Genomic DNA, 144,179 nt, shown 5'->3' with positions numbered 1-144,179 from the left:
AAGAGAGGGGTGTGGCGCGGGCAGGAAATTGGCAGTTAGCAGAAAGTGGATGTCCGATGGTGGAAAGGAGAGTGGAGTGAAGCCCTGACTTGCTAACACTGGAGCTTAAGCCATCAAGGTGAGGAGGGGTGAAAAAGCGCTCGATCGCAACTGATCGGAGGCGGTGATATTTGGAGGGAGCGGAAGGAGTGAGATCGGGCCACACACTGCGCCTTGCTGAGTGCAGTTGGGGAAGCAGAAAGTGGAAGGCCGGTCCTGGAGTGGCCCCTAGAGACAGCGGCATGATGGAGGAGGGAGCAAGAGGCACTGAGGTATCCCTGCTCCCGGCCCACGCAGTAATTAGCTGAGGAGGGCAGGAGGAGCGCTGCAACTCCACCAAGGGGGAGCAGGTCTGATGGAGCAGAAAGAAGAACAAGTGGCCCCCAGGGACAGCGCTGCAATTACCAGCTCCGAAGGCAGCAGGCACCAGTAGTACTGCCACAGACCCTTAAAGGAGAGAGTGGGAGGATTGAGAGACCCTGTTTAGAGACGCGTAATAAAGGGGGCTGCAGAGACACAAAGTGGAGAGGCCGTGGCCCAAAGAGCAGCAAAGGGAAATGCAAAGAACCAAAGAGGCCGCCCTCGTGGAAGATCAGAGTTGCTGAATAGAGTGCACGCCCCAGGCAGAGGCATTAGTAAAGTGCCATGCGAGAGCATGGGAATAAATAGAACTATAATGTGTCAAAGAGGGAACCTATGGGTCTCCCTCTCCCTCAGTCCATTGGACCTCATCCTGCCAACCCTCAGACATTGCCCCTCAGCTGGACTGCCTTATCTCTTTCTCCCCCCCCAGGCCCCTGTCTCACCTATAACCATCTCATCTCCCCCTCCCTACCTCTCGCTACCCCCTTGGATGTCTGTTTCTCCGTTCACTCTGTAGATAATGTCTCTCCTATCACCTATCTCATCTCCCCCTCCCTCCCTCTCTCTACCCCCTTGGATGTCTTGTTTCTCCGTTCACTCTGAAGATAAATATTATATAATCGTTTTTAGCCTAATCGTTATGATGATGGAATCCTGAGTGAATTTTCTCTGTTGAGACACAAATCGAACCACCAATATATATAGTAGTTTGTTGTGCTTTCTTTCACTATTTTGTAATTTTGAGCCCATTTGCATCTCTCCCCAGATTGACTCCATAACTTATACATTTCCTTTTCTTCTATCTGTATCTCTTTCTTGTAGGACTCTACAACTTGCTGACTCCATCCCTTTGTCTCCCGGTTCTCCATGACCCTTGCCTTTTGAGGACCCTGTCTTTTTCTGTCCTATGTTCCCCCTCTGTTGACCTGCCAGTTCCGACCCTCCTCCTAACCTCCTGGCCCTTGTGCCCTTTGTCTAAGCACTCCTTCTCCCCTTGTTGGTGATAGATTCAATATTCATACCCTGGAGTCTCCGTGACCCCTGTGAGAGAGTCCACAGCGCCAAGGGAGCCACTCAGTTGACGTATGGTATGGCACTCCTTGTCAAAGCACTCCCTCTCCCCTTGTTGGTGAAGGATCCAGTAGGTAGGCCCCTCTGAGAGAGTCAACTGCGTAAAGGGAACCTCTTGCAACGGAGATGCGGTAGTAATACCATTTCCCCTGGGATCACAGCTTACCGGACCTTTGACGCAGCTTTTCTCGTCTACAGGTTTGTGCCCCCTACATCCTCCCCCTTGTCTTTCATGCTTTGTGTCTCATCCTCCCCTACCTCTTTCCCTCTTTCATTCTTTGTCCACTTCCCCTGCTCCTAGCCGCTCTCCCCATAATCTCTGCCCTTGCCTGCTTTTTTCCTTATGTATACTGATGACGGCTGTTAGCCAGAAACCATTCCCAGGATGCTTGTTTCCGTTCCAGTGAAGATATGGCTTGGCAGTTTGGGCTGGACTGTTCCCATGAGGCACAGGGTCAGACTGATTTGCATATGGCCATGTCTGAACTCGGGTGGCAGAGTGGGCTAAAGAACGGTGATGGATTAAACCCAGATCATTTGACTGGGGGTGAGTGCTTGTATTGTCAATGCTCCGTCCATCATTTCCTTTGGTTTTTCTTTGTTTGGAAACACGGCAGCTTCAGCATCTGGGGACCTGTAAGTTATAGGCCATTCCAGCTACCACATCAGTGATAAACAGTGCAGGCTTGCTTTAGACATGTCTATTTACACACTCCAACGGACATGAAGTGCTTGATCAGACATATCTACATTAAATGATCTTCCCTTTGATGTAGCAGTGACACCTAGCGTCCTATTAGATTACAGCAGGTACAGAGCTTGAGAAAGGGGTCTGTAGTTGGCGACTCCATCACAGGAGTGATGTCTATGTTCAAAGACACAACACAGATAAGAGTGGAAACAAATTGCTACATGAGTAAAAGGTGTAGCAAAAGCATTACACAACTGCTGACCTTTATACAAACACGACAGCAGCAGTTCATTTTGAATAGGGCCCAGCAATGGTTTTTGAGCTGCCCAGGCAATGCATCTGTGAAGGTTATCCGGGTTAGTGTGGGCTTGTTTTCACGGTAGCACTGCTAGGTGGGAGTGCAGATAAAGGAAGCATAAACTTTATTTTAAAAACAATGTCATTTCTTTTGTCTTTTTGTATGTCCTTGTCCCTCAGTTAATTCACCAATGAACCCATAGAACAGAAACAGCAGCCGTCTTGAGCTTGCGTTATACAATATAAACAGCAGTAGATTCTCCATTTATAAATAATATTCATAAACAATCAGAAAACATCGAATTAAAGACACATAAAAAAAATCTTAGATTGAAAAAAGTGCTTGTAATTTGAGACTGTTCTGCCATCGAGCACAAGGTGCTTTGAGTAAAAGAATATGGCTGACTTCAAGAGCGTAGCTATCAATAGTGCAGCAGATGCAGTGGTATCGGCTTCCAGGGTCTTAAGGGCCTTTTGCACCCAATTCGGCTGTATTTAACTATCAAACAGGGAACATTAAGAAGTGGGCATTTTCCTGTATGCATTAGTCATGCTCCGCGAATGGTGGAAATCAGAACTGAACTGGGAAAACAAAAGCAGCCCAAGCAAAGTGCCCAAACCTGCCCCGCCCCTTTCACCTCCTCATGCGAGCTCTCTCTTTCCATCCATACATTCTCTCTCTCTCTTCTTTCCTCTCTCTTGTCTCTCTCTTTGTTCGCTTTCTCTTACCTTTCCACCTCCAGCCTTCTCTTTCTGTCTTGAAGCCTCCCCATGCCTGCTGCAAGTAACCTTGAGGAGCCCGGAAAAGTGACAGAGGCACAAGGAGCGACACTGAGCTTTCTAAACCAGCCTCCTCAAAGGCCCCTGCCCACTGGGGAAATGCCCGGTGGATTGAAAAGCTTGTCCAGCCCAGGGTGACATGTTGACTGACACTCTTTTGAAACTATGATACTCCACGTGTCTTTGCAAGATTCCAGTGAGCTGCGCAGCCCTCTTACATGCTACTGGAGATGTAAATACTTTGTAACAGTCAGTCAGTTCCCTGTGCAATTCTCTCACCTCATTTTAACCGTATACTACTGGCTGGTGACGGGGCTCTTGGAGTTTAGTCTACAGATATGTGTAGTTTTTTTATCACAAAATGTGATGTATCCATAGGTTTCTTGACATTGGCCTTAGATAGTAACTGAGGGGCATATTATCAAGAACGGCATTAAAAATTATCGCTGGTTTAGTGGCAGAAAACTGCCGCTGAAATTGCGATAAAGGGCTTGATATTATGCACTTGAGAATCCATTTCTGGTGTGAACATGGGCTTCTATTGGAATTCTCCATGGCATATTAACAAGCCCATTATCGACGCTTTAGCGGCAGGTTTCTGCCGCTAAACCGGCGATGATTTTAACGCCTTTCTTGATAATATGCCCCCCAGGTGGTTACTGGGCCTTTATATATATTATTTAGCCTGTACATTTCAGATCTCACAGCATTGTTACAGCACGATGGGGGACTCCCAAATTAGCTAATACTAAAACCGAGGGGCATATTATTAACAAAGTGGCGAAGAGAGGCGTTAGCCAAATTGGCTTAACGCCTCTCTTCGCCTCTTCGGAAACACTAGGCTGCACCATATTACCAAGGATATGGTGCAGCCTAGCGTTTCCCCCTGCAATGGTGGTAGGTTTTACAACTTATCGACAGCGCAGGCACCCTTGCACCAGAGTGCAAGGGTGTCTGCGAGCAGGGAGGTTTGTTTATGTTCAGGAAGGAGTTCCTTCCTGCACATAAACAAACCTTAAATGCCATTTTGTAACTTACATGTGTGCTGCTTTATGCAACACACATGTAAGTTACAAATTGGCATTTTTAAAAAGAGGTTTGTTTATGTACAGGAAGGGCACACAAAGGCAAAAATATATTTTTTGCGTTTCAGACTCCATAACGTACCTTTTGATCAGTGTGTTGGAGGATAGAGAAATCTCCCAAGATCTAACAGCATGTGCCAACTCATTATTTGCCTATGTCCCGAGAAATACTTGAAATAGGTTTTTAAAACAGAAGGGATAAGAACTATTTCAGACGCAATTTTATTTGTTTTAAGTGATTAATTCAAAATATGTGGGACAGATAACTAGGGGGCATATTAGCAAGAAATAGCAATATTTATCGCTAAATGTGCCTAGCACATTTTTTTTATCACTGCCTATCGCTGGATATGTTAGCAGAGAAAACCTGCTATTAGCAACGTTTTTCTCCATTGTGCTAAAATATCCAGCGATAGTGGCGAAATGCGTGAATATCGCTGGAAATCCAGCGATATTCACACATTAACGCCAATGGGGCTTAACCTGAAGATCCACCTCCCATTGGATAAACAGGTAAGTCATGTTTTTAGCAGGCGTTAGATTATAGCGATTATTTTTATTGCTATGTCTACCATGCTAATAGGCGATAGCTGTGTTAGCGACTGCTTTCAGTCGCTAACAGTTTGGGTACGCCCACTTTGCATGTCATTAGCGATAAATCGCTGACAGGCAAAACGGGCCCCAAACCGGTCGCTATCGCCTAAACGCTGTCGCTAACTGCTGTTAGTGACAGCTTGCTAATAGGGCGATAAAAATATCGCTGCTTTACCGGCAAAAAGTGCCGCTAAAGCGGCGAAATGTCCCTTGCTAATATGCCCCTAGATTTTTATTAATCTGAGCAATCAAAAGGTGGGAATGTAAATCTGTGATGATACAATTGTGGGGGGGGGGAGTTAGACCAAGTGGAATAATTTATTGGAATGTTTTTAAAAGTATTTTTGAATTTGTTCAGGATATCAATTATTCATTTTTTTAAATTAATTTTTCAAGTTTGTAATTTATATTGTATGCGGTTTTAAGTAACTGAAACAATAAAGTATCCTGACTGACTTGTAAATGCAGACAGCCTGGAAACGCGCCAAATAAAGAAGGCCGCACTTCCAGGAGATCTTAGTTTATACTTCTTTGGCATTTGCGCCCTTTGGTAATGCACCCACAGACTCCCGGGGGAGGGGGTGCGCGACAGTTTGAAGACCTCTGCTATAAATATACTAAAATATAGAAAAAATCTTGCATCCCCACAACTCGAATATCAAACGAGATCTCTGACTTGTGCGAGCTTCCGTTTTTTCCCCATTATTTTGCATGTAAAGCAAGTTTTACAGTAAAAAAAAACACTGTGCTGTGAGGTCTGAAAGAACGTGTGACTGAATATTTTGATTTTTACATGACTTGGCTTCAACAAGGCCAATAGTTTTTAAGCAACACATTTAGCAAAATACGAAGTTAAATTTTCGATCTGCTTTTTAAAATGTTAGTTATCACTCACTTACCCTTTGAAATTCAATCAATCAATCAAAAATAGCTTAATTCGATTTAGAATGTAAATCATAAAAGCACAATTTTATCAGGCATTTAAAAACATTTGCAGACAAAAATAGACATAGACAGTGAATAAGTTAAAAAGATTTACAATCATGATTAAGTACCAGGACTCATATTCCACTTTGTTTTCCTAGAGTTATTAACACATTTCAAATAGGGTGCAATGGAAGGCATAAACATTTAATTTTCTAAAACTTGTAAGGCTAAAAGCGCTGTACGACATTGTCTCAAACCCAAGGTTTTTAAAATCGTCACGATAAATCTTTTTCTTGGATTGGAAAAAAACGTACAAAATAAATAAATGTGCAACGTAGATTATTGTGATACGTCTTCACATGGGCAAGCACCAAAATACTTGGACCAATCATTTGTAACTGGGAAGCTTGTAAGTCTATAAAAAGACCCCAGACGTAAGCGAGTCAACAACATTCTATCGGAATAGCGTGACATGATAACAACAACTGGTTATCCAAAACTGTAGGTTTAACAATTTCTTGAGAAAATCTAATAGAATGTAAATAAACTAGACGTTCTGCTTTTAATGTCTTTCTCAAAATTGATACAATGCTATCTGGCCTGTCAAAATATTCAGAGTGTCCATGAATTTTATAATTTAATTTATACAGGGGATAGAAGAAACCCTATAAAGCTTTAGACAGTCGTTAACAATCTCATGATTAAAACTATTGTATGTAGTCACCCATACCTTGTGCCATAGCAGAATTGGTTCGATTTTGATCAAGTTTGAAATGTACGAAATTCCAAGCTCAGAATGACAGATAAAGTTGGCAGTGCTATTAGGGACAGCCAGTAAATATCTTGTGAATGCATTCTCAATCAGTTGTAGTGGCTGAGCATCTGAGTGGCCCCAAGTACCTGCTCCATACATGGCTGTGGTAAGGCACTTGGCTTTATACATTTGTACTAATTCTGGCACTGGTCTTCTGCCTAATCTTCTGGCAAAGTTGACCAGAGCACCGTTAGCTCTAGAAAACAGCAATTTCCTGGCCAACACTACAGAAGACCAGGTCCCCCTATAATCAAAGTGAATGCCCAAATATGGAAATCCATTGATGCGTTCCACTTTAGTGTTATTGATAAAAATATCGCAACATTTGGCGCTAGTCTTGCCACATTTCATTATGTAAGTTTTGGATGTATTCACTTTCAAGCCCCTAGATTGCATAAATATAGTAAAACTAGTTACAACTCTCTGCAGCGCTAATTGGGTGCAGGCCATTAAAACCGCATCATCTGCGCATAGTAATGCGGGAACTGGGTGCTTATTAATAAAAGGGAGATCCTGGCATTGGTCGGTTAAAACTTGGCTGAGGCTATTAATATATAAAGTGAAAAGGAAAGGGGCGAGCATGCAACCTTGTCTCACACCTTTTCTAATTGGGAATTCAGCTGTGCATTCGATTTCCAAACCCAACCCTTGCACCTGCATCTTTATAAAGTTGTCTCATAAAATTTATAAGAGGAGGATCCACCCCCCATAGTCGTAAGTATGCTTCAGAGTCTATTGTGTCTCATACAATTGATCACGGAGCTGAGGTCCACAAAGGCTAAAAATAGCCTTCCTTCCTTGGCCTTGGTATATTTACCTAATACAAGGCTGAAGTTGAACCCCTGTTCTATTGTCCCAAGGCCCTGGCGACAACCATATTGCAGATCAGAGACAAAGTCTGTAGCTTCCGCCCAAGTCTGCAACCTATTTAAAATAACACTCCCGGAAACCTTGGGGGGCGTGGCCAAGATGGCGGGCTAGGAAGACGCTTTCCCAGCGAGCTCTCGAGACCCCGGAGCCCTTGTACCGCCTATTCCCGCTGATCTCCCCCGGATCCTGTGGGAGACGGTGCTCGGTGCCGGTGCACGAACGCCGGTGCAGTCTGGGGATCCCCGGTGCCCTGTGGACCGCAACGGAGCCGGGCTGAAGGAGCCCCCGAGAGACGGCCTGCCGCCGGGTCGGAGAGCGTCTGCGGGCCGCCCCGCGCAGCACGACAGCGGAGCGGCGGGGAACCCCGGAGCCCCGGAGAGGTGCGGCGACAGACGGAGGAGGGGCTCGCCCTAGCGGAAAGGACAGCACATCGCGGCGGCCCTGCGTGGGGCGGGCCGGAGTCCCGAGCGGCGGACTCGGGGAGTCTGGACTACGCGACCCCGGGGATCCGGAGGGCCGGGAGGCCTACCCCGGGGCGCCGGCTTCTGGGGCCCTCTGCCGCACACTGCGGGGCCGAGGGGATCGACGGAGCATCCAGGGAGCGCTTGTGAGCACCCGGAGTGAACAGAGCACTGCACAGAGGCCCTCGCCCCGGCGCACTTCTGGACCGGGCCCCAGTGGGCCTTCTGGGGAGCGCCGTCGCTCATTTCGGAGCCCTGCCTGCCGGCGGACCCTGCTTCCCGCGCCGCGGGGCCTGCCGGCCCTGGACTATACGGCTGGACTCCTTGGGGGCCCGGCCTGGGTGGCGCTCTGGTGGCCTGCGCGGACCGTTGGAGGGAGTGAGAGCAGGACGCAGACCAGAGAGACGACGATTCGCGCCACCTCCTTGGCGACACGGTGAGGGATTCCCCAGACCCCTCTAGGAGGCCCACGCTTCAGCATCGTTCCGGGAGGAGCTCTCCGCGGCGCCTCCCGGGACCCGAGGGTCCGACGCAGCGACCGGAGGGCGCCCACGGTCGCGCGGTCGCGGGGGCCCCGCCCGCCCTTCAGGCGGCCTCCGGAGAGCCTGCGGACCCATATCTACCTGGGAGCCCCCTCTCCTGCGCCACGTGGGCCGCTGAAACTGAACTGTGCGGCTGACCCCCCCTCGGGGAGCACCCGGAAGTGCCTGGTTCTCGGCCTGGACGTTGAATCGGACGGTGCAGAGGCAACAGTGGAACGCGTTGACCTTGGAGGGGACTGGCTTGCACGGTTTCCACAGCGACACGGTGGGGGGCTGGCCGACCCCCTCTTTCTGGGACCTGAACTTCGGCATCTGCTCGGGAAACGCTGAGGTCACCCCGGGTGGTGTTCCATTGCGAAGTGGAGGTGGAGGAGTGGCCCGGCTACCGTTGGTCCTGGATGCTTTCCGCGCCCTAGAGAGCAGTTGTGAGAGACTGTGGAGTCAGTAGCATCCGGAGTGCAGCCGCACTCATCACGACCCACGAGGTTTGGTCCCTTCTTGTGACACTCCGCGACATAGACACCCCCCCTCCCACGATGTCTGGCAACCGTGGAGGTAAGAAAGGCGAGCGCACCTTGCCCGATATGCTGAGCAGAGCGACCCCAAGGCAGGATAGGAACCAGCCAGCCCCAAGCCCCCCATCCAGCTCTCGCGGGGCAGAGGGTGGGGAACCCCCAGTGACCCGCTCATTTTTGGAATCGCTATTCAGCACCCTCAGAGAGGACTTCCAGGTGCTGAAACAAGAAGTGGCTGGGGAAGTGCGGGAGGTGCGGAGGGAGGTCGACTCCCTCGGTGAACGTGTAGCTGCTGTGGAAGAAACTAACCACACCCGAGATGAGGAAGTAACGCACCTGCAGCAGGAGGTTCTGCGACTCAGGGATCAGCAGATTGACCTCCAGGCCCACGCGGAGGATCTTGAGAATAGATCCAGGCGCAACAACATTAGAGTCCGAGGCGTTCCATCCGGAGAAGAAGGGGAGGACATGACGGCTTATCTGGGAGATCTATTTCGCGACATCTTAGGAGAACCGAGCGACTTCCCGGTGAGGATTGATAGAGCACACAGAGTGGGCCCACCTCGACGGGCTTCGGCGCCAGCCCCGGACATTTTGGCATTCCTGCCGGACTTCCCCTTGAAGGAACGGATCATTCGAGAGGCGCGGCGTCGCCAACCACTGCAGTTCCGGAGCCATCCAGTGGCGCTGTTTCAAGACTTATCCACGATCACCCTTCAAAAGCGCAAATCCTTCAAGATCGCCACGGACTTCTTGAGAGAACACGACACACAGAATTCCTGGGGCCATCCTTTTCGGCTGATCTTTCGCTGGAACGGCACTTTGCATCAACTCCGGTCCCTCCAGGATACCTGCGAGGTGCTGGGGATCACAGCGGTGGACACCGACACTCCCACGATCTCCCGCCGGCGCCCTGCCGGGGATGGCTGGCAGACTGTTCGACGGCGCCGTCCCGCTCGTTTGTCATCGCGACCGGACTCGCCCACAGTCAGAGCTGAAATGGACAGCGCGATACTGGAGGTATCCAGAGACACGTCGTCTGGTAATGTGGCCCTGACGGCCTGAGCAAGCTCCGGGGGGAGATCTTTATGGCTCATCTTCACAGCAGGTGCGGGGGCTCTGGGGGGGAGGGGGCGGCGGGGGGGAGCAGGAGGTGGCTGGACGTCCACATAAATAACTCACCACGGACTTGTCCGATAAGGACCAGACTGGGACTATGATCCTTGCTCATGGGAAGTTGGGGAGTGGGCAGTTGGGCTCGGGGAGGGTGAACCCGGGGATTCGAAGTTCGGGGTGGAGTTGCCGGGAGTTGGGTTGGTTGCGGGATGTTGGGGGGGGACTGGGGGACTTGTGCTGGCTTATGTTGCTTTATTGCTATTTTTGCGCTGACCTCACACTGCATGCACTGCGCTACGATTATGGTGCTCTTGGGTTCCGGCATTTGCCTGGCCTTACGCCATTGGTGCGCACAGCGATCCCTCCCGCCTTAGCCTCTTTTGAACGCTTTTTGTGGGACAACTACTCATGGCCCTTAAGGTAGTCACTCTCAATGTGAAAGGGCTAAACAACCCAGTCAAACGTAGAGCGATATTATCCCTACTGGAAAACACCCGGGCGGACATCTGCCTTTTACAAGAAACTCACCTCCGGTCACGTGACTGCCTTAGGATGAGGTCACCGAAATTCCCAGTACAGCTCTTTTCCTCGGGGCCTAACAAGACTGCGGGGGTAGCCATCTTAATATCTAGGTCATTTAAGGGGGAGGTCCTACACAAAGTTGCGGAGCAGAAAGGGAGGCTCCTTGCTTACAGGCTTAAACTCGGGGGGTTCCTGTTTACTGTGGGTTCCATCTATAGCCCGAATGACCATCAAGACCTGTTCTTACAAACAGCCCTCGAGAACATAGCGACTACACCGGACAGACACGTGATCGTAGGGGGGGACCTGAACATGGTCTTTGACTCCCTCATGGACAGGTCGGCACAGCGACGCCCACACACCGGGGAGTTCTCAGACCTCTGTCGCTCTCACCTAGGCGATCTTGACCTGCATGATCTTTGGAGACGCCTACATCCGAATGCCCGGGCCTATTCTTATTACTCACACGCACACAGGACATACGCGAGATTGGATCATATCCTGGTTACGGGGCCGATGGCCGCACTTGCGACGGATTCTGACATTGGGGTACTCACATTATCGGATCATGCCCCGGTGACAGGCTCCTTTCAACTGCCGCCGGTGTCACCCACTCCGGGAGTCAGGCGCCTCAGGGACACCCTGCTGCATAAGCAAGTGGTGGTGAAACAAATACGGGACGCGATCCCTGACTTCCGGTCCCATAACAGAAATGGGGATACCTCACGCGCGACGCAATGGGGCGCCTTGAAGGCGGTGCTTCGTGGGGAATTCATCGCCACCTCGTCGGCGGAAAATAGAGACCGACAACAAAAACGAGATGAGCTTACCGCCAGGGTGCGGGAGCTGGAACAGATGCATCAAAGAACAGGGGCCCCTAGAATTTGGAAGCAACTTAAGGCAGCCCGGAAAATGCTCTCCGCGCTGGACATGGACAGGGCGGAATATGCAGCGCTGCGCCTGAAACATGCATACTACACTGGTGGAGATAGGTGCGGCCGTCTCCTAGCGAACAAGCTCCGGGTGAAACATCAACGTCAGCGGGTTGCGGAGCTGTCGACCCCCACCGGAGAGACCGTTGCGGAGGACCCTCGGATTGCGGAAGAATTCCGCCGGTTCTACGCTGACTTATACGCAGGCGAACCCCCCTCAGCATTGGCTGAGACTGATTACCTTGAGTCGGTCGAGCTACCTGCTCTCACCCCGGATCAGGCGGAATACCTGGAACGGGACATCTGGCCGGAGGAGGTGATTGCGGCCATTTCCCGTCTTAAACCTGGGAAGGCCCCGGGGCCCGATGGGTACACCCCTCTCTTTTACAAGACATTTTGTCAGGAATTGGTCCCGCTGTTGACGCGGCTCTATAACACCTTCGCGGAGCCGGGAGCTATCCCTCCAGACTTGCTCCGGGCGACAGTGTCGGTTATTCCCAAACCGGGACCGGTCTGAGTGCGGCTCTTATCGACAAATCTCCTTGTTGAACGTGGACCTTAAGCTCTATACGGGGATCCTGGCGACTCGGCTTGCGCAATATCTACCGGGACTTGTGGACCCGGATCAAGCTGGATTTGTCCCCGGCCGGCAAACGGTGGACAACACTAAGAGAGTGATACACGTACTGGAGAAGGCCTCTTGCGCATGTTGTTATCGGTTGACGCTGAGAAAGCGTTCGATCGGGTGCGCTGGTCTTACCTTGAGAGAGTCCTTTGCAGGTTTGGGATAGGGGAGAAATTCCGCTCCCTTGTCTTTAACTGTTACAAACACCCGTCGGCGGTGGTGAGGGTGAACGGGTGCAGTTCAGCGCACTTTGCGATAGAACGGGGGACCAGGCAGGGGTGCCCACTGTCCCCACTTCTTTTCACCCTCTATATGGAGCCGTTTGCCCAGAGGATCCGCCAGAATCCGCAAGTGACTGGAGTCCGGATGGGGGGCTACACTCACACCATTAGCCTTTACGCGGACGACGTGATCCTCATGCTTGAGGACCCGGGGACCGCTCTCCCGGCCTGCGTAGCTGAACTGGAGGCCTTTGCCGCGGTGGCGGGCTTCAAGATGAACATGAAGAAGTCGTCCGCCCTAGACCTCTCGCTGACCGCTGCAATGAGACTTGAGTTGCAGAACCGCTTCCCCATGACTTGGTCTAAAGATCTGATCCCGTACTTGGGCGTCTTATTGGCACCCTCCTTGGCCGACATGGCGACGGCGAATTACGCGACACTGGGCAAAAAGATGAAGGCGGAACTGTCCCGCTGGAACAAGGGCACTCTATCCATGCTGGGGCGCATCGCTGCGGTGAAAATGACTCTTTTACCGCAGATTCTGTATCTGTTTGGGCCCTGCCGCTCCTGCCCCCGAAGGGCTGGATCAGACAAGCGCAGGCTGACATCGCCCGCTTTGTCTGGCAAGGACGTAAGCCGAGGCTTAAAAGGACCTTGTCTATGCTAGCCCCGGAATCCGGGGGACTCGGTATACCGGATCTCCACAAGTATTTTCAGGCGGCGCAACTGAGGTATTTTGCGGAGTGGAGCAAATGGGAATCTGACAGGCACTGGCTGTTTCAGGACCAAGCCGTGGCGGGTAGAACCTTGCAGGAGATACCCTTAATGCGCAGATCACATCGCCCTCCCAATCTTTACGCGTCCTTGATCACGCAAGTTCCTCTCAGAGTGTGGGACGCCGTGAATGCCACTCGGGAATTTACCACCTTCCCATCGCCGCTTACACCCTTGTTTGGGAATCCTGACTTTCAACCTGGGATGGAACCTGGCGCGTTCTCGCTTTGGCGTGCGGCCAAATGCTGCGCTCTGGTTCACATGTACGGTCCTGAGGGAATCGTGTCGTTCCAAGACCTCCGACGTGAATACGACCTGCCTGAGACTGAGCGTTTACGATATCTACAGGTTCGCCACTGGGCGCTGCAACGGGCGGTACGTGACCTCGCCGATCGAAAACTTACGCCCTACGAGATGTGGCTGGCGACACGTTCATCGGATGCCAAGCTAGTCTCCGACCTTTACAAACTGTTGCAACCCCCCCTTTCACATCTATAATCCCGGTCGGAACCGACGGGAGCGGGAACTAGGGAGGGAACTCAGTCACAAGGAATGGGACGACATCTCCTACCGCGCACGTCACTCGGCATATCACACCGGGCTCACCGAGACCTTCACTAAAATATCCACATACTGGTACTACACACCTCAACGACTACATGAGATGAACCACGTCATCCCGAACACCTGTTGGCGCGAGTGCGGACAGATTGGCACACTGACACATATACTGTGGGACTGCCCATTGCTAGGTCCATATTGGGAAGAGGTCCTAAATGAGATTGACCAGTGCTTTGATATTGAACTGCCTCGTTTTCCCGCCTATGTCCTATTGGGGTTGCCTAACGGGTTGATGTATCCTCTAAGATCCAGAAGGGGTAGGCAAATAGCGATCGCGCTGGGTTCTGCGGTACAGAACATACTCATTTATTGGCGCACCACCACTATTCCCAACATTACAGGCTGGTTACACAGGTTGTGGCACGTTCTGGGTATGGAGAAACTGTCCCTAACGGTGGCGGGTGAGGTAGACAAGCTGGAGGAATTGTGGCAGCCTTTTCTCACCCTACTGCAGTTGGAGTTTAAGGAAATTACCTGCCCTCGATACCTCAGGCTCATGAGACTTACGTCCCTGACTTCTCCGCAGGTTTAATTGCGGTGTGAGTATCTGCGATGTGAGGCAAGATGCTGTCGCGGGAGTGCGGAAGGAGCGAGACATTGGCTCAGCACATACGGGGGGAGGGGGGGTGACGCGGTGGGAGGGGGGGGAAATGGGGGGGGCTGGGGTGTTTCCGGGGGAGGGTAGGGCGGGGGGCAGTTGGGGGGGGTTTTGGTTCTGGTGTCAGTTGTCATAGCCTTTTAACCTAGCACGTGGCTCCACCATGTGTATTGATTGTACAGTTTAGCTTTCTGATGGCACTCTGGGAGCGGAGACTCTGACTTGCAACTATTAGACGACAAGTTTCACACTGTTTGTACTCTGTCTTTGTTGATAATCTTGCAATAAAATACTTTAAACATAAAATAACACTCCCTGTCACTTTAAGAAAAGAGTCTAAAAGGAAGATCGAGTGGTAACATGTAGGCTCATTACGATCCCCCTTTTTGAATATCGCGACCACTATCGAATCCCTTTGCAATTCATGACAAGTGTGAACGACCCATCATTTATAGTTTCAGAAACTGCTATTGATTATTTCAGCCATGGACATCAATTTTAGGTAGCCAGAGGCAGCACATGCTCCCCCTTTTTTGATAGTGTGCACCAACCACCTCCTAGGTCCACAGTTTGAGAAGCGGTATTCCCACCAGGGCTGTTAACTCTCGAAGGGACACTCTGGTTGGGATACCACTGGGGCCATACAGGTATCCTGGTGTCTCGTGACCAGATAATTTGAGATCCAGAGACTATGCCTTCTTTCACTAGTTACGTAAGCACACCTGGTGAAACTGCAGCAAGGAGTTGGGCAGGGACAGGAGCATAAGGTGATCAACTGGCATGGGTGCAAATTCCGGACGGCGAGAGTAAAAATTCAGGGCAAAGGGTCCAAATTCAGGACATAAATCCAGGACAGAAGGTAAAAATTAAGGACAAAACCTTGGGACAAAAGGTACGTTTTACAGACACATCAGTGCCATTGTGAGATGTAAAGCGGCACGCATAGGATTACGCTAATTGGGACCTGCAGTGCTGGACTAGAGTGCAGTTATGTGACAGAATGCTTCAAGCATTCCATTTCTGCTCAGCTGGTGATGTCTTGCACAGGTGCTGGTACAGTACTGAGTAATGGATAAGACCCATAGAGGACAGGTCTTGTGTGAGGGTTAGAGCATTAAGCAGGAAAAGGGAGTTATTAACCAGCCTGCATGAGCCATAATTGGCTGCCCACTGCTGAGTGTTACGGTATTCTTGTGGGTCAGAGTGGTTTGATAGGAGTTGACATTACTATATAGTGACCTGGCTAGTGTCTAGCCATATATCAGCCCTCCTTATTTTACCTGTATATTGGAAATAGTATACTGCTTGGGCTGTTTCATTTCTGTGAGCTGGAACTGCATATTCTCTTTGATGCACAGAAGTGTGCTACAGACTAGAAACTGTATACACCGTTAATGTATAATTGTAGGGCAGAAGGAGACACTGTCTTTTACAAATAGAACATTTTCTATTGAATGGAAGCAAAATGACAACATGCAGTGTTACTGATAAAACTATAAAGTGCACAAATACTAATGTGTGGAAATGTGGTTTCCGCAAATATGTTTCATTTGAACATCACCAAGTAAGGTGTCTTGATTGTTTTGATCCTCTGTTTCCAGCACTCTTATGAATTACAAACAAGTGGTCAATTTGTGGTTTCCTAACTGCTGATATGTTTTGAAACATTTGAAGACTTAATTTGCAGATATCTGAAAGTTGTGTGTTACAAACAAACTTACAGCTTACAGCCTTTGTTTTCCCACCCCCAAGAAAAAGTAGGAATACATGGTGAATTCCACAACACTTTTGTCATTATATGTCAATTGTAGTAGCTTCTAAAGCATAGCAAATGATGACTTTACTGTGCATCAGGATACAACAATCTTTGATGGGGCTCCTCAATGATTCCCTCACTATTGCAAATAGTGCCTCTCTGTCACATGTATTTAGTTTGTTTAATAGCGCCTCTCATACCAGTCTAGGGTGCCAGAGCACTTTACATCACACACACATACAGAGACAATGAATCATTCATGTGTGAATCAGTGTATAGAAAATGTTACATAAGACAACAGGGTCTACAAGGTGTGGGATGCACATCACCCATACTGGTAGGCATTTTGTAAGAGTGCTTGGTCTGAAGAAGCTCAAACGCGGGATTCAGAATAGAACACAATAGTTAGCGTTGACTTTAATGATAAGAATGTATTACTACCCACACAAACCTTTTTTAGCAACATCAGGATAATGAAAAACTGAGAAGAAAACATAACGTTGTAACCTGTACCATGCAGCTTGGATGCAGCTCTTTGATGGCAGTTGATAGCTCACTGTGCTATATTACATATATAACCTATGAACTGCACAGTAACAAAAGAATCTCAGTGACAAAATAAGTAACCCACTGAGCTCAGCACATAAAATACTGCTCTTTGATGTGCATGGTACACATTCTTTGCAGCAGGCATATTAACCCTCTGTGCTAGCTTAGATGATTCAAAATGGCCACTTAACAGAAACTCCCATCTCTCTCCAGCAGGTACATTAGTCACCAGAGTTAATGTGACACTTTTATTGTTGCCTGAAAACTGCTGTATATACAATGAACTTTGTAGTGCCAGCCCCCAGTAACAAAACTGCCCCCACTCTTCCAGCCTCCCAGGGAAACGCCCAATGTGAGTACGGCCAGTGCGGCCTTGCTACCACCCTCCAATGGTGCCCCTCATCTTCTAGACCCTCTCTTATGTTATTTAATTTATTTTATAGTGCTACCCTTCCAAAGTTTGTATAGCAGGGTGTCGGAGTGTGTTACATCACACACGTATAGAGACAATGACTCATAAATGTGAAAGTCAATGTATAGGAAATGTTATTTAAGACATTGAGGGCTACAAGGTGTAAGAGTCAGATGTCATCCATGCTGGTAGGCAGTGGCGTAGCGTGGGCGGGCGACAGGGGCGGTTGCCCTGGGCGCAATATTCTTCAGGGTGAAACATTTTAAATGAAAAGAAATTTGTGGTGGAAGGGACTCGAGTCACATTGGTGCTGTGGTCTGCAAGTGCAGGTTATGTTTTCTTGCTAGCCTTTCCCCGCAAGAGGGCTGCACAAGGTGATGCCCTCATGCATCTCTCATGGCCTCGTGGCAGGTGGAGGGCTGCTTGCACTGTTTCTTGGTGGCATGGGAGCAGTGCTGCCCAGCGGCACAACAGCGGAACATCTCTAGTAGTACCACAGCTCTGTACAAGGAATTAGTTTCTGCTTTTTGGGAGGCAGAAAGAGCATTTCAAGCCAGAGTTCAGCACTTGCTGCCTGACTTCACGTGTTGCTTTGGGATGGCGGGTTGAGTCACCCGGGGGTGTGGCATCCAATCATTCTTTCATCCATCATTCAGTCTTTCACCATTCATTCTTCCATCTGTGTGCCCATCCATATCCAAACATACTCAACCATTTCCAAACCTATCCATCACCTATCCTTCCATCTACCCTTTCACTCATCCATACATCAATTCAGCCTTTCACCCCATTCATCCTTTAATTCATCCTTCCACGCTTCCACCCATCTACCCATTCACTCATATATCCAACCATTTACCCTTTCACCCATCCAGCCATCCTTTCACTTACTCATCCATCCAGCTATTCACCCAGTCGCTCATCCATCCATTCACTATTTCACTCATCCATCCATCCTTTCTTCCAGCTCTTCACCCTCCCTTTCACTCATCTATGCATTCTTTCACTCATCCATCCTTACATCCTTCTTTTCACTTATCCGTACACCCAGTCACCCATCCAACCTGTCAATCATCCATCCATACTTTCACTTATCCATCCATCCTCCCTTTCTCTCTACATCCCCCTTTCACTTAGCCATCCCTTCATCCACCCACCCATGCATTTACTCATGAATCCATCCATTGACCCTATCACTCAGCCATCCTTTCACTCATCCATCCAGCCTTTCTCTCATCTATTCATCCTTTTGCCCATCTACCCTCCCTTTCACTCACTCATCCATCCTTATATCCACCCTTTCACTCATCCGTCCATCCATTCTCCCTTTCACTTATCAATTCATCAATCCATCCATCATTTTACTCATCCATCCACCCATTCACTCACCCATCATCCACCCTTTCACTCATCCATCTACACTTTTAGCCATCCATCCACCCTTTTCCCTATACATCCACCATTCCACCCATACATCCACCATTCCACCCATGCATCCACCATTCCACCCATGCATCTATGGATTTACCTTTTCTCTCACATCCATCCTTCAACTCACTCACCTATCCATCCTTTCTTTCATTATCCATCCATTCACCCTTTCACTGATCCATCCACCCTTTCATGAATCCATCCAGTCATTCACCCATTCCTTCACGTACTTACTCGCCCACCTTTACATATTAATTATGAGCTGAGCCTTTGTCTGGAGAGTTGCCGACAGAAGAGACACATCAAGAACTTCACCCCTGATGTAGTTCCTAAACAAGGGGTGGGGCAGGGGAATGTTCACTACCCCCCTGCACAGAGGTAATCTGAAAACTTGGAAGTCATGAGTCATGCATGACGCACAGTTCCAGGATGTGAGGTTACTGTGTCATGGTGTTGTTTCCAGGGCTTTAAGTGGGTTACAAAAACATGGGGTCTCTCCAAAGGGCGTGTACGATGTAATTAAGGGTGTGGCTTAAAACACAGTAGCTAAAAATCTGTCCTTAGCATAGTGTGCCGCCGGACTGGTATTCTGCTACTTCTATCATTGCATCCACATATATAATACATTACACTTACAACAAACCAGGACTACTGGCTTTGTCAATAATTGTTAGTTGCATAGAATAAAAAAGCAGCAACTATGGCTTCTTTGTATAGAATATTGAAAATGCTTCAGTTCTAAAATGATGAGACTGTGAAAGAACTCTGGGGCATATTATCAAGGGGGTTTATCTCCTCTTTTTTGGCTTTAAAAGCCAAGAAAGCGGAGATAAAATTATCTCCCTATTACCTAGCTGTCGCTAACACCAGTTAGCGACAGCTAGTAGGAGATAGCGACCATCTTGGGCACCACTTTGCATGTCAGTGATATTTATCACTAATGACATGCAAAGTGGGCGTGCCAAGATGTTAGCGACTGGAAACAGCCGCTAACATCGGTATCTCCTATTACCAACATTTGGAGATATTCGCGCTAAGCGCGAATATCTCCAAAAGCTAACACCTGCCCTGAGCAGTTCTTAGCCATGTTATCCAATGGGAGGTGGATAACATGGCTAAGAGCATTAGCTCGGTAATGCATGAATATCGCTGACTTTTCAGCGATATTCATGCATTGCGGCCGTTTTTTATCGCATTTACGATAAACCTTGGTAATACCAAGGTTTATCTGCGATAAAAATCGCCGCAGCTCAGCGGTAAAATTTGGTCTCTAACCAAGCAATAGCGATAATTATCGCTATTGCTTGGTAATATGCCCCTCTAACCCCTTCTTTTGAAATTCTTTCACTGGCTTCTTTTCTTTACATTTCTTCCATCTGGTGAGGTGCAACATTTTTCTTTATGTACTGTTAAAACAGAATGCCCTGCCCTAGACTGAGGCTGGAGGAGGCCACCACATGCAGTAACAGCCCAGACTGGCCCATTGTCATTCTGGATGCCACAATCAGCTGTATACTGAATGACAATGGGTGGGGAGGGGCTGCTCTTGCGCTCAGAGGGTGAGTGCGAGGTGACCCCATCAGGGAGTTGAGGCTTCTCGCAGGGGAACAGTGCTGTTCCCCAATGCCCAAAATTACAGACAAAAGGCGTCCGTAAAAGGGATCATCACTGACAATGGACGTGAGATCAAAATCATGGATGGTCTGTGAAATTTACGGACGGTTGGTCACCCTACAGGATCACAGCACACCCCCCAAAAACCTTGCATGGCAGCAGGATCAAACAACACTCCCCACGGTCTACCTTAACCCCGAGCCCCACTTCCCGACCGCAACCAGCCCTCCCACTGATGTTATTCTGCTTGCTCTGAGCAGTTGGACAAGGGCCCCAAAGATGTCCCTGAAAAATTAGCAGAAAAGCATACAGTAGTCCTAGATCAAGAGGATGTGGTGCAGCGGTCAGAGCTGCCGACGTGGCCGGTGGGGATGCTGGTTCGAGTCTCGGCATCGGCTCGACAGCCTGTGATTCTGAGCAAATTACTTAATCTCCCCGTGCCAGCGGACAGCGCCTGGATACCCTCACAGGTGATAAACTGCGCTATGTAAATTAACAAATTAAAATAAGTCGGATATTCCCCGTTCAGGTGATAAAACTTGGGCTTGTTTTGAATTTTGTTGATGGGAGCCCCAAGTATACCTGCATCAAAAATCTGTCAAACTCGTAATAAGTCCAAAATAGTCTAATAAAATAGTGCTAATTCATTGCACCCTCTCGCTCACTATCTGCAAGTGCAATATTCCTCTTTGGTGCAGAATATAATAAACCACTCAAATCCTTTAACACCTCTAACGTTTTCTTTGAGAAACCTTTGTCGAACGTAGAGAACAGATTTTACATTCTGGCTTACAATAAATCTGAACTCATGCAGTTATCCCCCATAGATTCCGAGTGCTGTCAGCTTTTTATTGCTTATTTTAATTATAAACCTAATTGAATCCTCGTAGCGAATCCCATGCTCGGACTGGTTACTGTAGGAACAATCATTACCAGACAGGAAATGCACACTACAGGTTTTCATTATTCATTCTTCAGTGTTCTGATGAAGTTGTAGCCAAAAGTAAAGCAATATCGCATTTAAAAAAGAAATTTTTTAAAACAGGAACGCCGGTCTTTGAGAACTATGAAAATATTAATAAGGAATGTACTTGAGCCAAATAGTATGTTTTGTGTTTCAACATGCATTTCCTTTTGTTTTTCACAGGGGTGTGCAAAAGTTTCGTAAATTGTGGTCGGGTAATTACATAAAATTTCAGGAACATTATGTGAAATGTGAATCTGTCATTTAGCACTATATTTCAGCGAAAATGCGTCCTTCCTCAAAACTGACACAAAGACACATTTTGCACTAACAAAATTGTATTAAAAAAGACAACTCACATGGTTGCCACTCTCTTGCACTGCATTGTTACTGTGAATGGCAATATAATTATGCGGATGTATGACATTACAACGCACACTTTTACAACGCATAACTTTACAACACATTTTTTACAACGCATTTTTTACAACGCAACATCCATTACAACGCATTCCAATACAGCGCATGCCATTTCAACGAAATTTTAAAAACGACATTTACAACGCATTTCATTACAACGCATACTACCTTTACAACGCATACCATTACAACGCATTACATTACATTGCATGTTTGGTAAGTGTTGGATAGTGTAGGGGTAAAATTTACTATTCTAACTCCAGGGGGTGCAACAGTAAGGTAAGTATTGGATAGTGTAGGGGTAAAAATTTCTATTCTAACTCCAGGGGGTGCAACAGTAGGATAAGTTATGGATAGCGCAGGGGTAAAAATTACTATTCTAACTCCAGGGGGTGCAACAGTAGGGTAAGTGTTGGATGGTAATGTTATGCGTTGTAATGGTATGCGTTGTAATGACTGAGTTGTAATGACATGCGTTGTAATGGTGTGCGTTGTAGTGTCATGCGTTGTAATGGTTGCGTTGTAAATGCATGCGTTGTAATGGATGTTGTGTTTTAAAAGTTTCGTTGTAATGGTAGTGTGTTGTAAAAGTTGCGCTGTAAAGGTTGTTTCCCTAATTATGCGATAGGTGCAATAGCGTAATTGAAGGAATTTCGCAGAACAAACCTTGCGCGAAATTTCCAACATGGCATGAGTTTCACAGGTGTAAATTAACTTTCACACAGGATAGTTTTTAATGGTACAACAGTTTACTATTTTAAAAGTTTAGGTTGAAACTATATGTTTTTCTGTAAGAACCCATGCCCTACAAAAGCCTTCCCATTCTGACCAGTAAAGGCCCCAGTGCATTCTTCTGAAATCTTAGAAAGGTTTAGGTAGAACCGTTGTGGGTTTTTTCAAGATCATAATACTAAGATAAACTTAATAATAACAGAACTCAGAAAATAATGACTTCAGAAATTGGCAGTATGTTTATAACATCAGTTCCAACAGTGTTTAATTTGTAAAAAAGTAAGTGCCAGGGCCCTCAGTGGTAGGCCACTGCAGCCTACACCACCCATTGCCCCTGCCATCTCTGCCAATGACAGTACCACACCCAGATACTAACCATCACACTGCCACAAGTGTGACAATTCAGACTATTCCAGGCCTCCAAAGCTATAAGAATACCATGGTCGCAGGTAATAGTCATTTCTAATGTATATCGAATTCGGAAACAACTGTTGTTGTACTCACTCTAAATCAGACAAAGAGCCCACTATGTAGCAGACAGACATAAGTGCCTGTGCTGCAAATTAAGTGCTGGTGCTGAGCACCGGAAACCACTGGCTCAAATTAAGTACTGAGTTCCAAGTCCATTAGCTATACCATGGCCTGGTTTTCCCTTTGACTCTCTCCCAGAATTCCTCACCCTCTCTTTGAGCTCCAAATGAGTCACCAGCAGTTTAGAGCGGTTCCTCTTTCTTCTATTTCATTCTGAAACTTGAAAACGGAAGGCACCATTCCTGTTAGTCATGCTTTGATGGTATTTGTTTAGAGCACAACGTGCCAGGGTAAGGCCACCCAGCTCTTTTGGTGGTCGATGGTAATGGTATCGAAGATTTACATCAACGTCCAGAGTCTGATCCAGTCCTTGAAGCTGTGTTATCAGTAGTCTACAACGGTATGTTCCTCTGGGAGATAAATGTGTCAACTTCAGTGAGGTGTGAGCGAATTGTCTTGGTGCTTGATGACTTCCATTTTTTTGGTATGGAATCATTTGAAATCATTTTGTGTATAGAGGTAGTCTGACTTCCTGAACACTGGAGTGGCTTCCAAACTATTATGTATGAATTTTGGACAGGACTTTGGCCGCCAAATGGGTTATCTACCAAAATCTAGGCGGCCCCAACAAATCCAACCAAATTTGGGAGATTTGAGCGAAATGTAATGATATTGGGCGAACTAGGGAAAACACAGATAATAGAACTGTCTCTGTCACACTTGGGATTCGTGAGATGCAGTACCTCCAGGTTTGACTCTATACTCCCTTGTCATGTACATTGTGGAAACACCAGGAGAGTTGTGATCGGGCGAAGAGGTCTTCTAATACACTCTAATATTGCTCTGCCCAGCTTGAGATGAGGGCCAGAGTTTTGGGTAAATGAGAGACTGAGTGAAGTTTAGAGTGAGTAAGGGAAAATATTCGTAAAGTGTCAGGCCCTGTTCTTGGAGCCACAGTGCAAACAGGGGCAACTGGATCCCGACTGTGTTGGAGGAGGTTATTTGCACTTGCTGTCCTGGGATCTGTTCTACTATGGATCTGCAGACTGGGCAAAGTGCATCCCTTTCTGCGCTTGACGTTCAGGCTTGTGAGTGTGAGCTATCACAAACTTCTCAAGGAGGCGGTGTGCGGAGAAATAACTCAAAAATCAACACTCAGACAGTAAACACAATAAAGTAACGTCCATTTGAGTGCTTATTTTTTATGGAAAAAGAAAGTATTTTAATTTTACAGCAGAACTAAATACTACACAATCCAAAAGGTACAACATATAGGGTTGCAATATGTTGTGTCCTAACAGTGAGGGGCTACACCCGCCTCCTTCCTGATAATTGTTCTCCTCCCGCAATGGTTGAGGTCCTGCTTTTACCATCCCTAATGCTAACACCGCTAGATAATAATGGTGCAGATAGCTCAAAAGTTCTCACTGATTTAATGTGAACTCCTAAAATGGCAGGTGCCTGAACTTGCTGATGAAAAAAGCCCACTTGCCTCCTAATACTGCTGCCATCAAGACCTCCTCCACTTTTGCTGCTGTTTGTGACCTCTGGGAGCAACAATGTGAGGTCAAGCAGATGAGAGGGTCACTGCCTTCTCGCCAGTGGATCTTGATTTGCTGGCACTGAAGGTCCTCTTCCTGCATGGTCAGCTCTATGGGTCAGTAGCGGAACTGGTACATGTCTGAAATGTATATGGGAATCTGTCTGTTTCTTTCCTTTAACATAGGCTACAATGTCCCTTTGAGTACCTGAATGAAGTGTAGTGATTGATGTGAAATGTCATATATTTAGTTCCTTACATAAGACAATGATGTTGGGGATTTGTAAGCACAGTACCTTGTTAAAAATTACAACATTAGTATGTGTTGTCTGTTTAAGGCCTGAGATTCTATTTGGTGTGTATGTAGCGATATATCTATGTATATGTTTGAATTACATGTGAAATGTAGAAATCTGAAATCATGTAGATTAGAAAACACATTATATTGTCTTTATAAATTTACATTATATATGTTTTCTGTACAAACCAAATGAAAGTGATGTTTTCCATGTGTATCATCCCACAAATCACTCAGCCTAGATCAGGGGTTTCCCAACAGTTGATTGGAAGCTACCAGTAGCTCCCAGACCCCTTCAGAATAGCAAAAAGCCTTGCAATCAGTTATTAGATGGGCACAATGTATGTTTTTTTTTATATCAAAGGTAAGGTAAGTCTGTGTTAATTTGGCATCATGATCACCAGGCTTCAGATAGCAGGGCCTGACAATGGACAGTGCTCAGTCAGATCATGGGCCAGGCTTGGGCTGAGTCACAGCAACAAACAACTTCATCTGTCATAAAAATATTTCTTTCAAATTTGGAGGTGTGCACAAAAATATGCCCCTGAATGCTGTTCAATGGATGAGAATTGAAATGGAGAGTTGCCTAAATTCTTGAGCTAACACTTCATTTAATTTTACTCCCATTTCAAAGTGTTTCATTTCCAAACTGAAGGCCCTTTACTCCTAGTGGCCAGTTTACTCTGTGATATAAGTATTTATGCAAGATTCAGCCCTTTTTTACATGTGAGAAAAATGTTCCATGATATGAAGTGTTTGGTAAAATATTTCTCTGCACTTTTAAATTCCCCCGATTCAAAAGGACATACAACTGCATGTTTGTGGCACCCATGTGATGGTGGCACATGGTGTGGCCTGTGCTACAAGTACATACCACACAGACTCTGCCACCCGTACAACTATATCCCATTCATACGTACACATGTTCATACATCCCCAAAGAGCAAGCTCTCACTGACACATGGCAGCCCTTTCATAGTGCCCTCATTTCTAGTATGTAGTTCAAACCATAATATCTAGCTCTATGGACTTTAGGCATCAAGTCAATGAAGCTGTCTGTGAGGGTGGCTGGTAACAATGCACAAGTTGTTTAGCCTTCAGTAGTTCACATGTTTTGACCTAATCAGAAGTAGCTTGCATCACAGAAAATGTAGGAGCCCCCTGGGCTAGATGATGTCCCTGGCCTGGATTAGTGAGTTGAGGACATGGCAAGGGATGAGGGTAGTCAACAGGTTACTACAAAAGTGTGTATTAATATTTTTGTTTTGGTCAGCATGTGAAAATACACAAGTTGTATTGTAACTCATGAGTCATGCTTGTGATAGATGTAGTAAAATTGCGTTACATTGATACAGACAAACAAAAGTCACAAAACCATTATTTCTTTATTAACTATTATTTGGAAGCATAAAACATGCATAAAAGCTTCGCACTGTGTGAACAAACATCAATATGTAGTTCATACCGTAAGACAAAGGAGTATACATAAGAGAAAATACAGTATAAAACAAGGTAAAATTATTAAATCAAATAGCTACAAAATTTCAGAGTGCATAGGCATGAATACATGTCCTATCCAGATATTTCAAAGGACCCACTATATAAAACGCTTTCTTTATTAATTAGTTGTTAAGAAAAAGGTATTATAGCCAGTCATTAATCTGTGTTAAAACATATCAAATCTACTACAGATTTCACCGAATATCAGTCATACAGGAATTAATGTACAACTATTAAGCAGAAAATAAAAGATAAAACAAGACACATTCATAGTTGGATAAATTGATTCATCAATGCATTCAAATTGAAAAGGCAAACCATCACAAATTCGCATGGTACTGTTGGCCTATGTTTAAGCAGAACCAGTGCAGAAGAGGAGAGCTGAAATCTTGTTTCGAGTCCGCCATGCCCTCCATCTTATATGGTTCTAAGATACATAGATCTTGTAAAAAATGTAAAGAGTGCAAAGAAACGATGTATTACACATTCAATCCCATTTTCTTTTAATCGCATAGATCATACTACCTTGGATCCATAGGTCGTTTGCTCCCTATGCCCTATTCTAGACAAGGGCTAATAAAATATTCTTCCTGGCATAAAGAACAGCCCATAAAAAAGATGACATTCCACAACAAATCTCTAAGGTAGGCAGTGATTGCAAATATAATTATGCAGGGTGACATTGTGCAAAACAGAGTGGTCTAATTATCGTTAGGGTGTAATGTTTCTTAAGTTTACTATAAAATTTACAGAAAAAAACCACATGCATAGTCTTCTGGGGCATCGCGTTATCACACGTTCAATTGGCAAAGTTTATAGATCAGTCTTTCATTTTTGGGAGGCTAATTAGTCGATAAAATATGTCCAGTCATAAATGGGTCAACACAAATGGTTCCCCAAATGACCCCTTCCCCTCTAGAATATGGAAGTCATCTGGGCGTGACACTCTCCCTTGGCTGAGACAGATTTGTAATCAGTCCTTGGAGAGAGGAGAGGTTCCAGAGGAATGGAAACTGGCAACGGTGACTCCTCTGATCAAAAAGCCTTCCCTAGATCCCTCGGTACCGGCCAATTTTAGACCCATTTCCCTCCTACCCTACCCAGTGAAGATCCTGGAGAAAATGGTTAGTAGGGAACTGTCATGTTTCCTGGAGGAAAATTCTCTGCTGGATAAAGACCAGTTCGGCTTCCGCCCCGGTCACGGAACGGAGACAGCCTTGGTCACAATGCTGGACAACTTGCGGATGCGTGCCGACAACGGGAATGCAACTGTGTTAGTGCTTCTCGATATGTCGGCCGCATTCGACACAGTAAACCATCTAATCCTGTTGGAAAGACTACAGAATTTGGGAGTGAGGGGGCGGGCACTGCAATGGTTACAGTCTTACCTGGCAGGACGCCATCAGGTGGTAACACTGGCCCCTTTTACTGCCAGGAAAACATCAGTAACCCATGGGGTTCCACAGGGGTCTGCAATTAGTCCCATCCTATTTAATATCTATTTGCAGCCCCTGCTCCCCATTATAAAGTCTGCCGGAGTCTGTACAGTCAACTACGCGGATGATACACAATTGGCATTCTCATTGGAGGGTGCCGATGCTGTATCTCTTGATCTGTTCCAGGAATGTATGCGGAACACAGCTGATTGGCTTAGCAGGAACTCTCTGCAGTTCAACGCAGGAAAAACCAAGGTGGTTTACTGCTCTTCGGGTGGGCCACCTAGACAATTTCCTTCTGAATTTAGGCTGACTCTAGAGGAGGAACCATTGATTCCGGTGAGCAAAGTACGTAACTTGGGGGTGCTGATTGACAAGGACCTCCAGTTGGAATCGCAGGCTAACAAGACCGCCAATGTCTGTTTTGCTCTGTTACGCATGTTGCGTAAAATTCTTCCCCTACTGCCTAAAGAGGCACTCCCACTGGTAGTAAGTAGCATAGTGGGCAGCAGGCTGGATTATTGTAACTCGCTGTATCTGGGGGCCCCGCTTTATATTCTACAAGGGCTCCAGAGAATCCAGTCTGCAGCAGCAAAACATGCCCTTGGTTGGCAACGCCGATCCTCAACAACAATGGCCTTGAGGGAGCTACACTGGCTACCTGTGACAGAACGTATTCGCTTCAAGTCCTTGTGTCTGGTTTTTAAAGCGATACATGATTTAGGGCCAGTCCCTTTGCAGGAAAAGTTCTCTAGGTATCAACCCTCCAGGCAGCTGCGATCATCCAGTGCCTCACTACTTACGGTGCCTAGGTTCAAACGGGCCAGATTGGGAGGTAGAGCTTTTAGTGTAGCCGGCGCTCGGTTGTGGAATGGACTCCCCCAAAGCCTTAGAGAGATCAGCTCCTTGCTAGAATTTCGTAGGAACCTGAAAACTTGGCTCTTCCCTAAAGCCTAGTAGAATTTCCATTCTAAGATTAGGGCTGATGTGATCTGTTTAATTGTGACTCAGCTTTTTTAGTCGGAAGCGCCAGGATACCCGTGGGGTGACAGTAAGCGCTATACAAGTTTTAAATCAATCAATCACTCAATCAATCAATCAAACGTATGCCTTGCATGTAGTACAGCTTTGAGATAAGGTTGCATGTTAAAAGTGGTTAAAATCAATTGATTTTTTAAGATACTAGGTTTAGGAACTTCAGTATCAACCTAAGGTTTTCCAGGTGTGTCATTCCTTCATTTTTCAAGGCATTTCCACTAATAATATCTAATATTGCAGGCTTCTCAAAGTATTCGGGATGGCTCATATCACAGAAAAGGCGGTTGACATAGGGCAACCACGCGATACACAAATATGAGCTTGATTTGAGACAATCCCTGAGTATAGCTCAATTTAGGCCTGTGTGTTCTGAAGTCCAGATTTTATACCAAAGTAAAATTGGCTGGAACTTTATTAGATCTGTAAGGAATGAGGCACCCAGTTTGGCATGGCATACATATACTGAAGCACTTTTAGGGGTAGCAAGAAGATATCTAAAAAACTTGTTTTCTACCAGTTGCATATCTGTAAATTTTTTGTGTCCCACCACACCCACCTCAAAAAGTGTTAAACTAAGACATTTGGCTTTATAAATCGTCATCATCGCCTCAGGTGGGTTAGAGCTCAATCATCTTGTGAGGCTTCTAAGAGCCACGCAAGCTTTGCTAAATTGTAACTTCCTATTGGCAATGGCCTTGTTCCATAAACCATCCTTGTCAAATAAGATACACAAATAGGAAAAGGTATTAGAGAAACTAATATTCATACAGTTTATTTTTATATCTCTGCATGTCTTATTATTCCTCCCACATTTCATAATGAAGGTTTTTGTTTGATTGACTAAGAGGCCAAGTTCCTTCATATATTCAACAAAATTGTAGAGCAAGGACTGAAGTCCCAGGGCAGTGAGAGCCATAGAATGACATCATCAACTAGAGGAGGGCCGGGACAGGGCGCGTTCCTATTTGTGGGAGATCTTTATAGGATGCTGCAAGTTTCTCACCCACACTGTTTATGTATAATGAAAACAGGAAAGGGGCCAGTGCCCATCCCTGTCTCACCCATCTCTCTACACTGAAAGCTTCAGTACATTCTCCTCTAATGCCGTATCTCACCCTGGCTTTGCATCCTGAATATAAATCCCTCAGAAAACTGATAATCTGTGCCTCCACCCCCATATCTTTCATTTTTTAACATAGTTTAGCATGTATAACGCAGTCAAAGGCCGAAGAGGGATTGACAAATGCTATATAGATGTTCCCCTTTTTGATGTTAACATATTGTGGAAAAGTAAATTTTGCCATGTTATATGTGCCTACGTGTTCCCCATCTTATGCTATATGTGCATGATCGATATGCATGTATCCCCTCTGATCGATTAAAGACGCAATTACAGTTGTGTCCATCTCCAGTATGTTAGTTTCCAGTTCTCGTGAAAGCAACGAGTATTAGGCCTATGTTGCCACGTTTTACAGTGTGCACGTTAATTCATTGAATTGTCCCCGTTTCTAGGCCTCAAAAGGGCCCGGACACCAGTTTCAGCTCCTGTCTCCTGAACCCTCTCCGAGGAGCGATACAGCCCCCACCTGCATCCCTGACCCTTCACTTACTTCCTGCCTCACAGTGCCCGGCCCGGCCTGGCTCTGCCTGCCAGTCTGCCAAGAGTATGTTATGCTTCTAGTTATCAGTCCAGCCCTCCTTCTCTGCATTCCTAAGCTACTGAATCGCATCAACAGTTTCAGCCATGGTCTAGCCTTACTGTCTCCATGTAAGAGAAATACTGTATTAATATTCATAGAATATTCCTCGCACACGCAATACATGTAGAATTATGCACGCACCAGTCTTAGTGTCAAGTAGCCTTTGCCCTGATAACTTTTGGATTCTATCAATATGTACTCCAAACACCAGATACCAGATATACTATAGGTACATGTCGTCCTGACACTGCAGACTGTAGTCTCCTCTTCCAGCGCAGAAGTCATAGCCCCCAGTTTCTCCCTGGTAACACGTCATTGCCCGTTTGCGCGCACCACTAGGTTAAAGGTCCCGGCTGCTCAGGTAGCCCCCTCCATGTTTCCGCCCCGTTTGTGACACTTCTGTTACGTTTACATCACATGTCTATGTATACGCCCTGTACACGCCTTCTTGTTACATCATTTTGTCCTTATCTTTCGCGACTGCTACGAGAAACGCCTACTGCTACGCCTACTGTATTGAATGTAATGTATTTGTTTAAATATATATACTGTGCACTGTTACTAAAAGGGCCCCCACTTATGCCCCTGCCCCGGCAGCTGCCATCCGTCTATTCCCATGCAGGCTGTCCTGTTCCTGTCCCTTATGCCTGATTAAAGCCTGTAGACTCAAGATACCCCGAATCCTGTCTCTTATTTATTGAGCTATCTGTTTTATTCACTGTATTCAAAAATAGTACCGGTAATTAATTATTTATTTACCACATAATGGCGCCCGAATAGGGACTTGCCCTTTCCCCACGCGCCGGCGAAGCCACGCAGGCCCACTGATCCTCTGCAGCCGTGACGGAACCATACCGTGCACGTGCAGATATTTCTGCTTCAAGTATCCCTCAGGCCCACGGAGGAGACGGAGGTTGCGGTCCAGCATCCAGACGAGGCGGTGAGGAACGCGGCGAGTCCCGACCAGAGCCCAAGCCGAGAGTCCAAGGTCCGAGGTATCCGGAGGCCCACCTGTAACTGAAGTCCGAAGTTCGTAGTCCGTCGTCGTAGCAGTCCAGTCCAGTCCGAGGCTTTCCGTTCTTGCTGCCCGGTGAGTACCGTTGCTGGGGTAGTATCTAGACAGGGTCAATTAATTTGTCTCTGGTCCGTGGGTTTGGGTACGCAGATCCAATCCGAAGTGTTCACCTAGGTGGACGCGGGTCCTGACGTGTCTCTTTATGGGACCGGTATGTTTCGTACTGTTTGGCAGTGCATCTAGTAATTCTAGTAAGTTCCGTTCTCGAGAAAGTCATGTGTTCTGTTCTCAGTATACCAGGTAATATTCTGTCCGAACTGTTATTCTAAATGTTGTTTAATGTGTTTTCAATATCGTGGTATGAGTGATTTGTTTTTCCAGTCATTATTGTGTTTATCGTGTATTGTATTGTGTTCGAATTCCAGCCTAGACAATGCCTCTATTCTCCAAGTTACGTCAGTTAAAGACCCGAAAAGGGTTACTAGAGGAAGCAGTTTCTGTCCCGCCTAGGGACAGTCCAGGTCATTTTATGTATCATAAGCATGGCTTAAGTGCCATAATATATCTAGACTTATGGGCGGACTATACCAAGGAATTAGAACAGCAATATAGATGGCCCATATCAGGTACATGGGATGCCGAGTGCATCATGCGAGTAGAAGAAGCATTATGGAAAAAGAAAGCCAGACAGTCCCAGAAAGATGCCATCGAGTTATGGCGCAAAGAATCTCATAGAAGAACAGAAAAAGAAATCAGAAAAACAGAATTAAGTAGGGAATCCTCAGAAAGAGCCCAAGAAAGGGAATTAATCGAAGTAGGTGAACGAGTTAAAGCAGAACAGTCAGACAGACAGAGAAATGCCCTTATTAAGGGTATGTATCCCCTTCTTGCCGAGGGCTTGCCAAAAGCAACCCCGGAAGCACCATGTAATTTTCCGCCGCCATTAGTTCCGATCAAGCTACGTCATAAACCGACCGCAGCTGATATTTTTCTCTCGTCCTATTTGGACGATACAGTCCCAGAATATGCAAATCCTGTTCCGCCTGCTCCCGTAAATAATGTAATTCCTGTTCCTCCAGCCACCGGGGCACCCGTTACAGCATCTGTTACGGCACCCCCGGTCCAGTCTACAGTACATGTGCCCGCTACATCAGTCACTCTGCCAGCACGTACAGTACACACCGACGATTCTAGTTTAGGAGCCGCGGGGGGAAGTCCTCCTGGAACCCCGCCTCAACACAGACGTATGACGCTACTCGAGCTACATGAACGTGCGTTACAGCGTACGCCAAAAACTCAAACATTTACAGATATCAAGCGAGCACTTACCGAATGTCGTTATGATCCAGTTTCAGGCGATGGTAATATGATCATATACTCATTACGTTTAAGACGGGTGACCAAATATTTGGACACCCTGCCCAATATGAAAGAATATCTAGACAGAATATATCGTTTTATCCGTACAGGAGTGGATCCAGAAAGTATCCGCGACGCCATGATTCAAAGAAAAGTCGAGATCCAGCTTATGCTTTTAAAGTTTCTAATTAATTGTTTAATAAGAGAACAAGATTATCCGGATAAAGATCCAGAAGAAATGAAAGTCTTGACCAGGTGGAGTGACCATATAACAGAGGGAAGACACAAGACACAGAACTGTATAGAGAGTATGTACAAGAAAATTCGTAGGGAAATAATAAAGTTACACGAGAAACGAGAAGCAACACAAGTAACCGAGAAAGAAGACAACTCTGATAATGAAGAGGTAGACGACGAGAATCCCTCCAGAATAGCGTATGTAGGTAGAACTAGACTTCCCGACCGACATTTACGCCTAGGTCACAAGAAAGTTTTCCCTCCTCCCGTACCAGAACAAGGTTCTCTTGAACAAGTATTCCAAGCTACCGATCACATTCTGAAATCACGAATAGGCTATAGTGAGCTTAGTACAATGCATGAACAAGAACTAGCCCGATCAGCAGTCCGATGGACTACTGATTCTACCACTTTTCCAGACGAAATAGTGGCACAAATGTTTCTGAAACTGCCCCCAGCCGAGCAGCGACTGGTGGGTATGTATATGATCCAGCACCTCATTACACTGTATGAGGGACAGCATTCTGATCCAGGTCCGCTACATGATGTATTGAACGAGTTACTCCAGTACAGATGGAGAGGTCTAGGTACTGATTTAATTAGTATCATTCTAGAACAGCGCCACAAATATCGAACGTTTTTGAATCCGCATTTTGTTCACGTCTCACCCCCAGAAAGTAAATCATTCTACATAGATAGACAGAATCCGTTACGAGAAGTACACCCAGTTAGAGGAACGGGTGGTGATCTAGAACGAGTATTTGTTTACACCCCTATCACGAAAATGGAACTCTTAGAAATGAAAAAGTTAATTCCCTGTCACGATAAAGATCCAGCAGGGTTCCACCGCGAATTAAAAGACATGCTCCGTATGGGAGAATACACGTATCCTGATATCATTAAAATGTTAAAGGTCCTGTTGCCCGCAGGGGTATATGAAAAACTTAAGGAAAAAGAATGGGAGGTGGGAGAGAAAAAGATAGATTGGACAGCTCTAGAAGCTGAAGATAATTTACGAGTACCAGGTACCGGTCTTGGGGAGAAATGTAAAGATTTGCCCGAGTTATTGATACAAGTTTTGCCAAGATTACTAGCCACGAAAAAGGAAGATTGGGATGCCATCTCAGCTTGTAAACAGAAACAGGATGAAGACACTAGTGATTTTTATTCTAGATTTGAAAAATGTTTTATTATTAACAGTGGTCTGAAAACAAGTAGTGAATCGTACCCTCATCTTTTTGTTACCAAACTAGTCGAGAATTCAAGTCCACAAGTTAAAAATCGAGTATTGAAGGTCGAAAGTACCTGGCAAGCTAATACTCCGTCACAGATGTTACAAATGCTCCAGTATCACCAGAACAGAATCAGGGAAGAGCAAGAACACGAAAGGAGACGTATGAAAGACACGAAAATGAAAGTATTAGTTGCACAATCTGTTCCACAAGACAGTCAGAAGAGGGGTCCGAATCAAGCCAGTCATCCTGCAGCTCCCGCTAAAGGGACCTGCAATTACTGTAAACAGCCAGGTCATTTTATAAACGAATGTGCAGTTCTGAAACACAACATAGCTACTGGTAAGACTAAAGAAAGACCACGTCCGCCTAGACAAGAACAAGTTTCACAGACTTCTCAGTCACCACAGAATGCACAACAGACAGTTCCAGCACCGCAGCCTATCGCTGCAACACAGCACGTTACACAGCAGATGTACCAGTATGCCCAGACAGAGTATCCAGATTATCAGCCGTATTCATGAAACAGCCTGGAGAGGGAGGTAGGCTTGCCTCTCATCGAGATACCTGTAGATCAAGAGGGTCCCTATGTACACAGTCAAGTATTAGGGAAAGACAGAAAGTTTCTGATTGATACAGGGGCAAGTAGGACTACTATCAGTCATGACGAGGTTCCAGGGGCTCCGCTCTCAGGCTCTAGAAATGTTTCCCTTGGATTTTCAGGAAAGCCGATTGTTAATGAGATATCGAAACCAGTTACTCTAGAAGTCGGTCCATTGTCCCGAACTACTGATTTGTTACTTACGAAATCATGTCCAGAAAATTTGTTAGGCATTAAGACATTGAAAGAATTAGGAGCAGTTATTTGTTGTTCCCCAGAGGGGGTCCGCTTGTTTTTGAGAGACTTCAAAGGTCATTATGTATTACGTGATTTTGATCCAAGATTATTGAATGTACCACAGCATTTATGGGCGCAAGGTCCAACTGATGTAGGTTGTATGCATATCACACCCCATCGTGTGACTCTGAAGCAAGGTGTAGTTTTGCCACGAATCAGACAGTACAGATTGCCACCTGAGGCTGTAGCAGCCTTATCCAAAATTATTGACGGGCTCATTGCTCAAGGAGTGGTTGTAGAAACTGACTCCAATGTATGTAATTCTCCTATCATTCCAGTCCTGAAACGTACTGATCCAAATGCACCTCCAGTATATCGATTAGTGATTGATCTTCGAGAGCTTAATAAATGTATCATACCTCAGTACCCAGTAGTCCCAGATATTTCATCCCTATTGACAGCCATTGATTCTGAAGCTACGTTCTTCACAGTTATCGATCTCAAGAACGCATTCTTCAGTGTCCCCATTCATCCAGACAGCCAGTACCTTTTCGGTTTCTGTTTAAATGGAAGAAGCTATAAATTCACACGAGCACCTCAAGGTTTTACAGAAAGTCCTAGCATTTACAGTCAAGCACTTAAGAGACAAGTAGACAATATTCACATGCCAACTGACACTGCCCTGCTCCAGTATGTCGATGATCTATTGATCACAGCCCGTTCTGAACGTGACTGCGAGCGTGCGTCACTTACAGTTCTGTATTTTCTGGCCGAGATGGGGCACAAGGTGTCCCCTTCCAAATTACAATTCAGTGTCCAGCAAGTGGTCTACTTGGGACACTTACTGTCCAAGTGGGGTAGGCAGTTGACACCTGACCGTATCCAGTTAATAGCACGTCTTCCACAGCCCAAGACACAGAAGGAGGTACGAGCTTTTATCGGCCTTACTTCTTATTGCAGACAATGGATTCCTCAGTACGCATTTCTAGCTAAACCACTGATACAGTTAACGACACAGGAGGCAGCCGTATCGACTGTCCTCCCTTGGACCCAGGAACATACACTTGTTTTTAATGAGTTAAAGAAAGCCTTATGTCAAGCACCTGTTCTAGCAACACCGAACTACAGTAAGCCTTTTACACTCTTTGTCACAGAACGAGATGGTACTGCATTATCTGTTCTTACACAAGATCAAGCAGGACAATACAAGCCCTGTGCTTATTTTTCGAGCACATTAGATCCGGTGGCCCAGGCTCTGCCTGCGTGCCTCAAGTCAGTTGCAGCCACAGCTCTAGCGATCAGACAAAGTGATTCCATAGTGTTAGGACATTCCCTGACAGTACAAGTTCCACACTCCGTGGAAGTTCTTTTAAACCGAACCCAGACTCAGCACTTGACAATTGCACGTTTAACAGGTTATGAACTGACACTGTTCCAGCCACACATAGAAATCAGACGCTGCAACATTCTAAATCCTGCTACACTGTTACCGTCAGTTACTTCAAATCCTGCCACACATGACTGTGTGGAAGTTGTTAACACTATGACAAAGCCAAGACAAGATCTGACAGATATTGCATTACCTAATCCAGACCTGACACTTTATGTGGATGGTTCATGTATGAGAACAAGTACAGGAGAACTAGTAGCCGCGTATGCAGTGACTACTGAAACTGAAGTTATAGAAACACATCGTATTGACACCCTGTCTGCTCAAGCAGCAGAGCTAGTCGCTCTGACCCAAGCCTGCATACGTGCCAAGAACCTGAAAGTAAACATATACACAGACTCACATTATGCATTCGGAGTCGTACATGACTTTGGAGTGCTCTGGCAAGAAAGAGGTTTTATGACTTCTCATGGAACCAAGATCCAGCATGGTCTTCTCATTCAAGCTCTGTTAGATGCAATACATTTACCGACAGCTATCGCTATCATGAAGTGCAAGGCACATACGAAAGTCACTGACATCATTTCCCAAGGTAACGATCTAGCAGATCGAACAGCCAAGCTCACAGCTCAAACTCCAGACATTCCAGTTAACACGACACAGACACTCACTCCAGATCAGACTACTTGTATGACAGTTAAGGACCCTACACAAGATGTCATAGACATACAGTTACATGCTACTCCTGAAGAAATCAAGAAATGGTCCGAACAAGGACGGGGTCCAGACAGATCAAGGATGGTTGACGAAGGGAAAAGCCACATGGTTTCTCCCCGACTCTATGGTTCAAGTCATTATCAATACCGCACATAGTCCAGCACATCTAGGAGAAAAAGCTATGTTAGACAGTATTCAGAACCTTTGGTTCAACAAGCATTTACGAGCAGTAGCCAAGCAGAAAGTCCGTACCTGTATGATATGTTGTCAGTTCAATCCAGGTAAAAGTGTCCCGGTGGAACAAGGGGGATTCCAACCTCCTGACCACCCTTTTGAGGTCCTCCAGATGGATTATATTCAGATGGAGCGATGTCGAGGTTTCAAGTATGTCCTCGTAGTTGTATGCGCTTTGTCCAGGTGGACAGAAGCATATCCAGTTCCAGATTACACAGCTGCGACCACTGCCAGGCAGTTGGTTCGTGAGTTCTTTCCCCGCTATGGACTCCCTAGGGTCGTGTATTCAGATAACGGCCAGCCATTCTCATCCGAGCTCATGAAACATGTTTCCCTTCTGTTAGGGTACCAGTGGAAGTTCCATTGTGTACGCCATCCTGAAACAGCCGGTCTCGTAGAGAGACATAATCAGACTCTGAAAATCCGAATTGCTAAAGTATGTAGAGAAAAAGGTGTAGACTGGCTAGTAGCTCTGCCAGTTGCTCTATTCTACATGAGAATGGTTGCACATTCCAGATCAGGTCTGTCCCCGTATGAGGTCGTATTCGGCCGCCCTCCAAACATGTGGGGTACACCTAGACCCCGTAGTATTACAGACGTTTCCAGTAATATGCTGACAGATTACCTAGCTTCCTTGATGTCTGCCCTACACTCTTGTCGTTCACAGGTTGCCGCTGCATTTCCAGACAACACCGAGGTGAAACCGCATGAAGTCGTTCCTGGAGAATATGTTTTGGTCCGAAATTTTGATCGTTCAAGTCCGCTGGAGCCCCGGTGGAAAGAGCCTCGAATGGTGTTGTTGACAACAAGGACCGCGGTCAAGCTAGAGGGCCGGAAGGGGTGGGTCCACACCAGCCATATCAAGAAGTTCCATGGATTACGACAAAAGACTTTTGTTAAGGACTGCCTCATTCCTAAGCACTGCCTAAAAACAGACTCTGAACTCAAGCCTCCCCTGTTAGAGAAAACTCCGCAGCAGGAGTATAAAGATAAGCTAAGGTCTAGTAAAATAAGTCAGCCAGTTTAATTGTCTAAGTCCCTCTCGGGTGAAACGGTTAGACAGGTTCCTGACATGTATGAGACAGACCCACACAGTGAGAGAGTTAGTCAAAACTCTAAAAGATGTATTATCGTTCTATTCTTTTTGTTATTTTTGAGTCTTATGGTTACCTGCACAAGTTATGCGTTACATTTATGTTTTCCAATTTCACATGTACATATGTTTTCTAATGCTACAGTAGAGCACACATTTAGTGATCTACCTCCTCACGAGCTATCCTATCGTCTTGCTATGCGTAATAACACATTCATCCGAATGTTACACTATTCACACCAGACCAGCAATGCCACTAATTGTTGGGTGTGTGGTCGACTCCCCCCTTTCCAGGGACAGACTAATTTGCGTATAGCCAGGTTCTGAGCTGGGATGGTGCAGTGAGCTAAAAAAACAGGTGATGGATTAAAACCATGATCTATTGACTTGGTAAGAGTATTCTGCATCATTCAGAAACTCTGTCCATCACCACCCCCTTTTCCAAAATACATTTTGGAGTCTACACATATGCCAATCGTGTTTAGCATCATATATACTGTTTCATACATGTTAAAAGTGACAGATTTGCATGATGTCTTACTCTTTCATAAATGTTATGTAAGCCAATTTGTGTACAAATACTTGTGACAGGCATACAATATCTGTAGAAACACAGAAAGGAATGTGTCACAATGGTGGCAGAATTACACATACCCCAAAGCATGTTTCGATGTCCGTTGTGATGTCCAGATGAAAACTCAGTCATGGAGAAAAATGTGATAATTGAATGAATTTTGGCAGATGGAATGTTCCATCACATATATGTTGGAGTACCCCATCTTGAAGACTCAAAATCAGCCCCAACTCATGACTCATTTAGAAAATGGTGAAAGGCATCAAGGTGTGATCTGTTGCATCTTGTGAATTACACTTGATTCTTTCATGTGGGTAATATATGTGAATCAGTGTATGTCATATTTACCATGATGTGCTACCACATTTTGCCTAAAGTGAATGCCACCATATATTGTTCAGCAATTTCACAATGGTGAGACAACCCTGAAATATTTTGAGATATTTTGGAGTCAAATGTGAATAAGTAGTTGATCTGTACTAAAGTGGATTAGCAATGTATCAAACCCAATGTATTTACTTATGCAATTTGAGTCATTTGTCAGTCCACTATAACAATATGTCTACATTTCTTCAATAGCAGAGGTATATACACAGGGCCGATTATGATGTCGGCGGACTTGCGTCTACCCAACACTGTCTCGGAAATGGGCCAGACAGACCTCCGGCCGGCGTTCCCAACTGCCTGATTAGGATGTGACTGAATACTGTTCGGTCGCATGCCGACATTTCCCTATGGAAGCATGTGTTATGGCTGTACACGGGCCATAGTAATAATAATAATGTTTATTAGGTGTTTAGTCAATAAAAAACATTACACAAACATTCTTTCACTGTATGTCCTAAACGTAATCAGTTTCTTTACTGCGAGTCTGTTTTGTCAAGTTGTTTTCATTTAAAAAGAATATATTTAAAATCTCTAAATGGTCATACAGACACTTATATCAAAAATAGACATTTAATCCTATTTTAATTTTCTATTGTTACAGCGGCTATCCTTTAAACCGCCATTCTATTCCTCATTAATAGTCCCCCACATAAGTCTTACTTCAATATTTATTATTCAAATTGACTGTTCTTTAAATATGCTTATCGAGAGAGGTAGTTGTTTTCCTTAATAGTCCCATTTCATACTTGGTGTGTAAATTAATTCCTCTTTTCAATTATTTTCTGTGATTGAGGCCATTATTCCCGTTTGCCTTTTCTTATCCCCTGGGTTTAAAGTGCGGGTGTTGTACGGTGTTGTACGGTGTTGCTGATTGTACAAAGTAGTCAATAAAACTTTGTTCTTACAAGTTCTGCAGATATTGTTTCCCAATGGTACTTCTTTATTATAGGACAAGTGCCTTATATTAGTTGTTCCATTGCTTTTATGTTTGCTTTTACAAATGTTACACCTTGGCAAATGAGTGGTAATGAGGCTCCGCCTAGCCACAAAATTACTGCTTGCCTGCAAGATCAAATTTTTAGATCTCCGAAAAACTCTTTCAGGAAATGTTTTCTTTCTTTCAAGAAATTTGGGCAGACAGAAAATATGTACCAGGGTTTCTTCCTTGTATTTACATAGTCGACATTCTTGGTTTGATGTCTGGTCCTTCCAAGTTGGAATTAGATCTTTTGTTTCCCATTTTCCAAATCTGTACTGCATGAACTGGTGTTTTATTGACTGCAAAAAATGAGCTGTGAGATACTCCTGCAGCATTAGTTTTTTGTACGAATTAATCAGTGTCCAGGCATGTTGTCTTAGCGAAAAGGTGTTCTTGTCTATTAAATATGAGAGTTGTTTGACTGAAATTTGTATTACACGATAAAAGGATGGTTTCCCAATGCCTGCACACCAAACGTCTTGTATTCCTAATTTCTGGATGGTCTGGTTTAGATGTTGGCCCCACAAGTCTTTTGTGTTATTCTGTTTTTGCTCCTCTATTTCCTACCTGTACTCATGATTGATGGATACTTTAGCGGAAGCACAGAGTCTCCAGCATAATTTTACAAATGCACCTTTGTTTTTATATTTTTGGTTCAACAGACCGAACTCTAAGTGCACTTGTGCTGGGAATGCTGATTTCGGAATGTTGAACACAGATTTATTTACTCTTGTTTGAGATTTGTTTAGTATGCCTTCCTCTTGTCCTTTCAGTGACCCAGAGCCATATGTCACCGTTGGTATCAACTGGGTGAGCATCAATGTTAAAAGATGTCCCAATGAGAGTCAGCTCAATTTCTTCTTTAGGATTTCAAAGCTGTAGTTCTGAGATTGAGCTTTTGCTTGCATTGCTTCTATCTGTTCTTATCCTTTCATCTTATGTTCTACAATAAATCTAAGATATTTGTATGTTTTGACTACCTCCACTTTTTTCCCTTATAAGAACCAATAATGCTTCTCATTTGTTGAATCTACCAGTGCTCCTTTTATTTTTTTCAAGTTGAGGTCTAAGCCTTGCTTGTCCATATACATTTTGAGTGCTTCCATGCTGCGCTGTAGTCCTACAGGCCTTTGGCTTAGCAAGACTATGTTGTCCGTATACTACAGTTATTCTATTTCTTCGTGCACCAAACTTGGCAGATGCGAGTGAATATTCCTTATTGCTTCTGAGAGATCTGTAAGGTATAAGTGAGTTAACTAGGTTGGAAGAGGTTTTCTTACTTGCACAGCTAAGGCTTAGAATCATCTGCCGTTCTACATCAAATTCTCTCCTAGTTTGCTATTCTTCAGGAAAGAGCTAAAAACATGGCTCTTTAGGAATTAGGCCTCATCATTTCCTTGTCTAAAGCAGAGCTAGTGCCAGGACACCTACGGGTAATCAAGCGCTCTATAAATATATTTAACATAACATAACGTAACGTAAAGTGGTGTCCATATACCCAGGACCTGTAAATTAGATGCTACTAGAGGGTCTGCACCACTGATTGTACCAATCTCACAAGTAGCCTTTCAAACCTGAGCCAGAACTGGGTAGAAAGGAGGATGTGTGCACTTCAAGGGCGTACTTTGTAGTTACCCCACACAACTGGGGATAAGTACTGGTCCTCTGACCCTACCAAGGCAGTACCACTACTGGACCTGTGAAAAACTCTGCCAAGAGTAAAGGCTACTGTGCTAAAAGGGTAGCAACGTTGGATGACTGATGCTCTTCTGTCTGATGATCTCTGCCAAGCTGAGGACAAGGACTGAACCCATCTCACTTGAACCCAGAGTGACTCCAAGGGCTTGCTGGCTTGCCCCCTGTTCTGAGGTCTCAGTGCCATCAAAGACTTCTGTTGATTCTGCAACAGCACCTGGACTCTGCCATCTGTGAGTCCTGCCCTGATAAATACTGCCAAACCAGTCCTGGGCCTTTGAACGTGAACTTCTGCTGTACAGAACCATGAACATCGACGCAGTGATGACCTTGCCCCGATCAGAACCAACGCATTGCCCTTCAACATCAACGCAGGAGCCGATCGACAACATTGTCTCGACAGACTGACAGACAGCACAGCTCTAACAATGGAGCAAAAATAAAAGTTAGCAAGTTCATTTGCACATGTCCAGGATTACTGCCTGAAAAACTGCCACCGAGTTGTCAATCTACACCCATGCAAAGTAGTAAACTTGCGGGTGCAGATTTACAACCTTTTCTAAAAATTGGGCTTGAACAGGGACTCAGTAAGGTCCCTGTATTTCCTGAAGGTAGTGAATGAATATCAGCTCCTGTGTCTTCTGCCTCAATGTCAGCTCTCCCACCTGTCTGAGTGAAGTCTTCCATGTATTTGCCCTTGGAGCTATGAGGAGACACTGTCCAGATGGGGAATGCCAGTGACAAAGGAAATCAAGAAGGTAAAGAATCCTGACATGCTAGACAAATGAAGGGGCCAGGGTTGAAAGAATAAGCAAGCAGGGCAGAACATTGGGTCTGACAAGAGAGCAGCACAATCGATACACCACTGAGTACTTCAGGCAGATAGTGTATAGCATTGTATTGTATTGCAGCATTTGTATACCACTTACTACCCCTACAGGGGGTGCTGAAGAGCTTGTCTACATGGATAGCACACTACACTGTGTAGGGTATGTGGTTGGAAGGATGTTGTCTTTGTTTTGATCCTTTGTGATAAGTATTTCCATGTCATGTGTGATGGACACTGAGGCGCGGTTATCATGTTATGGGACATAACGCACAGCAGCGGGGTGGAAGATGAAGTGTGAGAGACAGATGCAGAGTTTTATGGTATTGGGTATGCTGGTAGCTTTGAACAGTTCTGCAGGTCCCTTCACGTTTTTTCCTGTGATACAGTCTGTTAGTTGGTTCCTGCAGCACTAGGTTGTCCAATTTGAGATTTTGTGTACAGTAGTGACCCTGAGCTAGCATGATTAGAGGAGACAGAAGTAGAGAGATCTGTTGGGATGGGCATTTTTATTGTCAACCTATATAAGAGTGTTTTTGTGAGCTGTAAAGAAGCAGTCAGATTGTATAGCTATTTGGGACCTGCAAAGGTGGTCTATATTAAAGTCCTCTAACTTGTCCAGCAATATATGACAGATCTCTTAGGTTACTCCATGTCTGTTCATTTGGTGATGTTTGGTGTTTTGACTGTTCAGTGCAGGTGATGGGCAATCCTCATAGCAGATATGTCATATATGAATTTAAGAGATATAAGTTACAAATTGCTGCCTACCCCTGTGTAATAAGTTCTTAGAATTGTCATGGGCCATAACTGGTATATATGCAGGTACATAATTATATAATGCCAATGCGAGCCATAGGTCAGCCTTTCTTAGCTTTGCTGCATATTGAAAACAGTTTCCTGGTTTAACTGTTTCCAGTTCATGGGTTTGTTGTGTAGTCACATTAACCCCTTCCACATGGGGCTAATTCCCCCATGGTGCGGGAGGGTGCGCGCGGCGCCACGGTGCCCGTGACGAGCTCAGCTCGTCATGCTGCACAGTAGAGCAGTGCTTATGACGAGCTAAGCTCGTCACGGCTCCGCCCACAACAGTAGAACCCCCGCACAGGCGGGGAATTAGCCGCGTGTGGGCCGCCCGCGGCCGTTATGACGAGCTCAGCTCATCATCAGCACAGCTCCACTGTGCCTCATAAGCATAGAAGGGGTTAAAGACCCGAGTAGAAACACCACCATTTTATATGCTCACTGTAATGTCTTGCTTTACTTAATAACACTTGCTTCCTCATAGAATGTAGAATCCTCTCTTGTCATAACTCGTAGAATGTAGAATGTTATCAGGAGTCAGTTGGTACCTTGGCTGTTCGTGGATGAGGCGATTAAATTGCTCCAGAACCAACAACTTGATGTCTATCTTCATTTATCACAACAACTAACTATTTTACACTGGCGACAATCCTACCTCTCTGCCTCAACACGCGGTTGTCCCTGACACCTCTCCAGCGGCTGTATGAACATTGAAGGAAGCGTAGTCTTCCCAGCGGCCGATCGAGTGAATTTTCACCGTTTGTGGAAAAGGCTTGTACGGTGAGGAGTACAGCGGGAGGTTAATTGAAAGAAAGGGACTTGAATTACATTTAAAAAAAAATAAGGAAAAGAAGGGATAATAACAAAATTGATCACGCGCGCTACCATCTGTTTTGAAACTTGTGCATTCGCTCGCGCTGGCTGTTTATTATCTCGCGCTGCAAAATGGTGGTGCGTGTCAATGACGCTTAGCCTCGTTTAAAAAAAAAAAAAACCTCAGCCTCGTTTTAGAAAGGGAATTGACGCACAGTACCGGCATGAAGGGAAACGCGCGTCAAAGGAACAAAGGGCGTTGTGACATATTCAGATTCTAAATGAGTATACACTGCTGTGAGGCAGGGTTTTATACATGCTTTAGAGAAAGAAGGCATTGTGAAGTATAATAGAATCTCTGCAAGGTTAAAACTCTCACCAAAGGAACTAAGAGAGTGCATCTTGAGAGCTTTTGAATTGTGACATCAATAATTCTTTATTATTTTTTTCCTAATAGCACTGCTATAATATTACAAGGAGCATTTAAATAAAAAAATTAAAAAAAAGAGTTAACAAATTTTTTAAACATGCAGAATGTAACACAACCTGCATTCTTTTTAACGAGTCCAGGTGAACCAAATGTAAAATGGCAAAAATGGAAGAAGATTTTTGCAAATTATGCAAGAGTATGTGGCACGAACTTAAGTGCAGAAAGAAAGCATTCATTACTACTACACTGTCTGGGAGGAGAAGGTCAAGATGTTCTAGAACATTTACCTGAGCTTACTGCTTCTGAGCAAAGGAATTTGAACGAATACGAAATAGCAATTGAGCAGTTAGATTGACACTATCTTCCTAGGTTAAGCACGATAATGGAAAGGTATCATTTTGGCTTAAGAGGACACAAGAAGGACGAGTCAGTTGAGGAATATGTTTCTGCACTAAGGAAGTTGGCCTCATCGTGCAAATTTGGACAGACCTTGGATGAGAGAATAAGGGACCAGTTTGTATTGAGATGTGCTCATGACAGTATTCGCAAGGAACTTTGGCTAAAAGATGAACCGCCATTGGATGAAGTTCTTGTTATAGCAAAGCAAGTTGAACACATGACAAAATGTGTAGATGAGTTAAAAGTGGAAAAAGAGAAGATGAATGAACCTGAAAAGAAGGATGAACCTAAAGTTGAGGAAGTTGTATGTCAAGTGAAGAAAGAAGAAAAATCATCTGGTGAAAAAAATGAAAATGGAACGAATAATTTCAATCCCAATTTTAATGTTTCTAGTAAATTTTCATGTTTTAGATGCGGAAATAATGGGCATTTAGCTAACTCGCCGAATTGCCCTGCTCTAAAATCTATCTGTAACAACTGTGGTAGAAAAGGTCATTTCTCAAAGTGTTGCAGGACTAGAAGTAGTAAGAGAGATAATGTATATAAAAGATGGACTCAACCTCAGGTGAAGACTGTGACTTTCCAGGTCAATAGTGGTTCGTTGGAACATCCCTCACACTTGGTAAAAGTGGATAATGTTATGATTGAGTTTAAATTTGATTCATGTTCCCAAATCACTATGATTGATGAAGAGTTATTGCGTAAGACTTTTGGAGAGAAGGTCAAACTCTTCAAAAGCGACATATTACCTTTAGGTTATGGTAAAAAACCATCAAAATATTAGGTTATTTCATGACTACTCTTGAGTTGGGAAGTCGCATCATACCTGGTAAAATTTATGTAACCAATTTTGGAGATGCCTTGATTAGTTGGAGGGATCAGCGAGATTTAGGAGTAAAACTTGATCCTAATGCTTCACCTCAGGTGCAGATACAAGAGGTGGAAAACTTGGCTGAAATGTTTGCAGGAAAATTTCCAGAGGTGTTCAAAGAACAGTTAGGATGTTTAAAAGGCTACAAGCACTGCATAAAATTGAAAAAGAATGCCATACCTGTTATAGCAAAGGTAAGAAGGATTCCTTTAGCAGAACAAAGTAAAGTACAAAAGGAGATTGAAAAATTGATTGATAATAATATTATAGAACCAGTAGAGGCTACCGAATGGTTGGCCCCAATTGTTATAGCTAAGAAACCTACAGGGGAGATCCGTCTATGTATTGATTTAAGGGCGCTAAATAAGGAAGTAATTGTTGACAGATTTCCTTTGCCAAACATTGATGAGATTGTGGGAACGCTAGAAGGGGCAAGGTATTTTACCACTTTAGATCTAGCTTCTGCTTACCATCAAGTGGAACTAGATACTACTTGTCAAGATCTGACTGCTTTTATCACCCCTATGGGTACCTTTAAATTTAAAAGGATGCCTTTCGGTTTAATCTCAGCAGCCTCAGTGTTTCAACGAATCATGACTCATATATTGAAAGGTCTTCTAGGTGTAAAATGCTATCAGGATGATTTATTAATTTATGGTGCCAACACACGAGAACACAATGAACGGGTGTGTGAGGTGTTGAAAAGGTTGTCTGAAGCTGGTTTATCTCTTAAGAACAAAAGTGCAAGTTTGGGTTGGAGGAAGTGAATTATCTTGGTCACTGTATTAGGAGTGATGGTGTTTTTCCCAAGTTAGAGCTGGTCACATCGATTGATAACATGGTGGAACCAGTAAACAGAGATGAATTATTGTCATTCCTTGGCATGGTTGAGTTCTATGGGAAGTTTATTTTACATTTTGCGGACAAAACTAAGAATATGAGAAGACTCACTGCAAAGAATGTGACATTTGAGTGGTCGGATGACTGTAAAAAAGAATTTGATGAGATTAAGAAAGAGTTGAGAGAAGCTCCCTGTCTTCAGGCATTCGTTCCTGGTTTACCTATGTTTGTGTACACTGATGCTAGTGACAAAGGTCTTGGTGCTGTTTTGGTACAAAATAAAGGTGGTAATGATTTCCTCATTGCCTGCGCTTCAAGATGCCTTCGTGGTCCGGAGCTTAATTATTCAGTAATTGAAAAAGAGTCGTCAGCTATTTTTTGGGCTCTAAAAAAATTTAAGAATTTGGTTTGGGGTACAAAATTTATTGTAAAGTCCGACCACAAACCTTTGAAAGAAGTTTTTAGTAAAAAAGGGTTAGATTCGATTTCTTCAAGGATTAGGAGATGGATAATAGCGTTACAGGAATATGATATTGAGGTGCAATATTTACCTGGTGTTTCAAATAAGGCAGCGGATTGTTTTTCTAGGCTGGTTAAAAGAAGTGATCTTCACAGTGATGAAATAATGCTAGATGAAGATGAGTTTCTAGATGTTTGTGAAGTTACTGAGGGTGTTGTTGGGAAAGATGAGTGGAAAGAGGAACTGCTAAAAGATGAGGAGCTGAGAAAGGTGATGTCTTCACTAAGGGATCATAAACGTTTGGATAAACCATGGTCCCTGGTTTCACAAGAATTATCGATAACTGATGATCTGCTTACACGAGGTGTGAGACTTATTCCTTCCTATACTTTAAGGAAAAGGTTGTTGTTACATGCGCATTCTGGACATCAGGGTATAGTAAAAACGAAGGAAATGTTACGCACTCAGTTTTGGTGGCCTGGGATGGATTTGGAGATAGAACGAATGGTCAGAGATTGTGTTGCGCGAGTGACAAAATCCTGAAAACCAGACAGATGCCCATGGTTTGCGGAGCGTTACCCAATCATCCTTGGGATGAATTGGCTATTGACATTTTAGGTCCTCTTACTGGAGTTTCTGACACCCCTTATCTAATAGTCTTAATTGACCTTTATTCTCGTTGGATTGAAGTGAGTGCTGTTAGTGAGATTACCTCCGAGTCCATCATTAAGTTCTTATCTGAGATTTTTATGAGAGAAAGTTTTCCAAACAGTATTTTATCAGACAATGGCCCTCAGTTTTGCTCAGCGCTGTTTAGTGCCTATCTTACTAAATGTGGCATATTACACAAACGGTCCTCTTTGTACCATTCAGAAACTAATGGTGCAGTTGAGAGGGTTAACAAAACATTAAAAGAATGCATCCAGCTTGCCAAGGCCAATGGTTTAAATTGGAAAGTAGCACTTAAAGAAAGAATTGAGGCTTACAGGTGCTCTCCTCACTCTACCACTGGTAAATCCCCTTTCGAGTTATTCAAAGGAAGAGTACCCAACACTATGTTGTGTCCTGGTTGGATGAATCTGAACAAAGGGTTTGTTGATAATCATATTGGTGGTTGGAGGGAAAGGGAGTTAGAAAAACAAATTTGTAGAAAGGCTTATTTTGATAAAAAGAAATGTGTTCGTTTTCAAGAAATTAAAGTAGGTGATTTAGTTAAAATAAAAGCACCTGTTGGGAGGAGTTCCTGGTCGAAATATACAAATGTCAGACCCGTTATTAAGGTGTTTGGTAATGCCATCAAAACACAAGATGGAAGGATCTGGAATAAAAGTAGGGTAGTTGTGATTAAATCAAGAAATGTTTCTCAACATGCATCCGATACTGTTTATGAATCTTCTCCCACATTCAAGCTACCTGTATCCAGTTCCAACAATTCCGCTTTGCCTCATGTGAGGAGTCAGAGATTACGCAGAGCACCTGCTTATATGAAAGATTATGTTTGATATTTCTTTTGCTTTCTCTGTTAAGAGTAATTTGTTTTCTTGTCTTATACTCTTTTCACCTTATTTCTTTTATTGCAGTTATTGTTATTGTACAGGAGGGAGATGTGTAATGTCTTGCTTTACTTAATAACACTTGCTTCCTCATAGAATGTAGAATCCTCTCTTGTCATAACTCGTAGAATGTTACCAGGAGTCAGTTGGTACCTTGGCTGTTCGTGGATGAGGCGATTAAATTGCTCCAGAACCAACAACTTGATGTCTATCTTCATTGATCACAACAACTAACTATTTTACACTCACATTTTTAAGTTGCCTTCTTTTCTTATACATGATGACATTTGACACACATTTGCTCATGTGCCAGTGCAAGATAATATTCTCCAAAACAGCATTGCTTACATTTCCACTTCATGGGCATATTATTACAATGCCTTGAAAATTCTGTACAAGTACCAAGTTCACTGAGCAAATTGTTGGTGATTGTTGTTTTCTGTTTGGTGACAGAGCTATCACAATAAAATCAACCATAGCGGCCTGACTTTGTTTTTGTCATGGCAATATTGGTTATGTTATGTTTATTATATAAACTGCATCACTTCCTTGTTTAGTTAGAGTAGCATTTTGCTGGCACTGAGAGTTCACCATATGCCAGAATTCCAGCCCAGCTGATTCTTGTTTGCCTCATGCGAAGGATGAGGCCCAGCCCTCCACCAAGACGGGCTTTCTCATGACACTTATCCACAGGTAAGTAGGGAGTTAGATCACCCTACAAGGATTTGGCAGATTGACCCCCACCCTAGGCACACTAGATTAGATATTACAGTACTTATATGAAACCATATATTCTCTATAACAGCAAAATGTTTGAACTGTTTATCATTTTAACCATTCTCTTTATCCTAATAACATTATTCTATTTCCTTCTATTCATTAATGCAGCACACATATTTTAATCAAGATTCACAATGCTTCAATATTGAAACTGCTTGTTGGGTATTTATTGTGTATCTCTTTAGGTATGCATGAGTTTCTAGATCTGTTACTATGATTTCCTTGGGGAGAAGAGTTGTCATGTTCTGAGGTTGCACAATCCATGTGTTACCTTGTCAGGTTAGAGGAACAGATAGTGCACTGTGAACTAGCAGGACAAAGGCCACCATATACTGATGGTGTGTGTAGAATCAGTCTTGCACAGTTTTGACATTTATGTTGTCCAACAAACGCACAGTTGTTATTGAGAAAGTGTAAGCCATATAACAGCTTCTAAGCTGGGGGTTGCACTTCACAGTGCAACTGCTTCTGGGCTCTGTTGTTGGGATCTGGGTATATGGTCTGGGAGTTTGTCATTATGATCCCAACAGCTCCATGATGGCTTTACTGAAAACGGGGAAGTTTGGAATCAAACTTCTCAGCACATTAGGATTTAATGGAAAATGCACTCAGAGGGCATCTTAGAGATGCCTCCTGAAAAACGACCAGACTCTAGTGTCTTGGCTGACTGGCTGCTTGCCTGCTGCCACCCTCGGACATGTTTCTGGACCCTTGTGTCAAGAGCCTCCTCCTCTTGGGGTCCTGAAACAAAGCACATCCTGGGCAGAGGTGCCAAGCCTCTTCCCCCAGGATGGGTATGGTTCATGAAGGGGAAGCTGCAAAGGCTTGTCGCCTTTGTGAGCTGCCCCACCCATTTGCTGCAACCATCAACTGACCCCACCAGTTCTGACCCCACTTTGGGCAGCAGAATCCGCAGGAAAGCCAAGATAGGAGGAGAGATGTACCCACCTTTGTCAACCTCACCCCTCAGAACAACTCTCAGTCCCCGCCATCTTGAATATGGGTGGACCCATCCAACCAGAGTGAGGCATATGCCCCCTCCCACTGGAGGGGACCTAATGGTCCCAAACTTTACCCACCTGAAACGCCCCTAAATGTAGTATTTAGGAGCAACCCTGAATCTTGCCTCTACAGACAAGGAGAAACAAGAAGAAGAAGGACCGAAGAGCCGTGCTGAAGGAAGAAGAGGAGGACACTAACTGACTTGGGCCCAGCTCTACCGGCCTGTCCCAACCTCGACCTGTTCCAGCAAAATCCTGGTGTTTCCTGCAGCCAGCAGCCCCCAGAAGCCAGAGTACCTGCCCTGCCTTCCCCAACCAGACTTTGTCTCCAGAGAGCACCGGATTTGCTCACTCTGGCTCAGGCCAAAGCTGTGAGGCTGCACCACTCTGCAACCTATGCCCACGGCCCAAATTCGAGTGGCCCAACATCACAAGGAGGTCTCCCTGGTGATCATGACCTGGGATCTGATGAGCCCTGACCTGCCTTAAGTCTCCTGACGATGCCTGCAGCCCCTTTCTGGAAGATCCTCCTGACCGTGATAAGTCGGTAAGAAGAATCCGACACCACAAGACACCCCTGTACCCGACGCCCCATGGGCTTGAGTGGCCCAACCGATGGTGTCCCGGCCTCCCATGACATCCCAATTACCTCTCCAACTGGTGGTCGCCTCCATAAGATCTTCGTGCCCGAGCCTGCAGTGTTTATTCGAACTAGAGAATCTCCATTGAAAGTCACAGGGAACACAACGCCAAAACAGCACCCTGCACCTGGACGCTCTAGTGCCACTGTGGATGCACCGTGGGTGCTTACTTGAACCCCCTTTTGCTCTGAGCTTAAGTCCAGCAGCTTTGATCGCTCAACCTTGTGGCCTGCCCATGAGCAGCCACCAACCGGAGGCCCCCTATCCCTCATTGGATAACATTGGACCTCAGCACTCTACACCTGGCTGCCCTAATGCTGCTGAGGGTGCTTTGAGAGTGTATCTTTGACCCTGGCAGAACCCTTGTTCTAACCTCAGAAAACCAACTCCGAAAAGCAAGTACTTACCGTGAAACCAATAACTTCATTTTCTCCCATAAAATTGCATTGACTGCTTTTCTGTGAAAAATGTGCCGTGTGCAGTTGGAAAATTGTATGAAAGCTTAGGACACTGTATATTTACAAAAACTGATTTGCTCACCTTTTATCTAGGAAATGTCCCAGTGTAACTGACTAAGGGCCATATGTAGGTAATTTAGAAATACCGATTCCTAAATACCGAATTTTACCGAATCGGTATTTAGGAATCGGTATTTCCTATGCACGTAATAGTTCGGTAAATATTACCGAATCGAAAAATTCGGTAAATAACGATACAGATCGTTTTTTCCAAATCGGTGAATACCGAATCGGTAATTCAAAATCACAGCACTTGAGAAATTAGCCAATCCTGTGCAACCACCACCCCTCCCAACCAGGAAGTGGCCACATCCAGGCAGCTGCACACAATCAGCACCTTCTGGAGAGGCTGGGAGTGCAGAGGAGAGCAACAGAGCCACTGCCTGAACTGCTACTGCAAATCTTTCACAATGGCCAGCCAGGACACAGAAAGAGAAGGAGGGGAAAGGAAAAGGAAACTTAAATGTAGTCCTAAGGAACCGCAGGTCCTTGTGGAGGAGGTAGTGAAGCAGCACGCCAAGCTTTTTGGAACAGTCCCTGCAAGTTGCAGAGTCTAAAAAAGAAAAATCTGGCTTGGAATCCAGTCTCAGGTGAATGCCATCGGAGTGACCCCCCAGGACATTGATGTGCTTAAAAAGCGGTGGTACGATATCAGAATCATCACCAAAAAGAAGATGGCTGATATGAGAAAACAATCCAGCCAGACAGGAGGAGGAAAGAACAGGGCACCTGCCCTGACTGAACTGGAGCAGCTCGTGGAGTCCACGATAGAGCCGGAAAGTGTCTGTGGAATTGGTGATGCAGACAGCTCTGCCAGAGCTGCTTCCAAACAAGGGAAGAAGCATGCACAGCATTGTGCACCCCCCTTCCCCTATCCCAAATCCCCAACTGGGCTATGTGTATCCCACTCCAGTACAGGTTTTTGTCCTGACCAGCAATGCATTATGGGCGATGTAGTCAGTGAAACCCCTACCATGGCAGGAATTGCACTAAACAACTAGGCTTGTGAGACACATCAGCGATAAGCAGGCAGAGGACAATGAGATAGTGTGCCAGAAATGTAATTTTAATCATTGCCATGCAGGCCAGCAGAAACACTGAGCTAATGTACAATTTCTGTCCACAGGCAAAACAGCTCAGGACAAGGGAGAGAGGGCACCCCGGAAGGACATCACTGAGAAGGCCAGTACGAGTGCAGGGCACACAACACCACCACAGCCAGCCTCACCACCACAGCCAGCTTCACCACCACAGCCAGCCTCACCAGCAGCAACACCACCTGCAGTGGTTCAACCTAGGAGGCGTGCAGCTGTCAGACTGCCAGAGTTTGAGTCCTCCTCAGAAGACTCCAGGGGGGAAACATCTGTGCCACTGGATGGCAGCAATGCTGGTTTGCTGTCCACTGCTGAGGGATCACCCACAGGTGCCAGGCGCCGCTGCAGGGCTTGTGACAGCAGTGCACCTCCACAGGGTGAGAGCCATGGTGTCTTCGGAAGGCTGGAGTCGACCATGGTAAAGGTGCAGCGCCTACAAGGAAAGGCGATTCAGTCAGTCCAGCAACAAATGAAGCGCTTAAATGAAAACATGAGCAACATTAATTAGGGCATTAGCTCAATGGCTGAGGGAATGAAGGAGAGGGCAGAGGGCATGCGGGACATGTCCCATTCAGTGATGCTGCTGTGCAGCAAGATGGATGAGGACAGGCAAACACGGCGCAGGGAGAGGCAGAAGTTTGAACGCCATACAAGGGCAGTGAACCGCCTAGCTACTGCCACATCTCTGCTATGCAGGAGCTCCGTGTCCATGCAGGAGGGGCTGGCACATTGCAGCACTGATGTCTCATGGGGGCTGGTAAGGGTAACCAGTGCACTTTAAGTGCTGCTGACCACACAGTCTGCCACTACTGGTGCTGTGGAATTTGGGGACAGCTCGGAGACGGCCAGTTGGAGCAGCATTACCCCCCCCCCCCCGCAACAGACACCAGGAGGAGCAGTAGACGGCACAGGACTGGCACTGGATCCACAGCCAGTGAGGACAGCCAGCTGATGGCATCCAGCACTGTTGTGCGTGGCCGCAGACGCTGATGCAGCCCACACCTTCATAACTGATTTGGGTGAAGTAACCCATGACTTCCATCAAGGGATGTCACATATTGTACTTGCAAGTTTGGCCGTTTGTGTTGTGGCATAGTGCCCAGATATTAAAACTACGTCATCTACATACAACAACAGGCTGGGTCTTGTTACTTACTTAAAAATAGTTGTGTGTGATCTCTGCCCGTCTTAGTCTCGCATCTGTTGCTGGCGCTACTCCTGCTGCATTGGGCTCTGGCTGTGCAAGTTCATCATCATTGTCGTCAAAATAAGTTAATTCTACTTATGTACCTTTCTTTGTGGCAAGGTTGTGTAGCATAGCACAGGTAGCAATGATTTTGCAGCAGATGAGGGGTGTGTACTGACGTGCGCCTCCACTTTTGTGTAGGCAGCGGAACCTGCTTTTCAATAGTCCAAAGGTGCGCTCCACAACGTTGCGTGTTGATTTGTGTGCCACATTGTAACGTCTCTCACTGGGGGTTGATGGGTTTAGATAGAAAGTGAGGACAAATGACCGCACAGCATATGCACTATCGCTTAGGTGAGAAAGAGAGTGCCATTAGTAACATACACCAAAACACATTCAGCTGCAGTATCTATCAGGGTGTGTCACAGTGATTTACCTAGCATGTACCCTTCCCCAAATTCTCCGAGAGCCAGGCGTGTGTAGATCCCACTGTTCTGGAAGATCCAGGAAATCTGGCCACAATGTCAGTGATTATGGTGCCAGCATCGCAGATTACCTGCACATTTATGAAGTGGGTGGACTTTCTGTTCCTGTAGATGTACTCAGTTGCTGCAGGTGGGCAGATTGGAATGTGTGTCCCATCAATACAGCCTATGACGTGCGGGAACTGTGCCATCTGATAAAAGTCTGTCTTTCTTTTCTGCAGTTCCGCCTGTGTGTTTGGGAAGCTGATGTAGTGGTGCATTCTCTGCATCATGGCATCCAGGAACTTTCTATAGAAACTGGACAGGCAACTCTGACACTGCCCACCTACTGTAGCTATCACCCCCTGGTAACTGACAGATGCAAGTAGATGAAGGCTACAGAGCACCTGCACATGTGGTGGTGATAGAGCATGCAGGTCACCGACTAGTCTTTTATCAATTTCACCTGGGCCTATAATAAATAAACTCACAAATTTTGTAGGTATCCTTCGCTCTACTACCAGTGTATTTTAAACATTAGGCCTTTTAACCTATCTATACCTTGACTTACTAATCCACATCACGGGTACCTAAAGTCCTAAGGGATCAAGGGTGTTAGCATAATAGGAATAATATCATTTGCACTCATATAAAAACCACAAACTCGGGAAGTTTTGAATTCTTTATCTAAGTTTCTTAAATGGTCATGATCCAAAGATTAAACACCAAATACTTTCAATTATGAAGATCAGAATCACAATATAACTATGCAAAAGATGTATTAAACTAATTTCGATCATTTAGCAATAGGGAAGGTAAAGAAAGGGAAAATAAAATACAATCAAAACGTCTAAGCATTTAACAAAAGGGAGGGGAAAAAAGGAACATATGTCAACTTTATCAATAGGAAGGGTAAAGAGAAAAGGAACATCGATATGCAAGCACTATTATCAAATATGTAACATTTAGGGAGGGGAAGAGAAGGAAACAAGTTAATGACGAACCCACATACATTTATATTTACCTAGGAATGGTGTGAAGAACTAACCCTGGCCACAGGTCAGTTTAAAGGACAGAACCCCGAAAGTTGCAGTCGCCAGTAGGCTAGCAGGTGCGGATCAGAATGAGGAAAGATAAAGCCAAATTGGATCAGGACAGGACCAAGAAAGGTTAAGACTGGCACCCGCAGTTAAGTTGCAACGCCTGCGCTACTCCCTCTCTGCAACTAACAGCCAGAACCCCGATTGGGTTATCTATTTCCCCGACAAAGTGCTTCGCCAGCACTTCAGCTCCCAGAACCCCGATTGGGTTATCGAATCTTCTGACAGAGTGCTCCGCAGCCTTCTGTTCTTGGTCACCTATTGAGTGCGTTGGGTCAGTGACAGGTCAGCTATTCAGACAAGTCGGACAAATTAACTAGATAAGCCTACCCTAGTTATACTGTTTTCCAGCTCAGTGTACCATCACCCAATGTTGCAAGTGTAAGGATCCCGAAATTTGATTGGGCAAGGAATGAGGAGAGGTCGTCACACCATACCAAAATGAAACTTTCTGCGTGTCATATTTAAATTATTGTTCCCGCCCATCAATCTATTTTCACATGACATCTTTATTCCACCCAACAATGAATGTTCTCTTAGTAAATACATTGTATTAACATTGTACGAATGAGCTTCCTTTGACAGGGTAAAAGGTAAGCTTCCCAGGCATCTCTTGGATGAGACTGTTCTTTGGCAATCATTCAATGTCATTTCTGAAGTGTCCCTTAGTTTCTTGTGCGCATGTTCAAAATGGATGCAGTGGGTTCTCGTCAGGCCCAAATGTTTTGTGTGAAAAAAATAGGAATGAAACAGTTTGAGAACACAGAATAAATGAATGCACTGTATACTACTTATCTCTACTCTATTCCCATTTATTTATTTTTAACTTTTGCGTTAAGGTTAAGCAGAACGAACAGCTTAGCAAAAGCAGCAGTGGAAGCTTCATGCATGCTGTAACACATAGCAGCCATTTTAATTCTAGTGCGCAGAAACGAAAGTTTCCCTCCAAGCAAAGAGTACGTCATGTCACGTGAGTATGACAGATGCATGCACAGTAGAAAATCCCGCGTAACAGCGCCATATTAATGCAAGCGGGTTACGATTAGTAAAAGCACATATGCAAGCTTCCCTCGTATGGTATGTAATGCAATATTAGTAATACGAACATGTTGATTAATTTATTAACGTTATGTCGAGAGGGTTGAGTACAAGCAAGTCACATTAAATGCAAATCCTTGCTCCATCAATCCCGTCTTTGATGATATTTTATATCATCACCAATTAATAAAACAGATGCCAACTTTTCACAATTCACCCAACTCAATTGCTTCAATCTTTCTTCAAGGATTTTTCTCATTATTTAGATGGAAAGTTTTCATTTTCTTGTAAATTTTACCATTTAATTCTTCAAGTTCTATTTCATTGCAGTTTCTTTTCTTCCCTCTTTCATTTACTGTATATCTTTTTTTATGTTTACGACATTTGCAACAAATTATTAACCCTTAAATCAGTAGGCCTATTCCCACCATTGGCATCAGTATTCTACCTACAAAACTTTTCCCTACGTTAGAAATCCAACAACCTATTGAGGAGCGACCATCAGTCAGTCTCTTCCATGCATATCAACCTCCAATGGTTTGAGCTCTTTTTCCAAATGTGTAATATTTCTTACATACCCTTTAATTTCAACACTTTTGTCAGGTATGTAAGTGCAACAATGTTGCGCTTTCAACATTCTACAGTCTCCACTCTCTTTTGCTAATAATGTATCAAGAGCAAGTCGGTTTCGTAAAACCATTGATCTGATCGCAACCAATTCAGTATTGACCATAAAGAACCCTCTAGCAGTGTCAGTTGATAACTGATCCACTACTGTTGACAACTTGCAAATTCTATGCGTATTCAGAGCCACTCCCACTGTAGGTATCAATGCACTAAAGATATCACCTACTATTTCTCCAAAACTAGCTCTTTTGCTACGTATTAATCCATTAGTTACTTCATTGCTTCCAGTGATTTTATTTACATGATATATCTTTGGAAAAACGATTCCAAAATAGCAGCTCCCATACCAATGATCCGGCAATTTGTAATAAGCCTTGTTTCCACATATAAAATAAATTCCAGGAAACACAGGTTCAGTTCCATCTTTGAAACCCCAACCCCTGATTACCTTATAATTGTGTTCACATTCACTGGAACCAATGAATATATTGCTATAGTAACTAGTTCTTTCCCTAAGGAGACAGAGTTTTCCTTTCTTTTCGAAATCCAGCAACATAGCAGCATGAGTCTTGCCATTTGGGGTGAACCCTATATTCTCAGCCCATTTAGGAATTTTATGATTCTTGTCATTTGCTTTTCTTTGGAAACTCTCTCTCCTTTTCTCAACCATATTCAAAAATATTTTCTCTTTTTCACGTAATAAGCATGTTAAATTATTTGTGTGTGCTTCAGCTATATCTATTGTACCTCTAGTTCGAAAATATTCACCCATATAACGTGTTACATCACTCTTAGTATGTACAGGATTCAGGTTACAACGTATACGAAGTTCAGAAAATATCACATCTGAATTAGAATAGTAATACTGCAAAGGTCCTTTCTTATAGAATAAACTAGCTAAAACACTATGTGAAATCCCATATGTTAGTGGTAAATGGTGGTAGGTAACACCTTCGGCTACTGAAGTAGGTAACTTCATACAAACATAGCAATCTTCTATTTCCATAGCTTCTACATAGTGTACTAGTAAGTTTGCAAATACATTTAAGTGAGTTCTGTTCCTAATTCCAGTATAATGTAGTCCTTCCTCATTTGATGCTTCTAAATCTAACTTCTGTTGTTTAATGCTAAGTGCCTTTTATTGTGTATCTATTCTTCTAGGTGTATCTATGGTTTGTAGCTCATTAGTATCATTCTTTATGTCTCTACTCATTCTGTAAGGAATAGCTATTGTCTGTCCTAACCATACTATGGGTACTATCGCTATACTACATGCGCATATTCTACAGCATGTTTTTAGACAGTTTCTTTCCGGTCTTCCATTAACAATACGATCAGTCATTTCTGACTTAGGAGATTTAACCCCTCTTTGTAGCTTTTACACAGTCTTTTTACCCTGTGCAAATTTCAAGTGGGTCTCACTTCTTCGTCTGTCTGATCAGCAATCAATTCATCATCACTTTCATCACTTAGCTCTAGATTTTCAAAATCTTCAAGAACGATGTAAGTCCATTCAGGGCCTCTGAATTTATTATTCAGCCTTTTCAGTTGTGGACTTCTCCTTCTTGGTTGTATTTCAGACTTTTCAGTTTGACTTGTTATTTCATTAACTTGTTCAGGTTCTTCATTTATGGTCTTTAGACGGAATGTCAGTCTCTTGACAAACCTAGGCCACTTGCCTCCTTTTCTGAGTCTTTTAGCTGGCACTGTGCTTTGGCCTTCTTCCAATGTTCTCTTATTTTTATTCAGTTGTGGCACATCTATTTCAATGCTGTCTTCTGTATCCCTCTCTTTCTGACTAGGTCCAGGTCTTATTACAGTTTCTTTTGCCTGGTTACTAATCTGGCCTTGTTCAGGTATTTGCTGAATTTGGCTTTGACTTTGTTTTGATTCACCTTCTTCTTCCTGAACACCTTTCTTTTTCTACACCTATCTGGTCCTGTTCAGGCTCTTCGAACTCATGATTTTCTTCCGCCTAAGCTTTCGCCCTATTACCTATCTGTCCCTCCTCAGATTCTGGAGTTCTTGGTGGGGTGTCAATTATCTGAGTACTCTGATCTGTCCCTATCTGATCCTCCTCAGAATCACTTTTGACTTGTAATTCTATGATCTGAGTACCTTCTTCTATTCCTCTCTCGTCCTCACTATCACTCTGACTGTCTAAATAATTTGACTTCTGGTTCTCACATATTCTGCAGGTATCGCAACTACTGTAATCCAATCATCTTGACTGGCGCTTGGTTGTTCTTCTTCAGCTACTTCAGGATCGATATCTTGAGACCTTTCAGCTGCACAACCTTCAGCTTCAGTTTCATCAGGTTCAGTCACTCTTTTTGTATGACTGGCATGGATCCAGTGTGGAACTCCTTTGCACTTTACAGCTGTGGTAGTAACTAAAATCACTTGACGTGGTTTTCCCCACCTCAGTGCAAGGCAAGATTTTCTAGTGTGTTTCTTTAGTACTACCCAATCACCTGGGTTCAGGTCATGTGCTGGAGTGGCTTGTCTGGCGACAGAGTCTTCCCCAACCTGGTGAGAGATAGAACGCACTTGGTCAGCTAGTTCTTTGCAGTACTCCAGTACCAAATCATCAGATATATTTATCAACTTGTGTCCTGGCACCCATGCTTGCCTCATTGCTCTTCCCATTAGTATTTCATGAGGACTCAAGCCTGTGTTCTGATCTGGAATACTTCTGAGTCCCATCAGAACAAGAGGTAAAGCATCTGGCCACTCTATTCGGGTAGACTCATATATATTTCCCAATCTTGACTTGATTGTACCATTCAGTTGTTCTACCACTCCAGAAGCCTCTGGGCGGTATGCACTGTGCAGTTTTTGTTAACATTGAATGCTTCACAGATTAGGCCAATTATTTCATTATTAAAATGACAGCCTCGGTCTGATTCAATTGTTACTGGAAAACCGAAATGTGGTATAAGCTCTCTGAGTAAGAGTTTGGCTACAGTGATGCTATCATTCCTACGTGTACGGTAAGCTTCTACCCATTTTGAAAACAGGCAGACAATGACAAGAATGTATTTTAGTCCTCGACAAGGGGGTAACTGAATGAAATCAATTTGTAATCGTATGAAGGGACCCTCTGCCTTCCCAATCTTTCCTGGTAACACTACAGTTTTCCTTCCAGGATTCATCTGTTGACAAATTAAACATCTTTGGCAAAGTGCTTCTGCTATGTTCCTGAATTTCGCGAACCAACTCGGCCTGAACAATCTTATCATAGAATCTCTTCCCAAGTGGAAATCTCTGTGGAACATCCTAGCCATAGGAGCAAGCATTCAGTCTGGTAACACAGGCCTACCATCAAGGTAAACAATGACGCCATCTTCAACCCTTCTCTGACAACCTATCTTTCTCCACTCTTTCTTTTCCTTTGGTTCTGCTTCAGTTTGCAAGTCTCTCACTTCTTCCCACGTTCTCACACCTTCAAGCAACATAAGTTGGCAGCTGTTTTCACCTACTTCAATTTTCTTGTTTACAGCCATTTTAAATTTGGCACAATGTTGGGCTAACTGGTCAGCATATCAGTTACCAGCTGTCACTTTATCATTACCAGATTTGTGAGCAGCACACTTGACCACAGCCACTTCTTTTGGCAGTTGGATTGCTTCGAGTAAATCTTTTACATAATGTCCATTTTTAATTGGGGTCCCTGAAGAAGTCAGAAATTCCCTTTGCATCCATAATTGCCCATAGTCATGCACAACCACGTAACCATACTGGCTATCAGTGTATATGATTTGTTTCTCATTTTTCCAAAATTTGCAAGCTTTTGTCAATGCAATCAATTCGGCTATTTGTGCAAACTTGACTCCAGGTAAGTAGGATGCTTCAATTGGACCCCCAACATACACACTGCATAGGCAGCACTTAAACCTCCTTCATGTCGCATGCATGAGCCATCTACAAATAGCTCTCATTCAGAATCAATTAGTGGCTCTCCTCTTATGTCAGGACGTGGTTTTGTACTGTATTCAGTCAAGTCGATACACTCATGTTCGATTTCTCCTTTTACTTCTACAAAATGTGAATTGGTTAGCAATGTTGCTGGGTTCAAAATATTACGCCTGGCAATGGTTACATTTCCTGCACCTACAAGAATACGCTCATACTTAGTCAGCTGACTAGGAGTGAGATACTGGGTTTTTGTTCTGGTAAATAATATCACAACTGCATGTGGAACATACTCTGTTACGGGATGTCCCATAATGATTGACTCACTTTGCTCAAGACTCATGCAAGTTGCAGCTACTGCTTTCAGGCAACCTGGTAATGCAGATGCTACTGGGTCTAATGTGGAAGAAAAATATGCCACAGGTTGTCTCATCAGACCATGAGTTTGGTCCAAAACTGAAAGTGCACAATTATCCAGTGTGTCACAGAATAGTGCAAGATCTATCAAATATTCAGGCATCCCTAATGCTGGAGCTGTACACAGACATTCTCATAATTTCAGAAAAGCAGTCATGCTTTCATCATCCCATTCTACTGGGTCTTTTGCTCTCTTCTTTGTCATTTGTATCAATGGCTTTGCTAGGACTGCAAATCCCACAATCCATTGCCTGCAGTAACCTACTACTCCAAGGAACATTCTGATCTCTTTCTGAGTTTGGGGTAAATTCATGTTTCTGATTATTCTGTTTCTCTCTGAGGTAACCCTTCTGACACCTCTTTCTATCTGGTGCCCCAGATATTTTACTGATGTGGTGCAAAACTGTAGTTTTTCAGGTGACACTTTATGCCCCCCTTCACCTAAGTGGTTCAGTAAGGGAATGGTATCAACAACACAGTCATTTCGATTTTTAGACTCAAGGCCCTTTTTGAAAATCTGATTAAAAATTGATGGACTCTCTGTATACCCTTGAGGAACGCGATTCCAGACGTACACATGACTGTCGAATTCAAAAGAAAAAAGAAATTTGCTATCTGGGTGTAATGAAATTGAAAAAAATGCATGACACAAATCGATCACAGTGAACCATCCAGCTTCCCACGGTATCTGATACAGAATCACTGCAGGATTTGGCACAACTGGACAGCATGGGACAACAATCTTATACATTTTTTGGAGGTCTTATACGACCCTGTATTTGCAACACCTGCTTTTATTTCTGGGCTCATTTTGTACTGTCGAGTATTTGGGTAAACTGCTCCTTCCTTCACTTTCACTTTTATTGGATTGACATTTGCCATTAATCCTACATCTTTCCCAGTAAAATCCCACACTTTAGGATCTACAGTCTGTCGTAATTTGTTCTAGTAAGTCATCTATAATCAACTTTTTATTTTCAGTTTCCTGTTTTGCTAACATTAATTTATAAACTCCATTTTCATCTGGGGTTTGAATTTCAACACCACTTGGTGAGCAAAAGATAGTGCAATTCATTTTGCACAACAAGTCTCGGCCCAACAGATTTACAGGACTTGAATCACATACAACAAATCTATGCATTTGTTTAAAATTGCTTATTCTAACCTCCATTGGTTCTGTAACTGGGGTACTAATTTGTTTATTAGAAACGCCCACTAGGGGGCGTGGCCGAACAGCCACGATGGCGGACGGTCTCCGCTAGAGATCCGTGCCCGGCCGGGCTTTCTCCGAATAATACGGACCTGCGGGGATCATCGGCCTGCTGAGACGCGCAGACCTGAGGCAGAATCCCGCCTGGAGTGCGAGACACTGTGCGGCGGCCGGGTGAAACGCCGAGGAGCTCACCCTGGGGGACGCGCTGCGGCTCACGGTGCGGGGCCTCTGAAGCCGGGAGGTGGAGTGACACTGAGACCCGGCGGCAGTCCTACGAATCCTGGGACCCGCTTGGAGGTAGGCGCCGGACTTGGGAGGGCGGGGCCAGCGCCCTGAGGATGATGACGGCGGCTGCCTGGACCCCCGCGGACACCACCGGTCGGGGGCAGAGCCGGCGGAGCACGGTGAGGGGAGCGAGGAGAGGCGCGCCGGGGCCTGTGATCCGGGAGCGTGACCCTGAGTCAGGAGGAGCCACCATTTTGTGAAGACTGGCCGAGGGGAAGCCCCGAGACAGCGGTGCGGCCCTCGCAGTGTAGAGACCTCTGTGGACCTCCCGCGGCCCTGTCCCCCCCTCAGACTTCCTGAAAACATAGGATCGGCCCCACTGGGGCTCGGGGGGGCAGCGAATCGAGGGACGGGGCGGTGCTGCCAAGGTGGTGACCGTGACGGGGAGCTGCTCCCGCTTGCAGACTTCAGCCTGTACTGCCCTTAAGCTGGGGAAAACATCACTACAGCGTGAACCGCTGCCTGATATAACCCCGATGAGGGGCTGGACTCCCTATGAGGCGACCCGGCTGAGAGCTGGACCATCCTGTTAGTCGGCTTTTCTCCACCCAAGAGCCCGGTGCGGGATCATTGCAGCTGGTACGCGGAGATTCGGGGGCATACTATCTGAGTTGCTGGGCCCGGGGGGCCGGAACATCTCCAGGGCAGTAAAGTACTACGGGTCAAGCGCAACATGGTCAGGAAGGGCCAGAGAAACGTGGAGGGCCCGGGGGAGCCGACCGGACCCGGCCCGCAGACGGGAGCTGGAGCGGGCGGCGGCGGACCTAGCCTGGTCGACCAGACAGGGTCGAGTGCTCAACAAGCGGACAAGCTGGACCTTATACTCCAGGAAATCCGAGACTCCCGACAAGCGCTGGAGCACCAATTGGGGACCCTCACCAATAACTTATCCCTCTTAAAAGCTGACGACGGCAAGCTGGCGGACAAAGTCAAGGACCAAGGGCTTGCACTCACAGACCTTACGCCCACGGTGGCTGACCACGGCAAATCTATCCATGACATCCAGGGTCAGGTGGCTGCGCTGATGGAACGGGTCGAGGAAGCGGAAGGACGCAATCGGAGAAATAATATAAGGGTAATCGGCCTGCCAGAAAAATGTGAAGAACCGCGGGCTGAAGAGTTCATGGAGCAGTGGTTCAGAGAACACATAGCGACAGATCGACTCTCCCCATATTTCTGTGTGGAAAGGGCACACAGGATTCCGACAGGACAGCCTCGGCCGGGGCGCCCTCCTCGCCCTCTCATTGTCCACATCCTTAATTATCGGGATAGGGATGCCCTCCTGAGGAAAGCTCGAGAAAGATCCACCAACCATTTTGAAAATCAGAAGGTGTCGCTCTATCCGGATTATACGAACATGGTGCAAAAACAGAGGGCCTCCTACATGGAGGTGAAGAAGAAACTGAGAAGCGCGCAACTGAAATACGCTTTGCTCTTCCCCGCCCGCTTGAAAGTTATTCACGGGAAGAAATCACACTTCTTCGAGAGCCCTGCGGAAGCCGAAGAGTGGCTAGAGGTGATGGGCTTGGACGGCAGCCAGGAGGCGTCACCGGAAGCGGAGGCAAGGACGTCGGAAAGAAACTCGGGAGGTAGCCGCCGCTCCTCGTCTGGATCCGGAAAGGGAAATGCTGAGCGCGGCCCGTCGCGGAACCATCAGAGGGACGGACAACGGGAGGCCATCTCGCTCGCCGGCACCTTCAAGGAGGACCCAGCGAAAATAACCACAGACTCTGACGATACCACGGGACATTCAGACGCTGACAACAGCGTGCTGCTCTTTCCTACAATCACACCTAGAGCCGCGGACGACCTCATAGACAGCTGACCTGTCGGGTGACATCCTGAATTAACTCCTCTGCAGCAGTCAATGCACGGTATACTTTTTTGTTATACCTAGGCTCCGGGTGCCGGACCCCGATTGGGTATTGGTGTGTGCGGGAGGTGGGCGAGTTGAATGATGTGTAGACAATGACTCACTCCCCAATGCACAGCACATCCTTTGGAATTGACACTGTATTGGGTGCCTCGGGGTGCGGCTCGAGGCCGCCTACTGCCAATCATACAAGCTCTGTCTGTAATCACACTGAACTTTCTTTTACGCATTAAGTGCCCGGCCGGGCCACCGTTGAGCCGGTAGAGACCGGAACTGGTAACAAAATGACTACATGTGTGCTGGACCAACCCCCCCCCATGGCGAATGCACAAATATTTGGTTCTCTATGTTATTATTATTAAAGTTGGGCTCGGCTATGTTCTATGGCTGCGCCAAGTTTGTTTTAGAAATGTTAATAGTCTTTATAGGTGCACTTTCCTGGGTTCAGCTCCCCGGTGTTCTCGACACACGACCACCCCCGGGAATGGTTTTACCACCCACTGATCATGGCTGAACAATCTGGAATGTACAAGGTCACCACTTGGAATGTGCGAGGGCTGGGGCAGTGCAGAAAAGACACAGGGTCCACTCCTACCTCCTTAGACAGCAGACACAAATCGCCTTCTTAAAGGAAACACACCTCACGGTCTCTGAAGCTCAGAAGTTATGGAAGAAATGGAGGGGGACTATATATTCCACGTCATACTCAGCATTTTCTAGGGGGGACACTATCTGGATGCGACACGGGACACCGTTTATTGCAATAGAAAGGAAAGTGGATGAGCAGGGCAGATATATCCTGGTAAAAGGTGCCCTAGATTGTAAGTTGATTGTCCTGGGCTGCATTTACGCCCCGAATTACGATAAAAAATTATTCCTACAGAGGGTCGGGAGAGCACTCTCCCCGTGGGCAGATATTCCCTGGGTGCTCGGGGGGGGATTGGAACGCTGTGCTGGATCTGGCCCTGGACAGATCACATCCACCCCTACAGGCTGCCAGTGCTACTAAGCTTACTGACACATTCAGGGCATGGGTGGAGGGCTGGAGACTCAGTGATGTATGGCGGAAGGTACACCCCACACACAAAGAATACTCCTTCTACTCCCCCGTACACGACTTGCACACACGTATCGACCGACTCCTATGCTCCCATACGCTGGTCCCACTGATGAGCGCCCCAGAATACTTAGCGAAGACCTTCTCGGACCATAGGCCCCTCAAATGTACTATCTCCTGGGGCAGAGTCCCAACTCCAGTCCCTAAATGGCGACTCAACCCCCAGCACTTGGAAGACGGTCCATTCAAAGCAACTCTTTCAGAAGCCCTGACACAGTACTGGGAGGTTAACTGGGATACTGCCTCTTCCAACTTGGTGGTCTGGGATGCGATGAAAGTGGTTGTGTGGGGAGTGGCGATTGGGAAGTTGGTGGGCGCTAGACAGGAGATCCACCAAAAACTGTGTGAGGTGGAGGATAGACTAGCGGGGCTGGAACGGGAGGCAGTGGAGGACCCGGGGGAAAAACAGTCTCTACAGGAACAAAATATTTTACACGCTGAGACGTTAGAAACACTGCGCACCATGGACTACAAGGCCTATTTACAACGACAACACACGGAGGCGGACCGTTCTGGGGCGCTGCTAGCCCGCTTAGTACGTGACAGGCCGGACACCCCAATCATTACTCAAATCTGTAACCAAGTGGGCGACCTAGTGGTCACACAATCTGACATCAACCGGGCATTCCATGACCACTTACAGGCTCTGTATGCCCGAACTGGGACGGAAGATACCATATGCATAACTGATTTCATGCGGGACCTCCCCTTCCCCCAACTGACAGCAGAGGTACAAAAATCGATAGAGGGCCCCATCACCCAACACGAAATACGCGCTGCGATCAAACACTTAAACAGAAACAAGACTCCGGGCATGGATGGACTCCCGGTAGAGTTCTATTCAACTTATGCCGACACATTAGTACCGGTTCTGGAACGTATTTATAAGGAAGCCTTCGAGAGGGGTCATCTGCCGCACACAACTATGCAGGCCATAGTGATTTCTATCCCTAAACCGGATAGGGACACCCAGGAGCTTGCAAATTACAGGCCTTTATCCATGTTGGCCACAGAATATAAAATCCTGAGCAAAGCTATTGCCCTACGTGTCCAGCCCCATCTGACTGCACTTATACACTGCGACCAGTGTGGATTTCTCCCGGGGCGCAGTACCTCCCTCAACACGAGACGTCTGCACGCTATTATGACAGCGTCACCGGCCGAGCTGGAGCAGGCGGGCTGTATCGCGTTAGACCTCAAACAAGCGTTTGATTCGCTTTCTTGGCCATTTATGTTTGAAGCCCTGCGCCGATTTGGGTTTCCGGCCCCGTTGATACAGAGGATCAGGTTGCTGTATACCGATCCCACGGCTAGGGCAAGAACGGGGCGCTATGTATCGGCTGAATACCCAGTCCACCGGGGCACCAGGCAGGGGTGCCCCTTGTCCCCACTGCTGTTCGTGTTAGCATTGGAACCACTAGCCATCGCTCTTCGCCAATACGCAGGGGCGATGGGAGTACCAGTGGCGGGGACGTCCCATCTTCTATCCGTATACGCGGATGATAGGTTATTATACCTCGGGACCTGGAAGCTGACCACATGCTATTATATGACACCTTCCGCTGATTTGAAACAGCATCGGGACTGGCCATCAACCCGGACAAATCTGTGGGATTTTACTTCCGCGAGGGGCCTCGTCCGCCCTCTCTGCCGTTTGGCACCTACGTGATCCCGGTAGCCCAATCCAGCTTTAAATATCTGGGAATCCGCATATACGGGAAGTCGGAGGACCAGCTGGATGGTAATATTTCTAGGGCCATTACTGGTCTCCGGGGTAGTATCGGCTTTTGGACCTCACTCCCCTTGTCAGTTATGGGCCGCATTGCGATAGCAAAAATGGTAATGTTACCACACCTGCTTTACTATTTCGTGAACCTGCCTATATGCATCCCGCACCGCACCTTCGAGTCCCTTAAATCCTTACTGATGACCCTTATATGGGGGTCGGGCGGACGGCGGATTAGCTTGCGGAAATTACAGCTCAGCACCTCTCAGGGGGGACTGGGTGCTCCTGACTTCCAAGGCTATTTTTATGCAAGTCAACTCCAATGGTTGTCTTACTGGCTGGCGGGGAGAAATCTCCACGAGATCGGTTGGACAAATGGCCGGTTGGGCCGGGGTGACCTACATGCCTTACTGCTACCCAAGAGTAAAATTCCGCGAGAGTGCCACCCACTGCTCCGAACTGTGGAAAAGTAAATTTTGCCATGTTATATGTGCCTACGTGTTCCCCATCCTATGCTATATGTGCATGATCGATATGCATGTATCCCCCTATGATCGATTAAAGACGCAATCATAGTTGTGTCCAACTCTAGTATGTCAGTATCCAGTTCTCGTGAAAGCAATGAGTATTAGGCCTAAATTGCCACGTTTCATAGTGTGCACGTTAATCCATTGAATTGTCCCCGTTCCTAGGCCTCCAGATTCAAGCTCCAGTCTCCTGAACCCTCTCCGAGGAGCGATACAGCCCCCACCTGCATCCCTGACCCTTCACTTACTTCCTGCCGCACAGTGCCTGGCCCGGCCTGGCTCTGCCTGCCTGTCTGCCAAGAGTATGTTATGCTTCTAGTTATCAGTCCAGCCCTCCTTCTTTGCATTCCAAAGCTACTGAATCGCATCAATAAGTTTCAGCCATGGTCTAGCCTTTCTGTCTCCATGTAAGAGAAATACTGTATTAATATTCATAGAATATTCCTAGCACACGCAATACATGTAGAATACTGCATGCACCAGTCTTAGTGTCAAGTAGCCTTTGCCCTGATAACTTTTGGATTCTATCATCATGTACTCCAAACACCAGATACCAGATATGCTATAGGTACATGCCGTCCTGACACCGCAGACTTTAGTCTCCTCTTCTAGCGCAGAAGTCATAGCCCCAGTTCTTCCTGGTAACACGTCATTGCCCGTTTGCGCGCACCACTAGGTTAAAGGTCCCAGCTGCTCAGGTAGCCCCCTCCATGTTTCCGCCCCATTTATGACACTTCTGTGACGTCTTCATCACATGCCTATGTATACGCCCTGTACACGCCTTCTTGTCTCACACCCATTTTGTTCTTATCTTTCGCGACTGCTACGAGTTACGCCTACTGCTACGCCTATTGTATGCAATGTAATGAAATGTATTATACTATATATATGCTGCACTGTCGATGAGGCATTGCAGCTGCCATCCATTCTATTTCCGTGCAGGCTATCCCGTTCCTGTCCCTTCCCTTATGCCTGATTAAAGCCTGTTAGACTCAGATACCTCGAATCCTGTCTCTTATTTATTGAGCTATCTGTTTTGTTCACTGTATTCAAAAATAGTACCGGTAATTAATTATTTATTTACCACATAATGGCGCCCGAATAGGGACTTGCCCTTTCCCCACGCGCCGGCGAAGCCACGCAGGCCCCCTGACCCTCTGCAGCCTTGACGGAACCATACCGTGCACATGCAGATATTTCTGCTTCAAGTATCCCTCAGGCCCACGGAGGAGACGGAGGTTGCGGTCCAGCATCCAGACGAGGCGGTGAGGAACGCGGCGAGTCCCGACCAGAGCCCAAGCCGAGAGTACAAGGTCCGAGGTATCCGGAGGCCCACCTGTAACTGAAGTCCGAAGTTCGTAGTCCGACGTCGTAGCAGTCCAGTTCAGTCCGAGGCTTTCCGTTCTTGCTGCCCGGTGAGTACCGTTGCTGGGGTAGTATCTAGACAGGGTCAATTAATTTGTCTCTGGTCCAGTGGGTTTGGGTACACAGATCCAGTCCGAAGTGTTCACCTAGGTGGATACGGGTCCTGACGTGTCTCTTTATGGGACCGGTATGTTTCGTACTGTTTTAGCAGTGCATCTAGTAATTCTAGTAAGTTTCGTTCTCGAGAAATTCATGTGTTCTGTTCCCAGTATATCAGGTAATATTCTGTCCGAACTGTTATTCTAATGTTATTTAATGTGTTTTCAATGTCGTGGTATGAGTGATTTGTTTTTCTATTCATTACTGTGTTTATCGTGTATTGTATTGTATTCGGATTCAAGTCTAGAATGCCTCTGTTTTCCAAGTTACGTCAGTTAAAGACCAGAAAAGGGTTACTCGAGGAAGCAGTTCCTGTCCCGCCTAGGGACAGTCCCGGACATTTTATGTATCATAAGCATGGCTTAGGTGCCATAGTATATCTAGACTTATGGGTGGACTATACCAAGGAGTTGGAAGAGAAATATAGATGGCCCATATCAGGTACATGGGATGCCGAGTGCATCATGCGAGTAGAAGAAGCATTATGGAAAAAGAAAGCCAGACAGTCCCAGAAAGATGCCATCGAGTTATGGCGCAAAGAATCTCATAAAAGAACCGAAAAAGAAATCAGAAAAACAGAATTAAGTAGGGAATCCTCAGAAAGAGCCCAAGAAAGGGAATTAATCGAAGTAGGTGAACGAGTTAGAGCAGAACAGTCAGACAGACAGAGAAATGCCCTTATTAAGGGTATGTATCCTCTTCTTGCCGAGGGCTTGCCAAAAGCAACCCCGGAAGCACCATGTAATTTTCCGCCGCCATTGGTCCCGACTAAGCTACGTCATAAACCGACCGCAGCTGATATTTTTCTCTCGTCCTATTTGGACGATACAGTCCCAGAATATGCAAATCCTGTTCCGCCTGCTCCTGTAAATAATGTAATTCCTGCTCCTCCAGCCACTGGTCCCGTGGGTCCAGTTAATGTTACAGCACCTGTTACAGCACCCCCGGCCCAGCCCACAGTACATGTACCCGTTTTACCAGTCGCTCTACCAGCACGTACAGTACACACCGACGATTCTAGTTTGGGAGCCGCGGGGGGAGATTCTCCTGGTACCCCGCCTCAACACAGACGTATGACGTTACATGAACTAGCGTTACAGCGTACGCCAAAAGTGAATACTTTTGTAGATATCAAGCGAGCACTTACCGAATGTCGTTATGATCCAGTTCCAGGCGATGGTAACATGGTCATATATTCATTACGTTTAAGAAGGGTTGTCGGCTTTTTGGACACCCTGCCCGATATGAGAGACCATCTAGACAGAATATATCGTTTTATCCGTACAGGAGTGAATCCAGAAAGTATTCACGAAGCCATGGTTCAGAGAAAAGTCGAGACTCAGCTCATGCTTTTAAAGTTTTTGATTAACTGTTTAATACGAGAGCAAGATTGTCCAGAAAAAGATCAAGAAGAAATGAAAGTCCTGACCAGGTGGAGTGACAATATAGCTGAGGGAAAACACAAGACACAAAATTGTATAGAGAGTATGTACAAGAAAATTCGTAGGGAAATAATAAAGTTACACGAGAAACGGGAAGCAAAACAAGCAACGGAGAAAGAGAATGACTCTTCTACTGAAGAGGTAGACGACGAGAATCCCTCCAGAATAGCGTATGTAGGTAGAACTAGACTTTCCGACCGACATTCACGCCCAGATTACAAGAAAGCTGTTCCTCCTCCAGCACCAGAACAGTGCTCTCTTGAGCAAGTATTCCAAGCTACCGATCACATTCTGAAATCACGAATAGGTTATAGTGAACTCAGTACAATGCATGAACAAGGACTAGTCCGATCAGCAGTCCGGTGGACTACTGATTCTACCACTTTTCCAGACGAAATAGTGGCCCAAATATTTCTGAAACTGCCCCCAGCCGAGCAGCGACTGGTGGGTATGTATATGATCCAGCACCTCATTACACTGTATGAGGAACAGCATTCTGATCCAGGTCCACTACATGATGTCTTGAACGAGTTACTCCAGTACAGATGGAAAGGTCTAGGTACCGATTTAATAAGTGTCATTCTAGAACAGCGCCACAAATACCGAACGTTTCTGAATCCGCATTTTGTTCACGTCTCACCCCCAGAGAGTAAGCCATTCTACATAGACAGACAGAATCCATTACGAGAAGTACACCCAGTTAGGACAGCGGGTGGTGATCTAGAACGAGTATTTGTTTACACCCCCATCACAAAAATGGAACTCTTAGAGATGAAGAAGCTAATTCCCTGTCACGATAAAGATCCAGCAGGGTTCCACTGTGAATTAAAAGACATGCTCCGTATGGGAGAATACACGTATCCAGATATCATTAAAATGTTAAAGGTCCTGTTGCCTGCGGGCGTATATGAAAAACTGAAGGAAAAAGAATGGGAGGTGGGAGAGAAAAAGATAGATTGGACAGCTCTAGAAGCTGAAGATAATTCACGAGTACCAGGTACCGGTCTTGGGGATAAAGCTAAAGAATTGCCCGAGTTATTGATACAAGTTTTGCCAAGATTACTAGCCACGAAAAAGGAAGATTGGGATGCCATCTCGGCCTGTAAACAGAAACAAGACGAAGATACTAGTGATTTTTATTCTAGATTTGAAAAATGTTTTATTATTAATAGTGGTCTGAAAACAAGTAGTGAATCATACCCTCATCTTTTTGTTACCAAACTAGTCGAGAATTCAAGTCCACAAGTTAAAAATCGAGTATTGAAAGTAGAAAGCACCTGGCAAGCTAATACTCCGTCACAGATGCTTCAAATGCTCCAGTATCACCAGAACAGAATCAGGGAAGAGCAGGAACACGAAAGGAGACGCATGAAAGACACGAAAATTAAAGTATTAGTTGCACAATCAGTTCCGCAAGACAGTCAGAAGAGGGGTCCGAATCAAGCCAGTCATCCTGCAGTTCCCGTTAAGGGGACATGCAATTACTGTAAACAGCCAGGTCATTTTATAAACGAGTGTGCAGTTCTGAAACACAACATAGCTACTGGTAAAACTAAAGAAAGACCACGTCCGCCTAGACAAGAACAAGTTTCACAGACTTCCCAGCCACCACAGAATGCACAACAGACAGTTACAGCACCGCAGCCTATCGCTGCAACACAGCATGTTACACAGCAGATGTACCAGTATGCACAGTCAGAGTATCCAGATTATCAGCCATATTCATGAAACAGCCTAGAGAGGGAGGTAGGTTTGCCTCTCATCGAGATACCTGTAGATCAAGAGGGTCCCTATGTACACAGTCAAGTATTAGGGAAAGACAGAAAGTTTCTGATTGATACAGGGGCAAGTAGGACTACCATCAGTCATGACGAGGTTCCAGGGGCTCCGCTCTCAGGCTCTAGAAATGTTTCCCTTGGATTTTCAGGAAAGCCTATTGTTAATGAAATATCGAAACCAGTTACTCTAGAAGTCGGTCCATTGTCCCGAACTACAGATTTGTTACTCACGAAATCTTGTCCAGAAAATTTGTTAGGCATTAAGACATTAAAAGAATTAGGAGCAGTCATATGCTGCTCCCCAGAAGGGGTCCGCCTGTTCTTGCGAGATTTTAAAGGTCATTATGTATTACGTGATTTTGATCCAAGATTATTGAATGTACCACAGCATTTATGGGCGCAAGGTCCAACTGATGTAGGTTGTATGCATATCACACCCCATCGTGTGACTCTGAAGCAAGGTGTTGTTTTACCACGAATCCGACAGTACTAATTGCCGCCTGAGGCTGTAGCAGCCTTATCCAAAATTATTGACGAGCTTATTGTTCAAGGAGTGGTTGTAGAAACTGACTCCAATGTATGTAATTCTCCTATCATTCCAGTCCTGAAACGTACTGATCCAAATGCACCTCCAGTATATCGATTAGTGATTGACCTTCGAGAACTTAATAAATGTATCATACCCCAGTACCCAGTAGTCCCAGATATTTCTTCGCTCTTGACAGCCATTGATTCTGAAGCTACGTTCTTCACAGTCATCGATCTCAAGAACGCATTTTTCAGTGTCCCCATTCATCCAGACAGCCAGTTCCTTTTCGGATTCTGTTTAAATGGAAGAAGCTATAAATTTACACGAGCACCTCAAGGTTTTACAGAAAGTCCTAGCATTTACAGTCAAGCACTTAAAAGACAACTAGACAATATTCACATGCCAACTGACACTGCCCTGCTCCAGTATGTCGATGATCTATTGATCACAGCCCGTTCTGAACGTGACTGCGAACGTGCGTCACTTACAGTCTTGTATTTTCTGGCCGAGATGGGGCACAAGGTGTCCCCTTCCAAATTGCAATTCTGTGTCCAGCAAGTGGTCTACTTGGGACACTTACTGTCCAAGAGGGGTAGGCAGTTGACACCTGACCGTATCCAGTTAATAGCACGTCTTCCACAGCCCAAGACACAGAAGGAGGTAGAGCTTTCATCGGCCTCACTTCTTACTGCAGACAATGGATTCCTCAGTATGCATTTCTAGCCAAGCCACTGATACAGTTAACGACACAGGAGGCAGCCGTATTGACTGTCCTCCCTTGGACCCAGGAACATACACTTGTTTTTAATGAATTAAAGAAAGCTTTCTGCCAAGCACCTGTTCTAGCAACACCGAACTATAGTAAGCCTTTTACACTTTTTGTTACAGAACGTGATGGTACCGCATTATCTGTTCTCACACAAGATCAAGCAGGACAATACAAGCCCTGTGCTTATTTTTCTAGCACATTAGATCTGGTGGCCCAGGCTCTGCCTGTGTGCCTCAAGTCAGTTGCAGCCACAGCTCTAGCTATCAGACAAAGTGATTCCATAGTGTTAGGACACTCCCTGACAGTCCAAGTTCCACACTCCGTGGAAGTTCTTTTAAACCGAACACAGACTCAGCACTTGACAATTGCACGTTTAACAGGTTATGAACTGACACTGTTCCAGCCACACATAGAAATCAGGCGCTGCAACATTTTAAATCCAGCTACACTGTTACCGTCAGTTACTTCAAAACCTGCCACACATGACTGTGTGGAAGTTGTTAACACCATGACAAAGCCAAGACAAGACTTGACAGACATTGCATTACCTGATTCCGACCTGACACTTTATGTGGATGGTTCATGTATGAGAACAAGTACAGGAGAACTAGTAGCCGCGTATGCAGTGACTACTGACACCGAAGTTATAGAAACACATCGTATTGACACCCTGTCTGCTCAAGCAGCAGAGCTAGTCGCTCTGACCCAAGCCTGCATACGTGCCAAGAACCTGAAAGTGAATATATACACAGATTCACGTTATGCATTCGGAGTCGTACATGACTTTGGAGTGCTCTGGCAGGAACGAGGTTTTATGACTTCTCATGGAACCAAGATCCAGCATGGTCTCCTCATTCAAGCTCTGTTAGATGCAATACATTTACCGACAGCCATCGCTATCATGAAGTGCAAAGCACATACGAAAGTCACTGATATCATTTCCCAAGGTAACGATCTAGCAGATCGAACAGCCAAGCTCACCGCTCAGACTCCAGACATTCCAGTTAACATGACACTGACATGCATTCCAGATCAGACTACTTGTATGACAGTGAAGGACCCTACACAAGATGTCATAGATATAAAGTTACATGCTACTCCGGAAGAAATCAAGAAATGGTCCGAACAAGGAGGGGTCCAGACAGATCAGGGATGGTTGACAAAGGGAAAAGCCATATGGTTTCTCCCCGACTCTATGGTTCAAGTCATTATTAACACCGCACATAGTCCAGCACATCTAGGAGAAAAAGCTATGTTAGACAGTATTCAGAACCTTTGGTTCAACAAGCATTTACGAGCAGCAGCCAAGCAGAAAGTACGTACCTGTATGATATGTTGTCAGTTCAATCCAGGTAAAAGTGTCCCGGTGGAACAAGGTGGATTCCAACCTCCTGACCACCCTTTTGAAGTCCTCCAGATGGATTATATTCAGATGGAGCGATGTCGAGGTTTCAAGTATGTCCTCGTAGTTGTATGCGCTTTGTCCAGGTGGACAGAAGCATATCCAGTTCCAGATTACACAGCTGCGACCACTGCCAGGCAGTTGGTTCGTGAGTATTTTCCCCGCTATGGATTACCTAGGGTCGTGTATTCAGATAACGGCCAGCCATTCTCATCCGAGCTCATGAAACAAGTTTCCCTTCTGTTAGGGTACCAGTGGAAGTTCCATTGTGTACGCCATCCTGAAGCAGCCGGTCTCGTAGAGAGACATAACCAGACTTTGAAAATCCGCATTGCTAAAGTATGTACAGAAAAAAGGTGTAGATTGGTTAGTAGCTCTGCCAGTTGCTCTTTTTTATATGAGAATGGTTGCACATTCCAGATCAGGTCTGTCCCCGTACGAGGTCGTATTCGGCCGCCCTCCAAACATGTGGGGTACACCTAGACCCCGTAGCATTACAGACGTTTCCAGTAATATGCTGACAGATTACCTAGCTTCCTTGATGTCTGCCCTACACTCTTGTCGTTCACAGGTTGCCGCTGCATTCCCAGACAACACTGAGGTGAAATCGCATGAAGGGGATTTCGTCCTGGTGCGCAATTTTGATCGTTCAAGTCCGTTGGAGCCCCGTTGGAAGGAGCCCCAGCTGGTGTTATTAACAACAAAGACAGCCGTCAAGCTCGAGGGACGTAAAGGCTGGGTGCATACCAGCCACATCAAGAAATTCCATGGATTGCGACAAAAGACATTTATCAAAGACTGCCCTATTCTTAAGGACTGCCGAAAGACAGACTCTGAATCCAAACTTCCCCTGTTAGAGAAAACTCCGCAGCAGGAGTATAAAGCAAAACTCTGGTCTAGTAAAATAAGTCAGCCAGTTTAATTGTCTAAGTCCCTCTCGGGTGAAACGGTTAGACAGGTTCCTGACATGTATGAGACAGACCCACACAGTGAGAGAGTTAGTCAAAACTCTAAAAGATGTATTATAGTTCTATTCTTTTTATTATTCTTGAGTCTTATGGTTACATGCATAAGTTATGCTTTACATTTATGTTTTCCTATTTCACATGTACATATGTTTTCTAATGTTACAGTAGAGCACACATTTAGTGATCTGCCTCCTCACGAGCTATACTATCGTCTTGCTATGCGTAACAACACTTTTATCCGAATGTTGCATTATTCACACCAGACCAGCAATGCCACTAATTGTTGGGTATGTGGTCGACTCCCCCCTTTCCAGACACCGAAGGGAGTTCTGCCACTCTTTCCCTATCCATTTTCACATAATGGTTCGTGTGGAGCATGGTCCACGTTAACGTCATCCTCCACTGATATGTCCCTTTTGAATAGAACATGTTTCCCAGACAAGCAAGGTCTTTCCCATAGAACAGGGTTAGATCTAGAAAATGAAGTATATGATTTAGGTAATTATTCCTCGAATTTCATGGTCTTGAATGTTCAGTCCGATACTACTCCAGATTTGCCTGCTATTTCAGTACTACCAGTCAAAGGCGAATTATGTGTCAGAAAGAATGGTTCCGCACATGTGGGACATAGTGATTGTACTACTATTGTCGAGTATAGTGACAGTGGGAAATCTATTTTCAAAGCCTCACGTCATTCTTATTTTGTTTGTGGTCAGACCGCATATGTTCGTCTGCCCCTTGATTGGGATGGAACATGTTATATTGCCTTCCTACTGCCACCAGTTTTTCTAGCCCCATCCGATTATCACAGAAACACACATCTAGTACACGTTAGACATAGAAGGGAGACTGAGTCCCCAATTGTCGATCAAACTGAAACTGCTCTAGAACAATATCAAGACTTCAATAAAGGTTTCTTTTTCTTTATAGGTCCTGTTCAGAATAGTAAGTTAATACGTAGGTTAACTAGAACCCTTGAAGCAGTAGTGAATGAGACTACTTCCGCTCTAGGTAACTTAACCGAAGAGCAATCTGCTATGCGTTTTGTTGTGCTCCAAAATCGTCTCGTTCTTGACGTCATACTGGCCGATAGAGGAGGAGCTTGTAGAGTCATCGGATCTAGTTGCTGCATTTTCATTCCTAATAACGCGCCGTCTGTTTATTCAGCTATAACCAGACTTCATAAAATTGCCCATCAGTTACACCAGAATCCAGGCACCTGGACATGGTCCGGTTGGCTCTGGAGTATCATATCTGCCTGGGGATGGAAAGTATTGTCATTCCTAGGTATAGCAGTAATGATCATATTCAGTTGCTGCCTCTGTCTACAATGTGGCCCTGCGATTTGCGGCATGTGTGCTACCTCTTGTATTCCTAGTCCTAAGTCCCGTTCCAAGACAATTCGAGACGAGCAAATGATGCTATATTAACAGATAGATGGTATCATGAATATTGATGTTTCCTGATGGAAACGTAGGGCACAAGGAGGGAATGTGGAAAAGTAAATGTTGCCATGTTATATGTGCCTACGTGTTCCCCATCCTATGCTATATGTGCATGATCGATATGCATGTATCCCCCTATGATCGATTAAAGACGCAATCATAGTTGTGTCCAACTCTAGTATGTCAGTATCCAGTTCTCATGAAAGCAATGAGTATTAGGCCTAAGTTGCCACGTTTCATAGTGTGCACGTTAATCCATTGAATTGTCCCCGTTCCTAGGCCTCAAAAGGGCCCGGACACCAGATTCAAGCTCCAGTCTCCTGAACCCTCTCCGAGGAGCGATACAGCCCCCACCTGCATCCCTGACCCTTCACTTACTTCCTGCCGCACAGTGCCCGGCCCGGCCTGGCTCTGCCTGCCTGTCTGCCAAGAGTATGTTATGCTTCTAGTTATCAGTCCAGCCCTCCTTCTTTGCATTCCTAAGCTACTGAATCGCATCAATAAGTTTCAGCTATGGTCTAGCCTTTCTGTCTCCATGTAAGAGAAATACTGTATTAATATTCATAGAATATTCCTAGCACACGCAATACATGTAGAATACTGCATGCACCAGTCTTAGTGTCAAGTAGCCTTTGCCCTGATAACTTTTGGATTCTATCATCATGTACTCCAAACACCAGATACCAGATATGCTATAGGTACATGTCGTCCTGACACCGCAGACTTTAGTCTCCTCTTCTAGCACAGAAGTCATAGCCCCAGTTCTTCCTGGTAACACGTCATTGCCCGTTTGCGCGCACCACTAGGTTAAAGGTCCCAGCTGCTCAGGTAGCCCCCTCCATGTTTCCGCCCCATTTATGACACTTCTGTGACGTCTTCATCACATGTCTATGTATACGCCCTGTACACGCCTTCTTGTCACACCCATTTTGTTCTTATCTTTCGCGACTGCTACGAGTTACGCCTACTGCTACGCCTATTGTATGCAATGTAATGAAATGTATTATACTATATATATGCTGCACTGTCGATGAGGCATTGCAGCTGCCATCCATTCTATTTCCGTGCAGGCTATCCCGTTCCTGTCCCTTCCCTTATGCCTGATTAAAGCCTGTTAGACTCAGATACCTCGAATCCTGTCTCTTATTTATTGAGCTATCTGTTTTGTTCACTGTATTCAAAAATAGTACCGGTAATTAATTATTTATTTACCACAGAACTGCCCTTCTATGTTGGAAGAAGGCTTTGGCTTACACGTCCACGGTAATGCCATACGCAGATAATATCCCATTGCTAGGAATCCCAACACCACAGGGAAAACTTACCAAATACGCCCTCAGGGATTGGACGGCAAACGGGATCGAGGGGGGTGGGTAGTTTCTTTGGGGACGACCTTTTGTTAGACCACCGCACGTTCGTGCAAGTGACTGGGTCCTCGGACAGACATTACTTGTTACATGCCACTGTCTCTCATTACATCAGGAAGACTTGGGCGCCACAACGCATCCACCCACAGCAAAACAAACTAGTGCACCTGGTACACTACATGGGGGCCGGCGGTCACTTGGTACGATGGCTGTACACCGGGATTAGAACTCATGCTGCACTCTCCCTTGACACACTGCGAGAGACCCGGTCACGGGACACAGGGGAGGATTTTACAGATACAACTTGGCGGATGGCCCTGGAACATCCAAGGAGGGTCTCCAGGAACTTGAAATTTAAATACATTTAGGCCATGATTCTCCATAGGGCATACCTCACCCCGAAGAGGATCCACAAGGTGTTCCCCAATGCCTCCCACCAATGCCCGCGATGTGGGGCGGACGAGGGGGACTTCCTCCATATGCTTTGGTCGTGCCCACGGTTGAGCGGGTACTGGAGTGAGGTATGCCAGACGCTACGAGAGGTATCTCAGATACAGGTGAAGGAGGGTGCATTGTATTGCTTGGCGGGAGCCCGGCCTCGCCCCAAGCCATTTAAACCCAAGTTGAGATTTGTGGACCTAGCCCTCCTCTTAGCGATTAGGAAGATCACAATGCAGTGGAAGTCCCAGAGAGCGCCTAGGGTGGAGACATGGCGAATGGACAAAGTGAAATGGGGTAGAGCAGAATGTGTAGCCCTTAGAAAAGAGGAAGAAGGTTGGAAGTGAAAAATCCCGATGGCACTGGACTGGGAGGTCATGCTATTAGAATTAGATGGTATGGATCGGCCCCTGTCCCAGGACAACTGAGCGTACTGAGGCCCTGAGGAACTACTGTAGAAAGTATTGAGCACTGAGGTGGGACGGAGGTGGTTAAAAGAGCTTCTACTGCATAATCCTGGTAGAGGGTGATCAGCGCTAGGGAGCGAAGATCAACCAGATAGGAGGAATTGAGCACCAGAGTTAGTTGGGTGGGGGAGGGATAGTTGGGGAGCATGCGGGTGGGTATATGGACACGCCCTGATAATAACAGAGACACTTACTATTGTACGCAAATTTGGATGAAAACGATCTAGAGGACGGGGCTCTGCCCTCTATATGTGGACTGGGAGAAAATTGCAAAGCGTGATGTATTGCATGTCTGCTGTTACTACTGTACACAAATGTGATGAATATACATACGCGAATAAAGTTTTTCAAAAGAAACAAAAAATTTGAAACGCCCACTACTTGGATCTCTTCTCCCGAGAGGGGTAGGTTTGGAACGTCTGCTGTTCTCACAGTAGAGCGGGTAGCACAAGTGTCCAACAGAAAGGTGACATCATTTCCTTCAACTTTTCCTTCCATGTATGGACCCGACTGATCTACCGGCAAGGAGGCGCCAAGTACGCACTCCGCCTCCTCCCCTCTCAGGCACCATCAGTAGGTGTCTTCACTGAAAAACGTGTCACTCAAGAGAAAGTGTGATGTCGCTATGTCTCTCTTTTCACTTCCCTCCCAATTTGTGGTGTCTACACTCTGTTGTGCTTTGCTCCTATAATTTGGCATAGGTGCTAGGGGTAACTGGTTTTGTATCACCTGCTGCTGTGGCTTCCGTGACACCTCATTCTGCGTCTGTGGATTCAAATCATTAGTTTGCATATTACCATTTTGCACAGCCTTACACTCGTTCTTCCAGTGCCCCAACTTGCCACACCCATGACAAGGAAACTTCTTCTTTGCTTCCTCTCTATTGAATTTTCCCCTTGGCTTACCCCCATTTCCATCATTTTGATTCTGATTATTGTTTATTTGACTCAATTGAAGCTCTTGTTGCTCTGCTAATTTCACTTGTGCCCACATTACTTTTTCTTTTAGCTCTTTTCGTAATTGTCAAGTTCATCCTCACAATACTTTGCGTATTTAAGGATTTCATCAATCAGTTTGGCCTGCCAACAAATCTTATTGTCCTTTATCCATTGTGAGATTTCTGTCCTTAATCCCGTCACAAACCGATAAATAAAATGCGTCATATCCTTCATGTCAATGTTATCCAATCCACTGTACTGTTTAAAAACCTGTAATAAACTTCATAATATGCATGCACGGATTCATCTTTATTCTGAGTGGTTCTATCTATTCTAGTCCAGTCGGTTCCGTTAGCAGGCACCTTCCCTTTGAGGTAGAGTATTACCTGGTTGTATTTCTTCATTACCTCATCAGAGGGTGCTCCTGTCTTTGGGTCTCTAGGGTACTCATCACTAGGCCAATCGATAGCTATTTTGCACTCTGTCCACAGATCTACGGGTACAACAATATCAAATAATCCATCTAAATCCTTCAATAGACATTTTGAAACTTTCACAAATCTCTCGACTTGTCTGTACCATTCTACAGTTTTTTCTCGAAGTTTTGGAAAATCTTTTGTTAATGACAAAATATCCTATCGGGACCATGGGACATGTACATAACCTCCACCTGGTACTTCTCTCAAGGGACACAACCTTTCCACCTTTTCTGTTTCTTTTAAAACATATTCAGATGCAACTTTTGATCGAGCCTCTTCCTTTTTCTTTGCCCATCTAGTTCTCCATTTTTCTATATCACCCCATTTTTGTAAAAAGACAAAAGCTCCCTAATTTGTACTTTTCTTCCTGACACATTCATGTTTTCCAAATCTTTGTCAGAGAATTCAGCTCGATATGGTTTCTGTAACACTTTAGACTTGCCAATGTCAATTCCCATACTAGCAGCCATATCTGTTAGTTTTTCATGCACCATTCTGGTATTTCTAGTAATGCTTTTACATATAAATAATAATTCATCTTCACTGAGTGTATTTAACCTGTCCACTCCCACATTCCCAGCCATCAATTCTTCTAATTCAGTTCTTAGTTTATATTTATCCAATACTTTTGGCTGTGACTTGGGTTTGTCTATTTCTCGTAACCATCTCTCTATTTCTTCTGGAGTTACTACTGTGGCACTTCTTGTACCTGAGGATGTCTCAAGAATTTGTAGGGTTAGTTTTCCTAGCCGAGTCACTCACTGGTTCCCTTATTGGTAAGTCCATCAGGGAAATCACTGACTCACATTCACTTGCCTGATCATCGACTATTAATGGTTCTTTTCTTGGCTGAACTACAGGTGTAGCCATAACAGGAGTTTTAGGATTAGTTTGCTTATCTCCGTACAAAGGAACAACTGGGCCAATAGTTACCGAAATTGGTAGGGCTTCAGGACTTGTGTTTAATTGAGAAATGTTCTGAATTAATTCACTCCTTTGTTTATTTAATGCTTCTCTTTCTCTTTCTTGTAGTACTTTTTCTAACGAAGTTTCATGTACCACTTGCGGAATCAGAGGTGGTTTCAAAAACGGAGCACTAGGATTACTCGTGCTTGGCTCATCATTACACTGTGGTGGATTTTTCCTTAACAAATCCTCCAAATAATCATCTTCTGGGTTATCATTAATCATTAGGTTTCCTGTCTTGTCTGTACTTTTACTTCCTGACAGTTTTTCATGTGTAAATACAGGATACAATCCTTCTACCATCATGGACTGTCTCCATTGTTTCATTTGCTTGTCTCTAGTTTCTCGTGGAAACTTAGGGCAGAACTTACTTAACCCTTTGTCACTTCTGGGTCTATCTCATTCAAAAGCTTCAATCTCCCATTCTTCTAGTGCCTCATACTGCGTAAGTCTAGGTCTGGGATTTAAGTCATTCATACGTGTCCTCAAATTAAATAGAACTCTGCCATTGAAAGTACCATATTCGGGAAATGCCAAAACTCCGTCATCTTTAGTATATTTCACCCAATTCTCTAACCATACACAAGTGTGGTAGCCCCTGTCAAACATCATGTATGATGCGGGCGTATTTGGTGGTGGAATAATAATTCCTTCTCTGGTTTTAATTGGTTAATCTTTCTTTAAGAAATTTTTAACTCTCTTAACGAATGACATTTTTCTTTCACTTCCGTACATAGGGGCTTATTAGGATAGCGGATTTTCCGCATCCTCTGGGACGGCGGAAGCCACCGCCGGCCCGGAGGATGCGGAAAATCCGCTGCGGACCCACCAAAGACCCACCGCCACATTAGGATGGCTGGTGGGTCCTGGTTTCAGTACGCTGCTTTTCCGCCGCGGTTGGCTTGCAACCGCGGCGGAAAAGCTCTAATATGGTGACGGTGTCTCTCAGACACCGTCAGACAGATTAGGATGGGATGTGAAGCATGCTTTTCCGCGGCGGCTTTTCCGCCGTGGAAAAGCATGTGTAACTTCACTGCGGGGGCCCGTTGCGGGCCCCCTAGGTGAAGGGGGGTGGGGGTGCACATGGGGGGTACCTATGGTACCCCCCTGTATTTGTATGTGGAAAGCGGCAGGCACCGCGCTGTGCCTACCTCTTTCTGCATACAATTGCAACACCTGCATTTTTTACATTGCTGCGGGTGCAGCTTGAAGCCGCACCCGCCGCAATGTTAGAAATAGAGGATGTGACCGCCAGGGTGGCGGTCACATCCTAATCGCACAGGACGGAACGCAGCAGCCCATGCGGACGTTCCCTCCTCCTCAGTGATCGCGGACGGACGCAAGTCCGTCCGCGATCATAATCGGTCCCTTAATGTCGATTTGGTAAAATTACCGATTCGGTAAAATTACCGAATCTGTATTTTGACATCCCCTACATCTCAGTATCCAAATACCGGTCGGTAACGGCTTGAAATCTGTATTTTTGGCCGTTACCGACCGGTATTTGGATACCTACATCTGGCCCAATGACTTTTAACCTATCTATACCTTGACTTACCAATCCACGTCACCGGTACCTAAAGTCCTAAGGGATCAAGGGTGTTAGCATAATAGGAATAATATCATTTGCACTCATATAATAACCACAAACTCTGGAAGTTTTAAATTCTTTATCTAAGTTTCTTAAATGGTCATGATCCAAAGATTAAACACCAAAGACTTTCAATTATGAAGATCAGAATCACAATATAACTATGCAAAAGATGTATTAAACTAATTTCGATCATTTAGCAATAGGGAAGGTAAAGAAAGGTAACATAAAATACAATCAAAACGTCTAAGCATTTAACAAAAGGGAGGGGAAAAAAGGAACATATGTCAACTTTATCAATAGGAAGGGTACAGAGAAAAGGAACATCGATATGCAAGCACTATTATCAAATATGTAACATTTAGGGAGGGGAAGAGAAGGAAACAAGTTAATGACAAACCCACATAAATTTATATTTACCTAGGAATGGTTTGAAGAACTAACCCTGGCCACAGGTCAGTTTAAAGGACAGAACCCCGAGAGTTGCAGTCGCCAGTAGGCTAGCTGGTGCGGATCAGAATCAGGACAGGTAAAGCCAAATTGGATCAGGACAGGACCACCAAAGGTTAAGACTGGCACCCACAGTTAAGTTGCAACGCCTGCGCTACTCCCTCTCTGCAGCTAACAGCCAGAACCCTGATTGGGTTATCGATTTCCCTGACAAAGTGCTTCGCCAGCACTTCAGCTCCCAGAACCCCGATTGGGTTATCGAATCTTCTGATAGAGTGCTCCGCAGCCCTCTGTTCTTGGTCACCTATTGAGTGCGTTGGGTCAGTGACAGGTCAGCTATTCGGACAAGTCGGACAAATTAACTAGCTAAGCCTACCCTAGTTATACTGTTTTCCAGCTCAGTGTACCACCCCCCAATGTTGCAAGTGTAAGGATCCCCAAATTTGATTGGGCAAGGAATTAGGAGAGGTTATCACACCATACCAAAATGAAACTTTCCGCGTGTAAATTATTGTAACCGCCCATCAATTTATTTTCATATGGCATCTTTATTCCACCCAACAATGAATGTTCTCTTAGTAAATACATTATATTAACATTGTACGAATGAGCTTCCTTCGACTGGGTAAAAGGTTAGCTTCCCAGGCACATCTTGGATGAGACTGTTCTTTGGCAATCATTCAATGTAATTTCTGAAGTATCCCTTAGTTTCTTGTGCGCATTTTCTAAATGGATGCAGTGGGTTCGTCGGGCCCAAATGTTTTATGTAAAAAAAATAGGAAAGAAACAGTTTGAGAACAGAGAATATATTAATGCACTGTATAATACTTATCTCTACTCTATTCCCATTTTATTATTTTGAACTTTTGCGTTAAGGTTAAGCAGAACGAACAGCTTAGCAAAAGAAGCAGTGCAAGCTTCATGCATGCTGTAACACATAGCAGCCATTTTAATTCTAGTGCGCAGAAGCGAAAGTTTTCCCTCCAAGCAAAGAGTACGACATGTCACGTGAGTATGACAGACGCATGTGCAGTAGAAAATCCCGCGTAGCAGCGGCCATATTAATGCAAGCGGATTACGGTTAGTAAAAGCACATATGCAAGCTTCCCTCATATGGTATGTAATGCAATATTAGTAATACGAACACGTTGATTAATGTATTAACGTTATGTCGAGAGGGTTGAGTACAAGCAAGTCGCATTACGTGCGAATCCTTGCTCTATCAGTGGTATGGCGTGCGCCCTTTGTGGTGGGTGCTCCAGGAGTGGGTGCAGGTCCCTTATCAAGTCCAGGATGGTGTGGGGGTGTAGCCTGTACCTTTCATGTATCTCAGCCTCAGTCTGTTGGAATAGTGTGATGTGCTGTCTGTAAATGCGCTCCTCCCGTCTCCAGATCCTAACTCCTGCTGCCTGTAGATGTAGCCGCCTTGCAATCACATAGAAAGCCGCCATAGTGATCACACTGTTGCATTTTGGGATTGCTTATATACACTGTGGCTGATTACCACCTGCTTTCAGTCAATGTTAATTACCGACTCTTAAATACCTAATTTCATGAAATTTGGTATTTCAGAATTTACCTACATCTCTTTTCTCGTTTTTACCGTTTCTTATTTACCGATTCGGTAAATAAGAATTCAGTAAATACCGATTCAGTAATTTAGAATTCGGTAACGATGAATCGGTATTTACCGATTCATATTTACCGAATCCTTATTTTTGGCCTCCTACATCTCAAATGCCTAAATACCGGTCGGTAACGGCAAATTTACTGAATTTCGGCCGTTACCGACCGGTATTTAGCTACCTACATATGGCCCAAAGTAATCTCAATAGTAACTGAAAAGTAATTCCAACTGTTTTATGAACAAGGTGACTTACCTGTAACTAATCCAATGGCATTCAACTACATTCCAACTGCATTTAACCACATTATTCTTGCAAAGTACTATTACACTTACCTGCACCAGGCCTGGCTTGTATCTAGAAATAAAATACAACTAAATAATATTTGTATACAAAACAAATTGGTCACAGTTCAGTCTTTGAGTGTGTGAAATCATTTCTTGCCTGAGTGTGTACAGTAAATGCTTAACACTACTCTCTAATAAAGCCTTACTGCTCGCCCACACTATCACAAATAGAGAGTAAGGTATTATCTACTTTAGCCTCTGCCTACCTTTGGGGATCTACTGAACTCTGTGCACCCTATACCTTATTTTGGTATAGTATATACTGTGCTAGCTTCCTACAAGGAGGTGGTGAGAAAGGTTATAGGTAGACTACACTTTACCTGTCTGTGAGATAAGAAGCTATCAATTTTAGAGCATTTTCACATATTCCGAGATTGTTGAGTCTTCGTAGTAGCCTGTGGTGGTGGACAGTGTCAAATGTAGCTGATAAATCCAGAAGTAACAAGGCAGCTACTCCCTTCTTGTCCACTATAATTTTTTTAGCATCCTAGATGGATATGATGGATGACTCTGTGCCTCCGCCTGGTCTGAAGCCAGATTGTGGGTTTGACATTAAGCCATAATGGTCTGTAAAGTTAGAGAAATGAGTAAACACTGCTCTCTCAAAAATTAAGAATGGTCCATTTAATAAGGGCTTGTAGTTCACTAGGTCAGATAGATTGTTGTTTTTCTTTTTGAGGAGATGTCTAATGTAGATGGTTTTCAGCGAAGGTGGGAATGAATCTAGTTCCGGGCAAGTGTTAAGTAGGCATCTGACTACCTTCCCATCACAGGTTGAGTGTTGCTTACAACTCAACCACAGTATTCCTTGGTTAAAGTATAGAAAGAATGTATGTCATAGTATGGGACTTGTTTACCTCTCCTAGCAATGCATTAGCCAGCTCTACCAGGATTCTGAAGAATGAGTTTTTAGAGGGATGCCTGGAGAATAGAATGCTGAGTGCAGTACATAAATCAACGGTCCAGACCTATATGGGGATTTGTCCAGCTGTAAGTCCTGCAAAATACTTAGTATGGGTGGGAATTATGCACCACAAATTCTTGCTGACAAGACTCAGGTTATGCACGGTGCACTTCCTTGCTGCTTTTACGTCACAAGGCATGTACTTTTTACAACTTCCTTTATGCCCATTTGATTACCAATCATCACAAACTACCCTACATTTTTATGTTATTCTGTAAATTGTATTTGTTACTGAGGAAATGCTATTTGTTGCCCATCCTCAGGGCCGCTATTATCGTTATTTTAGAGATGCCTTTATCTATCTGCAAACCTTACCCACAATCAAGATCTGCTTCTCTGCTGCCACATATATTGATCGAGCCATCAAGCAGAGAGCTACTGTTTTTATGTGTTGTTTTAGGAATCCTAGGTGGATACTTAAATGGATTTTTTTGCACTGACTGCTGTGCCTTTTATTGTTGTAATGATAATCCTTAATATATCTGATCTCTTGCTTAAATAATCCCGGGGAACATAGCGGACTCCTAATGAGTACACTCTTGAGGACTTCTTCCGAGGTTTTTTTCCTTTGGTTTTATCTGAGCTTGGTGGTAATTCAATTGATTACTGATGCTGTACGACTGTTTACTTAGTGTTATGAATTGAGATTTGTGTTATAATGTTTTTAAGTATTAATACTGTTTTGCACTGTGCACTCTTATGGTTTAGTTGATCCGAAATAAAGTCGGTTGAAATGGTGAAATATATCTTTAAAGATTTTTGGTGGTCTTGGGTCTGAAGGCGATCTAGATGGTCCGGCTGCAATGATAATATTGAGAGAATAATTTTTGTGACAGGGCATTGAAAGTATGTATTTGCAGATGATTACAGTCTTCTTTTTCTATGGTGGTTAGGTCATATGTTGATGTCTTGAAGTCATGTGATCATGGAGTTTCAGTTTTTTGGAGCTCTGGATTGTGGAATTCTGTTAGAAAGTTATGGAGTCCAGTGGGTGTATTCCAGAATATAGTGGCTGCAGTCAGAGTACAGAACAGAATCGAGCAAGAACACTACACTTACCAGAATATCATGGTCCCACTGCGGACTATATTACAAGCACTGCGGATTTTCATGCAGCTGTACCCAGGGACACTAGGTCCAATGTCTTTAGGCCAGAATTATTTGAACCAGAGTTTACAGAAGCACAGCTAATGACAAGTGGCAGAATTCCACCCAAAAATACAGTTGTGAGAGGAATTGTGCCCCATGTAATGAGGGCTTGTGCAACGTTTCACTCTTTGGTCAGCATTCCACACCCACAAGACTCAAACACCAAGGCAGAGACTTTCTCTCACCACATTCCTATTGGTCAAGGCAAGGAGAAAGGTAGTGTTGCCTGCCTTTACAGCCTATCCCTGCAACCTATCCCACTGTCAAGGAGAGGAGTCACCCTCACACTGAAGGTATAAAAGGGGCTGGTCCAAACCTGCAAGACAGAAACAGAGGTAATGCACCCTGTAGGACCATATCACACTTTCTCTTATTATAGGCAAGTGCTGGACATGAGGCGAAGTGACGATAGAGAGTGTACTGGTATGGAAGTAAAGGAAATAAAGGAAATAGAGCAAGGTAACCATTTAATATAATTTACAGAGCTTCAACGATTTTACCTTTGTATTACCTGTATTTTTTGGCAAGCAATGTTACCCGACGTGTCAACACACTGAGGCAAAATGATATATCTCCAAGCTACCAGGTTGAGACAGACCTATAGGTCAACCTGTCAGTGTCGGAAGGGCTGTTGTGACAGGTGAGTGTGTGGATCGTTTTTTAGGTCGAGCCTGGGCAGCGTATGATCTGCTCTGTGAGCCATGCTGTATTAGAGTATGTACTTGGAGCCCCGCCCAATCTCCGCCCATATTTGTCATTGGCTTGTGTCATTGTCCTTGTAAATGCTGGCTTCTGATTCCTTATTAGGCTTGTTAGTCCCTCCTAAGTACCGCCTTGTCTTCATTTGTAACCTCTCATGAGGACTGGCCCTATTACTTCGGTCGTTATACGGTACGTATTAGTCTGTAAGCACTATTTTTAAATCAAACCTTTAGAAATCGGTTAGCTCTTTTCAAGCACTCATGCTTGTGCTGGCATCCACCTTGCGGGAGCGAGCAGCGGCGCGAAGGGGCAATCTGTTTTCAATTAGCATGGTCATGCGCGCTTGTTGACACTCTACTCTCGCTCTCACCCTCGCCCTCCCTTGTTTATTATACCCATACTTCAGGAAAGACGCTTTCATGGCAATTAGTTGGTCTGTGAGGACAAATTCCAACCGCATTTATGGTTGTGAAGAATTCTTTGGAAGATTAAATAACTTCCTACAAACGTTGCTTGTAGTGTTAAGTATTGCATGTTTGGCTAAGCTTTCCAGAGGTTTCAGTGTCATATGGCATGTAGAGATTACTTTGGCTTTGACAACTCTGAGTACTGGAAATAAGAGAAAGGTTTTTTGTGGCTTTGAACAAAGAATTGAATGCAAAACATGTGATAAAACCTTCGGCTTTAATTTCGAAAATTTCACCAGCCCCCTCCTTCTTCAAACAATACTCCTAAATATTTGTAATACTTGACGTTTTCTAGCGATGCACTTTCTATTTTTTTCCAAACTTTTTTTTTCCATTTTGTAGAACAGTACAAAGAAACCAAAGCAGCTGGCAGTGATGAAAACGATGAGAAACAAACGCACGTAGACCAAGTACATCTTTACATTTGACATTGCTGAAAGCTAGACTCCACAATAAAACAACCCTAGTGATGCCGTTTCAATATGCCATGAGCCCTTTTTGCCAATCTGTCTGCTAAAGACAACTATTTTGGTTTTAATAGAGTTTATATTCATATGGCACTCCTTGTAACAGTGGACTAGGACATTTAGGAACTTCTGTAGCCCCTGCCCTGTTGTGTTTAATACCGCTCTGTATAGAAGAGAAGTAACTGAAGAAGGACCTAATTTGGACATGCGGTCTCAGCCACGTCTAGCAGACGACTCAGGTCTGCTGCATACAGGTTGAAAACTAGTAAACTAGTGGTGCTAATACAGATCCTTGCTTCAAATCAGAGTTTGTGTAGATCTTTGCAATCAGCCAGTGCCTTGCTCCTATTTGACCCCTCACAAAGGTTGATAAATAAAGAAGTGCATTGCTCAAAGGAGGTGTTCTGGGATTTTCCACGCTGAAAGTTTTTGCAATAGTTGTTCTCTGTTTACTCAGTCACAGCTATTCTGAAATCGATAAAAACAGGTGTTTAAGTGGAGTTTCTTAGATTTTGATTTATCGATTAACATGGCAAGGCATCGCATCTCGCAAGGCCAATGCAAAGCGTCCTGTTGTATCCTTTGTTACAATGACTCCACAGTTAAAGTCAATATCATTTTTAAATTGAATTTAGTCATATCTTCAGAGGTGTCTAGAGTGGCTTAATTGTATACTTGAGTGGCAGATTGTCAAACTGGATGGGTGCTAAATGAGTGGAGTTGATGTGCCTTAAATACTCATGTACTGCCAGTAATTTTACTGGACTGCTTCTATTGAGGATGTCAGCCGGACTTCTTGATATATACTCTGATCGAAAGATGGTGGTACTTGCTGATGCACAAAACTGCAATTGGTTGAAGGGTATTAAGTTAGAGTTAGTTGCTAACGACTCCAGGTCTTTCAGAAGCATGTTTGCAAAGTAGCTGCCTTCTGAATCCTGAAGTACTATTAGCCTGTAGCAGCTTGGGCCAGACAATGATCCCTTTTTAGGTCGAGCCTGAGCCAGCGCGAATACGCTACTCTGCGAGGCTTCTTGTAAGCACTCTAAACTTCTTTGTGTGGGTCTGACTCCCCCCACGCATTGGGTTGGTTGTTGCCTCTGTCATTTCGTTATCGTAGCCTGCAAGTGACTAAAGGCGGGCGCATATCCTACCTCTTTAGCAAAGGTTCACTTCCACAGCATTTTGCTTGCGTATCGAGCAGCGGCGCACCGGGTGGCAGCTGAGTTCCTCGTTTCTTTCTTCCTTGCATCGCACGCACCACTCGCGGGCACCCTTACAGCGCACGCACATCGCACACGACTTGCGAGACGTGGGACACGGTTCTTTGTTCAATTCTTCAGGTATTTTCAGCGCTGTTTCAGTGCTGACATTTACCATAATGTAGTTTAAAGTTAGTGTGCCTTTGCACACTGTCTCCTGGAGCCATATGGCCCCCACAACAAGCTGCTGTTGTAAGTCTAGTACTTTTGTTTGCAGTTTTATATAGCGGGAACTTGACCCGAAGGTATCGGAGCGCTTTCGTGTGTACCTGTTACGCACAAAAGGGCAGTTAGTTGTAGTACTTCTGAAACTCACACAAGTGCACAGCTACACAAGAGCTGCACTGCTAGATGGAGATGTCGAGGATGTGGCATTTAGGTGTCGCGTCAGCAGAGAGCATGCACGGGGTGTTGCTCTTGGCTGTTGCTCTTGGATGTTCACCGCCTCCTCCTCGTCCTGTAGCGCTCCTTCGGTGGTGCTGGTGTCCGCCGCTTCCTCAGGCTCCCGCGGTAATGGGTTCTCTCAGCCCCAGGAGCAACTAGGCCTCTATGCTGCTGCTTCTCCTGTGGCTCTTCCTACAGCACCCCCCGGGGTTGTGCGGCCTGAAGGAGCGCGGTCCCACAGTCACGAACAAGGGTAACTACTACTGACAGGGCACCCCGGGCAGAGGGGCGCCTCCAACCTGTTTGTTGCATCAAACTTCCAGATGTATAGTTTGAAAGTTGTTCTTTCATTGTGGTATTGTTTATATTACCCTTTTTTAGGAAATCAGCTCTATAGCAACTTTACAAGTCTCTCACGCACAGTTTTCTACTGTTTTGTTTTTAATTACGAAATCGATTCCACCAGTTCATGTGTTGGTAGTGGAAGCCTGGCCTATTGTATTTTTAGCTTCATGTGGTTGACTGTATGCCTTGCAGGTCAGAAATCCCCGGGCTACATGTTTTTAGGTTGTTTGCAAACGCTATCAGAGCAATTGGCGCTCTGTGTGCAGAGACCCTCCCAGCTTCCCAAACCCTGTGCAGCTCACAGCTGATCACCATAACACAGTTAAATTATTACATTTTCATTAAAGCAATAGACATTCTTTTTAGGTCAACATTATTCCAACACATTGCACAACATAGGTGAAGCTGGAAAACATCCAGCAGTGCTTTCTTTTGAGCTTGCATTGCGGTGCTTAAATGATGTATTGTCTAATTTATACAATCTGTTAGAAAATATACCCTACAGTGCAGTATCACCTCCAGAATCAAACAAGCTTCTCCTCAAAATAACACCAGTTAAACAGAACTCAGCACCACTTTAACACCACCACAACACCACCACCTCACCATGCCTCACTACCACCACAGCATCACTAAGCACCACTATAGCATCACTCAACACCACCTCAACATCACTAAGCACCACCTCAACTTTTAAACAGACAGGAAGAAGTCGCTAGCATTGCAACAACAAAAGAACTACGGGGCGTATTGTCAAGAACTGCGATAAAATTATCGCCGCTTTAGCGGCAGGAAACTGCCGCTAAAACGGCGATAATGGGCTTGATAATATGCCCTTGTGAATTCCCATAGCAGCCCAGGTAGACAGCAGAACCTGGGCTGCTATGGGAATTCACAAGGACATATTATCAAGCCCATTATCGCCGTTTTAGCTGAAGTTTTCTGCCGCTAAAGCGGCAATAATTTTATCGCCGTTCTTGATAATATGCCATTACAAGACATTTTTTATGGTAATTCTTTTTTCAGTTGGATTATTCAGTTGGACATAATATCTTCTTGGTTATATTCAAGGTAACAAAAATACTTATAATACGTTTTTATTATAACTTTTCAACATGCTGCACAGCAGCCGCAATGCTCTTTAACATAGCATAACAAGCATTTACAATGCAACGGTCTCGCCTTTGCAAAAGTTAGAGCTACTGGCATTGTAAATGACAACATTTTTATTTATGTGTTGGCTTTGAAAACAGATAAATACATGGCATTGTTATTTACAATGCCAATAGCTTAATCTCTCGCAAATGCGAGACCTATTGCATTTGCACCCACACACACACACACACACACACAGAGCCACACACACACATGCACACATAGAGCCACACACACACAAAAAGCCACACACACACACACACAGCCACACACACGCACAGAGCCACACACACACACAGAGCCACACACACACACACACAGAGCCACACACGCACAGCCACACACACACACAGAGCCACACACACACACATAGCCACACACATACACACACAGAGCCACACACACACACACACACAGAGCCACACACACACACACACACACACACAGCCACACACACACACACACACACAGAGCCACATACACACACACAGAGTCACACACACAGAGCAACACACACACAGCCACATATACAGAGCCACAGAGCATAATTCCAAGAGCCAATGTAGTTAAAAAATTACTTGTGAAGAAGCATCCAGGGCACCGTGGAGGCGCTGACAGCTCATTTGCTTCATTTTCATTATGGTCGAATGAAAAAAAAAAGTGGCGCGCAATCCAAATGTAGAGCGCGTCCTTGCCTGCTGCTGCACATGCGTGCACTTCCCGCTGAAGGTAGCTTAGGCAGTAGACGTCTATTCCCTGACTTCACCTCTAACTGGGGAGCCGCGGGTCAATGAGGCGAACTGAACCACGCGGTCATCTTTGTGTCACGTCCAGGCAGCGGCCATAATTGGTGTAAATTAACTCATTATCCAACATCGCTTACAGAGGAGAGCTTGTAGAGCGCAATTTACCGCACTGTTTAGTATTTTGAAACCATACGTGCTGCACCCGTCTTCGAACGTTGACATTTCGAACTGGAAGCGAGCCAGCTAAGCGGGTATTGCTCTGCTCTCACTGCCCAGTGCCCTTCTCTTGGATGCTGTGCATCAGTTGGCAAGTTCAGCACATTGAACTAGTAGCAGTAGCCACCTCCCTTTAAACACCCTCGATGATGGCTACACTGGCGCTGCTCGCCTTTCTACTGGTGCTACCCCCGATCCCGGCGGCCAAGATTCCCCTGGAGCCTTACGATCGGCTCTATGACAGCGGGGTGGAGGCATACTACCGGGGGGACCTCGGTCATCCTGTACATGGAGGGGGCGCTGCGTAGCTGGGCGGCCCTGCGCACCCACCAGGCCTGATGTCCTGGACACTGCAAGGGGCTGATAGAGCCTGGACCACTGGAAGACCCCCGACCCCTGAAAGACCTCCGTGCTGCACCGGGCCTACTGCCTGAAGAGTTGCGAGCTGTAGCGTCTCTAGGCCTCCTGTAGCCTCTACTAGATTGCTGAGGAGCTGGAGCTCGAGTTCACCAAGAGGAGCCCCTACAACTACCTACAGGTGGCCTACTTCAAGGTGAGAGGGATTTCAAGTGTGTAGGGGCTTACAGTTCATTGTTCAAACAACAGAATCTATTGTGAAATGAAATGAAGTACTTTTATACTCTTGTAAATTTGGTGCATTCTGGGAGTTGTAGTTCCAGCGGTACTAAATGGCGTGAGGAGTTGTTTATACCTTTGGGGAACAATCTAATTCACATCTCATTCCACAGTTTTCAACCAGGCTCGCCACCTCCTGGGGTACTTTATATTAAAAGTGACCACTTTAAAGAAGGTAGTTGTAGAATGAAATCGTAAAAATGCGTCTCGTGACGGTGTCACCCTCGCACCCCAACAGACTAATTGTGGTGTATCCGTGCGAGCTGTGTCCTGCTAAGTGATAATGGAAAGTTGGCCACCCTACTCGCCGGTCGTCCACATCTGGAAGGGCTCTGCGTGCCTCGACCCCCGTGCTCCAGCCACCATTCAGGCGCACACAGATGCCCCCATGGTGCCCCCAAAGTGACGTCTCCTTTGCAGGCCCCGAACCCGCCCTCGCTTCCTGAAGTCCACAACTTGTTCCAGACGGAGCTGCCACGTCTGAGCGCGCACTGCGTGTCTGTCAGGAAAGAAGAGAGAGGGGGACGCCCTCCCTGCTCGCCCCACAGATGCAAAGGTTTGTAGAAATGGCGGGAAGGAGCTCCATCGGACCCGGGAGGAGACCCCACCAGCCCCGATTGCCCAATGTTCAGACTACCTGTTCAGGAGGCTGCCAGTTGTACAGTAGTCTGCACATTGGTTAGGCTGTGCCGGCCCGGCAGCGACTCCCCGGCAGCAGCGATGAGGGTAGGCGGAGCGTGGGGACAGACTGGACGGACTCAACAGCGACTCCATGGGAGGGCAGGTGATGGCCGGCGACACAGCCGCCAATAGATGGCGACACTGGAAAGGTCTGTCACAGCACTGATTGCGTCAGGTACGGTGGCGCGTGCAAGTTAGAGCTTGTGAGAGAAAAAACGAGCCGCAAAACGCCTTAAAAATAGGACACAGAACACAGGACCGTCTGATGTGGCAACAGAGCCAACGCAGCCCCGTGATAGGACGGACAGTAGCCATGGAATTAGGTGACTGAACCACTAGCGAACCCAGTGTGTCCAGTCCTTTGCCAGGAAAGTAAAGTGCCCCTCAAGCTGCTGTTTGAATTACAAACTAGCAGCAGCAAAAGCAGGAATGCTTGTTTAGCAAGCAGGAAATGGAGTGGTCGAAGTGGGGTGGGGGAAGCCAACCAGAACAAGCGCTCGCTTAACTGTTGTCTGACGTAGCCTTTCTCTTCCCCCGACTTCCTTCTGCTGTAAAAGGTTTCTAATCTTTATGGGGCAAGCCCCATAAAGATAACAAATCTTTTACAGCAGAAGGTAGTCAAGTAAGCCAGTCTGAAAAGGACCGGGCTTAAAGAGAACGAAGAACGTCACTAGGACTCCTTCTCCAATGTCTGGCCACCGTTTAGGACGCCAGCCAATGGAAAAGAGATTTTGATCCCCTTTGACTTCTGGTACGTGTTTCCATCGAACTACAACTTAGACAAAAGAAATTCTTGCAATGACCCATGGAAGACTGAGAGACTCTGGCAGGGAGGCGGGAGAGAGGCCCACCCCTCTTTGCAGGGCAGGCTGCATCTTTCCATTACACAGCAATGCACTGAATGTGAGAGTTGCTGCATTCGCTGGGTGTCAGCATACTGTATTCTGAAAGTTCCAGAAGTACCCCTGGGAAGCTGCTACTGTCAAAGACTGTCAGGAGTACGTCCTCACATGTGCATCCATTAATGCATACAAAAATGAAAATATGTACATTTTTGCCTGCGGATATGTCATGCTAATGTGGCTGTGCGTCTGTCAATATTTTTCCTGTTTCTTCATGGTTAACTATTTTCCACTTGGAGAAACTCCTATCCCCAAACCAACACCAATGTGGAGGACCCCAACCCCCCCCCAAAATACATTTACTGCTGTTCTTGCCGATAGTAATGAGCTGGAAATACTCACAAATTTACCACCATTCTGCAATGTCCAGAAAGCCACAACAGAGAGCAGATCTTGAACAAATAATGGTGTACGGTTAAAAATGTAGGTGTCACAAATCCAATTTGCGAGGGAAAATCAACACTATTGTCGATTTTCTGACGCAGGAATGTTAATATGTACTTATTAATGAAGGTATATGCGTGATATGTAGTTTCTCAAAAATGTTTGTGATTCAAGCCCTACATAACTTTTATACAGTGATTTTACCTGCACTTTTCTATGTCAGATGTGTGGAGAGCTAATGCTGCACCCATCTAAAAAGTTTTGTGCCCAGACATAAACCAATTCACAAATTAATTCGTGAAAACATTCACAGCTCATGTGCAAAGGTCTTCCACCTTTTCTCTGGCATGCCCCTTTTTAGGTCAAGCCTGGGCAGCGCATGCCCTGCTCTGAGAGCCATGCTGTATTAGAGTATATACTTGAAGCCCCGCCCACTCCCCACCCATATTTGTAATTGGCTTATGTCAATATCCTTCTCAAAAGCTGGTTTCTGATCCGTTATTAGGCTTGTTAGTCCCTCCTTAGTACTGCCTTGTCTTCATTTGTAACCTCCCATGAGGTCTGGCCCTTTTACTTTGGTTGTTACACGGTACATCTTATTTAATCTGTAAGCACTATTTTCTTTAATTAGTTTCTCTTACTGCAGGAGGGTGTCTCATGGGTTGTTGTGACCACTGGCTTGTTTAGCTCGTAGCAAATGGGGAGTTCTTCAGGGGACAGAAGGGGGCAACTCAGTGATGCCGTTAGGGAGGTCAAAGCTGCGTGATGTAAATTCCGCTAGATTGGGCGTGTTTATTTTCTAAACGAACATCTATGTTACACATGAATATGCTTTAGCATTGCTCCTCCGCTCACTTGCTAAAAACCATGACTTCAACAAAGGGCTCTTTTGTTCCTCTGTGAAATGGATTCAAAAAAGAAAGAAAGTCTTTGGCTGCAAATGACCCTTTGGACACACTCTCACGCTACCTCAAGCGCAAACCAGACCGGAAGGTATTGGAGCGCTTACTGAGCAGTTCTCCAAGTTCCAAAGTGGCAGCTTGTTGTGCCTTATTCCTCGGCTCACATTACCTGTAAAGGGTGTGCTTTCACCCCCAGCTTAACGTTGCTCTCGCTGATTTGCTTTTCTCCCCCTGCCCGCCACATTGCTCTGTCTATCGTTTGCATCCCTATGGCCTCCGTGCCCCTTCCCCCACCGCGCCATCATTTTTGCTTCCCACACCCACACCCGCAGTTTTGCTTCCTCACACCCTCCTCATCTGTGCTCCTTCTGCTACTTTCTGTTGGCAACCCCCATCACACACACACAGACTTTTAAACAAGCACGTGGAATGCAATAGGTATCGCATTTGCGAAAGTTTAAGCTGTTGGCATTGTAAAAGACAATGCCTTTTATTTATGTTTTAAAAACCAAAACATAAAGAAAAGGCATTGTCATTTACAATGCCAATAGCTCAAACTTGCGTAAATGCGAGACCTATTGCATTGCAGATGCTTGTTTTTAGCTGTTTGTGGGTTTGTTTATGGTCTGGTGGCCTGGTTTTCTGTGCTGATCTCTCTGATATTAGCACAAACATTGCCTGCAGCAGGCGCACATGCATGCAGTCTCCCATATCTTGCAAAACACTTATACAACGTGTCTTTAAAAGTTCAAAAACTGCCCCCAAATGCAGAATGTTGGCCTCTTTTTTGGGAAACATCCATTACAACGCAGTCATTACATCACACTGCTATTACAATGCAACTGTTACAATGCAACTGCCTTTACATTGCATGCCATTACAATGTATGCCATTACAACGCATGTCAGTACAACGCATGCCATTACAACGCATGCCATTAAAACACATTATAAGGTAAGTAATGGAGATTTTTTTTGTTTTAGGGTGAGTATGGGTTTTGGGGTAGATAGGAATAGTAATTTTACCCCTACACTATCCAATACTTTCACTACTGTTGCACTCACTGGAGTGGGAATAGTAATTTTTACCCCTACACTATCCGATACTTACGCTACTGTTGCACTCACTGGAGTGAGAATAGTAATTTTCCCCCTACACTATTCAACAATTACCCTACTGTTGCCTTAAAAGTATAATGCATTGTAATGGTAAGCGTGCTAATGGTATGCGTTGTAATGGAATGCGTTGTAATGGTAGTTAAAAGAAATTTGTTGTAATGGCATGCGTTGTAAATTCATGCGATGTAATGGTAGTTGCAATGTAAAAACCGCGTTGTAAAAGCATGCGTTGTAATTGTTTACGTTGTAAACAATTAGCAAATCGAGACACTTTTATTTTGGTGCCCTGGCCTATTTTCTGTGACTGACCGCCCCTACATGTGTCTGAAAACATTTGTCCTGTAAAAGAAAAGAAAGCCTGCAGCTATGGAATAGAAAACCACGAGGAATATTATATCCGGCGAAGTACAGGGTTCCGGGGAACAGTATTATTTTATGCTATCGAGATAAATTCGGTTCTGCCTTGTATTTTCGCGACACATTTCCCAACGAGACAATAATTAGTGAACGGTAGTGGCCCACTGATGGTGCAGAAGTTCAAAGCAGACATTGTTGCCATTATTCTTTCCGATATTAGAAAATACCACATTTATTATTTAGTTTTGTTGTTTTAAACTTGCGAAGGAAAAGGTTAATGAATGAACGTTAGGTAGACCCGGAGGGTTAGACTTATATCAGTTCATCAAACTTTATAGCTTGTTTGCCGCCGTTTTAAAGATAGTTTGTTGATGCGCATATTTCAAAGCAAACGGCACTACTGCCCTGACAGACCAATTATATTACCTTACAATGCCTTACAGGCACATAAATTATAAACCAACATCCAACACATTTTACACTCGAGTCTTCAAGTAGGCTAAAACAACGGCGTATAAAAACACTGTTTAGTAACAGCTTCGACTGCCCTCTAGTGGTCATAGCAGGCAGCATTGTTTTCTACAGAGAATAATAATCATTTAATATCATAAAATAGAGATAGTTACAGAAATGGTTTTCGTTCATCGGAACAGCCAAATGAAAAGGCCAAGTCGACACACAGTCCGATGTAAAATTCTGCTTGTATATCACACACTTAGTTTTGTAATGCAATCTATCAGGGATGTCACTTTTTTCGGATTTTACAATATGTGGGAGTCTACAGTCCTTTTATAAACCACTGCATGACATTTTCTTTTTGCAATCGAGTTGTGGCAGTATTCCTCACCTGTAATAGGTAAATGAGATCGCAAGTCTGCATAATCATTTATAACACGTGAGAGCCTAGATGTCTGAAAATATGTCTTAGATGTTCCTATTCCAGTGCAGTTTGGTATCACCTGTCATAGGAAAGTGAAGTAGTTAGTCTACTATAGTAACTTACTACAACCAAATAACTTACTACATATAGGTTGTGCCGTCACAATGCATCTCCTAGAGTGGGTAAATAGTGCGAAAGGCAAGTCACACAGTAGAACTTCTGTTTAACTGTTTAAACAATTGAAGCGAAAACTAGTGGCACGTTTATTTATACATTTTTCACGCAGCGCAGAAAGCCTTTACAAAAAATTTGAGAGGTGCACTCAATGGTGTAAATAGCAAGAAAAGTTCATGAAGTTTGTAAATCTTCTGTTCTTTCTTTATTGAATTCTTTTTTTTCTTTTTAGGATACAAAGGCACAGCCAACGCGTTTCATTCCCTTTCGTGCCGTGGAAATTTCGTCAGGGCTACAAATAGCATCATTTCAATCCAATAATCCAAAGGTAAAAAGGCACGTTCACCATAGGCGCAAGACAAAAGTGTTGCCAGAGATCCAAACCTGAAATTCCTGTAATATGTACAGTTCACCGGAAAGGAATCCAAGTGCGTTCCTCCGTGTGCGACGAACAGTAATGTTTAAAGGAAAAACGAAAGATTGTCCTTGCCCCCGGGGGGGGGGGGGGGGGGGGGGGAGTCCGTGGCGCCAACAGTTCTTTAGAAGTAAGGGTGAACTTAGTGGTGAATGGCGTCCATTCGAGTTGCCATAAGGATGTAAAACGTCTGTTGCAGGACCTTTGATAGGGTCTCCGACACCGCCTACTCCTCCGTGTGCGTTCTGGAAGCAGCGCAGAAAGCCACCTGACTGTTCTGCGCTGCGTAAAAGGGGAAGGGCAGATGTGCGCCCTATTCAACATTATACAGCGCATTCCTGTCTTTTCCTTGCGCTGGCGCAATGTACTGCCTAGCACCAACACAGGCACCCTTGCACTATGGTACAAGGCTGCCTGCGTTGTAAGCAGGATAGTTTTTGGGCAGGAAGGGAAACCTTCCTGCACAAAAACAATCCTCTGAGGCATTTTCCTCTTTCTATAAATTCAGCATACATAGAAAGGGGAAAAAACGAGGAAACGAGGAGCAATAAAGATATTTCTCCTCGTTGAAATCTCACCTGGAGAGGTGTAGCATTTTGACGCATTCTCAGGTCTACCAGTAATGGTGAATCTGGAAATGCGCTTACATTCACCCACGCTCCACCCATAGAGTGACTCCCTGGGGCAGAGTAATGCAACGCAGTGATTTGCGCTGCGTTACATTACTCTAAATGTATCAAGCCACTCAGGGTCACGCTAGGTGGCCTTGCGTGGCTTGATAAATCTAACTTAGTAGTTGCATCGCACTTGCGCCCCCATGCACGGCGCAAGGACAACGCAACTCTTTGATAAATATGCCCCCTAGTTTTAATCTTTTCCGAACCTTGTTTCCTATTACTGGGCAATGTTTCTGTGGTAAGTGTTATGTTCAAGTTGTGTGCTTTTATGTATATTAGGTTAATATTTATGCTCTCAGTTTCTTTCATGTCATGTTCTGGAATGTAGAATGGTTGGGTGGAAGATTCTGTGCTAGGTTCTGAATTTATTCGCAAATAGCAGTTAAAGAAAGTCGCTTACTATGACCAGACTGCTTTCCAGTCATAGGTCTATAGATTTGGAAATACATCTTCCTGAGCAAACATACCTGTTTCTGGGTGGTCTTCAGCAAACTACAGTTTGCTTTTTTTGTTGAAAATCTAGGGCCAGATTTACGAAGCCCTTGATTTTAACTCGCGTCACGCAAGTTGACACAACACATGGGTTTCAGTGAGATTCACTAAGCCACAAAAAGTCACCTTACTTGGCTCTGCGTGGCTTAGTAAATCTAGAGTAACGCAAGGCAGCGCAAATCACTGCCATGCATTATCCTGCGTTGGGAAGGTGTTCCATGGGTGGAATATGGGTGGACCCACGCATCCACCCATGGATTTTGGCGCAATCCCAGATTTAGTATGGGTAGTAATCCTGAGATCGTGTCAAAATGCTAAGGCCTTACGGACAAAGGCGTAACGAGGAGAAATACGTTTTTCTCCACAATATTTCCTCTTTTTACATGCGTTGCATTCTGCAGCATTCATAGACAGAGGAAAATGCCTCTAAGGATTGGTTTTATGCAGGAAGGTGTACTTTCCTGCACAAAAACAATCCTGCCTGTAATACAGGTAACCCTGCACTGTGGCGCCAGGCAGCACTCAGTGCACCAGCACAGTGAAACAGCAGGATTGTGCCATATCTTAGTAAATATGGCACATCCTTGCTCACTCCATTTGTCGCAGCACTACCAGTTATCTTGTTGCATTGCATTGCGTCGAATGTTAGTAAATCGGTTCCAAATATTTATTGTCTGAAAGCAAAAATCATGCGACATTGAACTACAGCCATCTTTTTAAATGATTTCTGTATATTACATTGCTTACATGCTTTGACCACAAATTTCTAGCTACATACTAGTGTCGTTAATGTTGCACTATAGCCTCTGTGCTTATTAAGTGTGTGAGGGGGTTGCTGTGCAAGAATGCAATATGTATGTGTATTTGGGTGACGATACTATCTCTTTCATATCAATGCTTTAATCTTTTTAGGGGTAGGGTAAATATGCGACCATATATTAAAAGGGAAATCAAACCTCTGCCGTAGTTAAAAGGGGAATTTATTACAAGTCCTTTCAGATTTCCATAACTTTATAAAGGAACTAAAACTATGGCCTTGTTCCTCCACATTTTTACAAAACTCCTTAGTGACATGCAATATTCTTATAATGTATGATAGAGAGTGCTTCATCCTACAAAATAAAGTTCAATTTCATCCGCTGGCACTTAAACAATTAAAGAGAACAAGACCGTTTCAACTCCCCTTCTGTAGTGCCAAAGGCACTCCCACATGTTGGGACCATGTGATGATCTTTGACTACCATTGTTTTAATTGAATGTATGTATTTTAAGTCACTCCGCCTTGTCATTTCATTTAGTGGATCCTTAAAGCTTCAGAGTGGGAGTGTTTGCTTTTTACAGCTCTGCCAGGAGCAGAACGTGTGGGATGTGCGTTTGAAAGCATGAGAGAAGGAAAGGTGTGGAATGTACTTCTCTGTTTCATAGTGTAGTGTTATGTGCATGGTGCTTAAATGTGCATTATGTTGTATATTGGGAAATTAAGTGTGTGATGCTATAGGCAGTGTTGCACAAATTTGCATCGTGTTGCAAATTGGGAAGTTGTGGGAAGTTTTTACTTTTGGCTTTGACATGCCCTCATGCCATCTTTGAATTCTGACTCTGTCTAGCTTGAGCTTTGCACACATAAGCAGGCCCCCAGATCACTCCTGCTGTTTAGGTTATTCAGATTCAAGATTGTTTCCTGTACTTTTGGAGATGTTTTCTACATTCTCAAGCATCACTAAGATAAGGGGCTGGAACATGTGGGAGCACAGAAGAATACGTGAGAACTCCTTTGCCTTTGGAATGCTTGTGGGAGATCGGGAGATCGGCCAACTCCAGTAATTTTTCTTAGCGCAGAGGAGGTCTTCTTGAAAACATCTAGTACATTGAGATTATAAAACTGGGGTCTGTTGACTTGGAAAGTGGGATTTTGTTTTGACCTGAAGGGACAGACGCCTCTTATTCAGTGTAGGAGTTCCTGGTTAGCTCAGTCTTTTGACCCCGGCTGTGAATCCCCCAGTTTGGTGTGGGCTACAATGAAGTTATTGCAGCCAGCCGGTGATGTATTTTCTCTGATTATTGGCAATGTGATTTGTGAGTGTGTCTGTGTGCACATTCAAGTCTCCAGTGGTCCTAATCATCTGATGTATTCTGCGTAAATATCTTTATATCTTTTCTTGATTTCTTTTGATTCCTTGTGTCTGATTACTTGTATTTAACAGTCATCAATTTTTGCACTGGACGTCCAATATTTTTTATATATAGAAACTGATGAAGGCAAGTGCCGAAACGCGTTTTTCCTTTTGTGCAATAAACCTACTTGGTTTTACTTACTGCGAGTGCTGGTTTGTCGACCTTGGTCTGGCAGAGGAGCTGAGAATATATATATATATTTTTTTATTTTTTTTAACGGACCAAACGGATTACATGAGAAGAATTCCTTTGCCGGCTAAGGATTGAGCTTCGGCAGAGGAGGACTGTGCTCTTTCAGGTGGAGGCGTTTGGATGTCTCGAGGCGTGTTGATATCTGCAGTCTCCGACATCGCCTACTCTGGGTGAGCTCACACAATTTCCCTGTTTTGTTTGCCGAATGGAGCGCGATGTGGAAAGCGCTATTTAACCCTTGACTTTTGCCGAACAGAGCATGCTGATCTGACAGCAAGTTTCGGATTCGGGCATTTGAGGCATTTTTGGGAAAGGAATTAATCACACCGGATTTGTTCAGTTTATTTTGCGCGATTGTCCCATGCCCTTCCTGCAGCGTACTATAAGTCTGCCAGTCTAGAGGCACGGGCATTCAGGTACAGATGCAAAGAAAGAAAAACACACGACCAGAAAGGTGTACACAATAAAACAGAGATCCAATTTGTATGAATATAATAGAGACATTAATTCTCTGCGCACAGCAACATGGATGATGATACGGAATCTCGCAGGAGGCTCAGGGCACAGACAATGTTTGTGCAAGCAGCAGGACATCAAGCCAGCAAGGAGCCACGGCGCAATGCCCACAACGGTACATAACAAGTACCAGAAGTTGGAGTATGAGGAACCAGATATGGAATTGGCGGAGGAGTGGGCGGAGAATCTTATGGATTGCTCGAACAGAATGTTATCAATTCTGATAAAACATGCGTGGAAGGACAGATTGGCTTTGCTGAAGGCAATATCTGACTTGAAAGATGAGATAGGTAAGGATGAAACTACTCAAGATTTCTGCAAAACAATGTAAGAAATCAATAAGAGGATAAGTAAACATGAGGACGAAATTGTGGCCAAAAAGGAACGCAGATTCCTACGAGACAAAATAGACTACCAATCAGGAAGAGTCTTTACCTTCAGTAGAAAATATGATAATATGACCAGGAAGGGAGTACAGGCCACTCTGGATAAGGTACATGCAGGCGCAGAATCGGAGCAGGAAGTGGTTGAGAGTGACGTCTCTGAGGAAGGCCAAACCCCACTGACAAAGAATCTTGGCAAATCGACACATTTTTGGCAGGAATTCAAACTAATGAACCAAACTGCGCAACAACAGAATTGGCAAATAGACAGAGGCCGTGGAAAGGGCAAAGGATTCAGAGGAAAAGGCAGAGGCAGAGGAAATCGTGGAGAAGAAACAACCAAACCCAGTCACAAACAAGGCGGGGCGGATGGTGCAAAAGAAAACACAACCCCAATGGGAGTGGTAACACGGGGTCAGAAAGGAAGAGGAAAATGAATATCAAGAATGTGGTAAATTTATCTTCACGCACTCTTTCTAAAAGTGAATATGATGTGTTACAATTTGGTTTGTCGTTCTGCCCTACCTCTAACTCTGTTTATTCGCAGGAACGTATAGACCTTTTTAAATTCACCAGAAAACTCCGTTTACATAAATGGAACAAACTTAAGGTAAAAAATATTGACCACAGTACATCAATTGTCAAACTTGCAGACGCAAGTATCAATGAAGTTTAATCATTGATAGCCCTTAACAGTTTGGAGCATGGCACTCCTGAGAATGGATCAGGCAATGCAACATCCTTGGGATATGTCACACATTTGAACTGTCCTAACCCTTTTAAGCCCAAGTCCACATTCAATCCCTCCCTACCCACATGTAGCATTGATACATTTGAGTCTTTGGTCATTGCCGATTTCAAGGATCTGGCTAAGCAGAACTATTGGCCTAATGACAACTTGCTGAAATCCGAAAGACTTGCTATTTAATCTTTGGAGGATGATCACTCCATTGTGATAAGGCCGTCGGACAAAGGAGGCAATGTGGTCCTAATGAATGTACATGACTATTTAGAAGAGGGTATGCGCCAATTGAACTGTACAGAATGTTATGAAGTGTCCTCATTACCTGTCATTGAGAGAACTAATGATATTTATTTTGATCTCCTCAAAGAATGGAGGAGTAAGGGAATCATCGAGTGGAATGAATATGCTTATCTGCTCAACAGAAATCCAAAGGTAGCGGCATTATACCTCCTGCCCAAACTGCACAAAAATGCCACCTCCCCCCCAGGACGACCCATTGTATCTTCTATGGGTTCTCTATTAGAGAACACATCGAAGTATATTTATTTCTTTTTACGCCCCTTTGTGGAAGGAGCTCCCTCCTATCTCAAAGACAGCAGGGACTTTATTAATAAAATACACAAGTTTGTCTGGCAGGAGAGTTATTTGCTGATTACTCTTGGCGTGTGTAGTTTATACACGTCAATAAGACATAAGGATGGAATCGACGCATGTAGCAGGTTCCTTAAGACCAGATCTATCTCCTATTTGGAACTCACAGAAATGATCATCCAGATGGTTACCTTCTGCCTAGAAAAAAACTTCTTTGTTTTCAACTATGTCTATTATCGACAGAAACAGGGGACGGCGATGGGAACTTGTTTTGCTCCCAGCTTTGCTAATTTGTTTATGGCCAGCTGGGAGCAACAAGTGGCAAGGACCCCCGACCTATACCGCAGCCATGTGAAAATATGGCTGCGGTATATAGATGAATTATCCATTGTGTGGGATGGTCCTAGTGAACAAGCTGAATCATTTATACAAGATCTTAATGAGAACACTCTCAATTTGAAGCTAGAAGGAGAAATCAGTAGCTCTAAAGCTATTTTTCTGGATTTATCCTTTGAGGCGTCTAACAAAAACTTGACGACAAGACTTTACCGCAAAGAGACAGCCAGGAATACCCTGCTACATGCGGACAGCAGACACCCTAAAGCACTGATCCGTAGCATTCCATACGGCGAGTTCCTCCGGGCTCGGAGAAACTGCAGTCAGATCAAGATTTTGTAAAAGAGAGTGAGTGTATGAAGGAAAGATTCGAAGAAAGAGGTTACCATCCCAGAATCATTGAGGAGGCATACCTGAAGGCTAATATGATCAGCCATGAATCTCTATTGAACCCTGAAAGAAAAGATAAAGGGCAGGATAAGGAAGTCATCAGGTTTATATCGACTTACCATTCCAAATCATGGAAAGTTCAGAAAAGTCTTATCAGACACTGGAAAGTGCTCAAAACGGAATCAGCTTTGACTGACGTTTTGGGTGACAATCCCAGTATGACATACCGGAGGGCAGACTCTCTGAGAACTAAAGTGAGCCAAAATGAAATTAGCACGATAAGACCCAAAACAAGCAATATCAAAGGTTTCTTTACATGCATGAAATGTAAAGCGTGCAAATATAGTTCTAACGTGAAAAAGGTATTCTACCCAGTAGAGGAGAAAGAAAAGAACATTGGGAAACATTTGACATGTCTTTCCGAATACTGTATATATATTCTGGTATGCCCTTGTCCTAAAAAGTATGTTGGGAGTACCATGTTCGCGGCCAAAATACGGGCCTTCAACATATGAGGGCCATCCAGAATAAAGATCAGACCTCGCCTCTGGCCCGCCATTTTGAGGAGTATCACAGGAGTAATCGTGACCTTGTCAAATTCTTTGTCATTGACAAACTACCACCAATGCCAAGGGGAGGGGACAAAATCCGTAAATTGAGACAGTTGGAAAACAGGTATATCATCAATCTAGATATATTGATCCCTGGTGGCCTCAATTCCGAAGAGGAAATGATATGGCATCTGGGTGACACGTAGACTATGCAGGACTACGTAGGGCATTCACAGTGTCTGTATGTATATATTGCTTTTTTGCAGTGTGCATTTTGTATATAGTGGAATTCTGCTTACTTGAGTCTCTTGCAAGAATCTGTTTTTAATCATCAACTAATTTGGTTTATTGTTTATCACACGGTTGTATTTAGTTTGGGAATTACTAGGGCACTGTTAGAAAGTCATACAATTTTAAAGTCATCAGTATAGGTGTTAGGATGTGATACTAGCATTGACAGGCACATTTTGCTTTGTCTTTCTCCCTTTCCTGCAGAGGGCTGCGGAGGAGTTGGATTGCTGAGAAACATTCTCAAGACTTTTGTAATTTGGACATTTGGCCGTGATATCTTCCCACTGGGGCAGTAGATTGTTCTCTTCTTTTCCTCCTCTGGTTTGCTTATGTTTTTCCTTTTTATACATTATAAATTTATAATTGACGATTTGCCTTGGAACCTTAACCCACTTGGGTTTTATTTTGATCTATCAACACATTATGCACTGGCGCTATGCACATTGGTTCTAAGTGTTAGGCATATCCATGGGAAAATGAATTGTATAATAGATACATTATTTAGAACACTGTGAGCAACCCGATAAATTCATGTATCAATAATGGGAACTTTCCAATCAATAATGATATTGTTTTCCATGAATTTCTAGTTCAGCATCAAATAGGATGTAAATATTTGAAGTATTATACTTCTGAATAGCAAACACAATATGATTGACATTATTTTCAATATGCGTTTTGCAATGTATTGCTATGTTCAAACACCACTATAAGATGGCCACCGTATTTTCATTTTATATATTTTTTTGGTACCTTGTTTATGTTTTCACTGTGGCAATCACGTGTGTATTTGTGTTTTTTGAAACTTTATTAATATGTGGTTAGGAACATTACTCAACTACCCGTGATCAAGGCGACTGGTTCGCTGAAACGCGTTGGGCTGTTCCATGTACTGTGCTTTGGAACCGATGTGAATTAAAAGTAACTTGAGAAGTACACCCGACTGCTGGAGTAATTAATTGAGACGTGTTACCTGAATGGAGTGCATCGGCACAGTTTTTACTGTGCTTCGTGAACTACAATATATATATATATATATATATGTATATATATATATATATATATATATATATATATATATATATATATATATATATATATATATATATATATATATATATATATATATATATTTGTTGTTTACAAATATGCCCTTCAACAATAGTAAGAATGAAAAAATTTCATTACTCATGGATTAATCCGGTTGAGGGAAAAAGAAGAATATTTATGTATTTATATAGTTATTGTTTTTTTAGTCTATGTATATTTATTATTCAAAATGCACTAACATGAAGACTTTTAATCAGCATTACATGTATATTTCCCGGGTAAGATACCTATGGTTTGACTAGGAAAGAAGTCTGTTGTTTATGACTATGGTCATGTGACCAAAACAAGTGAAAGTGGGTGTTTACCTAACACATGATTGGCACATATAAAATTTGTTATGGCGCAGTACCTAACCGTATGTGATCAAGGGCTCCTGTAGCCCGAAACGCGCCGTGCGTGGGTTGTGGTAAAATAAAAAATCACCTTGCCTAAAGAGCTGAGGGGCCTGAGTGTCCTTCTTCGCCGCCGAGGGTTGGAAGTGGTAGGAGTTCAACTTTGGATATATATATATATATTTTTTATTTATTTATTTATTTATTCACTGAAAAAAACATAGGTTTCATACATGTTATAGTTAGTTGGACATTTCACTCTACAAAACCATAGAAGTTCACCTGTTATAGTTAGTTCAGCTAACTATAACTTGCGCCCCCACAATGCACTGCTGATGACGTCACATATTACATCATTCATGACATGCGAACTATAACATGCCTCAAACCTATATTTTTTTCTGTGAATTTCGAAGGTTTTTTAAATGCTAATTTCTAACTATACCGTGCCTGAAACCTATGGTTTTTTCGGTGAATTTCAAAGGTTTTTTAATGCTAATTTCTATTTATAAAGTGCCTGCAACCTATGTTTTTTTCTGTGAATTTCAATGTTTTTTTTAATGCTAACTTCTAATTATGATGTTCTTTTAACCTATAGTTTTTTCTGACACCCAAGAAGGACACAACACCCACTGCCACAACCCTCAGGACCTCCCCCCCCGTACCACCCCTATCCCTACTACCACCAAGGCAGTGCAGAACAGGACAGCAAACCCTCCAAAAACGGCATGGTCCCTCACCCATATAATAGCTCAATTTTGGGAAATGTGGCAATCGTTTTTTCAGTAAATTTGAATTTTGTTTTAAAATACTTTCTAGCTTTAATGTTCCTGAGACCTATTTTTTTGTGAATTTCAAAGGTTATTTAAATACTAACTTCTAATTATAAAGTTCAACAAACCTATGTTTTTCTCACTATTTTTAAAAAAAAAGATTATATTTTGTAACTTTAATATCCTAAAAATAGTTTTTGTATTTTTTTATTATTTAAACTATATAATGTCTTCTTGTTTTTAAAATATTAAACAACTACATACAGTATGGAAGGGAGCCTCCCATCCCACATCCACATCTGAAGACCAACATATGTCATAGACCTACTGATCAAGCAGCTCCAACACCCAAGAACGCCACAACACCCACCACCACCCCCAGGAACCCCCCCTCCCTCTACCACCGAGGCAGTGCAGACCAAGACAGAGAACTTTCTGAAAACAACATGGCCCCTCAGCCACACAATAGCTCTGGACAGTGGACTCAACCATGTTACGTCAAACATTAGGGAAGATCTATGTCATCTAGCTGTGTCGTCCCCCCCAGTAAGCATAAGCGTAACTGGAGTGGGCTTGTCCGACGTACGCCACTTCAGCGTAGGAGTGTGAATAACTAGGCCAGATCTCTGGGCGTGGTTCACTTGTGGGAAAGCCAAAGCATCTAAAGATTGTATCTCCGTGCGCGTCACTTCAAAATTGCTATTTTGTTGAGATTCAGGGTATCGCTATCCTTGTCGCACTGTGTCTGTCAGTGCCTTACGTAATAAAGAGAATCTGTGATAAGTATATCACAAAGGACGCGTTAGTTTTGCATGAAACTCGAGGGTTTCTTCACCATTAGTAAATCATTTGAACAAAAAGGTATAATTGCCATCAAAGATAGGCGTTTCAATAAAGTCAAAAGTTTCAATTCCAAATTTCAGCAAAAGATTTTTTATTTGCGTTCATTATCATTTAGTATGATCATTCCATTAGCGTTTTATCCTTTTTTAAGCATTACATCATGCCCAATGCATTTCGGGTATAACCCTTCTTCGGGGGCCTGTATCAAATGAAAACATACAGGACCTTAGCAGTCAGCAAAAACCAAACCATAGTACATTCAAAACATGATTCTACTACACTAAGAAATCATTCAGTTAAATTTAAGGGTATTTCGATGGTTAAAATAAAACATGCTATGTATGACAATGTTCGTGCTACTAATGTAAACATCGTGGAATTCAAAGTGAAGCTTTCAGCATAACGATAAACAAGATCGCGGTGATAATCTAAATTAAGTGGAGCTTTAGCGTGGCTGGCGGGATGGCTTGCTAGATGAAAAGAAAGTTATCTAATCTGGCGTCTTTCAATAATTACTTACTAGTGAAATAATGCGAGCGGCTCACGATCGGGAACACGCCGAGTAGGACAGGTTATCAAAAGGACCAATCAGCGGGGATGTTATAGCTAAGGCTCGCGATCACGTGATAGGCACGGTCGCGGGAAATATTAGCGTTAAGTACATGAAAAGCGCACGCATAACTGAGTGCGCTGTGGTCTCAATAAACATTAACGTTGGGGCAATGCAATATGAAAATGATATTGACTCTCGCATATGTAGATGAAAAGTTGGTCGTGAAGACCTGGCGATTTTAGTTAAACGGATGGTGATTGGAGAATGGTTTAACCACGTGATGTAGGTCACGTAAACACACAAATAAATAAACAGAAGGAAAACGATCAGAAATAGATTCAAATTATCCTACTAGATAGGGGACTCCTGAAAATAGTGTGTGAGTACATAAATAGATAAAATACCGTACGGGTGGATGTGAATGAAATATCAACAAGCATAAACTGATATTCCAATTATTGTAAACCTGGTGTAAACGAGACTGAATATGCAAAAACAATGTATACATGGTATAGAGACTATTTAGTAGCAGTACAATTATTATCATACTTATTTCCTTGCAATAATTATGAATTCATAGCGAAACATTCTTAAACGTTCTGATAGGGAGATGGAGGACAGAGCTATCCTCAAGGATCAAGGTTGTGTCTACAATTCATAGAAAACATGCTAGTTCAATTCTGTCATTGAGCCCCGATGGTTGAAGGGCATTAAGTTTTTTGATCCAACGGAATTCAGATTGTAAACGTTGTTTCACAGGGTCCATGTCGCAGCGCAGTGGTAATACCTCTAGTATGGTGAATTTAAGTTGCGCTATTTGGTGATTGTTTTCCAGCCAATGTGTGGCTACCACTGATTTAGTGTTCTTTGTGCGAATGTTACTCTTGTGTTCTGATATTCTAACTTTTAGCTTCCTTTCTGTTTGTCCAATATACATATACATATACTGGAGGTATTACCACAGCGCTGCGACATGGACCCTGTGAAACAACGTTTACAATCTGAATTCCGTTGGATCAAAAAACTTAATGCCCTTCAACCATCGGGGCTCAATGACAGAATTGAACTAGCATGTTTTCTATGAATTGTAGACACAACCTTGATCCTTGAGGATAGCTCTGTCCTCCATCTCCCTATCAGAACGTTTAAGAATGTTTCGCTATGAATTCATAATTATTGCAAGGAAATAAGTATGATAATAATTGTACTGCTACTAAATAGTCTCTATACCATGTATACATTGTTTTTGCATATTCAGTCTCGTTTACACCAGGTTTACAATAATTGGAATATCAGTTTATGCTTGTTGATATTTCATTCACATCCACCCGTACGGTATATTATCTATTTATGTACTCACACACTATTTTCAGGAGTCCCCTATCTAGTAGGATAATTTGAATCTATTTCCGATCGTTTTCCTTCTGTTTATTTATTTGTGTGTTTACGTGACCTACATCACGTGGTTAAACCATTCTCCAATCACCATCCGTTTAACTAAAATCGCCAGGTCCTCACGACCAACTTTTCATCTACATATGCGAGAGTCAATATCATTTTCATATTGCATTGCCCCAACGTTAATGTTTATTGAGACCACAGCGCACTCAGTTATGCGTGCGCTTTTCATGTACTTAACGCTAATATTTCCCGCGACCGTGCCTATCACGTGATCGCGAGCCTTAGCTATAACATCCCCGCTGATTGGTCCTTTTGATAACCTGTCCTACTCGGCGTGTTCCCGACCGTGAGCCGCTCGCATTATTTCACTAGTAAGTAATTATTGAAAGACGCCAGATTAGATAACTTTCTTTTCATCTAGCAAGCCATCCCGCCAGCCACTCTAAAGCTCCACTTAATTTAGATTATCACCGCGATCTTGTTTATCGTTATGCTGAAAGCTTCACTTTGAATTCCACGATGTTTACATTAGTAGCATGAACATTGTCATACATAGCATGTTTTATTTTAACCATCGAAATACCCTTAAATTTAACTGAATGATTTCTTAGTGTAGTAGAATCATGTTTTGAATGTACTATGGTTTGGTTTTTGCTGACTGCTAAGGTCCTGTATGTTTTCATTTGATACAGGCCCCCGAAGAAGGGTTATACCCGAAATGCATTGGGCATGATGTAATGCTTAAAAAAGGATAAAACGCTAATGGAATGATCATACTAAATGATAATGAACGCAAATAAAAAATCTTTTGCTGAAATTTGGAATTGAAACTTTTGACTTTATTGAAACGCCTATCTTTGATGGCAATTATACCTTTTTGTTCAAATGATTTACTAATGGTGAAGAAACCCTCGAGTTTCATGCAAAACTAACGCGTCCTTTGTGATATACTTATCACAGATTCTCTTTATTACGTAAGGCACTGACAGACACAGTGCGACGAGGATAGCGATACCCTGAATCTCAACAAAATAGCAATTTTGAAGTGACGCGCACGGAGATACAATCTTTAGTATCTATATACCTTGAAGTCTACTTTATCTCCTGTTGCACTCGCAAACAGTCAAGAAAATGCAATTTGATGATATAGCTCAAATTACCACCAAACAAGCCGAACTTCCCGCTTTCTCACCTGAGTCAGCCGAAGAAATATATGGACTCATACAGGAGACCAGAGCATTCAGCCCGAATGTGTCCACAACAGCGCAATTAATCAGACAATTTGAATTTCTTAGCAAAAAGGAAATAAACCAAAGATTACACGCAACTACTCTGATACATTATCATAAGAACAAAAGAATCCCTAGAGGATTGAGAATTGCCCTCAAACCAATGTTGTATAAAAATAATAAACAATTCATTGAAAGATGGTATCAAATTTTGAACAAATGTTCACTGGATCTGATTTTATTAATCATACAAGAACTCTCCAAAGTTTTGAAAGAAATTGAAAATGACCTTAATGACATGAAAAAAGAGTTGGATAAACTACCGGATATTCAGACCATGTTGGAAGATGTTAACAGAAAACTAGACAAATATGCCAAAGAAGTGAACGACAGAAAAGTGCGAAAATACAAAAGAGACACAATCGATTATAAATATGATGAAGTATACACCTGGGCAGAAATCTATAATCAAAAAAAGTGGCAACAACCTAAACCAAAACCAGCAGCCAATTCATCACAAGAGAGCCTTGCTTCAGAATCAGAAATTTCGCAAAGCAGACAACCAATCAGTAAAACACAACAACCAAGCACGTCAACCAATAAGTAGTCTTTTTTAGGCATCAGCCCAGCAGCCAACGCACCACCTACCGTAACAATAGAAGAGGGAGAAGAATCCCCAGAAGAGATAGCAAAAAGAACAAGGAGTCAGAAGCAATCAAAAACGACTTAGTCATTAATATCTCTTCGAAATTGATAACTCCAGCTCAACTATCCATGCTAAACAAAGGTACATCTTTCGTACCCACTTATAAAACCAACCTGGCTGAAACAGAAATCGCACTATTCAAATTTTTTAGAAATCTGAAATTGAGATATTTTTTCAAAGACGTACCACTGTTGCCACTGAGTATGAAAACGTTCAAACCTAAGAGCACTTTTTGTGCTCCACACACTCACAAGACCATCGAAATATTTGAAAGATCAATTGTCTCCGACATACAGAAAATCAATTTCAACAAAAATACCAAAAACAACTTGTCCAAAGCAGAATTGAGCACGATATTGTCTTTATCCAAAGATCCAGATTTAACCTTCCAGAGAGCTGACAAAGGAGGAGCATTGATAATTATGGATACTTCTTTCTACAGAGACAGTGTCAACCAACATGTGAATGATACCAACACATATATTCTTCTGGAAAAGGATCCTACAGAGGAATATCAAATGACACTCACACAAATTCTAGAGCGCGCCATGGAAATGAAATGGATTGATGAGAAAACGATGAAATTTTTGGAAACCAAATATCCACGTAGACCAAAACTCTACATGTTACCTAAAGTTCACAAGTGCATGGAAAAACCTCCCTTCAGACCCATCGTATCAGCCTGTGGGTCGATATCTGACAGTATTGGAAAATACATAGATTGTTACTTACAGCCGATTGTACAGACAAGTAAGACATACATCAAGGACACCACAGCTTTCTTGAACAAGGACACCACAGCTTTCTTGAATATGCTCAGAACGATACAACTTCAGGTGAATGAAAAATATTGGCTATGTACCATTGACGTTGTGTCATTATACACATCAATCCCTCACAATGAGGGCCTAGAGGCATTTGAATGGAATCTTCTCCGAGATGAAGACTGTGAAGCTAACAAAGTGTTCCTCATTGAATTGATGCATTTTGCACTTTATCATAGCTACTTTGAATGGGACAACAAATTCTACAACCAATGCAATGGAACCTCAATGGGTTTTGGGGGGGCCCCCTCATACGCCAATCTGTTTATGTCGAAATTCGAGCACGAGAACATCCTTGAGAATGAGAACTGGTCAAACAATCTAGTAATCTTCAAAAGATACATTGATGATTTATTCCTCATTTGGAAAGGCGAAAGAGAAATGTTACTTGATAATATCACTGCATTGAATCAGGTGAACCCAAGAATCAAGTTCACACACACTATAGATGGAGACTCCATCTCATTTCTTGATGTACAAATCACTCTATGTAACCAACAATTACAAACTAAAGTTTATAAGAAAACCACTGATCGGAATTCAAGCTTATTGTTCCAAAGCTTCCATCCTGAAACACTAAAAAAACATTTGCCTACATCCCAATTCATTCGACTGAAAAGAATAACCTCTGATGTGCATGAGCTAGAACAAATTTGGAAAGAACAAGAAGAACAATATTTAACACGAGGATATCCTAAGGAGATTTTAGATATATCGCAGAAAAAAGTGCAAAAATTCTCCAGAGAGAGTTTGTTAACACCATCAGTTCAAACTGAAAATCAAACCAAAACAGTTTGTGTACTAAAGTATTCAACGGCAGCTAACAAAATCAAGAAAATAATTAACCATCATTGGAAGCTCATAAAAGATGAACCAGATTTGATCAATATGTACAGTGAGCGGTTAACCTTTGCTTTTAAAAGATCAAGAAATCTGAAAGAAATACTAACATCCAGCAAAATAGGAAAATCGCAATTCAAAGGCATGTCGAAATGTTTCAATTGCACACACTGCAATAATGTCATGACTGGCAACAAGTTTACACATCCCACAAAAGGTTATCCTATCAACCTCCAATACAATGGCACGTGTGATTCTAAAAACCTTATCTATGCCATCAAATGTCCATACGGAAAAATATACATTGGACAAACAGAAAGGAAGCTAAAAGTTAGAATATCAGAACACAAGAGTAACATTCGCACAAAGAACACTAAATCAGTGGTAGCCACACATTGGCTGGAAAACAATCACCAAATAGCGCAACTTAAATTCACCATACTGGAGGTATTACCACAGCGCTGCGACATGGACCCTGTGAAACAACGTTTACAATCTGAATTCCGTTGGATCAAAAAACTTAATGCCCTTCAACCATCGGGGCTCAATGACAGAATTGAACTAGCATGTTTTCTATGAATTGTAGACACAACCTTGATCCTTGAGGATAGCTCTGTCCTCCATCTCCCTATCAGAACGTTTAAGAATGTTTTTCTATGAATTCATAATTATTGCAAGGAAATAAGTATGATAATAATTGTACTGCTACTAAATAGTCTCTATACCATGTATACATTGTTTTTGCATATTCAGTCTCGTTTACACCAGGTTTACAATAATTGGAATATCAGTTTATGCTTGTTGATATTTCATTCACATCCACCCGTACGGTATATTATCTATTTATGTACTCACACACTATTTTCAGGAGTCCCCTATCTAGTAGGATAATTTGAATCTATTTCCGATCGTTTTCCTTCTGTTTATTTATTTGTGTGTTTACGTGACCTACATCACGTGGTTAAACCATTCTCCAATCACCATCCGTTTAACTAAAATCGCCAGGTCTTCACCACCAACTTTTCATCTACATATGCGAGAGTCAATATCATTTTCATATTGCATTGCCCCAACGTTAATGTTTATTGAGACCACAGCGCACTCAGTTATGCGTGCGCTTTTCATGTACTTAACGCTAATATTTCCCGCGACCGTGCCTATCACGTGATCGCGAGCCTTAGCTATAACATCCCCGCTGATTGGTCCTTTTGATAACCTGTCCTACTCGGCGTGTTCCCGACCGTGAGCCGCTCGCATTATTTCACTAGTAAGTAATTATTGAAAGACGCCAGATTAGATAACTTTCTTTTCATCTAGCAAGCCATCCCGCCAGCCACGCTAAAGCTCCACTTAATTTAGATTATCACCGCGATCTTGTTTATCGTTATGCTGAAAGCTTCACTTTGAATTCCACGATGTTTACATTAGTAGCACGAACATTGTCATACATAGCATGTTTTATTTTAACCATCGAAATACCCTTAAATTTAACTGAATGATTTCTTAGTGTAGTAGAATCATGTTTTGAATGTACTATGGTTTGGTTTTTGCTGACTGCTAAGGTCCTGTATGTTTTCATTTGATACAGGCCCCCGAAGAAGGGTTATACCCGAAATGCATTGGGCATGATGTAATGCTTAAAAAAGGATAAAACGCTAATGGAATGATCATACTAAATGATAATGAACGCAAATAAAAAATCTTTTGCTGAAATTTGGAATTGAAACTTTTGACTTTATTGAAACGCCTATCTTTGATGGCAATTATACCTTTTTGTTCAAATGATTTACTAATGGTGAAGAAACCCTCGAGTTTCATGCAAAACTAACGCGTCCTTTGTGATATACTTATCACAGATTCTCTTTAAAGCCAAAGCATCTGCCAGGGCGGCGCCCCTCAGCCACACAATGGCTGAATATTGGGACGGATGTGAACAAACTTTATGTGAAGGAAGCAATTCACCCATGAATAACATTGCACACAATGCAAAGTGTATCAGTGATGTGCTGGACACATCTCAATATGCAAAACACACACCTCTCCATGTGCACAAATACTACTTGTGCTTGTAGTGTTCTGGACAGTGGACCCAGCCATGTTACGTCAAACATTAGGGAAGATCTAAGTCATATAGCTGTGTCATCCCCCCCTGTAAGCATAGGCGTAACCGGAGTGGGCTGGTCCGACGTACGCCACTTCAGCGTAGGAGTGTGAATAAATAGGCCGGATCTCTGGGCCTGGTTCACTTGTGGGAAAGCCAAAGCGTCAGCCAGGGCGGCGCCCCTCACAACACCACGAGGCCGCCGTTGTGACCGCCAGCCTCCTCAGCCGATCGCTGGCTTCTGCCACACAGCCCCCCAGCGGCACAGCACTGCGGACTTATGTCTGTACAAGCTACAGCCTACGATATACACTGCGGCCAGCAAGGCTCACAATGCACATCGAGTCACGATTGCAGATGATGCAGTTCAATAGGCAACAGACATTGCTCAAGTCAACACAATGTGGCTGTGGGCCCTCCCTCCTCGCTGCCTCCGGCTTACACTGTGGTAAGTATGGCTTACAATTCACATCGAGTCGCAATTGCAGATGACGCAGTCCAGTAGGCAACAGACATTGCTTACGTCAACACGATGTGCCTGTGTGCTCTTCCTGACCGCTGCCTCCAACTTGCACTGCGGTGAGTAGGGCTCACAATACAGATCGAGTCGCGATTGCAGATGACGCAGTCCAGTAAGCAACAGACATTGCTCAAGTCAACACCACATCCATGTGGGCCCTTCCTAACTGCTGCCTCCTGCCTCCACTGCGGTGAGTAGGGCTCACAATTCAGATCGAGTCGCGATTGCAGATGACGCCGTCTAGTAGGCAACAGACATTGTTACCAGTACGGCCTGCCCGGACGACGCATCATCGGCACAGTAGATCCCACATGTGCAACTGTGTCCTGAGTCCTGAATGGCAGTGACCCCAAGTCTGTGGCATGTGGAGTTTTAATATAAATGATATAAAACAACTTTGTGGTGATATAGAGTTACGTTTCTTTGGTAGTCAAGAGAAGTGTACAGAAAATAACAGTTTGATAAGTGTACATGTTGAAGAAGAGATGGAAGATAATAGTGATGTAAAGTTTCCAAAAGAAAGAAATAACAAAATTTAAAGTAGTATCTGGTGAAAATCCCAACTAAGTATAACGTCCCTCAAATCTACACAATATCCTTCTAGTATCCTTACTTGAAGAACTTGTTTTATGTCACATGCTGCCACTGAACCTGAACTACGCAAGCTGGTGGGGCCACCAACCTATGCACCTGGCTGTGGGCCCTTGCTCACCGCTACCTCTGGCCTACACTGCAGTCAGCAGGGCTCACAATTCAGATAGAGTCCCGATTTCAGATGACGCAGTTCAGTTGGCAAGTCTACACTGCGGCCAGCAGAGATCGCAATTTGAATTTTGGACACATGGTGCCACTAACCCTGTTGAGCACAAGCCGGCGACACGTGATGACACTAACCCTCTTCAACACAAGCCGTTCCCACATGTGCAACTGTGTCCTGAGTCCAGAATGATAGTGACCCCAAGTCTGTGGCAGCGACCACAGCACCAGACTCCCTTCGGTCAGTGAGGCATATTTCCATATGCAAGACCGGCGACAGATGGTGCCACTAACCCTGCACAACACAAGCCGATCCCACATGTGGAACTATGTCCTGAGTCCTGAATGGCAGTGACCCCAACTTCGTGGCAGTGACCACAGCACCAGACTCCCTTCAGTTTTATTTGTTGTTTTCTTTAAATAAAATGTTTTATATGTAAATCTAAACATGACTAAGATACTTGTGGAGAAGCGTGGCTCAGTGGTTAGAGGTGGCAGACCCGGAAGCTGAGATCGGCCGTGGACCAGGGTTCGATTCCCCGCCTCGGCGGGTCTCGGGCTCAAAAATTCCACGGACTCGATAATTCTCGTTCCGGTGCCTACTCGACTCACGGGGTCACACTCTGCGACTCTGGGCAATAGCTTGCTTAATCTCCACTATGGCCCCTCGCGGCGGGATGCCTGGCTTTCACCTTGTGGACACCCTGCCGGGGTATCTCACAGGGGAATACCAGGACGGGTTCCCTAAGCAAGCGCTTAGATACCGTGTCGGTGATTTGCGCTATATAAATACATGTACATTTACATTTACATTTACTTGTTTGTCCAACCGCACAGGGACACTTCCGGGCCCAAAAGGGTGTTGGGGGTATGTTGGTAATGTGGGAAGAGGGTGCGTAACCTGCTGATGTGGGGAGACGCAGCGTGAAAGGGGTATCTCTCACAAAAAGAACTCCAGTATATTTTCAGAAATGCCTCGGACAGATGCCAGCTGATGGACTGAATCACAAAATGGCTTTTCAATGCTTATGTAGTGTGACTTATGAACAGTTCGCACAGACGCAGTACTACAAGCCGTCCACATCATTGTGGCTATCCCACGCCACTCCAATTACGTTCCCTACGTTGGCCCCACATAGCTACCTGTCGCAGGTGTACTCGCTGTTGGTGTGCAGGTCAGTGGTCTAGTTGTCAACATGTCACGGGCACTTCCTGAGGGCAGGTTTGCACACACACCGCAACCATCTGGCACATACGTCACAGGCCATATGACCACGCAAATATAATGGATCGACAACGTCACATCCTTTATTGTCGGTGGTGACAATTTGGCGAACGCTCCACAGGTCTGAATCATAAAGAGTCCATGAAAAATTAAGCAGAAGGTTAGTCGCACCCTAAGCTGTATAGCCATCAGGGGCCTACTACCACGTTTTTAGTTGTTACTTAAGTGCTGTGTGACTTTTTCTTTTTCTTATTACTGTTATTTCGTGGTGTCCACCATGGTGTTAAATTTTGGGGCAGTTATCGCTGGAATACTGGTGATGTCTGCAGTTTGCACCAGCTTCTGAATAGTGTGTTAGATTTATCTCAACTTTAGTTGCATTAAAGTGCTGATAATGAGATGCAGAGTAGGCGTTCCCGTGCAAAAACACATGAGGACGAAATCCTGGATTGAATTGTACTGTGGTAGTGGGTGCATTTACAGTGTACACACAAAATCAATCTTGACGGGATACACTGCCCAGTTCGTTTATTTTTCTGTACACGAAAAACACCACATCACAACTTTCACAAGGAAAGGCAAAAACTGCAATGCAAAAGAAATTCCAGCGATAATCCGTGTTAGCTCAAGAGATTTTACACCTGCTTTCTGCTGGTGCTAAGCATGACAACTACTGCCAACATGTAAATGTGGGTGTACTTGTAAAACGCACTGCGACTCCATGGAGTATCCTGGCGCTGAAGACCGCTGGGGAACCCGTCCTGGTTTTCTCTGTGAGATGGTCCCTTTCTGGGTATCTCCAAGGTGAAACCAGGCATCCCCGGCGTCTGTGGGGGGCCGTTGTAGAGATGAGGCAAGCTTAATGCCCAGAGTTGCCGAGTGTGTTCCCTGGTTAGAGTCGGCACCGAGGCGAGAATTATCAAGTCCGTTTTGACCCTGGTCCACGACCCTGCCGCGTCGGGAATTGAACCCTGGTCCCGGGACGTTCTCTGCTTACGGGTCTGCCGCCTCTAATCAGTGAGCCACACCACTCCACAACATGAAAGGGAACACAGCCAAGAGCCACACCAGAACACCCACATTTGCCATAGAGTCAATGAGCATGACACATGGATACCCATGAGAGCCACAACACTCATCGCAACAACCCCAGGACGGCAAACGTCCCCCAAACCCATATCTGAGCAAGTGTGTCCGTGTGGTCATTGTGTTAGCACGATGGGCACGGGCCCTGCAACATCACAGTGTGCTGTCTTTAGCAGACGTTACCATGTCACCTCAGCGTGGGCAGTGAGCCTGGACATGTAGATACGCACGCATCCTCCTGCATGCAGAAGCGGCATGTGCTGGTCCGGCGTACACAGGTCAGCGCAGGAGTTTGCCTACCCGGCAAGGGGAATGGGGTTTCTCGGACATGTCCATGTGCAGGAAGTACGGTAAGTGTGTCTCTGTGTTCTGGTGTGGCCGCCACAAGGACCGTAGCAGTTGATGTTGTAAAGTGGCATGCCCCACCTCCAAACGGCAATGTTACGGTGTGGTTGGAATGCCGCAGGACATGCGTGAATAAATAGGCATTACATTTGTGTGCCGTAGGAGTGCACGGGATACAACAGTGCACCGCACAAAAGTGTGGTGGCTCGTGGGAGGGAGAAACAGCTGTTTGGCAACGTAACACACAATGAACCCGCCCATGTGCCACATGCTGGGCTTCTCATCCATAATGATCACGGTCGCAGACATCCCACAACACCCACGACTGGCCTTTGTACACATCCTGTCCTTGTTGGTGTGTTTCATTTTGGCCACGGTTTGTCTGTAGTTGTGTTGTACTTAATTGTGCATGTGTGCCACTGTGCCCATCTCCCCCTGTCTCCCCCCTTCCTCATTGTTCCTCTTCCTGGTGCTGTTGTGTCTGTAATTTTATTCCTCCACACATAAATACATGTAAAGAACAAATTAGAATAGTTCCTTGATTCTTTTAGATTGCAAAACTTCTCTCTATTGGTTTTTATTTTTCCATATAAACACTTTTTTCAATCTTCAAGGACACTTAGAAGTCAGAAGTGCAACGTATTCTATCAACACACTTTCTAGAACATTCTACAACGCATGCAGGTTAAAAGTTAATCAATTTTTTTAAACCTAACAATATTTTTTTGCAACATTTTCTCGAATATTTAACGGCACGTGCAGATTAAAAGTTCACGATTGTTTTAAGTTTGAACAGTGCCTTCCAAATACAAGTAGAAATATGGTTGAGTTGAGCACATTTTATCCTATGATATGTACTCCTCGTTTAAACTGCTTTTTCTTAACCAATCACAAAGATGCTTTTCCACAAAACGAATGTGCACCCTACTTTAAAAAAAAAAATGCTTTACATCCCCCAATCAGTTATCGTTTTGTATGGGGGGAAAAAGAAGTTCCCCATCTTTAAACATCTCTTATTCTACAAACGGACTGCATGAGCTACAGACAACTATCCATACCTCCCAGCCATACATTCAAAATGCTAGTGTGTATCTTAGGAGATAGCTATGTTTTCTGGTGCAAAAGGTATGCAGAACAGAGACGTATTGCCTCAGACCTAGGTTTACAAAATGTAAACATTAAATGGTTTGGACACAGAGGATTGAAGTGGCACCAATTGTTGTCTTTGGGGAAAACCTGTTTGCATCTCCAACACCCTGACCTCATGATTGTGCACTGTGGTGGAAACGACCTAAGAGTAGAATAAGTTACCCAAAGGGTAACCGGTTTTTCGTCACTGTATAGTGCCCTTTCCCTTTGGTTGCAAGGGGCCTCTCTTCCTTCTACCGGAAACGACCAAGGCACATTGAGTGGGGTAGGTTTGGAAATGCTAATGAAGGACACCTTTAGAGAATTGATGTTGTTTTGGCCTCAAACTGTCTTTGTATATTCCAATATATGCTAAAGACAGAAGTGGAAATAGTCAAACCAATTTTGTCCTCAGATTGAAAAATCGAGGAAGAATGTCAACAAAGCTGTGTCTGCACACCTCAGAGACCATAGAATGGGGTTGATCTACAACAATAACATACATTTTGATATGGCTGATATCTACAAAAGTAATGAAGTACACTTCACAGATCAGGGAAATCGAGTTTCTCTGAATAACCTGAAGCTGTGCATCCGATTTTCTTTTTTTTTTTTTTTTTTAGGATTTCTTGGGCCCTGGGGGTCCTTCTGGGACCCCCTGAGCAGACCTAGTGGGTCAGGGTTTTTCTACCCTGCCCCCTTCTCTTGTTTTATACCTTTGTTTCTCCATTTTCGGGTGACTCGCTTCTACTGAGTCACAAGATGGCTGCCAACACTTCCTGGTTTGGAGTGCTAGCAGCTAATCACCGTGAAGCTCAAGCATGGGACTTAGGCTCCGTCCAGATATTGAAACTTTTATTTTTATAATTTCTCACCAACAACTGAATGGATGTACACCATTTTTAAAAAGGTCGCTTTTGGACCCAGGCATTACATTTCTGCCAAATTTGGAGTCATTTCCTTCAGTAGTTTCGGCTGTAGCCTTACACAAAGTTTCTTATGAAAAAATAATTTTTTCACTCTTATTTTTTTAATTTCTCAAAAACTGCTGAACGGATTTACACCACTTAAAACAAAGATCACTGTCTGAACCACGCTCTACCTTTCCGCCAAATTTTGGGTAATTTTGTTTAGCAGTTCGAGCTTTAGCTCGTCGCAAAATTTCCTATAGAAATTAACAAGGAGAAAACGAGTTTTGGGACCGCCTTTCTCAGCCCCCGCTTGACGAATCACCCCTAAACTTTCAGGATAGGAGCTGACCTCAATAGACTTTTTTGGGAGAGAATTTCAGGAAGATTTGTCAAATGATGCCAAAGTTATTAGCAAATCAAAAAATGCTTTTCCTATGGAAACTAGGTTCTAATTATTACTACCTACTGGCGACCGCCAGTAGGTAATATATACATACATATATATATCAGCCCATCCACTGGCCTTGATTTCATGAATTTGAGAATTGAAGCCTTCAAATTCACAAGAAAGTTGAAATTGCATAAACATTTTGCCATGAGAAAGATGAGTCCCTCCAGTACCACCAGAAGCGCGGATGAAACAACTGTCAAATTCACTATTAGCGATATTGTGGAGATTGTGAAAATTGATAGCCTGGACAGAACAAACAATAGGAGTGAATCTATTTTTTGTGGAACTCAAATAGATATTCCAGAATTAGAACGGATGGAGTTCACTACATATCATAGAATTGAAAGTGCTTTGAGACCAACTAGCAAGTTCATGCCGCAGTTACTAACAAGCAATCTGGTGGATGTTTCCCATGAGCTTTTGATAGAGCATATCGATAAGATGAGGGCTACAGCACGCCAAAAGCAAACTAATAACTTCACTGCAACTGAATGGCGGGAATTAAATGCGTTGAGAAACAATGAATACATCATCTTGAAATCCTCAGACAAAGGTGGAAACAAATCGGTATTAAACATCAACCAATATGCCAGAGAAATGACCAGACAAACAAGGGTCAAGAAACAATATGAGGAATTAAAGAACAACCACATCGAAATCCATCAGAAAGAATACTATGAGATGTTAATGAATTGGAACGATGATGGTCTACTATCCAGGGAGGAATATCATTATTTGAAAGCTGAATTTCCAAGGATGCCTGTGATATATTATCTTCCAAAAATTCATAAAAACATAAACATTCCTCCTGGGAGACCTATCATGAGTATGATTGAATCACTGCTAGAGAATACTTCTAGGTTCGTTTTTATGCAACTATGTCACCATTCTGCCATCCTACATACAGGACACAAATGATTTTTTGCACAAGATTAATAACATCCCAAGGTGGGACAGTTACCTTATGGTAACTATGGACGTCTGCTCTCTTTATACATCTATCTTTCATGGATATGGGATTAAGGCTTGCAGTTGTTTTTTGAGATCACGTTCTCTGAGTCTTACAAAACGCATAATGATGCACTCAAGAAGCTTTCATTCTCACACAATGTCTTCATTTTTTAATAAGAAGATGTACCTACAAAAACAGGGTACGGCAATGAGGGTGGCCTTTTCCCCCACATATGCCAATATTTACGTGGGCTGGTGGGAAAAGGAATGTGCACCATACTGACAGGATTGTAATGTGGGTACGCTTTATAGAAGTCATTTTCATTTTGTGGGATGGGACTGAAACATCCCTAAATGAATATGTGACAATCCTCAACAGAAACCCATCAACATACAGCTTATAGTAAAATGCAGCCCATATGAGATAAACGTCCTTGATGTGAAATTACGGATCAGAGAAAGATCAATAGAAACAGCTATTTTTCATAAAAATACATCATGCAATTCCATATTATGGGAATAGTGGGCATCCACACTCCCTCAAATGGAATTGTCCGTATGGTCAGCTCTTGAGAGCACGCAGGATATGCTCAACTGATTAACTATGTGAGAGCGAGGCCTAACTGATGACTTTAAGCTTCACAGAAAGCAGATATCCTGAACAGGTTCTCATTGAAGCAAAAACTAGAGTTTTAAATAAGAACAGAGAGCAACTACTTTGTAACAACACTTGGAATTGAAACCACAGTACAAGAAACAATGGAGCAGGACAACAAGATAAAGTTTTCATGGGATATAATATGGAACTTAGTACTATAAGTGCCCTTATCAAACGAAACTGGCACATAATAATAATAATAATCCACATTTGTAAAGCGCACAATCACCCGTAAGGGTCTCTAGGCGCTGGGGGCCGTCAGGAAGATTAAGCGAGCTATTGCCCAGAGTCACATGGTGCTGGGCTAACCTGCCGCCGGAGCCGGGGATCGAACCGTGGTCCCCAGATTCCAGCGTCAGTCGCCCTGGCCGCGGCGCCACACCTCTCCCACTATTACAACACAATGAGCATTTAAAAGATGTAGTGGGCCAGCACCCAAGCATCACATATCTCAAAGCTCCATCATTAGGTGATATGTTAACAAGATCAATGTTTTATCGAGAAACAAGCTGGCTCACAGACAGAAGCAATGGCTTCAGGAAATGTGCCACATGTAGCGCCTGCAAGTTTGGATCAAATAGAACTTCCTATATAACTCACAAGAGCAGAACTTGCAGGATTAGGTAAAGGATCGCCTGTGAAACCGAGTTTGTTGTCTATGTACTGGAGTGTGGTTGCGGCAAGCAATATGTTGGTATTACTATCAAAACAGTGAAACTCAGGATTTTGCAGCATATTAGAGCTATTAAACAACAAGATAGATCATATCCAATGGCCAAGCATTTTTGGGAAATACATCAAGGCAGTCTAGCATCTCAACAATATTATGACATCAAGCACGTGACGAGTCATCCACATAGAGGGAATAAAGAACTGGAACTATGGTGCTGCAAATCAAGGATGATTATTTTATTGGGGACTGAGAGACCATGGTGTCACAACCTTGATGCAGAAATGCATGTCCATCTTTGATGACTCATATGATCTAGTATTGGCTGTGTTCTTGAGGACTGGATATGTGGAACTGATTTGAAACTGCTCTCCTTTTTTAGTATCTTTGAGAGTACTATGACATGAAAATGAATAGTATTGCGCTTTTTTAGATTAAATGAGTCTGATGATGTAACAAGGAAATGAGATGTTCATCAGGGGTAACAGTGTATGTCAGGAATTTGCACACAGGAATTGCACTAGCACTTTATATTGCAGTTAGAGATTGGACATGAATATAAGACATGGCTCTAGACTGAGCAAGAAATACACAATGGTTGGATTTGTTGAATTATGATATTAAATTTGTGTTTATATAAAACATGTATATGCCATTGGGGGATATTGGAACCCTGTTATACTGCATATGTACTTTATTGGTAGAGGTTAGACCAGGACCTTGTCGTTTGGAGCAGCTTCGGCTTAGAACATAATATTCATATTAAATGGTAGTCGGGGAGGGGGCCAATGAATGACTATACGTCCCCCCCTTTTCTTCTTTTTTTCTCCTCCATCTCATCTGGATATCAAAATCATTACAGCGCGGGGATGCCTTCGGGTCACCAGGCGCTCTACAAGTCGTTAAAATAAAAATAAATAAAATACAGGTCTTAATAGGCAATTGCATTATGTTCATCATTTTGTGCTCTCTACCACTGGAAGGAAAGAGAATAGATTGCAGGTAGGCAGATCAAATAGAAAATAATGGTGATAATTATTTACTTGCGAGTTTCCAAAATTGAAGTGAAAAGCTTTCATTAGACATGACACTATTATTCATTTTATAGACCCCCCTTTCCCCTCTCTCTACTCCCTCTTTCCATTCTCCGCCCATTTTTCTTAGCTGAAAAGGGTGTGTTTAAATTATTGCATTTGGCACTTTATTAGGTATCTGTATACATCCATAAGTGTGCTCAACCCCAAACAGGGTTTTTCAAAAAATGGTGCATGATACATTTTGAATAAGCATTTGCACTTTATGAATACAGTGAGATGCTGATTGGCAGTTAAAAGTCGCTTTGCGTCCCTAGTATCTATATAATTATAAATACATTTGCATTTTATGTATTTAAGTATTTTTATTAGCATTTGCACTTTATGAGATACATTTGCACTTTATGAGATTTGTGAGTACTTTTCTCAGCAGTGAAACAAAAAAGAGAGAGTAACATACGATATGAAGGGAAAATGGTACGTTTTCACTCGGATAATTTTAATGTTTAAAGCATAACAGCATTAAAGCTCTACAGATCAATGAATTAAGTTAGTCATGCATGAATTGTGTGATTCATTATGTATTGTACATTTCTCATGTAGAATGGGAGCTCTACCATAACCATTACTATTATTGTGAATTCAATATGGCGGTCGACATTGACCTACTTTAACCGCGAGATGTGGTCTAGACGTTGGTAGTAGAAGAGGTTCATGTAATGTATTTTTTCTGTTTTTAAATCACCTTGGTAGTGGGAACAGTGTTGCCCAGTTGAAGGCGGAAGCCAAAACGCATAGGCGCCCTGTGTTGCAGCACAGAAGAGCAAAACTGCAATAAATTATGCATAAATTAAGAGAACGGACTCACCAGTGTTTCTTTTGCTGTGTAACAGAGTTGGTGCGGCTGGACTATCCGACCCAGGTAGTCGTTGTGGAGGAATATATATATATATAGCACAAATTCCGTAAATCCAGTAATAGACAAATCCAGGCACAGACTTCATTCTTATGTAATATAATTAATTTGTAATTTCATGTCCTTATAATAAATTTACATTATCGAAAGAGAACCTTATTTTTTATAAGATATCTAAAAAGCATCACCACCTGATATGCATATGTGCAAAATGTATCATATACTAATATAACCAATGTTATATAAATGTTCATGTTGGTATTTGGGTAGATGTTTATTGGGAGATTTGACCACTTATTTAAATATGTTTATACAGGTGTAGGACAGAAAACATACACAATGTATGAATGTCTCTATCTACCTTGCCCAAAGACCCCACAATTGTGCTCACAGTGAGCTTATTCATTGTCCTGGACAAAATGAAGTTTTGTTAAATTATCCACCTTCTATCTTCTCCTCCATCTGGTTAATATATTGATCTATAAAGTTAAGTTAACCGTCCACATGGACCTAACTTGCCAACTTATTTTATAAATAGTTAGCAGTGGTGTGCCCAAAATCATGATATCATAAAAGTAATTTGTGAGAAAAAATTGTCTGTTTAAACCATCAGTATCCATATGGCCAAAAGGACTGGGTGCTGAAAGTTTATAAATAGTAGAAAAATTGGAGAAATCATAGATCAGTATACATAATGTATTCTTGTATATTTAGTTCATCTCAAAGTATATATAGGTCACCATCAGTTTCAATAGTAGGAAACTTTAAAGCTATAAGAAATTGTGAAAATCCTCGCTAACGTTAAGCCCATTAGGGGATTTGGTATCTAACTCCAGGATATATTGGGTTTCCAATTGGCAAAGCAAATTTTCTCTTTTTCCTCTTCTCCTCAGGTTCGGGATAGCATCTATAACTAAGTATTTCAAGCAATTCAGATTATTGCTGTGGAACTGCTTGAAATGACGAGCTACAGGATACGAGGGATCTGAGTTCACTGTTGCCCTCAAGTGTTGTAAAATTCTCACATGCACCTGTAGTGTTATGCTTCCCATATATTGCAGTTTACATGTGCATTCAAAAACGTACACCGCAAAATCTGTTTTGCAGGTGTACAGCCTCTTGAGCTTTACTGGTCTTGCATTGAATGTGTTGTTTTCACCCCAAAGCAATAAGCCCTACAAACACTGAATTTAAAAACTAACCTTCCTAGAGGAAAGCCAATTGCTGGTTAGTGATACTTCTGGACTATTTTTGACCAGGGCACTACTTATTGAAGGTGCTCGACGGAAAGGGATGGACGTTTTTTAAGAAGTAAAGGTCCTATGTCATCGACAGTTAGCACTATCAGCCATTGCTTTTTTAGAATAGACCTGATTTGCTTTTCTTGTTTGTTGAGTGTAGTGATTAGTCTGATATTAGTCTCGTCCCTAATCTGGCTAGATTCATGGTCTTGTTTTTTCTTGGTATTTAACTTTTCTTTAAAGAGAATGGTTTGCCTAGTTTCTTTGTTAGCTCTATTAATCACCAGATTAATTACTCTGTTGTTATTTTTGTAATTAATTACTTGCGTCTCCACTTGTTTCCTTGTTGCTTCTTGGTTTTTGAATCTGTTAAGCTTTCTCTTTTTCCATCATCTCTGGTTTTGTCTCTTTTTTATTTGTAGTGTGGATTTCGTGGTCTTAGAGTCTGACAGCAATTGCACAGTAAAAAATCCAACTCCTCGGCGAGGGTTAATTTCATAAGACCCCCTCCACCAGGATCAGATTGAAAGCTACCATCTTCTGAGTCTGTTTTACTTTCCAGTGCTGAACTAAGGTCAGACACAGACAATTAATTGGATGTCAGGGTATTAATTTTATGATCTTTTGTCACTAAATTACAGTTCATAAGATGCTGTCTTTTGTTTGACTAACACGTCTTAGAGAATGTAAAAATATGTCCTGTTTCGTAGTCAATTTTGTCCCTTAGGAATTTGGACGCTTTTCTAGCTTTGATTATGTTTTCCTGTTTTTTTTTTGTCTTTCCACCATTTCTTCTCGATGCTTGCTAATCAGTTCCTTTTGATCTGATTTATCTAATCCATTGTTTATTTGCTCAATTTCTGTTTGTAAGGCTTGAGTTTGAGTTTGAGTTTAAAATATTTATAAAAGCGCACTTTCACCAGCGGTTTCATGGCGCTGCAACAAACAAATCCCTAGGGGGGGAAACAGAAAATAAGTAAAGGAGAACTGGAACAGAACAGGGAGCAACCTAGTTAAAAGATTGAGCGAATAAATGGGCTTTAAGTTTCTTGCAGGATTGAGGGTAATGGGTCAGAGATCTAAGCTCTAGAGGCAGGAAATTCCACATAACTGGGGCAAGGGTCGCGAACTTCGATCCTCCCCATTTCTTCCTCCGAAAACGGGGGGTTGATAACAAGGATTGTGTGGATGATCGTAAATCCCTGGTAGGAACATAGGGAACAATCTCTGATGTGATGAAGGCCGGAGCCGCGCCCAGTCGAGCTTGGAAAGAGATGGAAGCTAGCTTGAACTGGACGCGTTCACGGATAGGGATCCAGTGCAGGGATTTAAGAAGGGGTGTAACATGGTGAGATTTCGGGAGTTTGAACACCAGCCGTGCCGCCTGGTTCTGGATCAGCTGTAAGCGCTTTAGGCAGTATGCAGGAATACCTGCATACAGGGCGTTACCATAGTCCAGGCGGGAGATGACCATCGCCAAGATGATCAATTTTAAGGCATCAAAAGAGAAAAAACGGGATACCTTGCGGATGGTGCGTAGTGACAGAAAGCAAGAGGAGACCACAGAACTAACCTGGGAGTGGAGAGTGAGCTGGGAGTTCAGTTTAATACCTAGGGTTTTTACCGAGGTAGAAGGGGTCGGAGGGGAGCCTAAGGAAGGGGGCCAGAAAAGAGAAGACCAGGGACTGGAGCAACCACCTGTCAACACCAACTCAGTTTTATCCGGGTTGAGCTTCAGGTGGTTGTGACTCATCCAGTCCCGGATAAAAATCATAATAGACTGAAAGTTTGAAATGGAAGCAGAGGAAGAAGACAGATTGAAAACAAGTTGGAGGTCATCCGCATAGTTGTACACGTTGACCTCCATCTGCTGTAGCGAAAAAATAAGGGGGGCGATGTAGAGGTTAAATAAAAGAGGTGAGAGGGAGGAGCCTTGGGGTACCCCGCACTGAACTATCCGGAAGTCCGCGGAAAAATCACCCAGGCGGACAGCCTGACTGCAGTCCCTCAGGAAGGAGGACAGCCACAGCAGGGGCTTCCCAATCTATTCAGCATATTCAAGTAGTATCTGAACCAGTCTCATAGAAGCATCCAGATTTTCAAACCTTGGCACCAGCATAATGCAAATTCCTTGCGTTAAGTGCACTGCTTCCATATACTTTTGCAGAGACTTTCACATCTGTTTTACCCGAACCATTTGAGATGAGTGTCTGACTGTTGCCAGCCACATCGGGTAAATGTTCAAATAATGCGCCAGCGGCTGCTTCTCTCTCCCGCAGAGCATCTGCAGACATGATAGGCGTTTAGTAAGAAACACTTCTTGCCTGGCGTGTACACCAATACTTTAGAGTCGCCAGTGAATACTCACCTCCCCACCTGCCACTTCCTCAGACTTACCGCAGGACTCTCGCTACGTTACACGGGTCCTCCGACCCGTGTTGCCACTCTGCCAATGCTGCTGTACTCGTTTGTCGGCAGGGGGTAGCTGTGGCGATTCTCCGTTCTGAGAACTTCAGAGGATGTTAGATGTCTGCAGATTGACCACAAACCAGGGTGGGTGTCAGGGCCGGATTGGGAACTACAACCGGCACTGGCAAAGTGCTCGGCCGGCCCCGCTCCCCACTCAGGGGGGGGGGGTTGGAGGTGCCGCTATGGCGAGTCCGGCCCTGGAGGGGGTCTGTTAAACGGGAGCAGCCGTCTCCCGTAATTTCAATCAGTGCAAATTCTGTAAATCTAGTAATAGACAAATCCGGGCACATCCGTTCTTAGTAAGTGCAGTTTATTCCATTTTTCCAATCATATCCATGAAGCATTTCGGCCAAATCCTTGGCCTTGCTCGCAATCGCGCTGCATAATCAAACAGTGTCTTAAATAGTCACCATGTGACCCACACACAAATGATGGTAATTGACAACAGACTATTACATTGCAAAAAATCAGGAGTTCTAGCTAAGACTAATGTATATTTATATCTATATATATAGCGGGGGTGCCGCTCGCAGCTGAACTCAAAGTGACAGCTTGTTTCCCGGTCCACGTCGGACTATCTTTGTGCTCTTTCCCGCTTTGACTGCCAGGAGGCTCTTTCCGGCTTTGACTGCCAGGAGGCTTTGGCGTTGTGAAGGACCCTGATTGCAAGGACTCACAGCGGGTGCCCGGGACTGCGAGGACCAGCATACTTTGCTTCATCCACAGCTGGTGCCTCTTCCCGGGTGAGCCCCGCCTTCTTTTGTACTTAACTCACGTTCCCACTGCGCATCGTGGGACGCGCGCGGGACCTAGCCCGGGGTTAAGCCCGGGCAATGGGCGGGCCCTCTGAGGCCCTCCGAGGCCTGAGAAGACTGGGCTGGGGCCAACCCCCTTAGTGCCATTTAAAGTTTTCCAATTATATCTTGACTGTAATTATTCTGTGTTTCTGGCTCATTCAAGGTAAATGTTGTCTATCTTGGGTCTAGCTGTGTTTATTCGTGACCACTAAAACTCCTCTTCTGTGTGCTTAAGTTAGGGACGATCTAACAGGAGTAAAGCTGTTTTTATTTCTTCAAACTATATTGGTCTCTGCAGCTTTTTATTGATAAACTGATACTCATTATGACTGCTAAAAAATTAAGGTCTGGGCGACTATTGGTGGGCAGGACTTGCTCCAAGACCAAATCAAATCCCCTACGAAATAAGGATGCTTCTGTTACGCTGTTAAAAGGAAAATGTCAATTATATAGTTTATGGGAAAGGGGAAAGGACAAGGTCCCCATAGTGGGGTCAAAGTCAGAAGATAATAACGAAAGAGGTGAAGAAGAAGGACGAACAACTGTGAGTGGGTACAGCAATCATGTTGTTCCAATTGATTTGGTAAATATGGTAGAGGTTGCTGATCTTCTCACTGTTGGGGAGGGTGGGCCCTTAGACCCTCTGAAATCATCGGTGCTTTCAACGCAAGTTCCCGGGGATAAAAATAAAAATAAAAACAGTACTTTGACCCCCCATGGACCCTTTGGTTCTATTTCTAAAACAGTGGAGGTGACAGTGCATAGTCCCTTACTTTCCCTCGGTGAAATATTAAAAGAATCTCTCGGTCCTTCCCAGTCTGCGGAGGCTCGAAGTAATGATTTTATTCTTCCAGATCTAGATATAGAGCTCTGCAAGAGATATATCACCTACGATTCTAGTAAGATCGCAGACCCAGCAAATACTCCAGCAGCAATAGCCCCTACAGGGCTCCAATTATATAGTAGTACTCCCTCTAAAAAATCCCAATTTTTCATATCACAGTCAAATATTTCTACGAGCCCTGATCTTAACATCACTGACATCCATCTTAACCAACCCCCTAGGCATGATAAACCAGTCTCTGATTCTTTGTCATCTCTAGAACATTTGCTTTCTTCTATTTTACTGTTACTGGAAAAATTTGTTGGTGGCTCAGATTGTGTGCTCGAAACTGTAACCCAAATACTTAAGGTATTATTAAACAGTAAACAGGGGAAGGAATCTAGCTTAAAATACGAGTCTATTCCAGTAGGTCCGAAAGTGACGAAAGACAAGGTGGCAGAGAATAAGCTTGAGAATGTTCTCCAAGATTCAGTCCTAATTGGACACGATGAGAATTGCCAACCTACTGATCGAAAGAAAAAAATAGTAATGTTGCGGAATATTCTTGTAACTCCATCAAAAGCTCCTGTAGCTAACTGTTTTATTGAGCTTGATCAAGAAATAAAAATCATGATGGACTCTGAAAAAAAGGACAGATAAGGAGCTATTTCCCATTTTTAAACCCCAGATAAATGAAGGGAAAGAGGGTGTTCTGGACTCATCATGTGAGGGGAAAAAGGAAAAAACAGGGAAATTTAAAAAGAACAGAGGGAAAAAGAGGAAACCAACTCGAAGATTTGCAAAAAAGAGGCAGAGAAAAATTAATTTTGAAGAACACTTAGACACCTCTATTGGAAAAGACCTCTCTCAAGGATCTATGCTTAATGCATCCCAAAATGTGAGCCGGCAAGTTAAATTAGACCAAGAGATCATGAATCCTGTAGATCAGGTGGCTGGTCTATTATTGACTCATAACGACTCACCCCCTAACACTATACCCCCCATATCAGTTGCCTATAATATCGTAACAGGGGGGTCTTCTAACACTATACCATCTGTGGAGCAGATGAAGCCTGCTAGTCTTGTATTAACAGCCCTCAATCCCCTAGCTAAGTCGTTCCCTGATACGATTGGAAGAGAAAAGCCTCCTAAAATGTCAAATGACGTCCCTGAAAAGGAAAGTATAGATACTCTCCATTTAGATTTTTTCCCTCTGTTTGATACGGATCTTATACTAAATAGATCTTCGCTCCTCAAATGTTTCTGGGAGATCGAAAGTCTGAAACTAATTCAAACTAATGACATAGATTTAGTTTCCATTTTGAGAACAGAGGTTGGGAATCTAACGAGGGTAAGGTTTTATTCTAAACTTATTGTAAATCATATCCTTCAATGGTCAGAAGGGTTACAAAGTAGGGGATTGATGTTATTCCATTTCTAAAGAAACCTCGAAATGGAAGATTTGTTAATAAGCCCCTGCTATTCCAGGCAGTCTCGGGCAGCACAGATTGTCCTGCTGAAATTGAAGACTTAAAAATTAGTATTTCAAAAAATGTACGACATGTGACATACATAAATTCCCTCTCCTTCCCTTCCCACCGGAATGCTGCAGAAGAGAGTGTTCAATGGAATTGGTTGCCCGGCGTCTTGTCGAGCAAATCTAACAACAATCCCAAACCATATTCCCATCTATAACAACGATCTAAAAATAATATTGTGGAATGCCGCCGGAATAAAGAATAGTCCAGAAAAACTACAATTCTTACACACATTAGATGCTAACGTGATTTGTCTCCAAGAGACTTGGTGCGCAGAGAAATTATTTGTGGGAAAGGATTATTTTTCGCTAGATGGCAGAGCTACACCCTCTAGGAGAGGCCATGCAAGGGGCAGGGTGGCCTGTTTGCTGTCTAATAAGATAAAATGGAATTTTGCTCACTATATTAATCCTAGCAATCTTTTCCAGGCAATAACATTGTTCAATTTCGACAATGTTGAAACCTGTAAACCAATTGTTTTGATAAACGCTTATATTCCCCCAGATGCTTGTCACAATGTACTTTTAAAGAAGGTCTTTTCCTATATAAAGAAAATCATTGATACAGAACCTTTCCCCCATATAATTCTGTTAGGGGATTATAATTGTAAAATCTCCAACCTCAGCCTAGAGTTGTTCAGAAATAAGGACAAAGAGGAATCCTTGCAGATTCCTCAAGCCCTTTTTCCAGGCAATATTAAGACAAACAAGAGAGGGAAATCGCTTCTTGAGGAACTGACAGAAGTTGATGGTATTATAGTAAATGGAAGGCTATCCTCAGATACACCGGCGAACTTCACCCATAAATCAAATAATAGTGAATCCATTCTAGATTATGTGATAGTGGGAAGTACCTCTTTCTCCCTCCTGAAAGATCTTACGGTCTCCAATACATTATATAGCGATCATAAAGTACTAACTATCACTGTAAATTTAAATCCGCCTAAGACGGATCCATGGTCATTAAACAGTGAATTGGTCAGCTTTGGAGAGAAATCAGGGAGCTGCCATTGGGATATTAGGGCAATTAGGGGCTTGGAGAGTATTCTAGAGGCTGCTGTGAAAAATTTGGTTAACTGGAAAGGATCTGAAATAACATGTTTTGCTGATTTTATGAATGTGGTGATTTCCATTGCAAAAAAACCGAATCAAAAAGGAAATACCAAAGTAATTCCCAGATCTCTTCGTTTACTTAATACTAAAATAAACACATTAGTAAGGGAACAGTATTTGATTTATTCACCAGAAAGATACCATAGAATAGTATTATTAAAAAGAAGGAGGAGTAGGGTGAAGGTTAAGATGAAAAAAGAGAGGGAAGATACTTTAGGGATTAAATTGCGGGAAGCTGTGTTAAAGGTCAAGTAAGAACATTTTGGTCTCTCATTGGGGAGGGCTGTGGAGTAAGATCTAGACCACTTCCAGTACCCATTGAAGAGCAAATATGGGTTGGTTACATCGAGAACCTGTATGCAAGTAACGGAACGGTGGTTGGCTGTAGTGGAACAAATGAGGATAGCTCTCCATACGGTCCGCCTTCTGAATAGGAAATCCAACTGGCTATTAAGGGTTTGTGTTCCTCTGGAGCTATGGGTCCAGATGAGCTTCCCATCTCGGTCTTAAAACAAAATAGCGAAATGTGGAGCAAAATTCTTTTTCCGGTGTTTAGCTTTTGTTTTTCACGCAAAACCGTTCTCCCTTCCTGGAAGGGGAGCATATTAGTCCCCCTTTTTAAGAAGGGAGACCGTGACGCTTCACATAACTACCGACAAATTGCCCTTTTGGATGCCATAGGTAAAGTCTTCGCAAAAGGCCTTCTGAAGCTGATCAATGATTGGGTGGTTAAGGGCGAAACTTTACCCCTCGAACAGACTGGGTTCAGGCAAAGGCATGGAACCGTGGATAACGGCATTGCAAGTTATAACTGAAAAATACATCAAGGTTCGAGGAGGGAGAGTCTATGCAGCCTTCATAGACTTCTCCACAGCATTTGATAAAGTAGATCGTTCTTTGCTGTGGAGGAAATTATCGGACCTTGGCATGCCGACCACCCTTCTGGAGCTAGTCCGGGCTCTCCACTCTGATACTTGGTGTAGAGTCCTGATGGGAGGGGAAAGAGGTCTATCCCAAGCTATTACTTCAGCTAATGGTTTAAAACAAGGTTGTTTATTGGCCCCTTTATTATTTTCCCTGTACATATCTGACCTCCCCTATGCCCTGTCTTTAAGTGAAGGTATCGCCCCTGTATTGGGGGGTAAATCGATTGTCTGTCTGCTATATGCAGACGATATATTAATACTGGACTTAACACCAAGAGGATTAAATAATCGTCTACAGGCATTACATGAATACGCAGAGGCCCACCACCTGAAGATAAATGTGTCAAAAAGTAAAGTAATGTGCATGACGGGAAGGAAAACGTTGAAATATGGGAGTTTTGCTTGGTCTGTAGGTGGACAAAAATTGGAAGTGGTAAAATCTTAAGTCTTCCTAGGAAAAACAATAGTTGGCAATTTAAGTGATAAGGCTCACATAGCAAATAATACCCGGAAAGCAATGGCACAAGGCAAAAGTTTAATCTCCCTCTACACATCTACAGGCAGAAGACACTTTGCTTTTTTGCTAGAGGTTTTTCGTGCTAAAATCCCAGCTTCCCTACTGTATGGTATTGAATTACTTGATTTAGGAAAATGGGGTTTTCTAAATACTACGGAAGGCAAAATCTTGCGGTATTTAACCACAGTTCATACTGCCTGTACTGTGGCCGCTCTTAGGTTTGAATTTGGTCTGCGTAGTAGTTGGGTTCAAGGCCTCGCAGGGATAGTGCGATGGGTTTCAAGCCTCGCAAAGGGAGAACCCGGTACTCTAAGATATCTTATTCAAAAAGAAATACTAGGAACTCTAAAAGAGCATTCTTTAATTGTAAAAAAATTTAGAATTGCAGTTGATCTTTTACAATTAGATGAATCAATACTTTTTACACTATCTGCATATCAGCTAAAGTCCACTCTGAAACTGGCTTCCTGGAAACTAAGCTTTAATATGGATAGGGAAGCCCGTATCTCAAAGAAAGGTGTTGTTCTGCCCATTCATTCCTGCCTAATAAGAAAAGTACAACCTTATGTTACTTGGAATCTCCCTCATGGTGTACGCCGTTTTTGGTTTTTATTGAGGCAGGATCTTCTCCCTCTGAATAATGTATTGTCCAGATGGTATGGTTCTTCAGCTCTGTGTAATCTTTGTAATAATTCAACTCAGGATATCTCTCATGTGCTTTTTGTCTGCCCGGCTCTACTTCTACATCGGCGTAAGTGGATGAGACCAATTTGCCAACAATTAAGTATCTTGTCTGCCACCGCATTCATAGACGCCATTTATAATCCACCCAATGAAATGTTTTGCCACAAAAAATTTTACTTTTTTAAAAGCTTTTTAGATATATATTAGATGTTCATAAATTTTTTTTCTCCTTTTTGTATTTTTTATTGCGATTGTATGAAAATTTATATTTTTCTTTGTTATAATTTTATGTCGATCTCATCAGAGTTCCAAAATCATAAATAAAATAAATTGAATATATACATTTACATGTTATTTCATTTATCTAGGAAAGTCTTTCTGTTAGAGAGTGTTGCACAAATAAAAGCCCATGCTTTATTCTGAAAACTGTCTTTTGATGTGCTTCATTTCGTGTTTTCCTGCTTTGCGGTGTGTGTGTCTCCATGTGGGAGTGCTGTATTTCTATTATTTGGGAGTGCAAATTATCTTAAAAATCCACAGACATCAGCTGACAGACCAGAGGGTTGGAATTTATCAGGATGTTTCTACACTTTCTAAAGCATAAAACGTACTTTTCCCATACAGTAAACTAGTTTACCTGAAACTGCATACTGCTTTTTGGCGAATCCTTTTTGAGTGTACTGATAACTCGTTTATTTTCTTTTTACTTTCTTTGGAATGTACAAGAGACCAAGGAATTCAGGTAGATTTGGGGAAAGTGGTGTCATAACTAGGTAGTACAAGCAGAGATCCTTGTTTTATAGTTTCTTTCTTTTTACATTTATGTGTGCATTTATCCTTATTTATGGTTTCCTCGAATTATTGCTATTTAGTTTTGTTTAGGGAAAAAATGAAGTTACTACTTGTATATTTCACATTTATTTAACAGGTAAATGCACATTAACATTTCGATGTCATCAAATACCTCAATAAAAATCATTCAAATGGATACAATGACATTGATTAATAGCACCTGTGCACATCTATAGCTATTTAAACGTTACAAGGAATTACTAACCCTTTTTAACTTCCTATAGTGTCAATGTACATATTTATTCACGTAGCATTCATGATTGACAGCACTGAGAGACAGTTAAATAAATAGAGCTATGGAAATGGGTTGTTTCCCTTCCATATTTATGTTTACAAGTCAATAGAAATTGTTGGAAATTAACATTTTTTGCGTGATATTCCCCCCCATATATTTGCCTTTTTTACTCAATATGTTTTCCTTGGCAACAAGACTGTGCATTTCACCCCTGCTAATCAGTGTTTGCATTCTCCTTTTTAAGCATGGTAAGATTGGCATACACATAGTTGGCATATTTAGTTTACTTATAAGGACCTAGTATTTGATACTACCTCTACCCAGGTCCTGCAAATTGAAAGCTACTAGTGGGCTGTCGCACTAGTTGTTTTGGAGGACAAGGGGGACCCAACGGATAGCTAAGAACCATGGGTATAACTATGTAATAAAGACAAGGGCTCCTAGCTCATTCAAAATCATCAAAATACAATATAGACCACAATGGAATACTATATGCAAAAAATCCTTGCCCAGCCGGACAAGGGATTTATTTGTAGACAAATGTCAGATGAACATTATATTCCTACAGAAGTAGCATGACACAAGCCTGTGCCGTACCAGAGGGGAGAGAAAAAGATAGCAAAAGGTGGAAGGGTGTTTTCAGGCAAGAGAGAAGAGCAAAAACAGGGCACTGTAAGTCGATTTGTAGAATAATAACAGTGTCACCTTGAGTAGAGCAAACATTCACATTTACAATAAAATATATGCATGCCCACTCATGGGTGTCGACGTTTCGATCCCTTCAGCTCAGTTAATTGGTTGGGATCATCATCAGGACTAAAAGTTAGATTTGCCTGAGCATAATGTAGCCTGTTTAGAGACAGAAAAAGGAAATATGCAAAAGTTTAAACAATCGCCCGGAGAGCAGTCTTCGCATGTCTTTCATCTTTATAAGCATACCGGATTCGCAGTGAGTGTTTTGTGTATGGTGACATTGAATGAAACCCATGAAGCACTTTTATGACACAATTCGGAATCGCAGTGACAATCGTGACATTCACTGATTTGGGCTGTGCGATAATTGTGACAAAGGTAGGCTTGTGCAGAGAGTGTTTACAAATAGCACAAACAGCTCTGTGATATGGTGAGTGAGCCGAGTACTGTGCTCCTAGCGCTACAAGATAATTTACAACAAGGGGTGGTGATGGACAGAGTCTCTGAATTAAGCAGAGTACTCTCACCCAGTCAAGAGATCAGGGCTAGATCCAACACCGTTTTTTAGCTCATTGCACCATCCCAGTTTCAGAACCTGGCTGTATGCAAATTAGTCTGTCCCTGGCCCAGTGCATCATGGGAACAGGGCAGACCAGACTACAAAAGCCAATTCTTACACTGGGAAGGAAACAAGCTTCCGGGGACCGGTTTCTGCCATTACAGGCATCTTCGGCCCGGCTTGCTTGAATCCTGATGGTGCAATGAGCAAGGGACTCACATCTGAGTATACCCTTCCACGCTTAGGGTGGACAAAATAATTTACAACAAGGGGTGGTGATGGACAGAGTCTCTGAATTAAGCAGAGTACTCTCACCCAGTCAAGAGATCAGGGCTAGATCCAACACCGTTTTTTAGCTCATTGCACCATCCCAGTTTCAGAACCTGGCTGTATGCAAATTAGTCTGTCCCTGGCCCAGTGCATCATGGGAACAGGGCAGACCAGACTACAAAAGCCAATTCTTACACTGGGAAGGAAACAAGCTTCCGGGGACCGGTTTCTGCCATTACAGGCATCTTCGGCCCGGCTTGCTTGAATCCTGATGGTGCAATGAGCAAGGGACTCACATCTGAGTATACCCTTCCACGCTTAGGGTGGACAAAATAATTTACAACAAGGGGTGGTGATGGACAGAGTCTCTGAATTAAGCAGAGTACTCTCACCCAGTCAAGAGATCAGGGCTAGATCCAACACCGTTTTTTAGCTCATTGCACCATCCCAGTTTCAGAACCTGGCTGTATGCAAATTAGTCTGTCCCTGGCCCAGTGCATCATGGGAACAGGGCAGACCAGACTACAAAAGCCAATTCTTACACTGGGAAGGAAACAAGCTTCCGGGGACCGGTTTCTGCCATTACAGGCATCTTCGGCCCGGCTTGCTTGAATCCTGATGGTGCAATGAGCAAGGGACTCACATCTGAGTATACCCTTCCACGCTTAGGGTGGACAAAATAATTTACAACAAGGGGTGGTGATGGACAGAGTCTCTGAATTAAGCAGAGTACTCTCACCCAGTCAAGAGATCAGGGCTAGATCCAACACCGTTTTTTAGCTCATTGCACCATCCCAGTTTCAGAACCTGGCTGTATGCAAATTAGTCTGTCCCTGGCCCAGTGCATCATGGGAACAGGGCAGACCAGACTACAAAAGCCAATTCTTACACTGGGAAGGAAACAAGCTTCCGGGGACCGGTTTCTGCCATTACAGGCATCTTCGGCCCGGCTTGCTTGAATCCTGATGGTGCAATGAGCAAGGGACTCACATCTGAGTATACCCTTCCACGCTTAGGGTGGACAAAATAATTTACAACAAGGGGTGGTGATGGACAGAGTCTCTGAATTAAGCAGAGTACTCTCACCCAGTCAAGAGATCAGGGCTAGAACCAACACCGTTTTTTAGCTCATTGCACCATCCCAGTTTCAGAACCCGGCTTGCTTGAATCCTGATGGTGCAATGAGCAAGGGACGACGCCTGAAATGGCAGAAACCGGTCCCCGGAAGCTTGTCTCCTTTCTGGTGAAGAATTGGCTTGGTAGTTTGGTCTGCCCTGTTCCCA

This window comes from Lissotriton helveticus, chromosome 10, assembly GCF_964261635.1.
Source record: "Lissotriton helveticus chromosome 10, aLisHel1.1, whole genome shotgun sequence".
Lineage (NCBI taxonomy): Eukaryota > Metazoa > Chordata > Amphibia > Caudata > Salamandridae > Lissotriton > Lissotriton helveticus.
The sequence above is the reverse complement of the archived record's forward strand: the minus strand, read 5'-3'. Positions refer to the sequence as shown.